The following is a 144,179-nucleotide window of genomic DNA, read 5'->3' as shown; positions in this document are numbered from 1 at the left end:
GGCTATTCACCAGACGAAATCCCGACCTCTAACGGAAAATCTAAACAAAGCTGACGAGTTCTCGGAAGAAGCCCCTTGGGTCAAGAGATTGGAATCTCGAATCACCGGTATCTGCACTGAAATAATTCAACTAAAAGAGAAATTTGAAGAAGAAATTGACTCTCTGAGCCTCGGTCTTAAAGAAGTGAATCGAAATGCGGCTGACCTTTCTTCTCGTTTGGAAAAAGCTCAACAACGAATCGTGGATTTGGAAGCTCGATCGCGTCGGAATAATATTCGAATTGTTGGATTAAAAGAGAAGTCAGAATCTGCCGACACACTGGATTATTTTGCTAAAATTTTTCAGTCTTTATTTCCGGAGGTTTGTTCGCAACCCCCGGAGCTTGAATCGGCTCACAGAACCGGTGCTTTAAAATCATTGGATGAAGGTAAACGCAGGCATGTTGTTGTGCGTTTTCTCCGTCTGAGAGACAAGGACCGCATCATTAAACTTGCAAGAAAACAAAGATTATTTCAATTTCAAAGTTCAGAAGTTCGTTTATTTGCAAGATTTTCCACGTGAAATTGTTAAGAAACGTGCTGCATTTGTCTCTTCTATGAAATTAGCGTTTACAATAAAGCTCTTTCCATTATTACAATAGCCAGCCAAATTAAGGCTTTTTGTTAAAAAATCTGGAGTTTGTATTTTTGATGACCCAACCGAAACATTGCGTTTTATTAACTCTTTGTCTGACGAGTCCGATGGCGAATCGGAAGTTTGAATAATTTATAATAATTTGAATGTCTCGTGGTGTAAAGCGATGAAATTGGAAGATTTGATGGTAATGGAAAGTTTTTACCTTAAAATGTATTCTCAGCTTCGAAAAAGACTGGTTCGGATGGTTTTAACCGTCGAAGATATAGCGGGAGAACTGTTGAAAGACTGTAGATGATTCTGAACCATCCAGTTTTTTTTCTCTGCAGCATTTAAATGAACCAACTGTTTTTTTTTGTTCTGTATGCGTTTTTAAAGTTTATTGTTAAGTAATTGCTTGGATTTCTTTACGTTTTAAAGAACGACTGGATAATTCAAAGATGGCGATTGCTTTTCCTATTGTGCAAATACTTCATTCACGACGAGTCTGAAGCCTGAAGTTTGAATGATTTATAATGGCTTGAGTGTCCCGCGGTGTAAAGACTGATAAGACTTGAAGATCCGGTGGCCACAGACTGTTTTTAGCTTAAAATTCATTTTTATTTCTGAAAAAGACTGGTTTGGACGGTTTTATCCTCAGTAGATATAGTGGGAGAACTGTTGATAGGCTGCAGTTAAGTTTGTACTATCTAGAACTTCTTCTTTTTGCAGCATTTAAATGAATTGATTGTTTTTTTTTATTCTGTGTGCTTTATTGAAGATTTCTTAAGTAATTATTTGGTTTTACTTGTGTTTTAAAGACAGATTGCATACTTTAAAGATGGCGATTGTTTTTGATTTGTGCAAATATTTCAAGAATTGTTTTGGATGTTTTTAGATAGATAGATAGATAGATAGATATTTACTTTATTCATCCCCATGGGGAAATTCAACTTTTTTTCCAAAGTCCCATACACTTGTTGTAGCAAAACTAATTACATACAATACTTAACTCAGTAAAGAATATGATATGCATCTAAATCACTATCTCAAAAAGCATTAATAATAGCTTTTTTAAAAAAAAAGTTCTTAAGTCCTGGCGGTAGAATTGTAAAGCCTAATGCCATTGGGGAGTATTGACCTCTTCAAAGTTTTTCTTCCCTTATCTAATTCTATTAAGGTTACTTTCAATTGAAGGTCGTTTTGTTTTATAGGGAAAACACTATCCTTTCAAGTTAACTATACTGAGATATATGTCGACTGTAATGAGATTTAGGTCCGGCAGAGGGAGACAGAGATTACTTTTTTTATTATTCACGTAGGCGGAGCTATAGCAGCATCGATGCTTTTCCTGGGGCTTGCGTCGATAGATATCGACTTTATTTTCTGGGCTTTGTAATTTGGGTGTTTTTTTTTTCTTTTTTTACCCCCGTTATGGAATCCCGGATTATTTTTATTATTATTCATCTCCGCCATTTTCGATCACTTTATCCTGAAAATATTTTAACTAATATCATTTCTATGAATCAAACGGGCATTATTACAGGCCGTTCTCCCCTTCCCCCACCACTACTCTGCAATCCCCTCTCCCTCAGATCCCATCTTCAGCTCCTGGGCCCTCAGAGGCTCCATCTTCCTCTCACCCCAACCCTTCCCTCTCCACCGACACCCCCAGCCTCCCTCCCCCCTCTGATCCGATCTCTCATCGGTGCCGGGTCTTTACCATTCCCTCCGACGTTCAACTCTCTGAGGCAGAGCGCTCTGTCCTCAGTAAGGGCCTCAGCTTTGTCCCCCTTCGCCCACACCTCAGCGAGTTCCGCGTTCGCCATGACGCTGAACTCATCTTCCGCCGGCTCCGTCTCCAAGCTTATTTCTTTGGCAAGGACTCGCCTAACCCCACCGATGACCCCTTCTCCCGTCTTCAACCCTCCTCCTCTTCATGGACACCCCGCTCTGGTCTTCTGCCTGCCCTGGATCTCTTTATTGCTAATTGCCGACGGGATATCAACCGTTTTGAAAGCACCATACCCTGTTCCAATTCCAACCTAACTCCTTCCGAACGCTCTGCTCTCCGCTCCCTCCGCACCAATCCCAACCTCACTATAAAACGCGCTGATAAGTGGGTAGCTGCTGTTGTCAGGCGTACTGACCTCTACCTGGCCGAGGTACAGCGACAACTCTCTGATAACTCCTATTATTTACCCCTTGATCATGACCCCACCAGGCCACTGTCTCCTATACCATCACCAACCTTCTCAGCTCCGGGGATCTCCCATCCACTGCCACCAACCTCATAGTTCCCATGCCCCGCACTTCCCGTTTCTACCTCCTACCCAAGATGCATAAACCTGCCTGTCCAGGTAGACCTATTGCCTCAGCTTGCTCCTGCCCCACCGAACTCATTTCTGCATACCTTGACACTGTCTTATCCCCCCTTGTTCAATCTCTTCCCACCTATGTTCGTGACACTTCTCACGCTTTGAATTTTTTCAATGATTTCAAGTTCCCTGGCCCCCACCGCCTTATTTTCACCATGGACGTCCAGTCCCTATATACCTCCATCCCCCACCCGGACGTTCTCAAAGCTCTTCGCTTCGTTTTGGATTCCAGACCTAACCAATTCCCCTCTAAAACCACTCTCCTCCGTCTAGCGGAATTAGTTCTTACTCTCAATAATTTTTCCTTTGGCTCCTCCCACTACCTCCAAACCAAGGGTGTAGCCATGGGCACCCGCATTGGTCCCATTATGCCTGCCTTTTTGTTGGCTTTGTGGACCAGTCCATGTTCCAAGTCTATACGGGTATCCGTCCTCCTCTTTCCCTTCGCTACATCGACAACTGCATTGGCGCTGCCACCTGGACGCAGGCTGAGCTCGTCGACTTCATTAACTTTGCCTCCAACTTTTACCCTGCCCTCAAATTTACCTGGTCCATTTCCGACACATCCCTCCCCTTTCTTGATCTTTCTGTCTCCATCTCTGGAGACGGCTTATCTACTGATATCTACTATAAGCCTACAGAATCTCACAGCTACCTGGACTATTCCTCTTCCCACCCTGTCTCTTGCAAAAATGCAAACCCCTTCTCACAATTCCTCCGTCTCCGCCGCATCTGCTCTCAGTATGAGGCTTTTCATTGCAGGACGAAGGAGATGTCTTCCTTTTTTAAACAAAGTGACTTCCCTTCTTCCACCATCATCTCTACTGTCAAACGCAACTCTGCCATTTCCCGCACAACTGTCCTCACCCTATTCGCCCGCCACCCCACTCGGGATAAGGTTCCCCTTGTCCTCACCGACCACCACACCATCCTCCAGGTCCAAGTCAAGTCAAGTTAAGTCAAGTCATGTCAACTTTTATTGTCATTTCGACCTTAACTGCTGGTACAGTGCATTGTAAAAATGAGACAACGTTTTTCAGGACCATGGTTTACATGACACAGTACAAAAAAACAAGACTGAACTACATAATAAAAAATCACAGAGAAAGCTATACTAGACTACAGACCTGAGGGACTGTAGACTGCATAAAGTGCACAAAACAGGACCGACATTACAATAAATACTAAACAGGACAGTAGGGCAAAGTGTCAGTCCAGGCTTCGGGTATTGAGGAGTCTGATAGCTTGGGGTAAGAAACCGTTATATAGTCTGGTCGTGAGAGCCGGAATGTTTCGGAGCATCTTCCCAAACGGCAGGAGGGAGAAGAGATTGTATGAGGGGTGCATGGGGTCTTTCATAATGCTATTTCGTTTTCGGATGCAACGTGTAGTGTAAATGTCCGTGATGGTGGGAAGAGAGACCCCGATGATCTTCTCAGCTGACCTCACTATCCGCTGCAGGGTCCAACGTATAATTCTCCGTAACTTCCGCCATCTCCAACGGGATCTCACTACCAAGCACATCTTTCCCTCCCCCTCCCTCTTTCTGCCTTCCGCAGGGATCGCTCCCTGCGATGTAAGCGGAACAAGTGCTACAACTGCCCTTACACTTCCTCCCTCACCACCATTCAGGGCCCCAGACAGCCCTTCCAAGTGAGGCGACACTTCGCCTGTGAGTCGACCGGTGTGGTATACTGCATCCGGTGCTCCCGGTGTGACCTTTTATGTATTGGTGAGACCCGACGCAGACTGGGAGACCGTTTCGCTGAACACCTACGCTCGGTCTCCCGGGATCTCCCAGTGGCCACACATATTAATTCCACGTCCCATTCCCATTCTGATATGTCTATCGATGGCCTCTTGTACTGTCAAGATGAATCCAAACTCAGGTTGGAGTAACAACACCTTATATACCGGCTGGGTAGCCTCCAACCTGATGGCATGAACATTGACATCTCTAACTTCCGTTAATGTCCCTCCTCCCCTTCTTACCCCATTCCTGACATATATAGTTGTTTGTTTTTTTTTCTCTCTCTCTCTCTCTCTCTGACCATAACTCTGCCTGCTCTTCATCTCCCTCCGGTGCTTCCCCTTCTCCCCCTATTTTTCTCCCGAGGCCTCCCGTCCCATGATTCTTTCCCTTCTCCAGCTCTGTATCACTTTCGCCAATCACCTTTCCAGCTCTTAGCTTCATCCCCTCCCTCCGGTCTTCTCCTATCATTTCGCATTTCTCACTCCCCTCTCTACTTTCAAATCTCTTACTATCTTTCCTTTCAGTTAATCCTGACGAAGGGTCTCGGCCCGATACGTCGACAAGCTTATGGGGTGTTAGCTTTCATAAGTCCAGGAATAGAGTTTAAGAGACGCGATGGAATGATGAAGCTCTATAAAATTCGGGTTAGGCCACACTTGGAGTACTGTGTCCAGATCTGGTCGCCTCACTGTAGGAAGGATGTGGAAGCATTGGAAAGGGTACAGAGATTTACCAGGATGCTGCCTGGTTTAGAGAGCTTTGATTATGATCAGAGATTAAGGGATAGAGATAGAGTTAACAGCCAGCGCCTCTTCCCCACGGCACCACTGCTCAGTACAAGAGGACATGGCTTTGAGGTAAGGGGAGGGAAGTTCAAGGGGGATACTAGATGAAGGTTTTTCACTCAGAAAGTAATTGGTGCGTGGAATGCACTCCCTGAGTCAGTGGTGGAGGCAGAAACACTAGTGAAGTTTAAGAGACTACTCCACAGGTATATGGAGGAATTTAAGGTGGGGGGTTACATGGGAGGCAGGGTTGAGAGTCGGCACAGCATTGTGGGCCCAAGGGCCTGTAATGCGCTGTATTATTCTATGTTGTATGATATTGCTGTATCTCTTTACAAGCAATGCAATGCTATATAGTACCCCGAACCAGTGTACACACATCCCTCTGTTGTCCCAGCCAAGTGTTTTCGGTAGGCAAGGCGTCATGACAAAGCGCCAGCGTTATCTGCTAGCTACTCTCTGACACAAAGACACACACGCGAACTCATATAAACACTCGGAGATGCAGACTCACAAACATTCATTAGTAATGAGCACATTATGAACTTTGAACTTTTTAACATGGAGGCAGCTACTGCGCGAACTGTTTGGAATGAGTTTTGCTCTCGGAAAATCTAATGTGTCTGTGGCGTTGTCAGCGGGTTTGGGGGTACACATGGAAGTGGGGCTGCACATTGATTTGCTGGTGTACGGACGTTTCAGGGCATGTTGTCGAATACGGGCGTGCACGCTGATTTCGGAGTGTCTGTGAATTTCGGCGTGCACACAGCTTTGGGCGTGTGAGGGTGCAAGGGATTTGGGAGCGCAAGACTATTTGAAGCACCGCACAGAATATGGGTGTGTCGGGGGATATGAGGATGCACACGGAATGGGGAGACCTTGGATTTAGGGGTGTGATGACTCTGTTTCATTTATAGATACTTTCATAGCGAATGCACATTAAACTTTGAACTGTGTTCTTGCTATTTGATTTAAGTTGGAGGCAGCTTTTCTGTTATTTGTTTGAAATGATTCTTGCTCTGGGATAATCTAATGTGCATGTGGAGTTGTCAGCAGGTTTGGGTGCGGACGAATCTAGGGATCTAGATGGATTTGGGAGTGTCTTTAGTTATGGGGTGCGCACGGATCTCGGTATCTATGTGGATTTGGGGGTGTCGGCAGGTTTGGGGGTGCGCATGGGCTTGAGGACACACACAGATTGGGAGCGAACACTGAGTTGTGGCTTGCATGCGGCTTTGCGGGTGTGCACAGTTTTGGGAGAACACACAGATTTGCAGATTAACGCACAATTGGGAATCCCGGTGGATTCGGAGTTTGTCGAATCTCAATATTGTTTCATTGATACAAACTTTAAGAATAAATTCCACCTGAACCTTGACCTCACTACTTGCTATTTTTTAGGGTGGAGGCAGATATTTTGAGAACTGCTTGAAATGATCGTTGCTCTGAGATAATGTAACTTGCATGTGGGGGCGTCAACAGGTTTGGGATGAGCACACGTCTGGATATGTCGGTGGATTTGGGGGTGTCTGCGAGTTCGGCATGGGCAAGGATTTGGAACTGCACACAGATTTGAGGATTGCTCTGACTTAGGGATGTTTTGGTGAATATGGGGGTGCACAGGGATTTGTGGATGTGAGCAGACATAGAGGTTTGTCAGCGAATATGGGGGTGGGCGGATTTGGGAAACCAACTGATCAGGGGATAAAGTTAAGTTTGGTGAGTTGCGAAGATTTAAGGAGATGTCTGTGATTATACGAAGAATATGCATGTGGGCGGGTGTTTGCAGTTTAAACTTTGTTCTTGCTATTTTTAAGGTGGACGCAGCTATTTTGTAAATTAGTTGAAGTGAATCCTGCTCTGTGAGAGTGTAATCTGTAGGTGTGCTCACGGATTTGGGGTCCGCATGGATTTGCGGTTGTGCGCATATTTCGGGACCTGTCGGTGAATCTAGGGGTACGTATGGATTTGGCGGTAAATGTTGCTTGCGGATGTGCACAGATTTAGGTGTAAGTCAGTGAATGTGTGAGTGCACTGGAATTTTCGGGAGTCGATTGCTTTGTGGGTTCACACTGATTTACACAGAGTTGGGGGTGTTGGCGGATTCGGGGATGAGCACTGGCTTGGGGCAGCCGATGGATTTGGAGGTGTGTCAGATTTCAAGGTTGTTCCGTTTTAATGAAATATTAATAAATTCAATATGAATTTTGTCCTTTGTTCTTGTTAACTTTTTAAAAATGGAGATAGGTATTTTGTGAAATGATTCTTGCTCCGGGATAATCTCATGTGCATGTGTGGGTGTCTGCTGAAATTGAGCTGTGACGAGTCTCAAGGTTGTATTATTTCTACATACATTAATAATAAATGCAATTTGAAATTTGGCCTCTGTCCTTGCTTTGTTATGGTTCACCCGCCATTTGTGAAGCGTTTGAAATGAGAGTTTGAGAACATCTGCATTGCGCAGACAGTTGGGAAGGGGCTGAACCAAGGGGGATGAACTGAATTGGAGCTGTACGGGCACGTGTATAGTCAGGCAGGGTCAAGCAGAGACACAGACACAAAAACACACTGACGCACACTAACACTCATAGACAGACAGAAAGACACACACACACACACAGACACACACACACACACACACACACACACACACACACACACACACACACACACGCACACGCACACACACACACACACACGATCAAAGCTGCACTTCCTTATCCGCCTCTCCAGCTCTCAGCCGTGTTCTTTGACTCATACGGAGTGACATGAATAAAACATACCCCTCCCCCCCACTAGAAGCTCCATTTCATGGCATGTGTTCGAGTTAGGGTTGGGTCCTGGATGAGCCCCCAAATGATCTACGTTTGACTGAGTCACTGAAGCAGTTGGAGGATTTAGTGGGTATGAAATTGTGTTTGATCATCAACACAAATAGACATTTTCTTAGAGGCCCTCTCAGTAGAGTCCCACAAACACAAACTACACCAAGAGTTACAGTAGGTAACTCAGTATAATTTCGCAGGCACAATAACAGAATTTACTTCAATATTCTGTGTCAGACAACTGGTTCCTTTGAAGTACATATATCCAGTGGAAGCACATTTAATTGATAAGACACCTCGGACGGTTCAGTCACCTTTCTTGTAACAAACTAACTCCTACAAATGATCTAAATATTATTCATTAATTTAATCACAATCTGTCGTCACAGGGATTGCACCTGTCTGACGTAATTGGGTTGTAAATAATTTAAAAACCTTTATTTTTCAATCTGTTGAAATCTGTCCCTGTGGAATTGCTAAATGGCTTTAAAAACTCCACACATGTGCTGCCTTGACACTTAATTCCGAGAAATTGCCTGTCGGACAAAGAGACAAATCTCTGGCCAGGAGAAATGTCTGCAATGTTGGCTAGGTACGAGAGTGTGGAGAAAATATTGTACATCTTCATTGCCATCATTGGAGCTCCTGGTGAGTGAGCAGAACATTTCATGTTCGTTATTTCTGTGTGTTAACTGGTGTGAAACTGCTTAAGATAATTTTACAAGCTTACAACCTGATCATCATTGCACAAATATCCATCAGAGGTATCGATCCTGTCAATTTCACATTCTGAATTTTCATATTTAATAACAAGTGGAACTAAGTCTATGTTTCTCCTCTATCTCACGGGGTCGAATAAAACGCTGTTCTTGCCTTGAATGACACCTTGTCCAGAGATGTCCCAGTGCTGGGGCCAGGGATCTCTCCGGGAAGTTGTGACTGGGAGATGTTTGCATTCTGAAGTACACTTTTCCTAGGTTATTGATCAGAGGGAATCCCTAGTCCTGCGCTTCAGGTCTCCCTGTGGAGTCTATCACAGTCGGATCCCACTGTCTCTTGTTCAGTTATTGGGGCTGATCACCTGAACCAGTTTTCACGGATCTACTGCCGTGTGTTATCGAATTAAACTGCGCTGCAGAATTAATCCATTAACGGAGCAACTCAGCCACAGGTCACTAAGTTGTTCCTTCTTTCCCTCTGAAACCCGTCATAAATCGGAGCAGCGCTTCGTCCTGAAGGAGGGTCTCGACCCGAAACGAAAGATTATTCAATTCCACGGATGCTGCCTGACCTGCTGAGTTCCTCTAGATTTGTGTGTGTTGCTAATCTCTGTATCGCTTCTCGGCCTCATCAGATGCTGATTTTCCAGAGTCCTGGTCACAGTTAATTCAGTGAAACCGGCCCCATCAGCGACTGGAATGGGGATCAGCACCGATCGTTGATGTTCATGAAGTTCGTTTTTTTTATCGCCAACGATTCCCCACACATCGTCTTATCACCACACTGAGGAAGACAGGGCAGAGACATTTCTGGTGTTAGATTAGCAGCCGTTTACAGACTCTAGTACTCCCGAGTTTTAGCTAAAGCCCGATCCCATGTTAATTACCAGAGAATGTTTTCAGTAACGCCCAGTGTCTGTTCTCTCTCTCTCCAGTGAATGTAGTGGCGATTGTGATCCTGTCCCGGGGAAAGTGCGGCCTCTCTACCTGCACCACTCGCTACCTGGTGGCCATGGCAGCGGCGGATCTACTGACCGTTGTCATGCAGGTCATTTTGGTTCGAATTAGATTCCATTACTTCCGGTGGAGTTTTCTGAGCATCACCCCTCTGTGCAGTGTTATCGATGTTCTGAGCTTCACAGCCACACACTGTTCTGTCTGGTTCACTGTCACTTTCACCTTTGATCGGTTTGTCGCCATTTGCTGCCAGAAACTGAAAACAAAATATTGCACCGGGAAAACTGCGGCTGTGGTTCTAACAGCAACCGGCGTACTGTCATGTCTGAGAGACGTTCCCCGATACTTCATACTGGAACCTGCAATAATCATCGACAATGTACCGTGGTTCTGTATTAACAAGGACCATTATTTCACTGATCCCGGGTGGGTAGGATATGACTGGCTCGATACGGTTTTAACTCCGTTCCTCCCTTTCGCTGGGATCCTGCTGCTCAACGCTTTGACAGTCAGGCACATTTTAGTGGCCAGTCGGGTCCGGAAGGGGCTGAAGGGTCAGAGTAAGAGGGAGAACCGCAGTGACCCGGAGATGGAGAGCAGGAGGAGGTCTGTGGTTTTACTCTTCACCCTCTCCGGCAGCTTCATCCTCCTGTGGATGACACTGATCGTAAATTTCATATATTATCAGGTCTCAGGAAAAGGATTCAAATTCAATGATTCTGAATTGATCTTTCACTACGTCGGGTTTTTGCTGAGGAATTTCAGCTGCTGCACGAACACATTTATTTACGGGGTGACTCAGTCGAAATTCAGGGAGCAGGCGATCAGCGCGGTGAAATATCCCGTCACTTCGATGCTTCAGATGATTAATTGCGCCGTATCCTGAGTAGTCGCCAGAGGCGGCGGCAGAGTCTCCAGTCCGGGCTCCAGCTCCTCAGATTCACCGCCTGATCTTCCAACTGTTATTCTCGGGCGGAATTTCCATCGACCGGCAGTTCGGGACGTTAAGATAGTATGTGTCGGGAGGGGCAAAGCACCGTCCAAGAGAGTCAGAACCTCATTCTTCCCGCCAGATGCCAGACAAAGAACTACTCCGGAATGCCGCCCGCACATTCGTCTGCGGATATGTCCATCTATTCCCATTCCGCTCACCAACTTCACTGTCAGACATTCCCACAAGGCGGCGCGGGACGAGTCAGATGCTCATTTACTAACCCAATGTGAATCACACCAGTCTCCACCATCTCGATTAATGATTGGCAAAATTAAGGCACTCCATCTAAAAGGCGCATTCTCGTTATCAACTGGACTGGACTGGGGTGTAGAGAACTGGGAAATAATAGAGAACTGCTTCTGTCTTCTAATGAAAGCTAAATCACCCCCAACAAATCCTATCGATTATACGTAATGAAACACAACACTGCCAATTAAATTATATTCACTGACTTCACTGTCTGTTCTCTGTTTGGGAAAAATGTATCAGTTTTACCAGTGACAGACGTGTTAAACTTTTTGAAGGCCTCTGGACAAGACACGTACAACTGAACTTTAACCTGTTGAACTGCAACTGCCTCTGTTTTCATTAGGCAACATTTTCACATTTCCACTTCTCCCCATGACTGACGTTCACATTAACTAATCTTCTCAATTAACCGATAGGCATCTCAGCCAGTGACAGCAGGGGACAGCGGTCGGTCTGAGCTACGATAGGCCGGGTGGAAATCTGCCCCATGCTCAGCCCTTCTTCTTCTGCTCCATCGCCGTTGCGGAGTTCAGAGAGTCGCTGCTGTCGGAGTCTCCGTCCTCGGCATTCACAAAGACGGGCGTGGTTCCCCTTCGACGCCTCGGTGGGTCCGTTCCAGCGATGTTTGTGGTGGCGGAGGAAAAGTGTTTTGCCAGTTGTTTCTTTTTTACACAACATCAGTGTGGAGAAAAGAAAAAAATAAACCACATTTAAAAATACATAACTAGTGCAAGGATGGATTCATCAGTTAGTGTTCCCCGTTTCAACTTAACTATATGCTCTCGGGAATTAGACATTTCCTCCTTGGGCAAAATACAGGTTGTCCACTCTGTCTGTCCCTCTCACATTCCGATAAACGTCTGCCAGACCTCCCTCAGCGTCCACCGATCCAGAGAAAATCAGCCTAAACTGTCCATTCTCTCCTTATCCAGGCTGCAACCCGGTAAACCTTTTCTACTCCCCGTCTGCAACCACATTCTTCCGATGATAGAATTGCAACTCCTCAGATGCAATGAAACTAGAGATTTATGAACCTGTAACATACCTACCTGACACCGAAACTCAGTGCCTCGACTACTGAAGACAAGCAGGCCGGACATCGCCTTTACCATCCCATCACCCTGCGCAGCCGCTTTCGGGGGTTACGCACTGGGATCCTCCGTATCCTGGTGAATTTCCTCTGGAGTCACCTGCAGAATATATCCTTTGTATGGAATGCTAAACAGAACTGAATCCAATATTTGAAGAAATATACCAGGTCAGGCACCATCTTGTGAGAGGCATAGAGCCGACGTTTCGAATTAGACACTTTACTTTCAGCATTAACACTGGCCGTTCCTGGCCGACTTGGTGCCCAACAAAATAGTTCCGTCTGCTGCGTGTGTCCCATCTCCTCTGGGCATGAATTAGCTTGAATAGTCACATGGGCACAGGAGCTGAAGGCTATTTTTTTCCGCTGTCAGAGTCTTTGACTAAATCTTTCCTATTCCGTACTTAACTACACTGTATTTTAACTTTGTATAATTACAAAAGATGTAGCGTTTGGTCTGTAAGGCGAACTAAGGTGAATAATTTCCTCAGAACCTGTTGGGATATACTACAGGTTATTGAGAGAGGTAGGGGACCGGACCAACATATTTGTTTTCTCTCCAGCCAAAAGTACGATCCCAGAAAAGTGACTATAAATGTATTTAAGTAGGGGGTAGATCATCCTGGAAAATATAAACTCACACAGTGGCAGGAAAGTTTTTGGAAACGATTCTTAGGGATAGTATATAGAGTTACGGAACACCACATGGATAAACAGACCAACAGTCTCTTCCAATCTGTGATGACCTGTTTTCTGGCCTAGTCCTTTCGACCTGCACCGGGACAATGACCCGTCGATGTACCTATCCAAATTTCTCCAGCTTTCATCACTTTCTCTGGCAAAGCCACACTCACACTGCTTTCCGAATTAAGAAACTCCCTCTCATCTTCCCCTTAAACAACTCACCTTTTACACTTAACTTATGACCTCTTCTTCTAGTCTCGTCCAAGCTGAGGTGGCAAAACCATTTGAATCTTTCTCTCCAACTCAGGTCCTCAACTCCTGGGAAAATCATTATAAATGTTATCTGTAATCTTTCAAGCTTCTTGATATCTTGCCTATAGATAGGTGGCCCAAACTGCACACAATACTCCAGGATTGTCCTCACTAACGTCCTTTACAACCTCAACATAACATTCCAATTCGTGTCAACAGTACTTTTATTTATGAAGTCCAATGTGCCAAAAGTTCTCTTCGTGACTCTGCCTTTAAGGGTGGGACTATATTCCCGGATCAGTCTGTTCTCCGCAGACCACAATCCCCTACCAGTCAATATGTAATTCCTTCCTGGTAATTCCTGGCTAAGTGCAATACCTCACAATGGCCCACATTATATGCCAGCTGCAAAATCTTCAGCCCATTTATCTAGCGACTACAGTACCCAATGACGTCACACTCTGTTCTCTGACTGGGAACAACTTATCAAGCTGACCAGTCGGAAACTGGTTTAACTTTTTGTAAGGCCTCTGGATATGACACGCAGCTGTACTTTAGTGTGTTGAACTGCAACTGCCTCTATTTTCTCAAGCAACATAGATGCTATTTTCACATTTCCACCTCTCTCGCGAGTGATGGGCAGATAAACTATTTGAACGACAGGCAGCTCAGCCAATGAGAGCAGGGGACAGTGGTGGGTCTTAACCACGACAGGCCAGGTGGACATCTGTGCCATACTCAGCCCCGCCTCTTCCACTCCATCACCCTGGCGGAGTGCAGCGAGTTGCTGCTATCGGTGGTATTAGGAAAAGATACAAAATTACACTAAATTACAAAATACGTAAGTAGTGCAAAAATGACTCATCAGTTCGGGTTCTAGCTTTTTCCTTAAGTACATGCGCTCTGGAATTAGACATTTCCTCCTTAGGGGGTGAAGATACATGTTGTCCACTCTGTCTGTGCTTCTCATATTCCAATAAACTTCTGCCAGACACCCCTCAGGCTCTGCAGATCCAGAAAAAAAATCCCTAAATTTTCCAAACTCTCCTTATCCAGTCAGAATCCTGGCAAACCTCTCTACCTACCGTCCAAAATCTCCATATTTTCCTATAATAGTATCGCAGCGCTTCAGATGCGATTAAACTAGAGATTTATAAATCTGCAAATTACAGTATCTACCTGACACTGGAACCCAGGGCATCGACTACTAAAGACAGGCAGTCCCGACACCGCCTTTACCACCCACCCTGAGTAGCCACTTTCAGGGAGTTATACACTGGGATCTGCCACAATCCCGCTTGATGTCCTGCGGATTCTTCCAGCACAATCTATCCTTTGTATAAAATGCTAACGGGAACTGAATGCAATATTTCAGGAAACATACCAGGTCAGGCACCATCTAATGAGCGGATGTTTCGGATGAAACACTTCACTTTCAATATTGCCACCGGCACTTTGCAGGCCGAACTTGGTGCCCACCAAGACAGACCAGGAATCACCATTGCAAACTTTTGTCTGTATTTTTCAAGATTCCTGATATTTTTCCAGCGTTCCCAGATTCCTCTGCTCTCTGCAGACCACAATCTCCTACCATTCACCCTACACTGGTTGTTCCTGGCAAAGTGCAACACCCTCACACTGGTCCACATGTCATTGCAGCTGCAAAATCTTCAGCCGATTTACCCAGCTGCTACAGACATCTTCAACTTTCGATAATCTACTTCGCTGTCCACTCGCGCTCTGAATCCAGGTGTCATCTGTAAATCCAGTTTACCGTATTACCACTGAAATCCAGATACTTAAAGTGGCATGCAAGAGTTTGGGTAACCCTGGTCAAAATTTCTGTTACTGTGAATAGCTCAGTGAATAGAAGATGAACTGGTCTCCGAAAGTCATACGGTTAAATACGAAACATTCTTTTCAACATTTTAAGCATGATTAGTGTATTATTTTTGTCTTGTACAATTTTAGAGTGAATAAAAGGAAAGGAGAACCATGCAAAATGTTGGGCATCCCAAAAGAATTGAGGTCTCAGAAAACTTTTACCAAGGTGTCAGACCTTAATTAGCTGTTACGATATGGCAACATTGAATATAGAATTGAGACAGTTATTTTTAATCATCAAATAAATCTTTTCTTAAACACAGCTCAAAAAAAAGTAAACAAACAACTAACTTAACCGGAAGTGGAATGCTATACGGCAGCTCGAACAGTTCTTATAACGAGAAACGGGAACTCAGTTCTTTAAAGTAGTAAATGCAAAAGTCCATTGATTTACACAGTCAATTAGGAGAGACTTTCCTTGAAGTACTAAATTATCCTACGACGTGCCGTTACTACCGATCCTAGTGAAAAATCTCTTCCCCGAAGGATTTACGATGAAGGAAATAAAACGGCTTAAAGGCACAGACTTTTCCTTGGAGAAACCCTGCTCCAGTCCTTTCTGCTCTTTAGCAAGGAATATCTTGGAATCAGGTTACTGATTCCTTCCGAATGAAGATTAAGTAAGGTCGAACCTGTTGTACTGCCGACAACAACAACTTTTCTCCATCCTTCAGCTTCCCAAATATAGATAAATCTTCACTCTCCGACTGGAATTTAACCAGCAGTGATTTTCAGATCTGCCGGTATAACTTTTCTTACAGTAGAAATGAAAACTCCACTTTCAAAACCAAACTGCGGCATAAAATCAAATACGCAGCAGAACGAAGTCACCCTCTCCAAAATGTCAGCATCATTCCAAAAGTGGGATGACCAGAACTGTATGAAATACTCCAGATGTGGCCGAGCCAGAGTTTTAAAAATTTGCAGATTAATCTCCTGACTTTTCACCTCAATGCCCTTCTCAGTGCCTCCGTCAGGATCAAGCGTCAAGCTGACGGCCATCGCTCCGAGGTCCCACATTACCGACAGGGAGGGCTACGGACCTGAGCAGAGGTGCTGGGTCCAAACCCGTAATATCCTGGAGGCCTGCCTCATGAGGGACTTTCATCGCCAGCACCCAGCTCTACCTGCCGTAACCTCAGGAGGCATCCGTAGTGTGTGTGTGGCGTGGCCGAAGGTACTGTCAGTACCTCCCGTTGAACTCTATATTTTTGTGTGTTTCCTCCAGCTGTCAGTCTGTGGCTTTGCATTGCCATGTGCTCCTGTCCCCGCTCCCGCTCTACTCCGGCCCCTGCATTACTGAGTACTCCGTCACTCATCTGTTTCTCATTATTATCTGTATTGCTGCCACCTGTGTTTCATTGTGCTCCACCTATCACCTGCCGCTCAGTGTATTTTAGTCCGGTGCATTCACCGGTTTGTTCCCAGATTGTACCAGTGAATTTTCTAACATTCGTATCTGTACTCTGTCCGTCTGAATATCGACTCTGCCTGTTTTCCGATTCTGGTGTTTGGATTTCTCTGGATGTTTTGATCTTCACCTGAATTTTGACGCTGACTTTGTTTGTACCTCGGGGTTTGTGACTCAGTATACATCACTGTGTGCACTGTACTGGGTCTGCTATTAGATACCTGCTGCAGAGCTTTGACCTCCTGTTTGTCCTCCTGTGCTACAGACGATCTCTCGGAAAGAGATGTTGAGATTACACATGCCTGAGTTTTTTAATATCATTTAGCGACTCAACAGAGACAGATTTCCACTGATTTAAAAGTAAAGATTTTTAATTTACTTACAAACCAATTACGTCAAGCAGGTGCAATCCTCGCTGTGACAGATTCAGGATAAACTGATGAATTTATATTTAGACCATTTGTGGGAGTTAGTTTGTCCCAACAATGGTGACTGAACCTTCCGAGGTGTCTTATCAGCTAAAGGTGCTTCCACTGTACATATGCACCATTTGTCAGACATAGAATATGGAAGTAAATTATGTCATAGTAGCTGGTGAAACTGTATTGAAACACCGACTCTTACCAGTCTCCTCAAGAGCATAAATTCTTGATGAAGTTTATGTTTAGGGGACTCTGCCGAGGGGGTTTCCAATATAATGTCTGTTTGTGGTGATAAATGAAGTCTTTCCTATCCATGAAACGCTCAACTACTTCAGCGACTCAGTCATACTCAGAACATTTGGGGGCTCGTCCAGGACCCACCACTAACCCTGACATATCGCCATCAAACTCACCAGTCTAGTGTGGGGGAGGATGTTCTAATCAGAGCACCCTGTATGTGTCAAAGAACACGACTCCGAGCCGCAGAGGCGGTAAGAAAGTCTGAGTGACTGAGTAATTGAGTGAGTGAGTGTGTGTGTGTGTGTGTGTGTGTGTGTGTGTGTGTGTGCGCGCGCGCGCGTGTGTGCGTGCGTGCGTGCGTGTGTGTGTGTGTGTGTGTACGTGTGTGTGTGTGTGTCTGTGTTTGTGTGTGTGTGTGTGTGTGTGTGTGTGTGTGTGTGTGTGTGTGTGTGTGTGTGTGTGTGTGTGTGTGTGTGTAGACCCATTGTCTTTGCCTGGCCTTGGATGACTATACACTTGTCCGTCTCCAATTCAGTTTATCTCCCTTGGCTCATGCCCCTAATTTAATCTCCCTAGGCATTTGATAAGGTACCCCATGCAAGGCTTATTGAGAAAGTAAGGAGGCATGGGATCCAAGGGGTCATTGCTTTGTGGTCCGGAACTGGCATGCCCACAGTAGGCAAAGAGTGGTTGTAGACGGATCATATTCTGCATGGAAGACGTTCACCAGTGCCGTGCCTCAGGAATCTGTTATAAGACCATAACACCGAAAGATTTAGGAGCTGAAATAGGCCCTTCTGGTCAATAATCAAGAACAGAGGTCAAAATTCAAATTGCATTTATTATTATTTTATGTGCAAATGAAACAGCCTTGAGACTCGTCACCTGTCCAGATCAGCAGACACCCTCACATGCACTGAGCAAGAATAATTTCAAATAGTTCACAAATCGGCTGTCTCTATTTAACAAAAGCAAGAACAGAAGTCAAAGATCATATTGCATTTATTATTGAAGTCTGTATAAACGGAAGAACCTTGAGGTTCGATACTGCTCGAAATCCAACGGCTCCCACAAGTCAGTGTGCACCCCCAAATCCGCCAACACACCCAACTCTGTGCAAATCAGTGTGAGCCCACAAATCTGTGCTCACTGGTAAACACGCATTCAATCCTTAAATCAGTGTGCACCCCGAAAGCAACAGACACCTCACAATTCCTGTGCACCCACCCTTCACATCCATAGCCCTAAATCTTAGCACATCCGTAAAGCAAGATCAGCCGCCGAATCACTGCTGCCTCCCCAGGTCTTCACTGTGTCCCGTTCCGTGTGTATTCAATATTCGATAGGTTTCAAACTGATTTCTCCCTCATTCTTTTTGCCCATAACCATCAAACGCTCCTCAAAGGTTCACTCGTTCATTCCCTGTTCAACCTCCTCAGAGTTAATCGCATGATATTGCTGTATCCCTTACTATGCTATAGAGTTCCCCAAACCAGTGTACACACATCCCTTTGTTGTCCCAGCCAAGTGTTCTCAGTAGCCAAGCCGTCACGACAAAGCGCCAGCGTTGTCTGCTAGCTACTCTCTGACACAAACACACACACGGGAGCTGATATAAAACTCATAGATGCAGACACACAATGATACATTAAGAATGAACACATTATGAACTTTGAACTTTTTTAACATGGAGGCAGCTATTTCGAGAACTGTTTGAAATGAGTTGTGCTCTCGGAAGCTCTGATGTGTCTGTGGCGATTTCAGCGGGTTTCGGGGTACACATGGACGTGGGGCTGCACATTGATTTGTTGATTTCAGGGCATGTTGGCGAATACGGGTGTGCAGACTGATTTCGGAGTGTCAGTGAATTTCGGGGTCCACACAGCTTTGGGCGTGTGAGGGTGCACAGGGATTTGGGAGTGCAAATCTATCTGAGGCACCGCACAGAATTGTGAGTGTCGGCGGATTTGAGGATGCACACGGATTGGGGTGACCTTGGATTTCGGGATGTGATGAATCTCAATAATGTTTATTTAATAACAAATAAACTTTAAACTTTGAACTTTAAACTCTTGCAATTTGATTTAAGGTGCAGACAGCTATTTTGTGATTTGCTTGAAATGATTCTTGCTCTGGGAGTTGTCAGCAGGTTTCAGCTGCGCACGGATCTGGGTATGTAGATGGATTTGGGGTGCGCACGGATCTGGGTATGTAGGTGGATTTGGGAGTGTCGGCAGGTTTGGGGTGCGCAAGGATTTGGGTATGTAGGTGGATTTGGGAGTGTCGGCAGGTTTGAGGTGCGCACGGATTTGGGGATTCACACTGATTTGTCAGCGAAAACTGAGTTGTGGTTCATGCGGCTTTGCAGGTGTGCACAGTTTTGGGAGAACACACAGATTTATAGATTAGCGTAGATTTGGGAATCCCGGTGGATTCGGAGGTTGTCAAATTTGATTCATTGATACAAACTTTAAAAATAGATGCAAATTGAACCTTGGCCTCTGTTCTTGCTATTTTTCAGGGTGGAGGCAGATATTTTGAGAACTGCTTGAAATGATCCTTGCTCTGAGATAATGTAACTTGCATGTGGGGGCGTCAGCAGGTTTGGGGTGCGCACAGATCTGGAATTGTCGGTGGATTTGGGGGTATCTGTGGATTCGGAGTGGGCTCGGATTTGGGGGTGCACACAGATTTGAGGATTACTCTGACTTAGGGATGCTTTGGTGAATATGGGGATTTGTGGATATGAGCAGTTTGTCAGCGAATATGGGGGTCGGTGGATTTGGGAAACCCACTGATGAAGGGATACAGATAAGTTTGATGAGGTGCGAAGATTTAAGGGGATGTCAATGATTATACGGAGTATATGCATGTGGGTGTGTGTTTGCAATTTAAACTTTGTTCTTGCTACTTTTAAGGTGAACGCAGCTATTTTGTAAAGTAGTTGAAGTGAATCCTGCTCTGTGATAGTGTAATGTGTAGGTGTGCGCACGGATTTGGGGTGCGCATGGATTTGCGGGACTTATCGGTGAATCCCGGGGTGCATACGGATTTGGTGGTAAATGTTGCTTTGAGGATATGCACAGATTTAGGGGTATGTCAGTGAATGTGCGAGTGCACTGGAATTTTCGGGTGTCGGTTGATTTTGGGGTGCACACTGATTTGAGGGTTGAATGAGTTTTTGCCAGTGAGCACGGATTTGTGGGTGCACACTGATTTGCACAGAGTTGGGGGTGTTGGCGGATTCGGGGGTGAGCACTGGCTTGGGGGAGCCGGAGGATTTGGAGGTGTGTCAGATCTCAAGGTTGTTCCGTTTTTAATGAAATATTAATAAATTCAATGTGAATTTTGTCCTCTGTTCTTGTTTTTTTTTAAATGGAGCTAAGTATTTTGTGAAATGATTTTTGCTCGTGGAAAATATAATGTGCATGTGGGGGTGACTGCTGAAATTGAGCTGTGACGAGTCTCAAGTTTGTTTTATTTCCACATACATTAATAATAAATACAATTTGAAATTTGGCCTCTGTTCTTACATTGTTACGATTCAGCAGCCATTTGTGAAGCGTTTGAGATGAGAGTTCGAGAACATATGCATTGCGGAGACAGATGGGAAGGGGCTGAACCAAGGGGGATAAACTGAATTGGAGGTGCACGGGCACGTGGAGAGTCAGGCAGGGACAAGCAGAGACACAGACACAGAAACACACTGACGCACACTAACACTCATAGACAGACAGAAAGATACACACGCGCAAACACACACACACACACACACACACACACACACACACACACACACACATACACACACACACACACACACACACACACACACACACACACACACACACACTTTCGTACCATGTTCTGTGACACCTACGGAGTGACATGATTAAAACATACCCCTCCACCGCTCTGGACTGCTCAATTTCATGGCATGTGTTCGGGTTGGGGATTGGTCCTGGATGAGCACCCAATTGATTTGCGTGTGACTAAGTCACTGAAGCAATTGGAGGATTTAGTGGATACGAAATTGTGTTTATTCATCAACACAAACAGACATTTTCTTCGAGGCCTTTCAGTGGAGTCCCACAAGCACAAACTAACATCAAGAGTTTATACTCTCGAGGAGAATGGTAACAGTAGGTGATTCAGTACAATTTCACAGGCACAGTGAAATTTACTTCAATATTCTCTGTCAGACAACTGGTTCTTTTGAAGTACATATTTACAGTGGAAGCATATTTAATTGATAAGACACCTCGGACGTTTCAGTCACCTTTCTTGTAACACACTAACTCCCACAAATGATCGAAATATTATTCATTAATTTCATCTGTCTGACGTAATTCGTTTGTAAATAATTTAAAAACCTTTATTTTTCAACGTGTTGAAATCTGTCCCTGTAGAATTGCAAAATGGCTTTAAAAACCCCAGGCATGTTCTCCCTAAACGTTTCATTCCGAGAGATCGCCTGTCGCACAAAGAGACAAATCACCGGCCAGAGAAAATGTCTGCAATGTTCGATAGTTATATCAATGTGGTGAAAATATTGTAAATGTTCATTGCCGTCATTGGAGTTCCTGGTGAGTGAGCAGAGCATTTCATGTTCGTTATTTCTGTGTGTTAACCGGTGTGAAACTGTTTAAGATAATGTTACAAGCTTACGAACTGATCATCCTTACACAAATATCCTGTAGAGATATCGATCCTGTTAATGTCACATTCTGAATTTTCGTATTTATTAACAAGTGGAACTAAGCCTGTTTCTCCACTAACTCACGGGATCGAATAGAACGCTGTTCTTGCCTTGAATGACTCCTTGTCCAGAGATGTCCCAGTGCTGGGGCCAGGGATCTCTCCGGGAAGTTGTGACTGGGAGATGTTTGCATTCTGAAGTACACTTTTCCTAAGTTATTGATCAGCGGGAAACCCTAGTCCTGCGCTTCACGTCTCCCTGTGGAGTCTGACACAGTCCGATCCCACTGTCTGTTGGTCAATTATTGGGGCTGATCACCTGAACCTGTGTTCACGGATCTGCTGCCGTGTGTTATCGAATTAAACTGCGCTGCAGAATTAATCTTAATCCATTAACGGAGCAACTCAGCCACAGGTCACTAAGTTGTTCCCACTTTCCCTCTGAAACCCGTCATAAATCGGGGCAGCGCTTCGTCCTGAAGGAGGGTCTCGACCCGAAACGAAAGATGATTCAATTCCATGAATGCTGCCTGACCTGCTGAGTTCCTCCAGTTTTGTGTGCGTTGCTCCTCTCTGTATCCCTTCTCGGCATCATCAGATGCTGACTTTCCAGAGTTCTGGTCAGTCATAGTTAATTCAGTGAAACCGGCCCCATCAGCGACTGGAATGGGGATCAGCACCGATCGGTGTTGTTCATGCAGATAGTTTGTATCGCCAACGATTCCCCACATATCGTCTTATCTCCACACTGAAGAGGACAGGTCAGAGACAGTGCGACCCATTTCTGGTGTTAGATTAGCAGCCGTTTACAGGCTCTAGCACTCCCGAGATTTAGCGAAAGCCCGATCCCGTGTTAATTCCCGGAGAATGTTTTCAGTAATGCCCAGTGTCTGTTCCCTCTCTCCAGTGAATGTAGTGGCGATTGTGATCCTGTCCCGGGGAAAGTGCGGCCTCTCTACCTGCACCACTCGCTACCTGGTGGCCATGGCAGCGGCGGATCTACTGACCGTTGTCACCAGCGTCATTTTGATTCGAATCAGAGTGTTTTACTTCCCGTGGAGTTTTCTGGGCATCACCCCTGTGTGCAGTGTTATCGATGTACTGAGCTTCACAGCCACACACTGTTCTGTCTGGCTCACCGTCACTTTCACCTTTGACCGGTTTGTCGCCATTTGCTGCCAGAAGCTGAAAACAAAATATTGCACCGGGAAAACTGCGGCTGTGATTCTAACAACAATCGGCGTACTGTCGTGTCTGAGAAACGTTCCCCGATACTTCACATGGGAACCCTGGATGATCATCGACAATGTACCGTGGCTCTGTATTCCCAAGGACAATTATTTCACAGACCCCTGGTGGGTGGGATATGACTGGCTCGATACAGTTTTAACTCCGTTCCTCCCTTTCGCTGGGATCCTGCTGCTCAACGCTCTGACAGTCAGGCACATTTTAGTGGCCAGTCGGGTCCGTAAGGGGCTGAAGGGTCAGAGCAAGGGGGAGAACCGCAGTGACCCGGAGATGGAGAGCAGGAGGAGGTCTGTGGTTTTACTCTTCACCCTCTCCGGCAGCTTCATCCTCCTGTGGATGACGGCGGTTGTAAATTTCATATATTATCAGGTCTCTGGAAAAGGACACGATTTCAATGATTCTGAAAGGATCTTTCAGTACGTCGGGTTTTTCCTGATGGATTTCAGCTGCTGCACAAACACATTTATTTACGCGGTGACTCAGTCGAAATTCAGGGAGCAGGCGATCAGCGCGGTGAAATATCCCGTCACTTCGATGCTTCAGTTGATTAACGGCGCCGAATCCTGAGTAGTCGCCAGAGGCGGCGGCAGAGTCTCCAGTCCGGGCTCCAGCTCCTCAGATTCACCGCCTGATCTCCCGGGTGTTATTCCCGGGCGGATTGTCCCATCGACCGGCAGTCCGGGACGTTAAGATAGTGTGTGTGCGGTGAGGGGCAAAGCACCGTCCAAAAGAGTTAGTACCTCATTTTTCCCGCCAGATGCCAGACAAAGAATACCTCCGGAACGCAGCCCGCACATTCGTCTGCGGATATGTCCATCTATTCCCATTCCGCTCACCAACTTCACTGTCAGACATTCCCACAAGAAGGCGCGGGTCGAGTCAGATACTCATTTTCTAACCCAATGTAGACACCAGTCTCCACTATCTCCTTTAATGAAAGGCAAAATTAAGACACTCCAACTTAAAGGCGCATTCCCTCTGTATATACGTAATGAAACACAATACTGCGAATTAAATTAAAGTCACCCCATGAAATAGCATCTGTTCAACCGTTTCTTAATGAAAAATCCTACTCGAACCAGAAGCATGTTTTGGTGTGTGTTTGTGTGTGTGTGTGTGTGTTTGCGTGTGTGTGTGTTTCCGTGTGTGTATGTGTGTGTGTGTGTTTGTGGGGGTGTGTGTGTGTGTGTGTGTGTGTGTGTGTTTTCGTGTGTGTGTGTTTCCGTGTGTGTGTGTGTGTGTGTGTGTTTGCGTGTGTGTGTGTTTCCGTGTGTGTATGTGTGTGTGTGTGTGTGTTTGTGGGTGTGTGTGTGTGTGTGTGTGTGTGTGTTTTCGTGTGTGTTTGTGGGTGTGTGTGTGTTTGTGTGTGTGTGTGTTTGTGGGTGTGTGTGTGTGTGTTTTCGTGTGTGTGTGTGTGTGTGTGTGTGTGTGTGTGTGTGTGTGTGTGTGTGTGTGTTTTCGTGTGTGTGTGTTTCCGTGTGTGTTTGTGTGTGTGTGTGTGTTTGTGGGTGTGTGTGTGTTTATGTGTGTGTGTGTTTGTGGGTGTGTGTGTGTGTGTGTGTGTGTGTGTGTGTGTGTGTGTGTGTGTGTGTGTTTGTGTGTGTGTGTGTGTGTGTGTGTGTGTGTGTGTGTGTGTGTGGTGGCCGCTCCAGGCCGACGGGTTGTTTGCCGTTACACAACGCAGCGTCGCCTCCAGGTCGTGTTTAACCCGTTCCACCTGCCCGTTCGTCTGGGGGAGGAAGCCGGATGACAGGCGGACCGATGCACCTGAGGCTTGACAGAAGGCCCATACCTGTGAGACAAACTGGGGACCTCGATCGGAGACGATGTCCGCGGGGATTCCGTGGAGACGGAAGACGGACGAGAGGATCTGCGGGTTCTGGAGAGGAAGGGAGTTTAGGGAGGACAACGAAGTGCATCGCCTTGGAGGATCGGTCTGCCTCGGTGAGTCCGGGGGTGTTCTCATGTGAAGGGGGTGGACCGGGGACGAAGTCTCGGGCGCTGTGTGACCAGGGACGGCCAGGTAGAGGACGAAGATGATGAGAGGCTTTTCCCCGGACACAGATGGAACATGCCGAGACATAGGAACGGGGATCCGCCTCCATGGACGGCCACCAAAAATGCTTTTTCAGCAGGGTTAGGGTCCAGTCACTCCCGGGGTGGCAGGCGAACCGAGATTTGTGCCCCATTGGAGAACCTGGGACCTGACGGTAACGGGCTCATACAGGAGATCGATGGTTCCATTGCCTGTGTCGGGGTCATCCCGTTGGGCTTCTTTTACTTTGGAATCCATCTCCCAAGTGAGGGTGGCAACCACGCAGGGTGGTGGGAGGACAGCCTCTGGGCTGGAAGTGTCCTCCTTGGAGTCGTATTGGCGGGACGGCGCGTCCGGCTTCCCGTTCTTACGGGAAAACATTAACGGTCCATAAAATAATGACCAACCGGCTTGGCGGGAGTTCAAACGTTTGGCAGTCTGAATATACCCCAGGTTTTTATGATCAGTCCATACCACAAACGGTTGTTTTGCCCCCTCAAGCCATTGCCTCCATTCTTCCAACGCTAGTTTGACCGCCAGGAGTTCCCGATTCCCCACGTCGTAATTCCGCTCGGCGGGGGACAGTCGGCGAGAATAGAAGGCGCAGGTGTGAAGCGTTTCGTCCGAACTTGATCGTTGGGACAGGACTGCTCCTGTCCCGGAGTCTGAGGAGTCCACCTTGACAATGAATTGACAGGCTGGGTCCGGATGGACCAGAATGAGAGTGGTGGTGAAACGCCTCTTTAGGTCGGTGAATGCCGAGTCGGCTTCGGAGTCCCAACAGAAGGGGGTAGTAGGCGAGGTACTCCGGGTAAGGGGGGCCGCCACTCGACTGCAGTCTCTGATAAATCGGCGGTAGAAATTGTCAAACCCCAGGAATCGTTGAAGTTGTTTGCGGGTCGTGGGCCTAGGCCATTCTTCCACTGCCCGGATCTTCTCGGGGTCTGCTCTCACCTGCCCGCTCTCGATGATATAACCCAGGAAGCTGACCGAAGGAATGTGGGTCTCACATTTCCCCGTCTTCACAAATAATTGGTTTTCCCATAGTCTCTAGAGGACTTGACGGACATGGATCAAGGTCAGGGGCGGTGTACAGTGGGTCACCCGAGCCAGCAGTTTTCCGTCCAGGGCCTCCAGCGGGTAGTTAGCAACTCGCGAGGTATTCCAGCCTGGGAGGCTATGTCTTCGTCCAGCAGATTGCCTGCGGCACCGGAATCCACCAAAGTGGACAGGGACAGAGACTGTCGTTGGTAATTCACGGGAGCCAGGATCAGCATCCGAGTCTGGGGACTGAAGGGAGTATCGTCCGGCTCACCAGGACAACCTTTTTCACTGATGCCCTCCCTTTCGGCCGCTTGAGGGCAGGTATCCCGGAGATGTCCTGGCTGGCCACAATAGTAGCAATCCCCAGATCCCCAGCTCTCCACCTCCGAGTTCGTTCGGCCGGGGAGAGACGGTTCCATCCCAGCTGCATCGGTTCCTCCCCCAGGGGGGTGGGGACGGTCGTGGCAGGAGCCTCACTGGAAGCGGCCGGGTAAGGGGGGCTGTTTGCGACTGGTAAGGTGGACTGTGGGCTTCCCCGAGCGTCGAGGCAACTGGTTCTCTCTCTTTCAGACGCTCCTGAAGTCGATAATCTAATCGAATGGCTGGCGAGATCAGAGAGTTCAGACAGTCCGTGTCGTCCCTCGTGGTCAACTCATCGTTTATCTGGTCAGAGAGGCCCTGTCGAAACACCTCCCGTAGGGCCTCGTCATTCCACCCGGAGTCTGCGGCTAAGGTCGGGAACTCAATGGAATACCCGGCCACACTTCGCGAAACCTGACGAAGAGTAAGCAACCGTTTCGCGGCGTCCTTTCCGCGAATGGATTGTTCGAAGACTTTCCTCATTTCGGGGACAAAGGAGGAATAGGAGGAACAACCCTCTGGTCGGTTATCCCATATCACGTTTGCCCAGGCCAAGGCATCCCCTCGTAGCAGCCCCATGATGTACGAAATCTTTGTTTTATTGGAAGTGTAGGTAGCAAGAACAGGATGCCGGACACCTACCTAGGTCCCCGGTGTAGGGTTCAGGCTCGGATACATACGGCCTGGGTAGCCGGCGTTCTTCGAGGGGACGGAGAAAAAGAAGCGGAGACTCGGTCCACTTGCTCACTGACCTTCTGCACATTCGTGGTCAGTGTCCGAAGGTTTTCCGTGATCTCCCGAAGTAGTTGGTCGTGGGCGTCCAATAGGTAACCCTGGCTGGCCAGGGCCTGTTTACGGGATCCGTGTCCGCTGGGTTCATCGTGGCCAGTTCGTTCTGTTGCAAGGACGTGGCGGTGGAACGAACCCAAGGGCTGAACACGGGCGCGGAGGCCGAGTCGGGAGGAGTTACGGTCGGAGCGAGCGTGAAATTGGTGCCAAGGGAATCTTTACCCCGAGTCTTGGTCTTAGTAGAGAATTCAGGAGCGATGTTAGACTTAGAACTGAAAGTCCGAAGAACCATGGACCGAGGTTACTCAAACACGAGTCGACCAACGAGCTGGCAACTATTCGTTGTGGTCACAGAGTTTTTATACAGCATTTGCTGATGGACAGCGGGTGTTTGTACTTAGAGCAACGTGAGAATTACTGGGAACTAAACGAGGTGAATAAGGCTCAATTACTGAGGAAAATAGCCAGGCGGGCGATTTCCAGAAGGGACCGTGACAGCTTCATCTTTAACGTTATGACTTTTGGAGACCAGTTTATCTTCTATTCACTAAGCTATTCACAGTAACAGAAATTTTGACCAGGGGTGCCCAAACCTTTGCATGCCACTTTAAGTATTTGGATTTCAGTGGTAATATGGTAAACTGGATTTACAGATGACACCTGGATTCAGAGCGCGAGTGGACAGCGAAGTAGATTATGGAAAGTTGAGGATGTCTGTATCAGCTGGGTAAATCGGCTGAAGATTTTGCAGCTGCAATGAAATGTGGACCAGTGTGAGGGTGTTGCACTTTGCCAGGAACAACCAGTGTAGGGTGAATGGTAGGAGATTGTGGTATGCAGACAGCAGAGGAATCTGGGAACGCAGGAGAAATATCATGAATCTTGAAAAATACAGACAAAAGATAGCAATGGTGATTCCTGGTCTGCCTTGGTGGGCACCAAGTTCGGACTGCAAGTGCCGGTGGCAATATTGAAAGTGAAGGGTATAATCCGAAACATCCGCTCATTAGATGGTGCCTGACCTGGTATGATTCCTGAAATACTGCATTCAGATCCCGTTAGCATTTTATACAAAGGATAGTTTGTGCTGGAGGACTCCGCAGGACATCAAGCGGGATTGTGGCGGATCCCAGTGTATAACTCCCTGAAAGTGGCTACTCAGGGTGGGTGGTAAAGGCGGTGTCCGGACTGCCTGTCTTTAGTAGTCGAGGCCCTGGGTTCCAGTGTCAGGTAGATACTGTCTTTTGCAGATTTATAAATCTCTAGTTTAATCGCATCTGAAGTGCTGCGATACTATTATAGGAAAATATGGAGGCTTTGGACGGTGTGTAGAGAGGTTTGCCAGGATTCTGACTGGATAAGCAGAGATTGGACAGTTTAGGCTGATTCTCTCTGGAGCGGTGGAGGCTGAGGGAGGTCCAGCAGACGTTTATCGGAATGTGAGAGGGACAGACAGAGTGGACAACCTGTGTTTTGCCCAAGGAGGAAATGTCTAATTCCCGAGGGCATATATTTAAGTTAACAAGGAACACTAACTGATGAATCCATTCTTGCACTATTTATGCATTTTTAAATATAGTGTATTTCTTATCTTTTCTCCACTCTGATGTTGTGTAAAGAAGAAACAACTAGCAAAACACTTTTACTCCGCCACCACAAGCATCGCTGGACACCGAGGCGTCGAAGGGGAACCACGCCCGTCTTTGTGAATGCCGAGGACGGAGACTCCGACAGCAGCTACTCTCTGAACTCCGCAACGGCGATGGAGCAGAAGAAGAGGGGCGGAGCATGGGGCAGATTTCCACCCGGCCTATCGTAGCTCAGACCGACCGCTGTCCCCTGCTGTCACTGGCTGAGGTGCCTATCGGTCAATTGAGAAGATTAGTTAATGTGAACGTCAGTCATGGGGAGAGGCGGAAATGTGAAAATGTTGCCTTATGAAAACAGAGGCAGTTGCAGTTCAACAAGTTAAAGTACAGTTGTGGTGAATTGTACTGATCAAACATTGATCAAAATCGGCCTACTGAGGAAGTTAAAATTATAATGAGAGCTGCAGAAAGATATCTTGGTGTAACTGGTGTTACCAGTTTCTTAAGGAAAAGGGCAAGGCATAGAGTTGTGAATGTGAGTTAAACGTATGTGGCATTTGTCGTAGAAATATATCATTCAACAGGTGGGGTATTAAAGTGGTTAATTTGTACTACTTGTGGAAAATGACAGTAGCATTGCCTATTCTAAACCCGGTGCTCCCTGTCTGATACTTCCAGTTACGTAACAATATGGTTAACCTCTCATTTATGTAAACTTATGGACGTATCGTACTGGAACGTTTGAATTATATTTTTGAAGAGGGAGGCAATTTATCGTTTTTTCAGAGTATATTTTCGAAGGGGAGAATGACATTGGATTCAGTTTTACATTTGGAATACGATATTAGGAAAGCACAGTTAAAATAAGTTTTTGCTGTTACGTATTCAGGCAAATATATATATATATATATATATATATATATATGAGTTAGGCAAGGGTTTTAATAACAAATAACACGTTTATTAAACACTGAAAACAAACCCCCCAAAAGTAAACAAACACTAGCGTAACCGGAAAACAGCTGCTGTGCGGCAGATTCACAGTTCTTAATAGCGTTGCAGTTCAAACAGTTCTTAAAGCGGTATTGAAAAAAAAACAGTTCTTTAAAGCGGTATGCCGAAAGTTCAAAAGCTCACAGTCCATTTAAAAGGAGAGATTTTTTAAGGCGATTTAAATTCTCTTCCACGTCGTTGTCCTTCGATCCGCGGCGTCGAACTTTCCCACGAAGAATTTTATGAAATATAACGGCTGAAAGGCACTGAACTTCCTTCCACACTATTCTCAAATCCTTTCTGGTCAAACCCAGGGATTAACAGCAAGAATAGTCAACGGAATCCTTCCGAATGAGGATCAAATGAGGTCGAAACCCATCCACCGTCGAAAATCGATTCTCCTCGATCTTTAACTTCCAAACTCCGATATTCACTCTCCACTAGCAGTATTGTAAGAAACTGCTGGCAATGACCTTTTAAATTTTAGGCATTATATAAAACTTCATTTTTCAACTAAACTGCGTCATAACATTAAAGCACGCAGTGACATGAAGTCAGCTTGGCAAACCCAGTCACGAACTGCCCCACCCCACAGGGTGGGTCTTCCTTTTATAACCTGTAAAAAAAACCTGTCACTCCACCATCACAAGACCATTACCTCAAGTCCAGTATAACTTCAACCCCAGTCACGTGACAAGGGTACCACTGTCACGTGTCACGGGTACGTAACATTGCAAAGACGGTACTTTTGACATTGAAAAGGCATGTAATATTTATGGAAGGAAGGACTTTTGGAAATTAGGAGATGGGAGATTGCAGCATTTTTTCTGATTTTCTTTTGTCATTTGGAAGTTCCCTGCAAGTAAGGGTGGGAAAGATATGTCCTGGTTTGTATGAGATAGCGAATGGGATCGCACAAGACAGTATTTGCAAACTTTTATTATTTAATAATATGATTAATGATACTTTCAGAGATAGTGTCGGTAAATTACTATGCACAGATGAAGGAGCTTTCTGGATTAGAGGCAGAAATTTGAATTTTAGTGTATGGAGTTGCAATTATCTATTAATATGTTTGAACAATAGGGAAATAGATGACGATGTAAGCTTTCAGTGGCTGAACATCAGTTATGTCTTTTACAAATAAGATTAATTGATCTGCGGATGAGTTGAACTTATACGATCAAACTCTTGAAGACGTGCCAGTAGAAAGGTTTTCAGGCGTGTGGGTGGACAATAAGCTGGCATGGAAGCGCTACATCGTTATAATAACTGATAAATAAAAAGGAGTATTAGATTTTCTCAGCTGTCTATGTGGATATACTTGGGTGGTCGACGTAAATCTTTGTTAATCATTTAGAATTGTTTAATTAAATCTGTTTCACATTCTGTCCGTGTGGCTTATGGATCAGCTTCATCTTCAGGTTTAAAATGCTTGGATGTGATGCAAGTATAGACTTTAAGATTGTGTTGTTATGCAGTAAAGTCGTCCCATGTTTCGGTTTTACTGGGTGAAATGGGATAATCACCCTCACAATTGCGGCCGCTGAAGATATTAACATACTCGATTAATTTCAGGGGGCAGAGACATTATCATGCTGTTGAAAGTGTGCTCGAGGACGGGTGGGAACACTCAGGAAGAGTGTTTTCAGTTTTCGATATCTGGACTTTTATCACGCTTGGAGTATGGGCTTGTTGGATTATGCAATATGTCCCAGTGTCGCGTTCTCAGTAACTCTACTTAGTTATCTTCCCAATCACATTTGTCGATTTTAGGTTGAACAGTTCAATACAATGTAAATATTCTGTTCTGCCGGAGAATCTGTTGTCTCATCAGAATATAAAGGAAAATTATTATGGTATGTTAACCATCAATCGTTTCTAATCACGTCAAGTTTTGAAGCATTTTTACAGATGGAACGAAAGATATTTTAACTGGGAATGCCGGAGTAGCCCAGTTTGTGCCTGAAGTATAGACAATGATAGAGAAATTACTTTGCAGCCATTTATCAGTATATACGGGCGAATTGGTTGCCATCATTTTAGGCTGAAGTTTGGTGGAGAAATTTCTTCCCTCGTAGCGTTACATTTGTTCAGATTACTTTTATATTTTGATGACCCTTAAACACGTTATTCTAGCAGTTGGTCAGATTTACTGTTGGAAACTCACCAGGCATTAATTCATATTCAAGTACTTGTTTATATATTTTCTTCTTATAGATCCCTGAACACATCGGTATTGAGGGGAATGAGTGGGTTGACTGTAAGTTACAAAAGTTCAACTGTGGATAAAGACCCTTCATTTAACAAATCAGACGTTCAGAGTTATGAATGTTGGGAATTAGGAGCTTATGGAAAGACTGATGCGAAAATGGGTGCACCTTTACAGAATACATAAACATGTTGGGTGTATGGGGAAAAAGGTATAAAACAAGAATGGACGGAATTATATTGACATGAGCTAGAATATGAACATGAAAGTGGTGGGTTTATGGAAGAAACAAGAAGGGAAGGAATTATATCACCTTGACTTACTAAGCTTAATTATTCTTTTTGTCATGTTGCAAAACATGCTTCCGGATCGTGTAGGTTTTTTCATTAAGAAACGGTTGAACACAGGTGAAGGATATCAGGAAAGAAATCATGCAGGCTTCATTGCAATATTGGCGGGCATGATTGATTTCATTTAACCGCTTTCTTAAGTCATGGGTGTGTCTTTAATGAAATTCGCAGTATTATGTTTCATTACCTATAATTGATAGGATTTGTTGGGAGAAATTTAGCTTTCGTTAGAAGACAGAAGCAGTGAGGATTTTATTTCCCAGTTCTCTGCACCACAGTCCAGTCCAGTTGATAACGGGAATGCGCCTTTAAGTTGGAGTGTCAACCGTCGTAAATCCAAAGCCTGACCTACTTCTTAACTTAGCCAATCATTTAAGGAGATGGCGGGGACTGGTGTGATTCAAATTGGGTTAGTAAATGAGCATCTGACTCGACTTGCGCCGTCCTGTGGGAATGTCTGACAGTGAAGTTGGTGAGCGGAATGGGAATAGATGGACATATCCGCAGACGAATGTGCGGGCGAAATTCCGGAGTAGTTCTTTGTCTGGCATCTGGCGGAAAGAATGAGGTTCTGACTCTCTTGGACGGTGCTTTGCCCCTCCCCCCACGCACACTATCTTAACGTCCCGGACTGCCGGTCGATGGGACAATCCGCCCGGGAATAACACCTGGGAGATCAGGCGGTGAATCTGAGGAGCTGGAGCCCGGACTGGAGACTCTGCGCCCGCCTCTGGCGACTACTCAGGATGCGGCGCCATTAATCAACTGAAGCATCGAAGTGACGGGATATTTCACCGCGCTGATCGCCGGCTGCCTTAATTTCAACTGAGTCACCATGTAAATAAATGTGTTCGTGCAGCAGCTGAAATCACTCAGGAAAAACCCGACGTACTGAAAGATCAATTCAGAGTCATTGAAATCGTTTCCTGTTCCTGAGACCTGATAATATGACCAGTTACAACACCCGTCATCCACAGGAGGATGAAGTTGCCGGACAGGGTGAAGAGTAAAATCACAGATCTCCTCCTGCTCTCCATCTCCGGGTTACTGCGATTCTCCCCCTTGCTCTGACCCTTCAGCCCCTTACGGACTCGACTGGTCACTAAAATGTGTCTGACTGTCAGAGCGTTGAGCAGCAGGATCCCAGTGAAAGGGAGGAACGGAGTTAAAACTATATCGAGCCAGTCATTACCCACCCACCAGTGGTCAGTGAAAGAATAGACCTTGGTAATACAGAACCACGATATATTTGTCGATGATTATTGCAGGTTCCCATGTGAAGTATCGGGGAACGTTTCTCAGACAGGACAGTACGCCGGTTGTTGTTAGAACCACAGCCGCAGTTTTCCGGGTGTAATATTTTGTTTTCAGCTTATGGCAACAAATGGCGACAAACTGATCAAAGGTGAAAGTGACGGTGAACCAGACAGAACAGCGTGTAGCTGAGAACGTCAGTGCATAGAGAACACTGCACACAGGGGTGATGCTCAGAAAACTCCACGGGAAATAATACCCATTGATCCGAAACAAAATGACCTCAATGACAATGGTCAGTAGATCGGCCGCTGCCATGGCCACCAGGTAGCGAGTGGTGCAGGTAGAGAGGCCGCACCTTCCCCGGGACAGGATCACAATCGCCAATGCATTCACTGGAGAGAGAGAACAGACACTGGGCATTACTGAAAACTTTGTCAGGGAATTAACACGGGATCGGGCTTTAGCCAAATCTCGGGAGTGCTAGAGTCAGTAAACGGTTGCTAATCTAACACCAGAAATGGGTCGCACTGTCTCTGACCTGTCTTCTTCAGTGTGCCGATAAGACGATGTGTGGGGAATCGTTGGCGACAAAAGCGATCTGCATGAACAACAACGATCGGTGCTGATCCCCATTCCAGTCGCTGATGGGGCTGGTTTCACTGAATTAACTGTGACTGACCAGGACTCTGGAAACTCAGCATCTGATGAGGCCGAGAAGGGATACAGAGAGGAGCAACACACACAAAACTGGAGGAACTCAGTAGGTCAGGCAGCATCCATGGAATTGAATAATCTTTCGTTTCGGGTCGAGACCCTCCTTCAGGACGAAGCGCTGCCCCGATTTATGACTGTTTCAGAGGGAGAGAGCGAACCACTTAGTGACCTGTGGCTGAGTTGCTCCGTTAATGGATTAATTCTACAGCGCAGTTTAATTCGATAACACACGGCAGCAGATCCGTGAACACTGGTTCAGGTGATCAGCCCCAATAATTGACCAACAGACTCCACAGGGAGACGTGAAGCGCAGGACTAGGGTTTCCATCTGATCAATAACTTAGGATAAGTGTACTTCAGAATGCAAACATCTCCCAGGCACAACTTCCCGGAGAGATCCCTGGCCCCAGCACTGAGACATCTCTGGACAATGTGTCATTCAAGGCAGGAACAGCGTTCTATTCGATCCCGTGCGTTAGAGGAGAAACATAGGCTTAGTTCCACTTGTTATTATATATGAAAATTCAGAATGTGAAATTGACAGGATCGATATCTCTAATGGATATTTGCGCAATGATGATCACGTTGTAAGCTTGTAACATTATCTTAAACAGGTTCGCAGCGGTTGACACACAGAAATACCGAAGATGAAATGCTCTGCTCACTCACCAGGAACTCCAATGGCGGCAATGAATATATACAATATTTTCAGCACACTGATATACCTATCCAACATTGCAGACATTTTCTCTGTCCAGTGATTTGTCTCTTTGTGCGACAGGCGATCTCTCGGAATGAAATGTTAAGGCACCACATGCCTGGGGTTTTTAACGCCATTTAGCAATTCCACAGGAACAGATTTCAACAGATTCAAAAATAAAGTTTTTTAAATTATTTACAAACCAATTACGTCAGACAGGTGCAAACCCCTGCGATGACAGATTGTGATTAAATTAATGTATAATATTTAGATCATTTGTGGGAGTTAGTTTGTGACTTTCAGCTTATCCCCCTTGGTTCATTCCACTAAGAATACATAAACATGTAGGGTATATGGAGAAAAGGCGGTTAAACAAGAACGGACGGAATTATATTTACATGAACTAGAAAGGGAACATGAAAGTGCTGGGTTTATGGGAGAAACAAGGAGGGAAGGAATTATATCGCCATGACTTACTATGCTTAATTATTCTTTTTGTCACGTCGCAAAACATACAGATCGTGTAGATTTTTTTCATTATGAAACGGTTGAACAGATGCTATTTCAGGTTGTAGCATATCAGGAAAGAAATCATGCAGGCTTCATTGAAATTTTGGTGGGCTTGATTGATTTCATTTAACCTTTTTTTTAAGTCATGGATGTGACTTTAATTCACAGTATTGTGTTTATTTACGTATTATCGATAGGATTTTTTGGGGGCAATTTAGCTTTCATTAGAAGACAAGAGGCAGTGGGGATTTTATTTCCCAATTCTGTACACCGCAGTCCAGTCCAGTTGATAACGAGACTGAGGCTTTAATTTAGTGTGTCTTTATTTTGCCAATCATTAAACGAGATAGCGGAGACTGGTGTGATTCACATTGAGTTAGTAAATGAGCATCTGACTCGACCCGTGCCGTCTTGTGGGAATGTCTGACAGTGAAGTTGGTGAGCGGAATGGGAATAGATGGTCATATCCGCAGACGAATGTGCGGGCGGCATTCCGGAGTAGTTCTTTGTCTGGCATCAGGGGGGAAGAATGAGGTTCAGACTCTCTTGGACGGTGCTTTGCCCATCCCCACACACACACTATCTTAACGTCCCGGACTGCCGGTCGATGGGACAGTCCGCCCGGGAGTAACACCTGGGAGATCAGGCGGTGAATCTGAGGAGCTGGAGCCCGGACTGGAAACTCTGCCGACGCCTCTGGCGACTACTCAGGGTGCGGCGCCGTTAAATAACTGAAACATCGAAGTGACCGGATATTTCACCGCGCTTATCGCCTGCTCCCTGAATTTCGACTGAGTCACCATGTAAATAAATGTGTTCGTGCAGCAGCAGAAATTCAACAGGAAAAACCCGACGTAGTTAAAGATCAATTCAGAATCAGTCAAATCGATTCCTTTTCCTGAGGCCTGATAATATATGACATTTGCAACCGTTGTCATCCACAGGAGGATGAAGCTGCCAGAGAGGGTGAAGAGTAAAACCACAGACCTCCTCCTGCTCTCCATCTCCGGGTCACTGCGGTTCTCCCCCTTGCTCTGACTCTTCAGCCCCTTACAGACCCGACTGGCCACTAAAATGTGTCTGACTGTCAGAGCGTTGAGTAGCAGGATCCCAGCGAAAGGGAGGAACGGAGTTAAAACCGTATCGAGCCAGTCATATCCCACCCACCAGGGGTCAGTGAAATAATTGTCCTTGGTAATACAAAACCAAGGTGCATTGTTGATGATTATTCCGGGTTCCAGTGTGAAGTATCGGGGAACATTTTTCAGACAGAACAGTACGCCGGTTGTTGTTAGAACCACAGCCGCAGTTTTCCCGGTGCAATATTTTGTTTTCAGATTCTGGCAGCAAATGGCGACAAACCGGTCAAAGGTGAAAGTGACGGTGAACCAGACAGAACAGTGTGTGGCTGTATACATCAGTACATCGATAACACTGCACACAGGGGTGATGCTCAGAAAATTCCACGGGAAATAATACGTTCTGATTCGAATCAAAATGACTTCGGTGACAATGGTCAGTAGATCCGCCGCTGCCATGGCGACCAGGTAGCGAGTGGTGCAGGTAGAGAGGCCGCACCTTCCCCGGGACAGGATCACAATCGCAACTACATTCACTGGAGAGAGAGAACAGACACTGGACATTACTGAAAACATTGTCAGGGAATTAACACGGGATCGGGCTTTAGCTAAAACTCGGGAGTGCTAGAGTCAGTAAACTGCTGCTAATCTAACATCAGAAATGGGTCGCACTGTCTCTGACCTGTCCTCTTCAGTGTGGAGATAAGACGATGTGTGGGGAATCGTTGGCGACAAAAGCGATCTGCATGAACAACACCGATCGGTGCTGATCCCCATTCCAGTCGCTGATGGGGCCGGTTTCACTGAATTAACTGTGACTGACCAGGACTCTGGAAAGCCAGCATCTGATGAGGCCGAGAAGGGATACAGAGAGGAGCAACACACACAAAACTGGAGAACGCAGTAGGTCAGGCAGCATTCATGGAATTGAATAATCTTTAGTTTCGGGTCGAGACCCTCCTTCAGGACGAAGCGCTGCCCCGATTTATGACGGTTTCAGAGGGAAAGAAGGAACCACTTAGTGACCTGTGGCTGAGTTGCTCCGTTAATGGATTAATTCTGCAGCGCAGTTTAATTCGATAACAAACGGCAGCAGATCCGTAAACACTGGTTCAGGTGATCAGACCCAATAATTGACCAACGAACAGCGGGATCGGACTGTGACAGGCACCACAAGGAGGCATGAAGCACAGGACCAGGATTTCTCTCTGAGCAATAACTTAGGAAAATTGTACTTCAGAATGCAAACATCTCCCAGTCACAACGTCCCGGAGAGATCCCTAGCCCCAGCACTGGGACATCTCTGGACAAGGTGTCATGAAAGGCACGAACAGCGTTCTATTCGATCCCGTGAGTTAGAGGAGAAACATAGACTTAGTTCCACTTGTTATTAAATATGAAAATTCAGAATGTTAAATTCACAGGATCGGTATCTCTGATGGATATTTGAGCAATGATGATCAGCTTGTAAGCTTGTAACATTATCTTCAACAGGTGCACAGCGGTTGAAACACAGAAATAACGAAAATGAAATGCTCTGTGCACTCACCAGGAACTCCAATGACGCCAATGAAGATGTACAATATTTTGTCCACGTTGATATACCTATCGAACATTGCAGGCATTTTCTCTGTCCAGTGATTTGTCTCTTTATGCGACAGGGGATCTTTCGGAATGAAATGTTAAAGCAGCACACGCCCGAGGTTTTTAAAGCCATTTAGCAATTCCACAGGGATAGATTTCAACAGACTGAAAGATAAAGCTTTTAAATTATTTACAATTCAAATACGTCAGACAGGTGCAAACCCTGCGATGACAGATTGTGATTAAATTAATGAATAATATTTAGATCATTTGTGGGAGTTAGTTTGTGACAACAAAGTGAATGAACCGTCCGAGGTGTCTTATCAAATAAATGTGCTTCCACTGTAAATATGTACTTCAAAGGAACCATTTGTCTGGCAGAGAATATTGAAGTAAATTATGTCACTGTGCCTGTGAAATTGTACTGAATCATCTACTGTTCTATTCTCCTCAAGAGTATAAACTCTTGATGTAGTTTGTGCTTGTGGGACTCTACTGAGAGGCCTCGAGAAAATGTCTGCTTGCGTCCATGAATAAACACAATTTCATACCCACTAAATCCTCCAATTGCTTCAGTGACTTAGTCACACAGAGATAATTTGGGGGCTCATCCAGGACCCATTCTAAACGGAACACATGCCATGAAATTGAAGAGTCTTGTGTGGGGGGTGTATGTTTTAATCATGTCACCCCGTATGTGTCAAAGAACACGGCTGACAGCTTGGGAGGCGGATAAGAAAGTGCAGTTTTGAGCGCGCGCACGTGTGTGTGTGTGTGTGTGTGTGTGTGTCTGTCTGTCTATGAGTGTTAGTGTGCGTCAGTGTGTTTCTGTGTCTGTGTCTCTGCTTGTCCCTGCCTGACTATACACGTGTCCGTACTCCTCCAAATTCAGTTTATCCCCCTTGGTTCAGCCCCTTCCCATCTGTCTCCGCAATGCAGATGTTCTCGAACTCTCATTTCAATCGCTTCACAAATGTCTGCTGAACCGTAACAAAGCAAGAACAGAGGCCACATTTCAAATTGCATTTATTATTAATGTATGTAGAAATAAAACAACCTTGAGACTCGTCACAGCTCAATTTCAGCAGACATCCCCACATGCACATTAGATTATCCCGGAGCAAGAATCAGTTCAAGCAGTTCACAAAATAGCTATCTCCATAAATTCCTTTATAAAAGGAACAACACTGAGTTTTGACACACCTCCAAATTCACCGGCTCCCCTAAGCCAGTGCTCACCCCCGAAACCGCCAGCACCCCCAACTCTGTGCAAATCAGGGTGCACCCATAACCTGTGCTCGCTGGCAAACCTCATTCAACCCTCAAATCAGTGTGAAACCCCAAACGCTACCGGCTCCCCCAAGCCAGTGCTCACCCCCGAATCCGCCAACACCCCCAACTCTGTGCAAATCAGGGTGCACCCATAACCTGTGCTCGCTGGCAAACCTCATTCAACCCTCAAATCAGTGTGCACCCCAAAGGCAACCGACACCCGAAAATTCCAGTGCCCTCACACATTCTCTGACAGACCCCTAAATCTGTGCACATCCGGAAAGCAACATTCGCCACCAAATCCGTATCGTTACACTCTCACAGAGCAGGATTCATTTCAACCACTTTACAAAATAGGTTTTTGCGCCTTAAAAATAGCAAGAACAAAGTTTAAATAGCAAACACACACCCACATGCATCTTCCTCGATAATCATTGACATCCTCTTAAATCTGCGCACCTCACCAACCCCATCTTTATCCCCTCATCAGTGGGTTTGCCAAATCCACCGACCCCCATACTAGCTGACAAAACCCGATGTCTGCTCACATCCACAAATCCCTGTGTACCCCCATATTCACCAAAACATCCCTATTAGCGCTATCCTCTAATCTGTGTGGAGCCCTCAAATCCGTTCCCACTCCGAACCCATAGACACACACATATCGACCGACATACCCAGACCTTTGTGCACCCCCAAACTTGCTGACGCCCAACATGCAAGCTACATTATCTCAGAGCAAAGACCATTTCAAGCAGTTCTCAAAATATCCTCCTCCACCCTAAAAAATAGGAAGAACAGAAGTCAAGGTTCAAATTGCATTTATGTTTAAAGTTTGTATCAATGAAACAACCTTGAGATTCGACAAACTCCAAATCCAAAGGGATTCCCAAATCTGCGCTGATCTGTAAAACTGTGTGTTCTCCCAAAACTGTGCACACCCGCAAAGCCGCATGCAAACCACAACTCAGTGTTCGCTCCCAATCTGTGTGCATCCTTAAATCCGCCGACACACCCAATTCTGTGTGGTGCCTCAAATAGATTGCACTCCCAAGCACCGTGCACCCTCACACGCCCAAAGCTGTGTGCACCCCGAAATTCAATGACACTCCGAAATCATTGCGCACACCCCTATTCGCCAACAGAATCTGAAACGTCGGTACATCAGCAAATCTATGTGCAGCCCCACTTCCATGTGTACCCCCAAACCCGCTGACATCGACACAGATACATTAGATTTTCCGAGTGCAAAACTCATTTCAGTTCGCGAAATTACTGCCATCTTCTTAAAAAGTCCAAAATTCAAAATGTGTTCATTATTAATGTATCTTTGTGTGTCTGCATCTCTGAGTGTTTATATGAGTTCGCGTCTGTGTGTTTGTATCAGAGAGTAGCTAGCAGACAACACTAGCGCTTTTTCGTGACGGCTTTGCTACTGAGAACACTTGGCGAGGACAACAGAGGGATGTGTGTACACTGGTTCAGGGAAGTATATAGCATTGCATTGTTTGTAAGGAATACAGAAATACCATGGGCTTAGCTCTGAGGAGGTTGAACAGGGAATGAAAGAGTGAACCTTTGAGGAGCGTTTTATGGTTCTGGGCGAAAAATGAGGGAGAAATCAGTTTGAAAGGTATCGAATATTGAATGCACACGGAACGGGACACAGTGGAGACCTGGGGAGGCAGGAGTAATTCGGCGGCTAATCTTGCTTTAAGAATGTGCTATGATTTATGGGTAATGAAGCAAATGGGAGGGTCACAGGGATTTTGAGGTGTCCGTTGCTTTCAGGAACACACCGATTTAAGGGTTGAATGCGCGTTTACCAGTGAGCACAGATTTGTGGGCTCACACTGATTTGCACAGAGTTCGTGTGTTGGCGGATTCGGGAGTGCACACTGACTTGTGGGAGCCGTTGGATTTTGAGGAGTATCGAATCTCAAGGTTGTTCCGTTTATACAGAATTCAATAATAAAAGCAATATGAACTTTGACTTCTGTTCTTGCATTTGTTAAATGGAGACAGACGATTAATGAACTATGTGAAATTATTCTTGCTCTGTCCATGTGGGGGTGTCTGCTGATCTGGACAGGTGACGAGTCTGAAGGCTGTTCCATTTGTACATAAAATAAATAAATGAAATTTGAATTTTGACCTCTGTTCTTGATTATTGGGCAGAATGGCCTACTTCTGCTCCTAACTCTTTTGGTCTTATGGTCTTATAACAGATTACTGAAGCACAGCACTGGTCACCGGCGTCCATGCAGAATATGACCCGTCGACAACCACTCTTTGCCGACTGTGGGCAAGCCAGTTCTGGGTCCACAAAGCAATGTCCCCTTGAATCCCATGCCTCCTTACTTTCTCAATAAACCTTGCATGGTGTACCTTATCAAATGCCTAGGGAGATTAAATTTGGGGCATGAACCAAGGGGGATAAACTGAATTGGAGACGGACAAGTGTATAGTCATCCAAGGTCAGGCAGAGACAATGGATCTACACACACACACACACACACACACACACACACACACACACACACACACACACACACACACACACACACACACACACACACACACACACACACACACACACACACACACTTTATTACCGCCTCTTCGGATCTCAACCGTGTTCTTCGACACATTCAGGGTGTTACGATTGAAACATTCTCCCCCACACTAGACTGGTGACTTTGATGGCGATATGTCAGTGTTAGGAGCGGGTCCTCGACGATGGACGATGAACCTCAGAAGGTTCAGTTACCATTGTTGGGACAAACTAACTCCCACAAATGGTCTAAATATAAATTTGTCAGTTTATTCTGAATCTGTCACAGCGAGGGTTGCACCTGCTTGACGTAATTGGCCTGTAAGTAAATTAAACATATTTTCTTTTAAATCTGATGAAATCTGTCTCCGTGGAGTCGCTAAATGATATTAAAAACCTCAGGCATGTGTAATCTCAACATTTCATTCCGAGAGATCGTCTGTAGAACAGGAGAAAAAACCGTTGTACAGAGAAAATGTCTGCAATGTTGGATAGGTACTTGAGTGTGGGGAAAATATTGTACGTGTTCATTGCGGTCATTGGAGTTCCAGATGAGTGAGCAGAGCAATTCACGTTTGGTATTTCTGTCAAGGCTCTGGAGCAGGCATCCAATCGCAGACTCAGTACAGTGCACACAGTATACTGAGTCACAAATCCCGAGGTACAAACAAAGTCAGCGTCAAAGTTCAGGTAGAGTTCAAAACATCCAGAGAAATCCAAACACCAGAATCGGGAAACAGGCAGAGTCGCTATTCAGACGGATAGGGTACAGATACGAATACTGGAAACGCTCAGGAAAATTCACTGACACAATCTGGCAACAAACCGGTGAAAGCACCGGACTGAAATACACTGAGCAATAAAGAGAGCGGCAGGTGATAGGTGGAGCACAATGAGACACAGGTGGCAGCAAGACAGGTAATAATGAGAAACAGATGAGAGACGGAGTACTCAGTAACACAGGGGCCCGAGTAGAGCAGGAGCGGGGACAGGAACACATGGCAATGCAAAACTACAGACTGACAGCTGGAGGAAACACACAAAAAGACAGAGTTCAACAGGAGGTGCTGACTGTACCCCCGCCCCCGCCACTCACACACTCCGGACGCCTCCTGGCGTCACGGCAGGGAGAGCTGCGTGCTGGCGATGGAAGTCCCTGATGAGAGAGGCCTCCGGGATGTAACGGGCGGCGACCCAGCACCTCTCCTCAGGTCCGTAGCCCTCCCAGTCCCCATGGTACTTGAGGCCACGCCCCCCGCGACGACCGTCCAGCAGTCGACGCACCGCGAACACCTCTGACCCATCGATGAGCAGTGAGGGAGGGGATGTGTTGGGGACACAGGAGTGGCTCATTTTAAGCTTTATGCGGGACACATGGAAGTTGAGATGAATGCGGCGGAGAGCGGAGGGAAGATTGAGACGGAAAAGGGCTGATGACTTTATCACACAAACACCCATGTCAGGATGTTGTTCATCGACTATTGCTCAGCATAATGCTGATTGAGCTGTTGCAGAATTCGGGCTCTGTTCCTGCTGCCAGGGGAAAACCTAGTTTGAAACGGGGCCCAGAGTAGACCCTATGATCTGTGCTGTTATTAAGAGAGAGAGAGGGAGGCGTCCAGCTCAATGAGAGAGAGAGAGAGAGAGAGAGAGAGAGAGAGAGAGAGAGAGAGAGAGAGAGAGAGAGAGAGAGAGAGAGAGAGAGAGAGAGAGAGAGAGAGAGAGAGAGAGAGAGAGAGAGAGAGAATCGGCTCGAAAGATTGATCTGATAGTTTCTCTGCCAGCTTGTTTACCTTTTCCCCGAGGTCACTTACCTGCTCGTTAAAGTTCCTGCAGGAAGTGGAGTGCAGAGCAGGTTGATTGACAGCTGGTGTCCAAAATGGAGAGGTAAAAGCCAGGTCCGCTGTTACACAGACAGACACACCTTGAGACACACACAGCGCGGACACTGAACGAGCTTTGTTGCACCCACACGAAGGTGGGTTTTTTAAGGATCGATTCTGGGAAATCGATCGGTGGCTCACAGTGTGGAAAAGGTCCGACCGTCTGGGAATTATTTGTGTGTTGACCCTCGTCTGGGTGATAATTCTCCCACTGAAGAAACGCTGTACGTATCATGGTCATAGCCGGTGACCACAACAGGACTTCGGAAGACAACGGGAAGATTGACGGCAACAGCTCACTTCTCACCTCTCTCTCTCTCCAACGTTACTCAACTAACTACATCGACCTGAACTGAACTCTCTTCATCATATCGTAAGACTGGACTCATTTACCCCTAGGTTTGAAAGAGCCTAGTTTTGTTCCTATTTCCACAGATATATATCTATATATCGTTGCTATCCTGTTTGATATATTTGCATTTATAGTACGGTATTGCTTAGTTACTAATAAAAACTATTAGTTAATAGCAATACCAGACTACAGAGTGTTTTCCATTTCTGCTGGTTCTTTAACCCGGTCACGGGGTGCGTGACACTCCGTCTGCAATTGGATCCTTGACTTTATAACCGGAAGACCACAACCTGTGCGGATTGGTTATAACATCTCCTCCTCGCGGACAATCAACACTGGCGCACCTCAGGGGTGTCTGCTTAGCCCAGTGCTCTACTCTCTATATGCCCATGACTGTGTGGTTTCTCACAGCTCAAATACCATCTATAAATTTGCTGATGATACAACCATTGTTGGTGGAATCTCAGGCGGTGATGAGAGGGCGGACAGGAGTGAGATATGCTAACTAGAGGAGAGGTGTCGCAGTAACAACCTTGCACTCAACGTCAGTGCGATGAAAGACTGATTGTAACCTTCGGAGCGGTAATATGAAGGGACACATACCGATCCCCATAGAGGGATCAGAGGTGGGTGTCAAGATCTCTGAGGATCTAACCTGGTCCAACATATCGATACAGTTATAAAGAAGGCAATACAGCAGCTATACTTCATCAGGAATTTGACGAGATTTTGTAGATCAAAAAATAACTTCTATAGATGTACCATGGAGAGCATGCCAACAGGCTGCATCACTGTCTGGTCTGGGGGGTGGGGGAGTCTTATTAAGGATGATCTTTGGGGGTACTTGGAGACGGATGATAAAATAAGTCAAAGTGAGCATGGATTCTGTCAAAGGAATCTTCCCTGATGAACCTGTTCGAATTCTTTGAGGAAGTAACAAGCTGTGTGGATAAAGGAGAGGCAGAGGTTGTCACTGACTTGGATTTTCAGAAGTCATTTGATGAGGTGCCGCACATCAGACTACGTAACAAGATGAAATCCAGTGGCGTTACGGGAAAGATACTGACGTGGACAGCGGAATGGCTGACAGGCAGGAGGCAGCGTGTGAATGAAATTCAATGGCGTTACGGGAAAGATACTGACATGGACAGCGGAATGGCTGACAGGCAGGAGACAGCGTCTGTGAATTAAAGGGGCCTTTTCTGGTTGGTTTCCAGAGACTTCCAGAATCCGCTCTCACCCAGATATGTTGAGGGAAAGTAAATTAAAAATATTGGGCTTTTACCCACTGTGTTGTAAATTTATTCAGCAGATCATTCTTGATTCAAAAATCTTTTTGAAACTGACTGATTAAGTTATACAACCAAATTAACCGAATTACCGTGAAAATTTACAATTTCAACTGTGATTTAGCAAATTGCATAGTATAAATGTATAATAATGCAATATTTCAATTTTCCTTGTCATACACATTTGCTAAAAACTACCAAAAATGAAACAAAAATGATTTTGTTTTTTTCCCCTCGCTGAATTGACAACATTGACTGGGAAATGGTTTAGGAAGGCTGCCTAAACTTTTTTGAGTCGGGAATGAGCGCACGAAATACAGATACATTACTGACAAAAAATGCTGTCACCCGGAGCCAGGAATTTTCTTTTTCGGTGACGTCATATGCAGTACTAAACACTTTTCACAACCTACCTTAAAGTATAATATATACAAACACATATACTTTAAAGTTACTAGGCAAAAAAAAAGTCCTAGCAAGACACGCTGATCTTCGGAGAATGAAGGACGGCGGTAATGGATGCGAAAACACTTGATTGAATACGTTGACCCAGTGCAGTCTGATTCGTGACTGACTCTGAAGTGAAGCTGTGTGGGCGGAGCTTAAGCAATGAATGTACCAGGTGCGCCGAATTCAAACGGTGTGTTGGAAAGATATTATAAATAGGAGGGTAACTATTGACTCCAATGAAGGTTGATGTTTCGGTATTTCATCGTTTCAGTTACCAAGGCCCCCATGAACCCTCGGGGCTCCCCTTCTCACAGTTCTCAGTCGGTGGCCCGCTTCAAATGTGCCACTGCCCCCAAGGAAGCCATATGACACCCGTTGAGAATCGCTGATGTACACCATTTATAGGTGCCTTTGAGCTAGATATTCACGATCAGCTGACTGCGGGGAACTCTCATTGGATAACTCTCAAATCTCAGAGAGGAGGAATTTCAAACATGGCGGTCTTGGGAATGACCAGGACCTACTGTAACGATACCACTGTGGTCAGTGTGAAGGCTCCAGAGGCAACATTATCATCATGGTCAACGGTGTGCGTGGAATAGTAATGACTTCGGCAGCTTGGCGGCAGTGACATCATCATCTCAGTTCAGTGAGCTGAGATCCAGAGAAGCAATGACGACATCAGAGTGGTCAGTCACGTGCTTTGAAAGTACAGACCATTTTGCATATTGAATACAAGAGCCCGTAACCGTTCTGACGTTCCCGCCTCACACTCAATGTGTCTGTTCGTGTCCGCTGTCTTGCAGTTCCAATCCAGGAAGTGGTTCTCCAGGAGGTCAGAGAGAAGAGTCTGAGTGTGACTAGTGGAGATTTTGGGCAGATTCATCAAGTCTGTGTTTCACATCCTTCCCCTTCTGCAGAGAAATCTTCGTAGGAATATTTACTCCTATCAGAGCAACAAATAAAATTATTACAAAACCTTTAATGCCCTATTAACATTAACAATGTAAGTATTAAATATGTCCTATTTTCATTTTATACCGACATGTGGTGTATCCCGTATTTCTGCATGCGCTGAACTACAACGGGTTAACTACATCTATTTCTGACTGTAATTAATCTGATTTGTGATGCGCAATAATTCTATTTGTTGTGTACAGCCTGCTTGGAACAACATCAACCTGAACGTTTATTTGCAGCATTATTCACAATGTTGTTGAGTGTTTAACTACGTTATGCGTATGTTTACCTCCATGCGCGATGTTTTAACAATTATATTTATTTATTCTGTTCTTGGCGGTTTGCGAGATCAGAAAAAGAAGCAGCTGTGTAAAGCTGTAAGTGATGGAGACTCGATATTTTTATGTTCCCCAGTGTGTTTCATTATCCGCATCATTGAACACAAGCTGCACCTCTTTTCATATTGTAGGTTCTTTTTCCACTCCTCCACGGACAATGTCCGGAATTATTTCTGTGTCGGTAGACCTAATAGAATAGACGTGAGGCGCTCCCTCCCACCACTAGCCTGCAGGTTACACCTGAGCATGCTGTAGCCCCTGCTTACTGATGTACCCTGGATATGGTGGGAGAGTCACAGACTGACTGTGTTGCCTGTCTATGCCCGGGTTCGGGTCGCCTTATCTGCCCTGTAGAGGAACTTGCAGTGGGAGGTGCATGTGGGCACCGACAACATAGGTAGAACGAGGAAAGAGGATCTTTGCATTACCACCTGAGCGACATTAAATAGGGTCCGGTAGATTAGAGAGTTAAATACCAGTTAATGAAGGTTATTATAGATTACAGGGAGACCCTGATCATTTGGGGAAGAGGGACACAGAGTGACAAATGGATTACAATACAGATATGCACTTTCTGATGAGGCTGATGAGAGCTGGACTGTGCACATCTCTACTTACATCATTCTACAGGGACACCGTCGGCTACACCAAGCCTCAGTGTGTCCCTCAGCATGTACTGCCGCAGCCTAAAATGTGGTACTAGGAGACAGGGGGAAAAGGGCTAGTTTGATGTTTCACGGGATATTAACACAAAGCACTTTAACGGCGGTATGCAAAATTATGAAGGGTTTAGATAGGGTGAATGAATGCGTTGTATTGTGAGAAACGTGTTTGATCTTACAGCTATTGCAGGGAGATGGTTGCAGGCTGACCGGGAGAGGGACCTCAGTGTTCCAGCACTGTCCGAAGCCCGGATGCAAATGGAGTAGAGTTGGACATCCTAACTCCAGCAATCCAGTCCGGCAAAAACCCGGAGCCACAGAAGCTCCAAAGTCTTCATCTCTGAGAAAGGATGTATCCACCACGAAGACTGGCTGCACCTGGGGACAGCGTGAAAGATTGGCACAGCACAGAGAACTCGGGGCAGTGGTCTGTGCCCCAGTGGGCATGATGTGCGAAACTGACCACCGTCTGACTGAGAGACATAGAGCAACAGATTCCTGTTTAATCTCTGCCCTCTCACAATCCGGTGCCCTGTAGTTGCGGATTTCACATCCCTGTTTCTCTATGTAGTGTCTCTATGCATCCACACTATCTGCGAACTTCCTTGTTTCATACACCTCTATAATATTGACCCTCATTCCCCCACATTCCAAGGAAAACGATCCTAAACTGTTCATAACTCAGTCATTTGTGACCCAACAATGACCTTGTAAACTTCCCCTTCCTTATTTCCAGCTTAATGACATCTTTCCTGAGACAGTGTGACCAAAACTAAACACGATATTTCAATGGAAACTCACATCTTATACAACTGCAACATAACACCCCGACCTCTGTGCATTGACTGATGAAGGCCAGTGTCCAAATGTTTCATCATTAACTTGCCAGTCATTGAGTGAAAGGCAACTTACTTTTGATTAACATGAAAAGAGTTTGTCTGGCTGTTCGGAAGGAACCTATAGATGAGGTTGGATTTTCAGAATGCATTTAACAAGGTGCCACTTGAAAGGCTGGTGCACAACACCAGAAATCACAAGTCGAGTTCACAAGAATAGAAGACTGGTTTTTACATAGAAGACAGAAACTCAGTTAACAGGTTTGTTTCAGGATTGGAGCATTAACCACTGGAATATCCACGGATCAAATCCACCCTCAATTACATACTATCAATATTAAAATTTTAGTGGAGTGGGCGGAGGCTGGGTTGGTAATGGGTTTTCTAAGGGAGCAGGGGTAAGTTGAGGGCCGTCAATTATTCACAATCGATATAAATTACCCGGACGAGGGGACAGAGTGTGAGGTGTCCAAGGGTGTCTGTCAATGACATAGGATGTGGTGGGGGTAATGTTGTCATTGGACATTTGGTCTCTGCCACAGGATATAGAGACGCTGGATAAAAGAGAGAATACTTGGAAAATGGAGTTTCATGGGCTAAACAGCGATGGCGTGTTCAGTGATGGAAAGAATCAAAACGCAGACTATTATTTATATGGAGAGAAACAGCACATGATTCAAGTACAGAGAGGTCCAGGTGTTCTCTTGTACAAGTTACACACAAACAGCAGACAGGTGCATAGAACGGTTGATGGACATTTATTTCTGTGTGATTGTTGCAGAGAGACGGAGAAGTGTTGTTACAGTGTCAGCCAAGTACACAGCGATGGAGTTTGTTGTGGACATACCAGGATAGGCCAGGACATACACAATGTCATCTGAAGTGTTAGTGAACAGAGAGATCTTGGGATACAGGTACATAGTTCCCGAAAAGTCACAACACAGGTTGTCATGGTTGTGAAGTAGGTGAACAGCATGCCTCCCTTTGGCAGCAGAGGAGTTGCATTACAGTTGCACAAAATATTAATTAAATCACAGCTGCAGTAACCTGTGCAATTCTGGTCAGCAAAATAAGGAAGAAGTGATTAAGCTGGAAAGTTGAAGAAAAGATTCACAGAAATGTTGCCTGGACTGGGGTCTTGTGTTACAGGTAAAGATCAGACACTCTGGGGCTGCTTTCGCTGGTGTGAAGGAAGCTGAGGGGGGACCTGACCGAAGTTTAAAAAACTATGCAGTTGTAGATAAGCGAAACAATCAGAGTCATTTTGCCAGGGTGGAAATGTCAAATTCAGGAAGGCTGCATTTACAGTGACAGGGTGATCATTTAAAGATGGTGAACAGGGCAAGTAGTAGATCGGTTTTATTTACAGAGTGGTGTGGCCCGGTATGGGCTGCCATGGGGAGTGATGGAAGCAGATATGATAGTGACATTGAAGGGAGAGAAGAGATTCCGTTTAATGTGGCATTGTGTTCAGCACAGACATGGTGTGAAGAAGGCATTCATCAGTTAGAATTTGGAGTATAGGAGATGGGACTTCATGTTGTGACAGTACAGGTCATTGGTGAGACCACAATGTATTGTGGGCAGTTCTGGTGGCTCATTTATAGGATGAAAGTCACTGAGCTGGGAAAGGGCAGAATGTTTTGAAAGGGGAAAGATCAAAAGGACACTCGGGCAACTTCTTCCACACAGAGAGTGGTGTGTGTATGGTACGAGCTGCAAGAAAACGCTGCAGAGGAGACACAATCACAATGTTTAGCAGACATTCGGGCAGGTGAATGGATCGGAGAGGTTGAGAGGGATATGGACCAAACACACGTTAAATGGAACTCTGGGATACACACCGTGGTCAGTGTAGCCGCGTTTTTGTCCTGTGCATTTCGATAGCTGAGTGGAAGATGGACAGCACTAGAGATTCGTCACTCCAGGAGTAGATAGTTCACATGTGACTAGGGTGTAAGTAAAATATGTGAAGAGGAATGTGCAAAAAACGTTTCTCCCCACGTCCTTTAAATAATTCTCGCCTCAGCACAAATCAACTCCATCCAGTATTAGATGGTCTTTGTTGTGAAAACGACTGCAGCCATTCACTTTATCAGCCATGTCTGTCAGGAGTTTATACACTTCTATACGCTCAACACTCAGCTTTCTACATTCCGGGAGCACAGACCGAGGCTTTCCAGTCTCTCCTTGTAACTCAGTCCCAGTCGCTCCTTGTGAATCTTTACTGCACCCTCGCCAGCTGAATCACATCCTTTCTGTTGCTGACTGATGAAGGATTCATGCCAGAGGATTTCTTCACCACCCTGTGTACACTGTCACCAGTTTTAGAGACCCACGACTCATGGACCATTTATCTAAATAAATAAATGAAGAAGTATAATGTTTTGGTGTTAGTAATTCAATTGACTGCCCTTTATCTAGTTTTCGGACTTAGGTGAAAATCTGATCACATTTAGATCATATTTATGCAGAAATAGAGAACATGCTACAGAATTCACAAATTTCTCTCACATCTGTATCTGTGTTGTGAGGCATTTGTCACTCTGGCCCTCTTCCCTATCTGATCAGGATCTCTATGCGAATATTATTCACGATCAACAACATGTCCGAACTTACTGATGAAGTCTTTTGCATTTGCATGCAAATACATTGTTAAAATAATGAACAACTAGACTCACAGCTCTGCCCTCTGGAGCACATCAGTAATCCGCAGCCTGCATTCTCAGAAACAGTTTTATTAACCTATGTTAATAAGATTTTGTAAATCTACAAAAACCTCTGTAGATCCATCAACTACAACTTCCTGCAAACAAAGCCACGCTGACACCTGCTGATCAGACACTGTCCATCCAAATACAGGTGATTCCTGTCCCCCAGAATCCCCTCCAGTAGCGTCCGAACTACTGAAGTCAGGCTGACTGACCTGCAGTTCCCAGGCTTGTCCCTGACAGCTCTTTAAACAGTAAAACAACATTATCCACTCTTCAGTCACTGGGGCAACCTTCAGTGGACATCAACAATCTTCTCTCTCCTTCCACAAAGCAGTGGGTCAGGCCTGAGGGTTCATCCACCTTAATGCAGTGTAGGCTGCTCATAACTGCTCACTGGTAATATGAATGTCCTCCAAAGCAATTCCACGAGTTTGCATTATCCATTGAGCAACCATGATATTGTACTCAGTAAACACAAAGTAGAAATCATTGATTGATTCACGATCCCACTCATTCCCTGTGGCTCAAGACATGGAGACCCTGCTGTTCTCTATGGGGCCTCTCTCCCCCAAGCCACACTGTTACTCCTAACATAGCTACAGAACCTCTTGGTATTTTCCTGACCTACCTGATCAATCACATAACATTGGCTTGTCCTCCTGGTTTCTCTCTTAAGAGTATTCTTAATAACTGTTATTCTCATCAGGTGATTTGCCCGATTCTGACCTCCTACACCCAGTGTATGCTTCCTTTATTTCTTGACCGGAGCATTTATATCTCTCATTGGCCAAGATTCCCTCAACTTGCCAGGTTATCCTTCACTCTAACAGGAACATGCTTCTTCTGGACAGCTGCAATCACACTCATATAAAAGAAACTCCCACTTGCCATCTGTTCATTTTCTGTCATACAGATTCTCTCACTCCACCTCTACTAGATCCAGTCAAATCCACTAAAATTCACCTTTTCTCCTGAATAGATCCCTAAACTCTGAACTTGACCATAGATTCCCATTACTATCTTCAAACCAATAGAAAGAATGAAGAAGGTATTAAAAAAATACAAGGGTAAGACGTGGGAACACGAAACAATCCTCACAGAGGAATCGGAATAGGAGAGAGTGAGCAGTTTCAAGTTCCTGGGAGTTAGGATCTCTGAGGATCTATCCTTGTCCCGAAATAACAATGTAACTGTAAAGAAGACAAGACAGCCGCTATATTCCATTAGAGTTTGAAAAGATGTGATTTCTCAATGTGCTGTGCAAAATGCCCACCAGCCGCAGCCCTGAAGACCTTCGCGCCATGCTGCGTCATCTTATGAGAGACGGCGCGCCACACGATCAAATTTATCTGTGCCTGCTCATGCCTTTTCTGTGCCCAATGCGAGGTCTGCACACTGGATAAAAACTTCCTTCACTGTGCTATCAGAATTGGGATCAGCCTTCCAGATGCCGTGATTGGAAACATCTCCGACGATGGGGTCCAAGCCTTCAAGAGTTGAGTGCACAAACACCGATCATCTCTGGGAGGGAAGTCACATGCTTCGGGATTTGTTTTTCTTTCCAAGTGCTCCTGCCACGTTTTGTCTCCCTGCAACCTTGTCCTTCAATCTCTTCGAATTATTGAGGACAGAATGTGTATAAACGTCTCTATCCAGTAGACCTCATCATGATCATCATGACTCCAGTATTTCTACTATTCTTTAATGTTTCCTAATTGTACACAGGATTTTTTTGTACTTTATCACTGAGCAGCAGTGAACCATCTGATTGGCCTACCAGAGTTCTCTTTGAGAACTAGTAACGGAAGTCGCTCAAAAACCTCTCTCAATGTACTGTGAAGAGTATTCTAACAGGCTGATTCAGTCTTTGGTGGGGATGGGGGCGATTACTGCGCAGGACCAAAATCAGCTTCCAGATGTTGTAAAATTAGTCAGATACATCTTGGGCCCGAGCCTCGGTAGCATCCAAGACATCGTCAAGTAGTGGTGCATCAGAATAATGAAGGACTTCCATCACCCAGAACATGCTCTCTTCTCATTGTTAAAGGCAAGAAAGAAATACAGAAGCCTGAAGGCGCACACTCCGTGATTCAGGAACAGCTTCTTTCCCTCTGCCATCCGATTTCTAAATGGGCATTGGATCAATGAACACTATCTGACTTTTATAATATATATATTTTTTTGTATTTGCAGCATATTTCATCATTTAAGTGTACATATATACTTACTGTTATTGTTTTACTTGTTTTGTTTTTCCCTTTCTATGTTTTCATGTATTGATTGAAACTGCTGCTGGTAAGTTAACAAATCAGAATCAGGTTTATTACCGCTGGCATGTGTCGTGGAATTTGTTAGCTTAGCAGCAGCAGTTCACTGCGATACGTAGTATGGAAGGAGAAAACAAAATAAAATAATAATAACAATTATAGTGTCCAAGGTTTCAATGCCCGTTCAGGAATCGGATTGCAGAGGGTAAGAAGCCGTTCCTGAATCGATGAATGTTTGCCTTTAAGCTTCTGTACCTCTTACCTAATGGTGACAGTTTCCAAATTTCACAACACATACAGGTGATTAAAAAAAAACCCGGTTCTGATTCTGATACAAGTGATTCTTGATCAGCTTGTTGAGTAGGCTGAGGAATGGCAAATGGTGTTCAGTCCAGATGAGTGAGGTGTGGCAATTTGTGAAGTCATGTCAGAGAAGGACTTTGTGATCTCAGCACTGTCTGTCACAGAAACATTCCTCCCCTCCATTGACTCCAGCTGCATTTCTAGCTGCCCCTGGAAAGCAGTTAACAGAAACAAAGACCCTTTCCACCCCGTCATTCTGTCTTCTTACACATTCCATTGGGCAGCAGACATAAAGGAGTGAGAACACACAGCACCAGGATCAAGGACTTTAAAAAAGTATTCATACCCACTTTCGAAGTTTTCATGCTTTATCGTTTTAAAACATTAATCCACAGTGGTTTAATTTGGCTTTTTGACACTGAATAACAGAAAGACGATTTCGTGTCAAAATGAAAGTGATGTCTAAAAAGTGATATTCATCCCTTGAATATGACAAACCAAATAGTCACTGGTGCAGTCAATTTGTTTTAGAATTCATATAATTAGTTAAATGGAAATCACCGTGTGCAGTCTGGATGCTTCAAATTAACTGTCGTAAAAATGCCAATTGCTGTTGCGTCAGTGTCTTATGTTCTCTTCCATTTTTATACTCCATGAGCACCTCATTTGTTCCGGCCTGCTTATACCTGCAGTGAACCTCCTTTTATATCTTCACCAGGGCCTCAACATCTAAAAGGACCGAAGATGCCTACATCTTTCAACTTTACCTTTTATTCAGTCAGACATATATAAGAATTTTACTCCCAAAGTTATACTTTTGGAAGCTACCTACTTCCCAAGTTCACATTTGCCAGAAAACAGCCTGTCGTAATCCACACTTGACAGATAACTTCTGATTCCATTACAATTGACCTTTCTCCGAGTTAGAATCTCACACCGCACACCAGACCTAACTTTATGCGTATTTACCGTGAAACAAATGACCTTGTGGTCACTAGATGGAAAGTGTTCTCGACACAAACTTTTGCCACTGCCCTCTCTCATTCTCTAATCGCAGATCAAGTCTCGCACTCTCTCCAGTTGCAGTTATTTCCATGTTCATAACAACATTGAATCTAACTCAGTTCTTCAATGGCCTGCCAAATGTCAGTCAAAGAAATATTTCGGAATGCCACCGAATAATTGGTCTCTGGATTTGTCCATCTATTCCCTATCACGCACAGTGACCTCACAGTCTGACGATTCTGGCTACAAACCCATCAAATGCGTCATCCAAGTCACTGAGAAAGAGGTTAAAAAGAAATGGTCCCAGCACAGTCACTTCTTGAAAATCACGAGTTACTGGAAGTCAGCCAGAAAGGTTTTACTTTGTTCCCAGTCTCTGTGATAGATAGCAGCTGACAGATGTGTGTAAGGGAACATTTTGGGACCTGCACAGAAGGGATGATTTGCACCTGAACTGCAAGGGAACTAATATCCCACTATAACACCAACTTATGTTTCTTGCGATCTACGATCTCTCTGCAAGTTTGTTCCTCTAGATAGATAGATAGATAGATAGATAGACAGATAGATAGATACTTTATTCATCCCCATGGGGAAATTCAACCTTTTTTCCAATGTCCCATACACTTGTTGTAGCAAAAACTAATTACATACAATACTTATCTCAGTAATAATATGATATGCATCTAAATCACTAACTCAAAAAACCATTAATAATAGCTTTAAAAAAGTTCTTAAGTCCTGGCAGTTGAATTGTAAAGCCTAATGGCATTGGGGAGTATTGACCTCTTCATCCTGTCTGAGGAGCATTGCATCGATAATAACCTGTCGCTGAAACTGCTTCTCTGTCTCTGGATGGTGCTATGTAGATGATGTTCAGGGTTTTCCATAATTGACCGTAGCCTACTCAGCGCCCTTCGCTCAGCTACCGATGTTAAACTCTCCAGTACTTTGCCCACGACAGAGCCCGCCTTCCTTACCAGCTTATTAAGACGTGAGGCGTCCCTCTTCTTAATGCTTCCTCCCCAACACGCCACCACAAAGAAGAGGGCGCTCTCAACAACTGACCTATAGAACATCTTCAGCATCTCACTGCAGACATTGAATGACGCCAACCTTCAAAGGAAGTACAGTCGACTCTGTGCCTTCCTGCACAAGGCATCTGTGTTGGCAGTCCAGTCTAGCTTCTCGTCTAACTGTACTCCAGATACTTGTAGGTCTTAACCTGCTCCACACATTCTCCATTAATGATCAATTAATGAAGGCCAATGTGCCAAAGGCTCTCTTCATGACCCTGCCCTGAACTATGGAACTGTATTCCCGGATCCCTCGGCATTCCGCAGACCACAATCCCCGACCAGTCACTGTCTGAGTCCGACCCTGTTGTTCCCGGCCAAGCGCAACACCTCACATCGGTCCTCATTACATTCCAGCTGCAAAACCGTCAGCCCATTTATCCAGCTGCTGAACTCATCTCCAAGTTTTGATAATCTGCTTCACTGCCACTCATGCTCTGTATCCAGGTGTCAGCTGCAAATCCAGTTTACCATATTCCCATTGAAATCCAAAGTTACGTGGAGCTGAGGAGGACGATGGCGCCTAACGGCGACTCCTTGTTTGCAACATCGGAAAGAGCTCTAGTTCTATTTTAATATCTCTATTTTTCCCTTTCATATTTCTTTTGAAGACCTCGACCTGGAATTACAAACTTTGCGGGAATGGGACCCGTTCTGGGAGTCTGACGACTGGCCGTTATTCGATATACCAAGGACGAGGGCTAAAACACTAGCGCGCCTTCAGTATTCCGGGATTTCGTGGCTCTGGAGGCGGGTGGAGTCGAGGTCGGTGCCGTTGCAGGAAATCGGTGCGTCGTGGGAAACGGAAGATCGAAAGCAGCGAGCTGGCTGCTGGCCATGTGCCCGGAGACCCGTGGGAGGGAGCGGGGGGGGGGGGGGGAGAGACAGAGAGAGACAGAGAGAGAGAGAGAGAGAGAGAGAGAGAGAAGAGAGAGAGAGAGAGAGAGAGAGAGACAGAGAGAGAGAGAGAGAGAGAGAGAGAGAGAGAGAGGGGGGGGAGAGGCTGTGGTATGTTGAATTACCGGGTGAACGTGTAGTCTTTGGGGTTCTGCAAGTCCGTGTACCTATTGACGCTTTGCTGCACGTTTCAGTGCTCGGTGGAGGGCGCCGATACTTTCTTTAACTGGTGGGTGGTGGGGGAGGAGATGGTTGCTTTGCTACTGCTTATGCGTGGGTGGGGTGAATTGGGGGGAGTTTGGGGAGCTAGCATTTAACTGTCATTCATTCATTGGGACTCTCCTTGCTTTTCGTGGATAGTTGCGAAGAGAAGAATTTCAGGATGTATATTGTTTACATTTGTCTTACATTAACTAAACATTTGAAACATTTGATACCTTTGAAATACTTCTATATCCTGTCCCTTAAAATGTCTGACAATAAGTTAACCGCTGGTGTCAGGCTCATCCGCCTCTATTTTCCCGGCTTATCGTCAGAGCCTTTCACCATTCGATCGGTTTCAATCGGGTCACCCCTCATTCTTCTGAATCCCAATGAATGCAGACCGAAAGCCATCGAACCTGGAATCATGTTCGTGACCCTCGTTGAACCCTCTCCAGTTTCAGCACATTCTTCTGAAGATAAGTGGTCTGAACCTGTTCACGATACTCCGTTTGAGGCCACACCAGCACTTTATAAAGCCGCTATATTACATCCTTGCTCTTGCATTGTAGCTACCTTCAAATAAATGCTAATATCGCATTTTCTTTCCTCATCACACACTCGAACTCTAAAATAACCTTGAGGGAATCCTGCACAACGAGTCCCAGTTCTCTATGCTTGTCCGTGTTTTGCATTTTCTCTCCACTTAGAAAGTACTCAACCCTTTCATTTCCTCTACAAGTGTGAATGACCATTCACTTCCTGGCACTGCGTTCCATCTGCCACTTCTTTGTCCATTTTCCTCATCTGTCAGTCTTTCTGCAGCCTCGCTCCGTCCTTAAAACTATCTGTCGCTCCACCCATCTCCGTATTGTCTGCAAACGCTGCAAGAATGCCATCAATTAGATCATCCAAATCATTGACATATAACGTGAAAGAATTATCACAACACAGTCGTCTGTCGAACAACACTTCTCACTGGCAGCCAGCCGGAAAACGCCCCTCTCTTCCCATCCTTCGTCGCCCGCTAGTCAGCTACTGCTGGAATTATTTTTGTTGTATTTTATTCCCTCTCTGATGCTGGCTTCGACTTCTCTTGTCAGCCACGGTTGTAACTCTGTGCTATTCTTTGCCAGAGACGTCATTCGGTATAGTTAAGGCAAAGGTTGATAAATTCTTGTTCAGTCAGGGCAGGAAGGGCGACGGTGAGAGGGCAGGAGATGGGGGCTGAAAGGGAGAATGGAACAGCCACGATGAAAACGCGGATTTCATGGGTCAAATTTCCCGATTCTGCTCCAGAATCCTATGGTCTTGTGAAGGCTGAACAGCGAGATGCTGTGGTCCATATAGGTACCAATGCCATCGGTAGGAAGAGGGTCAATATTCCTCAAAGTGAGTTCAGGGAGATGTGTGCAAAGTTAAATGGTGGGTATTACAGGGCTGTGTCCTTAGGATTACTACCCATGCCACAGTACCAGTGAAATCAGAAGTATGAAGATTATACAGTTTAACGTGTGGCGATGGAGCTGGTGCAGACGGGAGAGCTTCAGATTTTTGGATCATTGTGCTGTCTTTTAAAGTGCATCTCCATACACGTCCTGGCACTGTATTCCATCTGCCATTTCTTTCCTCTTTTTACTCAGGTGGCTGAGTCCCATTGCAACCTCTCTGCTTCCTCAAAGCTATCTGCCCCTTCACCGACCTTCATATCGTCCGCAAACCCTACGACAAAGCTATCTGCCCCTTCACCGACCTTCATATCGCCGGCAAACCCTGCGACAGCTACCTGTCCCTTCACAGACCTTCATATCGTCCACAAACCCTGCGACAAAACTACCTGTCCCTTCACCGACCTTCATATCGTCCGCAAACCCTGCGACTAAGCTACCTGCCCCTTCACCGACCTTCATATCATCCGCAAACCCTGCGACAAAGCTACCTGCTCCTTCGTCGATATTCATATCGTCCGCAAACCCTGCGACAGCTACCTGCCCCTTCACAGACCTTCATATCGTCCACAAACCCTGCGACAAAGCTAACAGCCCTTCACCGACCTTCATATTGTCCGAAGACCCTGCGACAAAGCTACCTGCTCCATACACGAACCTTCATATCGTCCCCAAACCCTGCGACAAAGCTAACAGCCCTTCACCGACCTTCATATTGTCCGAAGACCCTGCGACAAAGCTACCTGCCGCCCCTTCACCGACCTTCATACCGACCGCAAACCCTGCGACAAAGCTACCTGCCCCTTCACCGACCTTCATTTCGTCTGCAAACCCTGCGACAAAGCTACCTGCCCCTTCACCGACCTTCATATCGTCTGCAAACCCTGCGACAAAGCTACCTGCACCTTCACCGACCTTCATATCGTCCGCAAACCCTGCGACAAAGCTACCTGCCCCTTCACCGACCTTCATATCGTTCGCAAATCCTGCGACAAAGCCATCATCCAATTCACTGACATATAATGTAACAGTGATCGGTCCCAACACAGACGTCTGTGGTACAACGTCAGTCACGGCAGCTAAACGAGAAAAGGCTTCCTTACTTCAGACACTTTGCATTCTGCTAGTCAGACGATGCTGGAATCTTCCCTGTTTGTTAAGCAGCCTCACGTCCGGCACCTTGTCACCCTCGGGATCTGAACCAAGTAGCTGAGAGATTGCGGAGGCGTTAATAATGATCTTTCCAGAATCGGTAGGTTCTGGCGAAGTACCAGATGACTCGAAAATTGCAAATGTTACTCTGCTATTTAAGAAGGGTGGAAGGCGGCAGAAATGAAAATATAGACCCGTTAGCCTGACATCAGTGTTTACAAACTTGTTGGGAACGATTGTTAGGGGTAAGATCATGAAGTACCTGGAGACACACGACGAGATAGACCAAAGGCAGCATGGGTTCCTGAAAGGAAAATCCAGCCTGATAAAGACCTACTACAACTTTTGAGGTAATTACAAGCTCATAGACAAAAGAGATGAAGTAGAAATGGTGTATTTAGAAATTCCAAGCAAGATAGGAAATGCAGGGAAGTTAATAGCGCAGGTGGAACACTGGCTGATCGGCAGAAAACAGAGAGTGGAAATATGGGGTCCCATTCTGTCTGGCTGTCAGTGGAAATTCGCAGGTGTCGCTTTTGGGAATGTTGCATTTTGTGATGTACTGTACTGTACATGAACTCCTGGAAGTATGATATTGTAGCCATTAGAGAAACTTGGGTGCAGAGGGGCAGTACTGGTCGTTCCATATTTCGAGTTTCCATTGCATTAGACGCGACAGATCGCGGGGGATTAAAGCAAGAGGGGTGGTACTGCTATTCAGGAAAAATATTACAGCTGTGCTCAGTCAGGCCAGACTGGAAACATCGTCTAATGATGCGATTTGCGTGGAACTGATGTATAAAGAAGAGCTATGACCGCTTTCATGGGGCTGTATTACAGAGAACTCAACACCGCGACGGACAGGAGGAGGAGTATAGGAAACTGATACAGGACTTTGTGATATGGTGCAACTCAAACTACCTGCGTCTCAATATCACCAAGACCAAAGAGATGGTGGTGGACTTTAGGAGATCTAGGCCTCATATGGAGCCAGTGATCATTAATGGAGAATGTGTGGAGCAGGTTAAGACCTACAAGTATCTGGGAGTACAGTTAGACGAGATGCTAGACTGGACTGCCAACACAGTTGCCTTGTGCAGGAAGGCACAGAGTCGACTGTACTTCCTTAGAAGGTTGGCGTCATTCAATGTCTGCAGTGAGATGCTGAAGATGTTCTATAGGTCAGTTGTTGAGAGCGCCCTCTTCTTTGTGGTGGCGTGTTGGGGAGGAAGCATTAAGAAGAGGGACGCCTCACGTCTTAATAAGCTGGTAAGGAAGGCGGGCTCTGTCGTGGGAAAAGTACTGGAGAGTTTAACATCGGTAGCTGAGCGAAGGGCGCTGAGTAGATAGATACTTTATTCATCCCCATGGGGAAATTCAACATTTTTTTCCAATGTCCCTATACACTTGTTGTAGCAAAAACTCATTACATACAATACTTAACTCAGTAATAATATGATATGCATCTAAATCACTAACTCAAAAAAGCATTAATAATAGCTTTAAAAAAAGTTCTTAAGTCCTGGCAGTTGAATTGTAAAGCCTAATGGCATTGGGGAGTATTGACCTCTTCATCCTGTCTGATGAGCATTGCATCGACAGTAACCTGTCACTGAAACTGCTTCTCTGTCTCTGGATGGTGCTATGTAGAGGATGTTCAGGGTTTTCCATAATTGACCGTAGCCTACTCAGCGCCCTTCGCTCAGCTACCGATGTTAAACTCTCCAGTACTTTGCCCACGACAGAGCCCGCCCCCCTTACCAGCTTATTAAGACGTGAGGCGTCCTTCTTCTTAATGCTTCCTCCCCAACACGCCACCACAAAGAAGAGGGCGCTCTCAACAACTGACCTATAGAACATCTTCAGCATCTCACTGCAGACATTGAATGACGCCAACCTTCTAAGGAAGTACAGTCGACTCTGTGCCTTCCTGCACAAGGCATCTGTGTTGGCAGTCCAGTCTAGCTTCTCATCTAACTGTACTCCCAGATACTTGTAGGTCTTTACCTGCTCCACACATTCTCCATTAATGATCACTGGCTCCATATGAGGCCTAGATCTCCTAAAGTCCACCACCATCTCCTTGATGTCGGCATATTTCGGGGTTTGCCAGTGAATCTAGTGGAGCGGACGGGTTTGGCGGAGCATCCAGCTTTGCGGATGTGCTCAGCTTCAGGGGTATGTCAGCGAATGTGTGAGTGCACAAGGATTCCGTGGTGTCGGAGGCTTTGGGGTGGACACTGATTTGAAGATTCAATATGGGTTTTCTGGTGAGCACAGATTTCTGGGTGCAGACTGATTTGCACAGAGTTGGTTGTGTTGGCGGATCTGGGGGTGAACACTAACCTGGGTGAGCCGGGACATCTGGAGGGGTGTCGAATCTCGAGGTTTTTCCGTTTATCCATCCTTTAATAATAAATGCAATATCAACGTTGACCTTTGTTCTTGCTATGTTTTAAATGGAGACGAACTTTTTGTGGACTGTTTGAAACGATTCTTGCTCTGTGATAATTTAATGTGCATGTGGGGGTGCCTCCTGATGTGGAGCTGCGACAGGTCTCAAAGTTATTCCATTTGGACCTACATTACTAATAAATGCAATTTGAATTATGCTCTCTGTTCTTGTTTCTTTTATTGTTCAGGCAGTCATTTTTGTGAAGTGTTGGAACTGTGCAGTTTGCGGAGACAGATGAGAAGGGACTAAACCAAGGGGGATAAAGTGAGTTGCAGTGTATAGCCCGGCAGGGTCAGGCAGAGACAGTCAGTCTATCCACACACACACACACACACACACACACACACACACACACACACACACACACACACACACACACACACACACACACACACACACACACACACACACACACACACACGTGGAGTCGTCGAGGCACTGTCACAAGCATTTTGCAGCAATCTTTTTGGTGATTGCTCATCATACGACGTGTCTTGGGCATCTGAAATCTGGCGGAGCCCATCCCTCTCCAGGCGTTTTGGGAGCCGGCTGGATTGGAACTCGGGAGCCCGGCGCTGATGCCACTACGTCACCAGCCGGTGTAGTGTTCGTGATTCAATACATTTTCACAAGCTACAATGGCATAATATACTTCAATATTTTGTGTCTGATTAATGGTTACTTTGAAGTGCATATTTACACTGGAAGCACATTTAATTGATAAGATAACTCGAACGGTTCAGTCACCTGCGTTGGGACAAATTAGCTCCCAATGGTCTTCATAATAATTGAACAGTTTAATCGCCATTTGTCACCGCGGGAATTTCACCTGTCTGATGTAATCGATTTGTAAATAATTTAAAAGCTTTATTTTTAAATCTGTTGAAATCTGTCCCTGTGGAGTCACTGAATTGTATTAAAAACCCGAGGCATGTGCTGCCTCAGCATTTCATTCCGAGAGATCGCGTATAACACAGGGGGGCCACATCACTGGACAGAGAAAATGTCTGCATTGCTGGATATGTACATGAGAGTGCAGAAAGTAATGTTCGTGTTCATTGCCGTTGTTGGCGTTCCCGGTGAGTGAGCAGAGGGATTCATGTTTGCAATTTCTGATTGTTACCGGTGTGATCCTATTCATGATCATTTTACAATCTTCCAACTTGATGGTCATTGGACAAATATCCGTCAGAGATATCGATCCTGTCAATTCCACTTTCCGATTTTTCATTTTCAATGACAAAGGGAACTAAACCTCTGCCTTTCCTCTAACTCACGGGTTCGACTCAAAAGCTGTTCTTGCCTTTAATGATACCTTGTCCAGATTTGTCCCAGTGCTGAGGACAGGTAGCTCTCCGAGAAGGTGTGACTGGGGGGGGGGGGGGTGTTCACTGTCAGGTTCACTGTTTCTGAGTTATTGATCAAAGAGAGCCCATGGTGCTGTGTTCCGCGTCTCCCTGTGGAGTCTGTCACAATAGTATCCCGTTGCCTTTCGGTCAATAATTTGGTCTGATCACCCGATCCGGTGTCCAGGGATCTGCTCACGAGTATTATCGAATTGATCTGCGGTGTAGAATTAATCCGTTCACTGAGCCACTCATTCCCTGTTTGTTAATACTGTTTCCAGTGTTTTCAGTGTGTTTCTCCCCTCTGTATCTCATCTTGGAAACATCAGATGCTGATTTTCCAGAGTCCTGGTCAGTCACGGTTAAGTCAGTGAAACCGGCCCCATCAGCGACTGGAATCGGGATCGGCAGCGATCGTTGTTGCTCATTCAGCTCGTTTATATCGCCGACGATTGCCCACACATTGCTTTATCTCCACACTGAAGAAAACAGTTCAGAGATAGTGTGACCCGTCTGGTGCTAGATTAGCAGCCGTTCACAGACATATTTAGCTGCAACTCGATCCGGTGTTAATTCCCGGAGAATGTGTCAAGTGTCTGTTTCTCTCCCTCTCTCTCTCTCTCTCTCTCTCTCTCTCTCTCTCTCTCTCTCTCTCTCTCTCTCTCTCTCTCTCTCTCTCTCTCTCTCTCTCTCTCTCTCTCTCTCTCTCTCTCTCTCCAGTGAATGTAGTGGCGATTGTGATCCTGTCTCGGGGAAAGTGCGGCCTTTTTACCTGCACCACTCGCTACCTGGTGGCCATGGCAGCGGCGGATCTACTGACCATTGCCACCAAGGTCATTTTGATTCGACTCAGAATGTGTTACTTCCGGTGGATTTTTCTGAGCGTCACCCCTGTGTGCAGAGTTATCGATGTACTGAGCTACACAGCCACACACTGTTCTGTCTGGTTCACCGTCACTTTCACCTTTGACCGGTTTGTCGCCATTTGCTGCCGAAAGCTGAAAACAAAATATTGTACCGGGAAAACTGCGGTTGTGGTTCTAACAACAACCGGCGTACTGTCCTGTCTGAGAAACGTTCCCCGATACTTCATACGGGAACCCTGGATGATCATCGACAATGTACCGTGGTTCTGTATATACAGGGACAATGTTTTCACTGACCCTGGTTGGGTGGGATATGACTGGTTCGATACGGTTTTAACTCCGTTCCTCCCTTTCGCTGGGATCCTGCTGCTCAACGCTCTGACAGTCAGACACATTTTAGTGGCCAGTCGGGTCCGTAAGGGGCTGAAGGGTCAGAGCAAGGGGGAGAACCACAGTGACCCGGAGATGGAGAGCAGGAGGAGGTCTGTGGTTTTACTCTTCACCCTCTCCGGCAGCTTCATCCTCCTGTGGATGACACATTTTGTAAATGTCATATATTATCAGGTCTCAGGAAAAGGAATCAAATTCAATGATTCTGAATTGATCTTTCACTACGTCGGGGTTTTACTGAGGAATTTCAGCTGCTGCACGAACACATTTATTTACGCGGTGACTCAGTCGAAATTCAGGGAGCAGGTGATGAGCGCGGTGAAATATCCGGTCACCCCAGTGGTTCAGTTCATTAATAAAGCCGCGTCCTGAGCACAAGCCAAAGGCGGTTGCAGTGAGGGTTCCAGCTCCTCACATTCACCCCCTGATCACCCAGGTGTTATTCCCGGCAGGTTGTCGCGTCGACCGGCAGCTCCGGGACATTAGGATAGTATGTGTTTTGTGAGGGGCAAGGCACCGTCCTGGAGACTTAGTACCGCATTGGACCTGCCAGATGGCAGTCAAATACATACAGCGGAACGCTGTCCAGCCATTGGTCTGTGCATATCTCCATCTGTTCCTTTTGCGGCCCATCAACCTTACAGCCCATAAAACGGCGGGGATCTTGTCGAATGCTGGTTGTCTAATACAATGTCAATTACACTACTCTCCGCCCTCCCCTTGAATGATTTGCTAATATAATTCGAAATGGGGCGGGTTTTGGTTAAAAGGCGTTTAACAGATCAAATTAAAGTCGGATTCCCGCCACTAACTGGACTGGAGTGTGGTGCAGAGAATTAGAAAATAAAAACTTCACTGCTTCACTGCTTCTTTTTTGAATAAAATTCTCTCCCTTCTTGTTTTACTCCGTTCCCCCGTTAAGCTAACAGTTACGCATTCTGCAGTGGTGTTTCCTTTATGCTCATTATCCCAACAGTCTTGCTATAATTCTCAATCCCACCAACCCCTTAGCTTCTGATTTGCCGGGTGGAAGCTCTTTATCCAACGCTGGAATTGTATCAGCTTTTGTAACTCAATCTCTCCGTGCAGGTTGAGACCCATAAGAAGACCCATAAAACTCATAAGAAGTGGGCCAATGAGTTTCTAACAGTAAATCTGACCGACCGCTAGAATACATTGTTTTAAGAATCATCAAAACCGAAAAGGCATGTGAATAAATTAGAGATTTACACGGACAAATTTCCTCCACCCAGTGTAAACTTAAATTAATGATGGCAACAAATTCTTCTCTATGTACTAATATAATGGTTCGTAAGTAGTTTCTTTGTCGTTACCTGTAATTAAGGCACAGAAACAGCCAGAGGAACGTCTCAGTTGTTATCTTTTGATTTTTCAGCAACAGTTAATATATCATAATAGTTTTCCAAAATATACTGATGAACCAACAGACTCTCGGACATTGCAGAATTCTTAGACTTATTAAACTGTGACCTAAAATCAGCTAGTCGGATGCAGAACAAGATGGGGTTTCAGAGAACGTGACATTGGGGAATATTGCATAATCCCACATTCCCATCTTCCCAGCGCGGTAAGATCCCAGCCACCTAAACTTGAAAACGCTCTTCGTGTGATGTTGCCAACCGTCCTCGAACACAACTTCAACAGGATGGTAATTTATTTGTCCCGTCTGATGAATCCAGTTTGTTAATATCAACTGCAATCTCTTCAATTATACTTGGCTCATTTCAGCCAGTAAAGCTGAAACAGGGGACCACCTTATTGCGCCAGAACACTTCCGAACACTTTAAAATTGAAGATGACGCTGATCTAAAAGTCACACAGCCATAATCAAGATAGATAGATAGATAGATAGATAGATACTTTATTCATCCCCATGGGGAAATTCAACCTTTTTTCCAATGTCCCATATACTTGTTGTAGCAAAAACTAATTACATACAATACTTAACTCAGTAATAATATGATATGCATCTAAATCACTAACTCAAAAAGCATTAATAATAGCTTTAAAAAAAAGTTCTTAAGTCCTGGCAGTTGAATTGTAAAGCCTAATGGCATTGGGGAGTATTGACCGCTTCATCCTGTCTGGGGAGCATTGCATCGATAGTAACCTGTCGCTGAAACTGCTTCTCTGTCTCTGGATGGTGCTATGTAGAGGATGTTCAGGGTTTTCCATAATTGACCGTAGCCTACTCAGCGCCCTTTGCTCAGCTACCGATGTTAAACTCTCCAGTACTTTGCCCACGACAGAGCCCGCATTCCTTACCAGCTTATTAAGACGTGAGGCGTCCCTCTTCTTAATGCTTCCTCCCCAACATGCCACCACAAAGAAGAGGGCGCTCTCAACAACTGACCTATAGAACATCTTCAGCATCTCACTGCAGACATTGAATGACGCCAACCTTCTAAGGAAGTACAGTCGATTCTGTGCCTTCCTGCACAAGGCATCTGTGTTGGCAGTCCAGTCTAGCTTCTCGTCTAACTGTACTCCCAGATACCTGTAGGTCTTAACCTGCTCCACACATTCTCCATTAATGATCACTGGCTCGATATGGTGCCTAGATCTCCTAAAGTCCACCACCATCTCCTTGGTCTTGGTGATATTGAGACGCAGGTAGTTTGAGTTGCACCATATCACAAAGTCCTGTATCAGTTTCCTATACTCCACCTCCTGTCCATTCCTGACACACCCCACTATGGCCGTGTCATCAGCGAACTTCTGCACATGGCAGGACTCCGAGTTTTATTGGAAGTCTGATGTGTACAGGGTGAACAGGACCGGAGAGAGTACGGTTCCCTGCGGCGCTCCTGTGCTGCTGACCACCGTGTCAGACCTACAGTCTCCCAACCGCACATACTGAGGTCTATCTGACAATTGTCAAGCAATTAAATAAACGAACATGGTCCACAATGTAGCTCCCCAGAATACCCATATAGATAATTGAGAATATTTAATGTTATTATTTTCTGATATGACGCTTCCATGCCAGCTGATTATCCATCCACATGCCTGGAAATCTTACCGCTGTCACGTCTTGAAGAGTTTGACCATATCATTTCAAATCAACTGCATGCCTATTAATCACATTTATAAAACACAGAACTTGTTCATGAGCTACTGAAAGCTTAAATTCTCATATATTTGCCGACTGTTCAAAATTATTAGCTGCTAATTGGATCCATTATACAGTATAATTGTAATTTATGCCTCTACGCCATAAAGCTCCATCATCTGCATATAGTGATTTACACACCTCAGTGCCTGTCTCGGAGAGAATATCATTTACCATAACATTAGATAATAAAGGGTTACAAATACGGCGTTGTGGGTTCCCACCCGTACCAGCACCAACCGTCCAAATATTAAACTCAGACAAAGTCTCTCAGTCTCCTGCTCAATCCTCATTTCCATAAAGACATAAGACACGGAAGCAGAGTCAGGCCATCCGGCCCATCGAGTCTGCTCCACCATTCACTCATGGTTGATCCTTTCTTTCCGTCCTCCTCAACCCCCGCTACCGGCCTTCTCCCCTGAACCTTTGATGCCATGCCCAATAAAGAAACTATCAATGTCTGCCTAAATGCACCCAACGCCGTGGGCTCTGCAGCTGCATGTGGCAAGAAATTCCACAAATTCACCACCCTTTGTCTGAAAGAATTTCTCCACATCTCTGTTTTGAAAAGGCGCCCCTCTCTCCTGAGGCTATGCCTTCTTTTCCTAAACTGTCCCACCATGGGAAACATCCTTTCTATAATTCAATCCAAAATCCTTCCGGACTCCGCCTCCCGCTACGGGACATGTAAGACTTAATTGCTTATTGTCCGTCTTTAATCTCTCCCTTTTCCGATTCAAACTTCGAAATTTTAACTTTATTCAGTCGAATTTGTATCACAATAGTTATAATTATGGCTACTTCGAAGAGCACCAGACGAAATCCCGACCCCTCTAACGGAAAATCTAAACAAAGCTGACGAGTTCTCGGAAGAACCCCCTTGGGTCAAGAGATTGGAATCTCGAATCACCGGTATCTGCACTGAAATAACTCAACTAAAAGAGAAATTTGAAGAAAAAATTGACTCTCTGAGCCTCGATCTTAAAGAAGTTAATCGAAATGCGGCTGACCTTTCTTCTCGTTTGGAAAAGGCTCAACAACGGATCGTAGATTTGGAAGCTCGATCGCGTCGGAATAATATTCGAATTGTTCGATTAAAAGAGAAGTCAGAATCTGCCGACACACTGGATTATTTTGCTAAAATGTTTCAGTCTTTATTTCCGGAGGTTTGTTCGCAACCCCCGGAGCTTGAATCGGCTCACAGAACAGGTGCTTTAAAATCTTTGGATGAAGGTAAAAACAGGCATGTTGTTGTGCGTTTTCTCCGTCTTAGAGACAAGGACCGCATTATTAAACTTGCATGAAAACAAAGATCATTTCAATTTCAAGGTTCAGAAGTTCGTTTTTTTTTCAAGATTTTTCACGTGAAATTGTTAAGAAACGTGCTGCATTTGTCTCTTCTATGAAATTAGCTTTTCAAAAAAAGCTCATTCCATTACTACAATAGACAGCCAAATTAAGGCTTTTTGTTAAAAATTCTGGAGTTCGTATTTTTGATGATCCAGCCGAAGCATTGCGTTTTATTAAATCTTTGTCTGACGAGTCCGATGGCGAATCTGAAAATTGAATAATTTATAATAATTTGAGTGTCTCGTGGTGTAAAGCGATGAAATTGGAAGATTTGATGGTTATAGGAAGTTTTTCCCTTAAAATGTATTTTCAGCTTCGAAAAAGACTGGTTCGGATGGTTTTAACCTTCGAAGATATAGCGGGAGAACTGTTGAAAGACTCTAGATAATTCTGTACTATCTAGTTTTTTTTTTCTCTGCAGCATTTAAATGAAGCAACTGTTTTTTTTTTGTTCTGTATGCTTTTTAAAAGTTTTTTGTTAAGTAATTATTTGGATTTCTTTACGTTTTAAAGAAAGACTGGATAATTTAGAGATGGCGATTGTTTTTCCTTTTGTGCAAATATTTCAATGACGACGAGTCTGAAGCCTGAAGTTTGAATGATTTATAACGGCTTGAGTGTCCCGCGGTGTAAAGACTGATAAGACTGGAAGATCCGATGGTCACAGAAAGTTTTTAGCTTAAAATTCATTTTTATATTTTTGAAAAAGACTGTTTTGGACGGTTTTAACCTCAGAAGATAGAGTGGGAGAACTGCTGAAAGGCGGTAGATAAGTTTGAACCATCTAGAATTTTCTACTTTTTGCAGCATTGAAATGAATTAATTGTCTGTTTTTATTCTGTATACTTTATTGAAGATCTTTTGTAATTATTTGATTTTTCTTGTGTTTTAAAGACAGATTGGATAATTTAAAGATGGCGATTGTTTTTCTTTTGTGCAATTATTTCAAGAATTGTTTTGTATGTGTTTTTCTTCCCTTATCTAATACTATGAAGGTTACTTTCAAATTGAAGGTCGTTTTGTTTTCGAGGAAAAACTCGCTGTCTACATTAACGTAAGATGGTGTAACCCCGGGCATGTGAGTACAAAGATCTCCGTTTGTGAAAGAGATATTGAGCTGATCGCCGTGAGTATGAGGCCATATTACCTGCCTCGAGAATTCGCAAGCGTCATTGTGGTGAATGTGTATGTCCCGCCTCGTGCCGACGCAACGGTAGCGTGTGACGTCATCAGCTCCGCTGTTGCTAGGCTTCAGACACAGCACCCTGAGGCACTGGTGTTAATTACAGGGGACTTCAACCATGTGACTTTGGACAAGACACTACCTGCTTTCTCCCAGTACGTGGATTGCTACACCAGGGGTAATAGGACTATTGACCTACTGTATGCAAACGTAGAGGATGCATATAGTGCATCCCCGCTGCCTTCATTGGGGAAAGCTGATCACAACCTGGTTTTGTTACAGCCCAGATATAAATCAATTGTGATGAGGCATCCCACTACCACACGCTCTTTTAGGAAGTGGACTCCTGAAGCTGAACAGGCCCTGAGAGACTGCTTCGGTACTACTAACTGGGATGTACTGCAAGGGGGGCTCTGTGGGGGCGTTGAGGAGGTCACTGAATGCACAACGGACTATATTAACTTTTGTGTGGATGCCGTTGTCCCTGTTAGAACTGTTCGCTGCTATCCCAATAATAAGCCCTGGATCACTAGTCACATCAAAGGCCTCCTAAACCAGAAGAAGAGGGCCTTTAAAGATGGTGATCGGTTGGAGCTTAAAAGAGTTCAGAAGGAACTCAAGAGTACAGATAAGGTGGGCAAAGGAGCAGTATAGGAGGAAGCTAGAACAAAAGCTGCAGAAAAAAAGCGTGAAGGAGGTGTGGGATGGGATGAAGATCATCACCGGATGCGGTGCAAAGCGGGGGGCAAACATAAGTGGAGATGTGGAGAAAGCGAACCAGCTGAACAACTTCTTCAATAGGTTCGACAGCACAATCTCATCCTCACCGCAGAACTCCACACCAGGCTTACTTCCCTCACAGGAAAATAGCCACTCACAGGAGACCTTGCCCACGCCCAGGATTACGGCTGCACAGGTGGAAGGTCAATTGAGGAAGATCTGTGCCAGCAAGGCGGCTGGACCGGATGGAGTTTCCCCACGATTACTGAGGGCCTGTGCGACTGAGCTGGGTGAACCACTACAGCGCATCTTCAACATGAGCCTGGAGCAGAGAAGAGTACCCGGACAGTGGAAAACATCCTGTATTGTCCCGGTACCGAAGAAACCACAACCAAAGGAGTTGAATGACTTCAGACCTGTTGCCTTGACGTCGCACGTGATGAAGACCATGGAGCGGCTGATAATACAGAATCTGAGGCCACAAACCAGGCACGCCCGGGATCCTCTTCAGTTTGCGTATAAGGAGAAGGTGGGAGTGGAGGATGCTATCACGTATTTGCTGCACAAATCACTCTCTCACCTAGATGGGGTCAGTTGTGCTGTGAGGATTACATTCCTTGACTTCTCTAGTGCCTTTAACAACATCCAGCCCAAGATCTTAAGGCACGAACTAACGGAGATGGGAGTAGACTCTCACATGGTGGATTGGATAGTGGACTACTTGACAGATAGACCTCAGTATGTGCGGTTGGGAGACTGTAGGTCTGACACGGTGGTCAGCAACACAGGAGCGCCGCAGGGAACCGTACTCTCTCCGGTCCTGTTCACCCTGTACACATCAGACTTCCAATATAACTCGGAGTCCTGCCATGTGCAGAAGTTCGCTGATGACACGGCCATAGTGGGGTCTGTCAGGAATGGACAGGAGGTGGAGTATAGGAAACTGATACAGGACTTTGTGATATGGTGCAAATCAAACTACCTGCGTCTCAATATCACCAAGACCAAGGAGATGGTGGTGGACTTTAGGAGATCTAGGCCTCATATGGAGCCAGTGATAATTAATGGAGAATGTGTGGAGCAGGTTAAGACCTACAAGTATCTGGGAGTACAGTTAGACGAGAAGCTAGACTGGACTGCCAACACAGATGCCCTGTGCAGGAAGGCACAGAGTCGACTGTACTTCCTTAGAAGGTTGGCGTCATTCAATGTCTGTAGTGAGATGCTGAAGATGTTCTATAGGTCAGTTGTGGAGAGCGCCCTCTTCTTTGTGGTGGTGTGTTGGGGAGGAAGCATTAAGAAGAGGGACGCCTCACGTCTTAATAAGCTGGTAAGGAAGGCGGGCTCTGTCGTGGGCAAAGTACTGGAGAGTTTAACATCGGTAGCTGAGCGAAGGGCGCTGAGTAGGCTACGGTCAATTATGGAAAACTCGGAACATCCTCTACATAGCACCATCCAGAGACAGAGAAGCAGTTTCAGCGATAGGTTACTATCGATGCAATGCTCCTCAGACAGGATGAAGCGGTCAATACTCCCCAATGCCATTAGTCTTTACAATTCAACCGCCAGGACTTAAGAACTTTTTAAAAGTTATTATTAATGCTTTTTGAGATAGTGATTTAGATGCATATCATATTTTTTTTACTGAGTTAAGTATTGTATGTAATTAGTTTTGCTACAAGAAGTGTATGGGACATTGGAAAAAAGGTTGAATTTCCCCATGGGGATGAATAAAGTATCTATCTATCTATCTATCTATCTATCTATCTATCTATCTATCTATCTATCTATCTATCTATCTATCTATCTATCTATCTATCTATCTATCTATCTATCTATCTATCTATCTTTTCAGTTTAACGACACTGAGATATATTTCGACTGTAATGAGATTTATGTCTAGGAGAGGGAGACAGAGGTTACTTTTTTTTATATTCACGTAGGCGGAGCTATAACAGCATCGATGCTTTTCCCGGGGCTTGCATCGATAGATATCGACTTTTTTTCTGGGCTTTGTAATTTGGTTGTTCTTTTTTTCTTTTTTTACCCCCATTATGGAATCCCGGATTATTTTTATTGCTGTTCATCTCCGCCATTTTCGATCCCTTTATCCTGAAAATATTTTAACTAAAATCATCTGTATGAATCAAACGGGCTTTATTAAAGGCCGTTCTCCACTTCCCCCACCACCACTCTTCAATCCACTCTCTCTCAGATCCCATCGTCAGCTCCCGGGCCCTCAGAGGCTCCATCTTCCTCTCACCTCAACCCTTCCCTCTCCACTGACACTACCAGTGTCACTCACCCCTCTGATCCCGTCTCTCATTGGTGCCGGGTCTTTACCATTCCCTCCGACCTTCAACTCTCTGAGGCACAGCGCTCTGTCCTCAGTAAGGGCCTCAGCTTTATCCCTCTTCGCCCACACCTCAGCGAGTTCTGCGTTCGCCATGACGCTGACCTCATCTTCCGCCGGCTCCCTCACCGAGCTTACTTCTTTGTCAAGGACTCTACTACCCCCACTGATGACCCCTTCTCCCGTTTCAACCCTCCTCCTCTTCATGGACACCCCGCTCTGGTCTTCTGCCTGCCCTGGATCTCTTTATTGCTAATTGTCGACGGGATATCAACCGTTTTGACTGCACCACACACTGTTCCAATTCCAACCTAACTCCTTCCGAACGCTCTGCTCTCTGGTCCCTCCGCACCAATCCCAACCTCACTATAAAACCCTCTGATAAGAGGTGAGCTGTTGCTGTCTAGCGTACTGACCTCTACCTAGCCGTGGTACAGCGACAACTCTCTGATACCTCCTATTTTTTACCCCTTGATCATGACCCCACTAAGGAGCACCAGGTCACTGTCTCCTATACCATCACCAACCTTATCAGTTCGGGAGATCTCCCATCCACTGCCACCAACCTCATAGTTCCCACACCCCGCACTTCCCGTTTCTACCTCCTACCCAAGTTCCACAAACCTGCCTGTCCAGGTAGACCTATTGTCTCAGCTTGTCACTGCCCCACCAAACTCATTTCTGCATACCTTGACATTGTCTTATCCCCCACCCCCTTGTTCAATCTCTTTCCACCTATGTTCGTGACACTTCTCACGCTTTGAATTTTTTCAATGATTTTAAGCTCCCTGGCCCCCACCGCCTTATTTTCACCATGGACGTCCAGTCCCTATATACCTCCATCCTCCACCAGGACGGTCTCAAAGCTCTTCGATTCTTTTTGGATTCCAGACCTAACCAATTCCCCTCTACCACCACTCTCCTCCGTCCAGCGGAATTAGTTCTTACTCTCAATAATTTCTCCTTTGATTCCTCCCACTTCCTCCAAACCAAGGGTGTAGCCATGGGCACCCGCATGTGTCCCAGTTATGCCTGCCTTTTTGTTGGCTTTGTGGAACAATCCATGTTCCAAGTCTATACGGGTATCTGTCTCCCTCTTTTCCTTCGCTACATCGACGACTGCATTGGCGCTGCCTCCTGCACGCATGCTGAGCTCGTCGACTTCATTAACGTTGCCTGCAACTTTCACCCTGCCCTCAAATTTACCTGGTCCATTTCCGACACATCCCTTCCCTTTCTTGATCTTTCTGTCTTCATCTCTGAAGACGGCTTATCTACTGATATCTACTATAAGCCTACAGACTCTCACAGCTACCTGGACTATTCCTCTTCCCACCCTGTCTCTTGCAAAAATGCTATCCCCTTCTCACAATTCCTCCGTCTCCGCCGCATCTGCTTTTCATTCCAGGATGAAGGAGATGTCTTCCTTTTTTAAACAAAGGGGCTTACCTTCTTCCACCATCAACTCTGTTCTGAAACGCATCTCTCCCATTTCCCGCACATCTGCCCTCACCCCATCCGCCCTCCATCCCACTCGGGATAGGGATCCCCTTGTCCTCACCTACCAGCCCACCAGCCTCCAGATCCAACGTATAATTCTCCGTAACTTCCGCCACCTCCAACGGGATCCGACTACAAAGCACATCTTCCCCTCCTCCCTCTTTCTGCTTTCCGCAGGGTTCGCTCCCTACGCGTTGTATTCGTTCCCCCCCCCCCCCCCCATCCCTTCACACCGATCTCCCTCCTGGCACTTATCCTTGTAAGCGGAACAAGTGCTACACCTGCCCTTACACTTCCTCCCTCACCACAATTCAGGGCCCCAGACAGTCCTTCCAGGTGAGGCGACACTTCACTTGTGAGTCGGCTGGTGTGGTATACTGCGTCCGGTGCTCCCGGTGTGGCCTTTTATATATTGGTGAGACCCGACGCAGACTGGGAGACCGTTTCGCTGAACACCTACGCTCGGTCCGCCAGAGAAAGCAGGATCTCACTGTGGCCACACATTTTAATTCCATGTCCCATTCCCATTCTGATATGTCTATCCATGGCCTCCTCTACTGTCAAGATGAAGCCACACTCAGGTTGGAGGAACAACACCTTATATACCGGCTGGGTAGCCTCCAACCTGATGGCATGAACACTGATGTCTCTAACTTCCGTTAATGCCCCTTCTCCCCTTCTTACCCCATTCCTGATATATTTAGTTTTTTTTCACTCTCTCTGTCCATCACTCTGCCTGTTCTCCATCTCCCTCTGGTGCTCCCCTCCCCTTTTCTTTCTCCCTAGGCCTCCCGTCCCAGGATCCTTTCCCTTCTCTACCTCTGTATCCCTTTTGCCAATCACCTGTCTGGCTCTCAGCTTCCACCCCACCCCCTCCGGTCTTCTCGTATCATTTCGCATTTTCCCCTCCCGTCCTGCTTTCAAATCTCTTACTATCTTCCATTTCAGTTAGTCCTGACGAGTGGTCTCGGCCCGAAACGTCGACAGTGCTTCTCCTTATAGATGCTGCCTGACCTGCTGCGTTCCACCAGCATTTTGTGTGTGTTGATTAATTTTCTACCATCTGCAGATTTCCTCGTTTTGCAGGTTAAGACCTACAAGTATCTGGGAGTACAGTTGGACGAGAAGCTAGACTGGACTGCCAACACAGATGCCTTGTGCAGGAAGGCACAGAGTCGACTGTACTTCCTTAGAAGGTTGGCGTCATTCAATGTCTGCAGTGAGATGCTGATGATGTTCTATAGGTCAGTTGTTGAGAGCGCCCTCTTCTTTGTGGTGGCGTGTTGGGGAGGAAGCATTAAGAAGAAGGACGCCTCACGTCTTAATAAGCTGGTAAGGAAGGCGGGCTCTGTCGTGGGCAAAGTACTGGAGAGTTTAACATCGGTAGCTGAGCGAAGGGCGCTGAGTAGGCTACGGTCAATTATGGAAAACTCGGAACATCCTCTACATAGCACCATCCAGAGACAGAGAAGCAGTTTCAGCGATAGGTTACTATCGATGCAATGCTCCTCAGACAGGATGAAGCGGTCAATACTCCCCAATGCCATTAGTCTTTACAATTCAACCGCCAGGACTTAAGAACTTTTTAAAAGTTATTATTAATGCTTTTTGAGATAGTGATTTAGATGCATATCATATTTTTTTTACTGAGTTAAGTATTGTATGTATTTAGTTTTGCTACAAGAAGTGTATGGGACATTGGAAAAAAGGTTGAATTTCCCCATGGGGATGAATAAAGTATCTATCTATCTATCTATCTATCTATCTATCTATCTATCTATCTATCTATCTATCTATCTTTTCAGTTTAACGACACTGAGATATATTTCGACTGTAATGAGATTTATGTCTAGGAGAGGGAGACAGAGGTTACTTTTTTTTATATTCACGTAGGCGGAGCTATAACAGCATCGATGCTTTTCCTGGGGCTTGCATCGATAGATATCGACTTTTTTTCTGGGCTTTGTAATTTGGTTGTTCTTTTTTTCTTTTTTTACCCCCATTATGGAATCCCGGATTATTTTTATTGCTGTTCATCTCCGCCATTTTCGATCCCTTTATCCTGAAAATATTTTAACTAAAATCATCTGTATGAATCAAACGGGCTTTATTAAAGGCCGTTCTCCACTTCCCCCACCACCACTCTTCAATCCACTCTCTCTCAGATCCCATCGTCAGCTCCCGGGCCCTCAGAGGCTCCATCTTCCTCTCACCTCAACCCTTCCCTCTCCACTGACACTACCAGTGTCACTCACCCCTCTGATCCCGTCTCTCATTGGTGCCGGGTCTTTACCATTCCCTCCGACCTTCAACTCTCTGAGGCACAGCGCTCTGTCCTCAGTAAGGGCCTCAGCTTTATCCCTCTTCGCCCACACCTCAGCGAGTTCTGCGTTCGCCATGACGCTGACCTCATCTTCCGCCGGCTCCCTCACCGAGCTTACTTCTTTGTCAAGGACTCTACTACCCCCACTGATGACCCCTTCTCCCGTTTCAACCCTCCTCCTCTTCATGGACACCCCGCTCTGGTCTTCTGCCTGCCCTGGATCTCTTTATTGCTAATTGTCGACGGGATATCAACCGTTTTGACTGCACCACACACTGTTCCAATTCCAACCTAACTCCTTCCGAACGCTCTGCTCTCTGGTCCCTCCGCACCAATCCCAACCTCACTATAAAACCCTCTGATAAGAGGTGAGCTGTTGCTGTCTAGCGTACTGACCTCTACCTAGCCGTGGTACAGCGACAACTCTCTGATACCTCCTATTTTTTACCCCTTGATCATGACCCCACTAAGGAGCACCAGGTCACTGTCTCCTATACCATCACCAACCTTATCAGTTCGGGAGATCTCCCATCCACTGCCACCAACCTCATAGTTCCCACACCCCGCACTTCCCGTTTCTACCTCCTACCCAAGTTCCACAAACCTGCCTGTCCAGGTAGACCTATTGTCTCAGCTTGTCACTGCCCCACCAAACTCATTTCTGCATACCTTGACATTGTCTTATCCCCCACCCCCTTGTTCAATCTCTTTCCACCTATGTTCGTGACACTTCTCACGCTTTGAATTTTTTCAATGATTTTAAGCTCCCTGGCCCCCACCGCCTTATTTTCACCATGGACGTCCAGTCCCTATATACCTCCATCCTCCACCAGGACGGTCTCAAAGCTCTTCGATTCTTTTTGGATTCCAGACCTAACCAATTCCCCTCTACCACCACTCTCCTCCGTCCAGCGGAATTAGTTCTTACTCTCAATAATTTCTCCTTTGATTCCTCCCACTTCCTCCAAACCAAGGGTGTAGCCATGGGCACCCGCATGTGTCCCAGTTATGCCTGCCTTTTTGTTGGCTTTGTGGAACAATCCATGTTCCAAGTCTATACGGGTATCTGTCTCCCTCTTTTCCTTCGCTACATCGACGACTGCATTGGCGCTGCCTCCTGCACGCATGCTGAGCTCGTCGACTTCATTAACGTTGCCTGCAACTTTCACCCTGCCCTCAAATTTACCTGGTCCATTTCCGACACATCCCTTCCCTTTCTTGATCTTTCTGTCTTCATCTCTGAAGACGGCTTATCTACTGATATCTACTATAAGCCTACAGACTCTCACAGCTACCTGGACTATTCCTCTTCCCACCCTGTCTCTTGCAAAAATGCTATCCCCTTCTCACAATTCCTCCGTCTCCGCCGCATCTGCTTTTCATTCCAGGATGAAGGAGATGTCTTCCTTTTTTAAACAAAGGGGCTTACCTTCTTCCACCATCAACTCTGTTCTGAAACGCATCTCTCCCATTTCCCGCACATCTGCCCTCACCCCATCCGCCCTCCATCCCACTCGGGATAGGGATCCCCTTGTCCTCACCTACCAGCCCACCAGCCTCCAGATCCAACGTATAATTCTCCGTAACTTCCGCCACCTCCAACGGGATCCGACTACAAAGCACATCTTCCCCTCCTCCCTCTTTCTGCTTTCCGCAGGGTTCGCTCCCTACGCGTTGTATTCGTTCCCCCCCCCCCCATCCCTTCACACCGATCTCCCTCCTGGCACTTATCCTTGTAAGCGGAACAAGTGCTACACCTGCCCTTACACTTCCTCCCTCACCACAATTCAGGGCCCCAGACAGTCCTTCCAGGTGAGGCGACACTTCACTTGTGAGTCGGCTGGTGTGGTATACTGCGTCCGGTGCTCCCGGTGTGGCCTTTTATATATTGGTGAGACCCGACGCAGACTGGGAGACCGTTTCGCTGAACACCTACGCTCGGTCCGCCAGAGAAAGCAGGATCTCACTGTGGCCACACATTTTAATTCCATGTCCCATTCCCATTCTGATATGTCTATCCATGGCCTCCTCTACTGTCAAGATGAAGCCACACTCAGGTTGGAGGAACAACACCTTATATACCGGCTGGGTAGCCTCCAACCTGATGGCATGAACACTGATGTCTCTAACTTCCGTTAATGCCCCTTCTCCCCTTCTTACCCCATTCCTGATATATTTAGTTTTTTTTCACTCTCTCTGTCCATCACTCTGCCTGTTCTCCATCTCCCTCTGGTGCTCCCCTCCCCTTTTCTTTCTCCCTAGGCCTCCCGTCCCAGGATCCTTTCCCTTCTCTACCTCTGTATCCCTTTTGCCAATCACCTGTCTGGCTCTCAGCTTCCACCCCACCCCCTCCGGTCTTCTCGTATCATTTCGCATTTTCCCCTCCCGTCCTGCTTTCAAATCTCTTACTATCTTCCATTTCAGTTAGTCCTGACGAGTGGTCTCGGCCCGAAACGTCGACAGTGCTTCTCCTTATAGATGCTGCCTGACCTGCTGCGTTCCACCAGCATTTTGTGTGTGTTGATTAATTTTCTACCATCTGCAGATTTCCTCGTTTTGCAGGTTAAGACCTACAAGTATCTGGGAGTACAGTTGGACGAGAAGCTAGACTGGACTGCCAACACAGATGCCTTGTGCAGGAAGGCACAGAGTCGACTGTACTTCCTTAGAAGGTTGGCGTCATTCAATGTCTGCAGTGAGATGCTGATGATGTTCTATAGGTCAGTTGTTGAGAGCGCCCTCTTCTTTGTGGTGGCGTGTTGGGGAGGAAGCATTAAGAAGAAGGACGCCTCACGTCTTAATAAGCTGATAAGGAAGGCGGGCTCTGTCGTGGGCAAAGTACTGGAGAGTTTAACATCGGTAGCTGAGCGAAGGGCGCTGAGTAGGCTACGGTCAATTATGGAAAACCCTGAACATCCTCTACATAGCACCATCCAGAGACAGAGAAGCAGTTTCAGCGACAGGTTACTGTCGATGCAATGCTCCTCAGACAGGATGAAGAGGTCAATACTCCCCAATGCCATTAGGCTTTACAATTCAACTGCCAGGACTTAAGAACTTTTTTTTTAAAGCTATTATTAATGCTTTTTGAGTTAGTGATTTAGATGCATATCATATTATTACTGAGTTAAGTATTGTATGTAAGGAGTTTTTGCTACAACAAGTGTATGGGACATTGGAAAAAATGTTGGATTTCCCCATGGGGATGAATAAAGTATCTATCTATCTATCTATCTATCTACTATTGGGTTTCGCTTTGCAGGAAGTAAACCCTGTTAGAGCTGCTGTACATCCGATGTCGCCTCCATTCTCGTTCGAAATAGTCTCTTCTCGCTTTAAATAGCCCTGCGCAAGTCATACCCGATTTTCTGGTACAGACCTGTGTGGCCGGATTTGAATGCCACAGATTTAGGCTTCAGCAGACGATATACCTCATGGTGCATCCACAGCTTTTGGTTTGGGAATGTACAGCAATTCTTTGCTCTTTGCACGTTGAACTTTGTTTTTCCTATTGTTTCATGCGGAGGAAGATATTTTGTGAACTGTTTGAAATGATTGTAAACTGTTGTGCATGTAGGGATGCCCTCGGCTATGGGGGATGCACAAAGATTTGGGGATGGGCATGGCGAGTATGGATTGAATTGGAATTTCATTGTCGAGGCAGCCATTTGCTGAACTGTGACACGATTCTGCTTCTGAGATAATCTAAAGTGCATTTGGAATGTCAGCGGATTTGGGGTGCGCACTGAAATGTGGATAGCGCACATTTAGGGATTTGGGGTTGCGCAATGAAATGGGGATAGCGCACATTTAGGGATTTGGGTTTGCGCACGGACACAGGGTGTATTCATTCTCCAATATGGCGGTGCGCACTGATTCGCGAATTGTGCAAACTTAGGACTGTGTCGTCCAATATGGAGGTTCACATGCGGCTGTACACGGATTTTGAGTGACACCCAGAATTGGATGTGTCGGCCGATCTGGAGTGGGGATTTTTAATACTGAGACCGCCATTTCCTGAACTGTTTGATATAATTCGTGCTCTGAGGGTTATGTTTGCGGGGGGTGTCAGCATGTGTGGGTGCGCACTGAGTTGTTGATTGAGCTCCTTCTGCAACTGGATCCTCACCAGGAAACCACAGTCTGTGTGGATCAGAAATAACATCTCCTCCTTGCTGACAATCAACACTGGCACACCTCAACGATGCGTGCTCAGCAGAACTGCTCTATTCTCTCTACACCCACGTCAGTGTGGCTAGGCTCATCTATAAACTTGCCGATGACACAACTATTGTTGGTGGAATTTCAGACGGTGACGAGGAGGAGTACAGGAGTGAGATAGATCAGCAATTTGAGTGGTGTCGCAGCAACAACCTTGCACTCAGCATCATGAAGAGAAAGGAATTGATTGTGGATTCAGGAAGGGGAAGTCGAGGGAACACACACCAGTCCTCATCGTGGGATCAGAAGTGAAAAGGGTGAGCAGTTTCCATTTCCTCCCTCTCAACATCTCTGAGGAACTATTCTGGGCCCAACATATTGATGCAGTTACAATGAAGGCACAACATCGGCTATATTTCATCCGGAGATGGAGGGTAATCGGTCTGTCACTAAAGAGACTTGCAAATTTCTACAGTTGTACTGTGGAGAGCATTCTAACTGGTTGCATCACTGCCTGGTGTGGAGAGGCCAATGCACAGAATCAGAAGATGCTGCAGAAAGTTGTAAACTTAGCCAGCTCCTTCATGGGCACTGGACTCCACAGCATCCAGGACACATTCAAAAGATGATGCCACAAAAAGGTGACATCCATCATTAAGGACCCCCATCACCCAGGACATGCCTTCGTCTCATTGCTACCATCAAGGAGGATGTACAGGACCCTGAAGAGACACTCAGCGGTTCAGGAACAGCTTCTTCCCCTCCATCAGATTTCTGAATGGACAAAGAACCCAGGAACACCCCCTCAGTATTTTCCCTCTCGTTTTGCACTAACATTTAAATTTAATTTTATACATACTGTAATTTATAATTTCTATTTCTATGTATTTCAATGTACTGCTGTCACAAACAACAAATTCCACCACACATGCCGGTGATATTAAACCTGATTCTGATACACAAACACACACAGCTGGGCTCAGACATACAACACTCCCACATTCCTCCCTTTGTGACACCCTGCTGGCTCCGTGGCCCCCGGTATGAAGCTCAAACTGTTGCAACACCTGCCCTTTAAATTCATGGCTGATGGTGTGCTTTATCTGTTCACTGTTTGAGTTCGATATTAAATGAAGAGCATTGTCAGTTTCTGGAGTAGGTTACATGGTCGGCCCAACATTGTGGGTCGAGGGGCCTGTAATGTGCTGTACATTTCTATGTTCTATATCAAGGTCAGGCAAAGGGATTAGTTTAAATAGACACCGGGACAGGTTGGAAAGGTTGGGCCGAAGGTTCTGTGTCAGAACCGTAAGGGAGCGGTTCTGTCCCAAACATCGACTCTATTCCCCTCAATAGATGTTGCCTGACTTGCCAACATTCTTGAAAAGTTGCATTCAGTTCTGCTGAGCATTCTGTACGAAGGATGTTTTGTGCTGGAAGATAGCAGAGGAGATTCATCATGTATGAGGGGGCTTGTGTCCAGAGACCTTCAGTGATAGGAACAGACGCAGGCCATTCAGCCCATCGAGTCTGCCGAATGTCCGTCATGGCTGATCCCGGATCGCACTAAAACCCATACACCTGTTTTATCGCCATATCCTTTGATGACTTGACTGATTAGGAAACGATCACATTCCTGCTTGAAGATACCCACAAGCTTGGCCTCCTCCGCAGTCTGTGGCAGAGCATTCCACAGATCCATTACTGCCTGGCTAATAATTAAAAAAAAAATCTTGCTTACATCTGTTTGAAAAGGTGGCCCCTCGACTTTGTGGCTGTGCCCCACCACAGGAAATACCTTCTCCACATCCACCTTATCTAGTCCTTTCAACATTCGGTAGGTTTCAATGAGATGCCCCCGCATTTTTCTGAGTTCCAGTGAGCACAGGGTCAAAGCTGCAAAATGCTCCTCATATTTTAACCCCTTCATTCCCAAAATCATCCTTGTGAACCTCCTCTGGACTCTCTCCAATGACATCTTTCAGATGACATTTCAGATTTCAGAAAGATAACCTGCCATCTTTCAGATCACTCTGCTAACTGGCCTAAATCTCTCTGCAAGTTTTGAAAACCTACTTCATTATCCACAACGCCGCCTATCTTAGTATCATCTGCATACTTACTAATCCAATTTACCACCCCATCATCCAGATAATTAACGTATATGACAAACAACATTGGACCCAGTACAGATCCATGAAGCACACCACTAGTCACCGGCCTCCAACCTGACAAACAGTTATCCACCACTACTCTCTGGCACCTCCCAGCCAGCCACTGCTGAATCCATTTTACTACTTCAATATTAATACCTAACGATTGAACCTTCCTCACTAACCTTCCATGTGGAACTTTGTCAAAGGCCTTACTGAAGTCCATATAGCCAACATCCAGTGCTTTACCATCGTCAAGTTTCCTGGTAACCTCTTCAAAAAGTTCAATAAGGTGTGTCAAACATGACCTTCCACGCACAAATCCATGGTGACTGTTCCTGATCATGCCCGACATCAGATAACATGGCGAGTCCCGGTAGCTTCTTTACTTGAACAGTTGTAGCAGTGTATGCTCATAAGCCTAATCTCAAAATTCCAACCTGATCACTATGGATCAGCCTGGGGAGGCCATAATAAATGAATACCGATCCCATGAAAATCTGGAAACCGTGGACGCCCTCTGATCCTTGGTAGGGAAAGCCTGCGCATATCTGGTGTAGTGGCCCGTGATGACTAATACATTGGCCGCGTTGCTGCATCGGGGTCTATCAACAGGAAATCCATACACACCAGGTCCAGAGGTCCTGCACTCTGCAAATGTGACAAGGGAGCTGCCCGCGTAGACAGTCTCTTCCGCCGTATGCATCGAATGCACGACTTGCTGTATTCCTCGCCCTCCAGCTTCATTAGCGGCCGGTAGAACCAATCTCTGAGCAATCGATTGGTCTTTTCAGCCACCAAATGGCCAGAATCATCAGGAAGTGACTTCAACACTGTCCTCCGATACTTCTCAGGCTGAATCGGCTGAGAACGCGAGGCTGGTCCGAAGGCGACATGACCCGGTATAAACACGGCAGCAGAGACACAAGAGACACAGGCCTTCAGTTAATCTGTTCTACTGGTCTATAAATGAAAAATAATATGATTCCAGACACAGTCATTTCTAATGGTTTCATTTATTTTCACTCACACGGTTATCGCAGTTTGTAGACAGTAGAATGGCCCCCAAAGATCCGAGGGACCGTCTGGGGTGTCCTGAAATAACACCTGGGTTAGTGGGGTCAGGTGACCCACACCTTGCACAGGTAACACCGCTGGTGGAAGCGAAGGTTTGAAATCCGAGTTTTCCCTCTCCCAGATGAGCTACTATTCGTGGTTACCGAGCCCCATCCACCCGGGGCAACTGGTTTCAAGGCGCCAGTGGCCCTCCTTTGCCTCTTCTCCTGTCAGTGAGAACAGCTCCGCCACGTGAAGGCCAGGAGTCGGATCTGGTTGTCAGAAGCTGTTTGAAACACGCGCCATGAAGAGCATTTGTTTAGCAGTGAGAACTCGTCCCCACTACCACCCTTCGGCTGTGACCACCTTTGGAGCCTAGAGAATGGTTATATGGGAAAGTTAAAAACAAAGTTTTTGTTGTGATGCAAGCCACTGTATATTTGTAATTTTTTCTACATAAGAATGTTTTCATTCGTTTCTTTGTAAATACTTTTCTTCAGTACAACCTTTTGGCAGCTTTTGTACTTTTTCCATCTTGCATTAAATAAACCCCCTTGCACTAACGTGCTGGTGCGGACTAATATCGGTTTGATTTTCAACTGGTGACTCTCGTCGTGTACACTTCCCCACACCTGATAGCGAGGTGTGACACCCCCAAATACACATGAGATTTTCCGAGAGCAAAAACCATTTCAAACAGTTCACAGATTAGCTGTCTCCACCTTAAAGAATAGCAAAACCAAAGTTCAAAGTTCAAACCGTATTTATTAGAGAAGTACCCTGAGATTCATCACACTCCAATCCGTGTGTACCCCAAATCTACAGACACACCCCAAATCTACCCACTCACCCAAATCTACAGGCACACCCCCAAATCTACCCACACACCATATCTGTCCGGTCAATCAAATTCGAGTGTACGCGCTTATTCGATAATACACACATCCCCAGATCAGTGTATATCCCCATATCAGCCAACACGTCCCCAGATCTGTGCCCATCGCAAAATCCATGTGCAGCTTGAAATCCCAATGCATCCCACAAATCAGTGTGCACCGTCAAATCCACCGACATCCCTAAATCTGTGTGCAAACACAAATCTATCTGCACCCTCAGATCCGTGTGCAGCCCAACCCCGCTGACACCCGCACCTGAAAATTAGATTATCCCAGAGCAATATCAAACAGTTCACAAAATAGCTGGCTCCACCTTACAAAAGTAGCAAGAACAAAGTTCAAAATTCAAAATGTATTTATCTGTAAAGTATCTATGAATGAAACAACGCTGAGATTCATCACACCTCAAATCGACCTGCACCCCCTAATCCCCCACATTCGCTGCCACACCCCTACGTCTGTATACTTCCCCAAACCTGTGCGCACTCCTAAACCCACTAACACCCCACATACACATTAGATTATCCCACAGCAAGAATCATTTCAAACTGTTCAGTGAATAGCTGCCTTCAACTTAAACTAACATCAAGAACAAAGTTCAAAGTGCATTTGTTGTTAAGGTATGAAAGATGAAAAGCGTTCTTTTTCATCACGACCCCAAATCAGTGAGTACCTGCAAATCGGTGTGCACCCGCTTAACTATGCCTATCCCTCAAATCGGTGTACATTCCCAAATCCGTGTTCACCCCAAACCCACTGACACCTTCAAAGTGCACATTGGATAACAGAGCAAGAATCATTTCAAACATTTCCCAAATACCTACCCCACCATAAAAAAGTATCAAGAAGAAAGTTCAAACTTCGAAGTGCATTTGTTGATAAAGTATCTATAAATGTAACAACCTTGCTCACTCTCACGGGACAGGAACGACACGCTGATGGATCAAAGCGTTTGTTTCTGCACTGCGGTTTCTTTGACTGTCTCTCGCGTGAGAGGACCAACAGGGTGACGGGCCGAAGGGTAGTCTATGTGCTGTCTTGTTTGTGACTGACTCTAACATTGGGAAATTATATGCACAATTAAAAGAGTTAAAACCTAACTGAGTTATTGGCAGCCTGACAAGTCATGCTGTGAGAATAAAGTATGAACAACGAAGTGTTTGTTGCATGAGAAGCTGCACAGTGTCCCTTATCAGAGTGTGTGTGTGATAAGGAATATTTTTAACAGCTGCGGACTCTGTACTCAGAAACAGACCCTTCGTACATCGTCCTGCCTGTGAGAGTGAATTACAGACACAACACCAGGTAGACCGTTAGGCCCATTATCCTGCTGTTCATGTCACATCAGAGTCAGGCAAAAAACGTGTGTGTGTGTGTGTGTGTGTGTGTGTGTGTGTGTGTGTGTGTGTGTGTGTGTGTGTGTGTGTGTGAGAGAGAGAGAGAGAGGTGAGAAGGAAAGGCCACTCGGCCCATCATCCTGCAGATTCTGTCCCATTACAGTGAATCACAGACACGACAGCGCAGAAACACTCTTTCAGCCCATCTCTCTATTAATTTTATCCCATTGTCCACAGACACTGTAACACTGGCAGAGACGCTTCAGCCCATCAAGATACCCATTCTATCCCATTATCAGTAGAAACTATAGCACAGGGAGAGGCATTTCGGCCCATCCTCCCTCCGCATCTCACACATTCGAGTCAGTCGCGGACACAACGGCATCGAAACAAACTCTCCGGCCCATTTCTCTGTTGTTCCTGTCATGTTTGTGTCAGTTACAGACACAGTACAGCAACGAAACAGACTGTGACTGAACAGGTTGGTAATGCTAATTCTCCGCTAACCCTGACCCTTTGCCCGGTTAGTCACTCCCCTTCGTTCTGCCCATGGCCTAGTTTCCCCAGTGGTTCACGCCCTTTTCCCTCCCGTTCCGCAGCTCTTGGGAGTTCACCGTTTACACACCCCGCAGTGAAACAATGGCTAGCTTGGCTAATCAAAACGATCCTTTCATTTAACTTGCACTGCTGGTCTATAACTCATAGAAATAAGGATTCTAGACACAGTAAATTCCAAACAGTTTTATTTGTTTTCACTCACACCGTTATAGGGGTTTGTAGGCAGCAGAACGACTCCAAAAGACCAGAAGGACATTTTGAAGCGACCTGGGTTAGTGGTGTCAGGTGCTCCACAGGTAATATCACTGGTGGGGTGGGCATTATTACTTTATATTCATCTGGATCTGCGTGCATCCCAGAATCCATATGCACCCCTAAATCCCAATGCACACCACACATCACTGTGCACAGTGAAATCCACTGACACCCCCAAAACAGTGTGCAACCCCTGTTTAAGGACACCCCTAAACCTGTGTGCACAAAATCGGTCTGCACCCCTAAATCAGTGTGCAGCCCCAATACGCTGATACCCCACCTGCACATTAGATTACCCCAGAGCAAGAACAATTTCAAACCGTTTACAAAATACCTGCCTCCACCTTAGAGAAACAGCAAGGACAAAGTTCAGAAATCAAACTGTATTTATCAGTAAAGTAACTTTGAATGAAACAACCTTGAGATTCGTCACACCCCGAATCGACATACAGCCCCTAATCCCCCATATTTGCTGACACACCCCTGAATCTGCGCTTATCCCCAAATCCGATCGCACTCCTCAGCCCAGTAACACCCTTCATACATGGAATATTATCTCAGAGCAATAATCATGTCAAACTGTTCAGTAAATAGCGGCCTCCACCTTAAACTGATAGCGAAGAAAGTTGAAGGTGCATTTATCATTGAAGTATTCAAAAATGAAACAATCTTGGGTTTGTCAAAGTACCAATTCCGCAGACACGCCAAATCCATGTGCACCCACATATCAGTGTGCACCTCCAAATCTATGTGCACTGCCGAATCCGTGCGCACCCCAAGCCCGCTGACACTCTCCACATGCACATTAGATTATCCCAGAGCAAGAATGATTTCAAACACTTCACAAATAGCTGCCCCACCCTAAAAGATAGCAAGAACAAAGTTCAAACTTCGAAGTGTATTCATTATTAAGGTATCTATAAATGAAACGACCTTGAGATTGGTCATACCCTCAGATCCGCCGACACTGTCACATTTGCTTTGTGTGAGAAGCCAGAGTGTGGTATTAGATGGTCTCCTCACTGAATAACGGCCTGTGACCAGTGGAGTGCCGCAGCGATCGGTGCTGGCTCCGTTGTTGTTTACCATCTATATCAACGATCTGGATGATAATATGATACAGTACATCAGCAAGTTTCTGAATGCCACCAGGATTGGGGGTGTAGTGGACAGTGAAGAAGGTTTTCATGTTTTTTCAGCATGATCTGATCCAGCTGGAAAAATGGGCTGAAAAATAGCAGATCGAATTCAGTGCAGACAAGAGAGAGGTGTTGCTCTTCCATAGAACCAAACAGGGTCGGTCTTACAAAGTGAACGGAAGGGCACTGAGGAGTGTAGAAGATCAAACGGATCTGGCAATACAGGTCTATAATTCATTCAAAGTGGCTTCAAAAGGATACAGATTGTTCGGAACATTGGCCTTCATAAATCAATGTATCGATTACAGGAGATGGGATGTAACGTGTGAGATACTGATGAGGCCTTGCTACGAGATCTGTGTTCAGTTATCGTCACCTAGCTACAGGAAAGCTGTAAATAAGGTTGAAAGAGCACAGGGGATATTTACAAAGATGTTGCCAGGTCTGGATTATCTGAGTTAAAAACTGAATAGCTTAAAACTTTATCCTTGCAAAGTGCAAGATTGAGAGTAAATTTGATAGAGGTGTACAGAATTATGGGGGTATAGATAGGCAAGGTTTTTCTGCTGTGGTTGTGTGGGACTACAACCAAAAGTCATGGGCTAATGGTGAAAGGTGAAAAGCTTAAGCGGAACATGGCAGGTAGCCTCTTCACTCAATAGTTGAAATAGTTGCCAGCAGCTGGTCATTGTGAGCTCTATTACAAGGTTTAAGCGAAGTGTGGATAGGTACAAAAATGGTAGGGGTATAGAGGACTATTTAATGGTTTTTAACAATTTTAACTATTTAATGACTATTTAACGTGGTGGCCTGCACGTTGCAAATGGCCTGATTCTTTGCAGTACTTTTCTATGGTTCTAATTCTACTTTTTATCCCTAATTAGGTCATACGTTTCCAAATCATTACAAATGGTTACACATCCTTTCAGCAGTACTAAGCGGGGATTCACCAGTTAGGGGGACAGACTGTGGGTTCTGTTGACGAGAATGAGACTCCGGAAAGGTGTGTTGAATCTCACATGCCAGGGTGAGAAACACCTCGGATCGAGGAAGTAGTGTTCCTCAGTGAGTGGATGAGATGCTGGAGGTCGTAGTTTACAAGTGACAGAAATGTGTGCCCGGGAAACTCTGTATCTAGTGATCATAATTCTATCAGTTTCAAGATAATTGTGAAGATTGACATAACTGGTCCTCGGAATCTGACTGTAGTTTGGAAACACTACAATTTCGATGTCATCAGCAGAGTTCAGGCCGGTGTAGATTGGGTTACAATGCTTTCTAAGGTGAAAACATTCAGCAGTGCAGAGTTTATATGTTCCTGTTGGAATAAAGGCCAAGGCTTCAGGGATCTTGATTTTAGAGACATACTGAGAGTCTGATTAAGACGACGAAAGAGGCATAGACAGCTCATATAAAATGAGTCACTCGTGAGGTATAAGAAAACATGAACTACTTCACAGGGAATTCAGCAGGAATCAAAGAAGGCATGAGTTTTCTCGAGCAGACAAGGTGAAGGAGAATCCAAAGGGTCTCTGGAGATGTACGAAGAGCACGAGGATTGCAAGGGACAAACATGGTGTCCATTGGCAATCAGAACAGTCTTCCCAGAGAGATGGGGAAGATATTTTAAATGTTTTGTATCTGTATGTGCTTCAGAAACAGGAACATGGACAAAGGAAATGGGGCAGAACAGCATTGAGGTCATGGACCATATACGGATTATGGGGAAAGGGATGTTTGCCGACTTGCGACACATTATGGTGGATGAATGCCCAGGTGCAGGTAGGGTGTCCTCCCCGGTTCATGTCGGTGGCTAATGCGGAAATTGCAGGGACCTTGGCAGAGGGATTTAAAATGTCCTCAGCCACGGGTGAGGTGCTGGAGATTAGCTTCCCTTGATCAAGGAAAGTTTGAAGAATAAGCCTAGTAATTAGAGACAGTTGCGTCTGACATCAGCCGTGGGTAACTTATTGGAAGACATTTTAAGGGACAGGATATAGAAGCATTTGAATATCAATAGTATTCTGGTAAACTGGTTTTGCAGATGACACCTAAATTCAGAGCGTGAGTAGGTAGCGAAGTAGGTGATCAAAACTTTCAGCATGAATTAAGCAGCTGGAAAAATTTCTAAAAATGCTAGAAGGAATTTAATGCAGATCAGTGTGAGGTGTTGCACTTTGGGAGGACCAAGCAGAGAAGGACATGCACAGTGAATGGTAGGGAATTGAGGAGTACGGGAGAATAGAGGAATCTGGGAATACAGGTCCATAATTCCTAGGCAGGTCATTGATTGGGTCATAAATTGAGCTTTTGTCACATTGACCAACATAAGAGCAGATGATTCTACACGTGATAAAACCAAATGAAGATCCACATTGGCTCTTAATACGACAAGGGGATCGATCCAGGAACCATTTATGTGAACATCCTGTGAGCCCTCTCCAACGTCAGCCCACCCTTCCGAAGATAAGGGGCACAAAACTGCTCACAATACTCCAAGTGAGGCCTCGCCAGTTGTTTATAAAGTCTCAACATTCCCTCCTCGCGTTTATATTCTCGTCTTCCCGAGGTGAATGCCAACACCGCACTTGCCTTCCTCGCCACCGACTCAACCTGCAAATTAGTCTTCATGTAATCCTGCACAAAGTCTCCCAAGACCCTTTGCGCCTCATTTAAAAAAAAATCTATCACCTAATCAATAGTCTACCTTTTATTTATTCTACCAAAGTACATGACCATACACTTCTTGTCAATATATTCAATCCGCTACATTCTGCCCTTTCTTCTAATCTCCCTAACACCTTCCGTAGCCTCTCTACTTCCTCAGATCTATCTGCGCTTTCACCTATCTTTGTATCATCCGCAAACTTGGCCACAAATCGCTCAATTCCGCCATCCAAGCCATTGACATATAATGTAAAAAGAAGCGGTCCCAACACAGCCCGCTGTGGAACACCACTTGTTACCGGCAGCCAAACAGAAAAGGTTCACTTTATTCCTACGCTTCGTAACCTGCCAAACAGCCAATGATTTCTACATAGATAGATAGATAGATAGATAGATAGATAGATAGATAGATAGATAGATAGATAGATAGATAGATAGATAGATAGATAGATAGATAGATAGATAGATAGATACTTTATTCATCCCCATGGGGAAATTCAACCTTTTTTCCAATGTCCCATACACTTGTTGTAGCAAAAACAATTACATACAATACTTAACTCAGTAAAAATATGATATGCATCTAATCACTCTCTCAAAAAGCATTAATAATAGCTTTTAAAAAGTTCTTAAGTCCTGGCGGTTAAATTGTAAAGCCTAATGGCATTGGGGAGTATTGACCTCTTCATCCTGTCTGAGGAGCATTGCATCGATAGTAACCTGTCGCTGAAACTGCTTCTCTGTCTCTGGATGGTGCTATGTAGAGGATGTTCAGGGTTTTCCATAATTGACCGTAGCCTACTCAGCGCCCTTCGCTCAGCTACCGATGTTAAACTCTCCAGTACTTTGCCCACGACAGAGCCCACCTTCCTTACCAGCTTATTAAGACGTGAGGCGTCCCTCTTCTTAATGCTTCCTCCCCAACACGCCACCACAAAGAAAAGGGTGCTCTCCACAACTGACCTATAGAACATCTTCAGCATCTCACTACAGACATTGAATGACGCCAACCTTCTAAGGAAGTACAGTCGACTCTGTGCCTTCCTGCACAAGGCATCTGTGTTGGCAGTCCAGTCTAGCTTCTCGTCTAACTGTACTCCCACATACTTGTAGGTCTTAACCTGCTCCACACATTCTCCATTAATGATCACATACCAGCAGCTTTTGTGTAATATCATGTGCTCTTAATTTGTTTTGCAGCGTAATGTGTGGAACCTTGTCAAAGGCCTTTTGAGAATCCAAACAGACAAATTCCTCTGTTTCTCTTTCGTCTACCCTGATTGTTATTTCTTCAAAGAATTCCAAAAAATTTCAGGCAAGATTTTCCACTGACAAACCATGCTGACTACGGGCTATTCTATCATGTGCCTCCAGGAACCCCGAAACCACCTACTTAATAATCGACTACAAACCACCGAGTAATACGATGATATTTAACCTGACTCGGAATATTTAAAGGAGATGTGCGATGCAAGTTTCACACTCATAGTGGTGGGTGCCTGGAATGAATGCCTGGGGAGGTGGTCTCTGATGATGGATCCGTCTTTGCTATGATAGCGTTTCGTGCCGATGTACTCGATGTTTGGGAGGGATCCACCCGAAATGTCCCGGGCCAAATCCAATACGTTGTGTCGGTTCATCAACCCTGCCCCTTTCCTTATAAAACTGGCAACACCACCCCTCTACCAACTAACCTGTCAATCCTAAAGACAATATAATCCTGCACAGGAATAAAAACTTAAAATGTGCTGGTTTCCTGAACAGATATAACATTCGAAGAAATAGAAAATCAGAAATGAACTTCTTAAAGTCTTGACCATTATAAATCAGAGTTCCCGCATTTCATTGCAATATTTTAATCCTATTGTGTATGTTCCCAAGTAGACTGGGATACAGATAGCCCACCCAACAAAACTTCATTTAAAGCTTCCCACAAAACACCAGTTACACCAAGATACCTTCCTGCAGCTTTCACAAGAATTGTAATTTCCTCAACAGGATGAGATGTCTGATCAGTACAATTCACCTCATCGGTTGTAAACATCACAAACTTCATTTTATCCAGCAGTGAAGTATCTTTGGTGAGAGAACTGTGATGCCTTACTAAACCAATCCTTTCTGCCTACACAAGGAACACATCCCTCCATTCTCCTCACATTCACGTGGTATCTAATAGCCTCTATCACATCTGCCTCCACCACCACCCGATATTCACTCCAGACACCCACCATTGTGGGAATAAAAAACAAAACGTGAAACGCAAATCTCCTTTAAACATTCTGAGTCAGGTTTTTAACATCATTGTCTTTTCTAATTGTTTTTTCAACAGCAGCTATGCAGAGAAAAGAGAAAACTACACTAAATTACAAAATACTTCAATAGTACAAAAAAGACCAATGAGGGTGTGTTCCCCCTTTCTCCTGAAGTGCATGCCCACTGGCATTGAACATTTCCTCCTCAGAGAAAAAATCCCGGCTGTCCACTCTGTCTGTGTCTCACACATTTCTGTAAACGTCTGTCAGATCTCCCTCAGCCTCTGCCACTCCGGAGAAAATTCCCCGAGATTGTCCGGTCTCACTTTATCCAGGCAGCATCCTGTTAAGCCTCTTCCACTCACCATGCAAAACCTCCGCATTATTCCTGTATTCGAATGCAATTCTCCAGATCTGGTTAAAGTAGACATTTATACAACTGCAACATAACTGCCTGACAATGAAACCACTATCTGGGAGTTATGAACTCGGATTCCAAGATCCCCCTGTAGATCAACACAGTCCAATCTCGCCCCATGAATATAACAGCAAAGAGATAATGCTGAAGATTTATAAGACACGAGTCAGGCCGCACTTGGAGTATTGTCAACAGTGTTAGGCCCCACATCTCAGTCAGGATGTGCTGTCATTGGAGAGAGTCCAGAGGAGGTTCAGAAAAATGATTTCGGGAATGATGGGGTTAAAACATGGGGAGCACTTGGCAGCTTTGACCCTGTGCTCACTGGAATTCAGAAAAATGCGGGCATCTCATTGAAACCTACCGAATGTTGAAAGCACTGGATAAGGTGGATGTGGAGAAGGTATTTCCTGTGGTGGGGCACAGCCACGAAGTCGAGGGGCCACCTTTTCAAACAGAGGTAAGCAGCTTATTTTTTTATTAGCCAAGGTGTATTGGACCTGTGGAATGCTCTGCCACAGACTGCGGTGGAGGCCGAGTGTGTGGGTATATTCAAGGCGGCAGCTGATCGTTTCCTGATCAGTCAGGGTATCGAAGGATATAACGGGAGGTCAGATATCTGGAAATGAGTGCGATCTGGGATCAGCCATGATGGAAAGGTGGCTGAATCAGTGGGCTTAATGGCCTAATTCTGTTCCTATGCCTTATTGACTTATGAACACAAGCCCCCTCAATCATGATGAATCTCCTCTGCACTCTTCCAGCACAAAACATCCTTTGTACATAATGCTAAGTGGAACTGAATGCAACTTTTCAAGAACATTGTCAAGTCAGGCAGCATCTGTTGAGGGGAATAGATTCGATGGTTGCGACAGAACCCCTCCCTTACGGCACTAACACAGGTCCTTCGGCCCATCCTTTCCATGCTGTCCTCCTGTCCATTTAAACTAATCCCTCTGCCTGTCTTTGACAAAGAACAGAAATCTACAGCACATTAAAGGCTCTTCAGCCCACAATATTGTACCGATCATGTAACCTACTCTAGAGACTGCCTAGGATTTCCTGATCGTATATCTCTCTATGTCTCTAAGTTCCATGAACCTATATAAGAGTCTCTTAAAATATCCTATTGTATCCACCTCCACCATCGCTGAAGGCAGTGCATTCCATGCACCCACCACTCTCTGTGTAAGAAACTTACCCCTGACATTCTCTCGGTACCGACTTCCAAGCAGCTTAAAACTACGTCCCCTAGTGTTAGTCACTTCAAGCCTGGGAAAATGCCTCTGGCTATCCACATGGTCAAAGCCTCTCATTATCTTATACACCTCTATCAGTTCACCTCTCATCCTCCGTCGCTCCAAGAAGGAAAGGCCAAGTTCACTCAATCTATTCTCATAAGGCATGCTCTCCAATCCAAGAGCAACATCCTTGTAAATCTACTCTACACTCTCTATAGTATCCACATCCTTCCTGTAGTGAGGCCACCAGAACTGAACACAGGACTCCCAAGTGGGGTCCAACTAAGTCCACAGCCCTGCCGTGTTGGGGTACAATTACGTATGTACAGGTTAGGAGAAATATAGCTTCAACATCACCTCACAGCTCTTGAACACAATCCCACGGTTGATGAAGGCCATCACACCAGACGCCTTCCTAACAACACTGCCAAACTCCACAGCAGCTTTGAGTGTCGTATGGACATGGACCCCAAGATCTCTCTGACCCTCCACACTGCCAAGAGTCTTACCATTAATATTATATTCTGTGTTCAGATTTGACCTGCAGAAATGAACCTCCTCATCTGTGTTGAACTCCATCTGCCACTTCCCAGTTCTGCATCCGAGGCGAGGAAATAGATTGCTGAGCCTCCGGCTAGGATCATTATGTCCTCATTGTCCACGGGAATGGTACCGGAGGATTGGAGGGAGGCGAATGTTGTCCCCTTGTTCAAAAAGGGTAGTAGGGAAAGTCTGGAGAATTATAGACCATTTAGCCTTACTTCTGTGGTGGGAAAGCTGTTGGAAATGATTCACAAAGATAAGATCTGTTGGCATTTAGAAAATCATTGTCTGATCAGTGACAGTCAGCATGGATTTCTGATGGGCAGATAGTGTCTAACAAGCCTGATGGAGGTCTTTTAAGAGGTGACCAGGCATATAGATGAGGGTAGTGCAGTGGATGTCATCTACATGGATTTTAGTAATGCATTTGATAAGGTTACACACGGTAGGCTTATTCATAAAGTCAGAAGGCATGGGAAGCACGGATGTTTGACCAGGTGGATTCATAATTGGCTTGCCTGCAGAAAGCAGAGAGTTGTGGTGGAGGGAGTACATTTGGATTGGAGGGTTGTGACTAGTGGTGTCCCACAAGGATCAGTTCTGGGACCCCTACTTTTCGTGATTTTTATTAACGACCTGGATGTGGGGGTAGAAGGATGGGTTGGCAAGTTTGCAGATGACACAAAGGTTGGTGGTGTTGTGGATAGTGCAGAGGATTGTCAAAGATTGCAGAGAGACATTGATAGGATGCAGGAGTGGGCTGAGAAGTGGCAGATAGAGTTCAACCAGGAGAAGTGTGAGGTGGTACACTTTGGAAGGACAAACTCCAAGGCAGAGTACAAAGTAAATGGCAGGATACTTGGAAGTGTGGAGGAGCAGAGGGATCTGGGGCTACATGTCCACAGATCCCTGAAAGTTGCCTCACAGGTAGACAGAGTAGTTAAGAAAGCTTATGGGGTGTTAGCTTTCATAAGTCGAGGGACAGAGTTTAAGAGCCGCGATGTAATGATGCAGCTCTATAAAACTCTGGTTGGGCCAAACTCTGTCCAGTTCTGGTCACACTGTAAGAAGGATGTGGAAGCATTGGAAAGGGTACGGAGGAGATTTACCAGAATGCTGCCTGGTTTAGAGAGTATGGATTAAGGGAACTATGGCTTTACTCTCTGGAGAGAAGGAGGATGAGAGGAGAAATGATAGAGTTATAGATATTAAGGGGAATAGATAGAGTAGATAGCTAGCGCCTCTTCCCCAGGGCACCACTGCTCAGTGCAAGAGGACATGGCTTTAAGATAAGGGGCGGGAAGTTCAAAGGGTATATTAGAGGAAATTTTATACTCAGAGAGTGGTTGGTGCGTGGAATGCACTGCCCGAGTCTGTGGTGTAAGCAGATACACTAGTGAAGTTTAAGAGACTACTAGACAGGTATATGGAGGAATATAAGCTTAGGGAGGCAGAGTCTAAGGGTCGGCACAACATTGTGGGCCGAAGGGGCTGTACTGTGCTGTATTGTTCTATGTTCTATCTATTTCTCGCTGGAATCTCTCTTTTAATTTATTTTTTTATTGAAGGCACGACACAGTACAGAAAACGTAATGCATTACATTTTCCTCCATTTTCCTTTAACACCTTAGCCCAGAACAACACCACAATGTCATCAGTGGGGCCTTCTGGGAGTTGAAGTCATTGTCCTCGCTCGCTCCCTGTCCAAGCATGTTTCGTCAGCCACCACAGACGTCACCGAAACAGACCCACCGAGGCGCGAAGGGGAATCACACCCGTCCTTGTGGGCGCCGAGGCCGGCGACACCGACAGAAGCGATCGCTGATTTCCGCCATGGCGATGGAGCGGAAGAGGAGGGGCTGATCATGGGCCGATTTCCTCCAGCCTATCGTAGCTCAGACTTAACACCGACCCCTGCTGTCATTGGCTGTAGTGCCTGTCGCTCAAATGGGAACTCAGAGGGTGATTAGTTTATGTGAACGTCAGTCAGCCTTCCTGTCTTTATAAGTTTGGATTTGGCTTTATAACGGGACAGGAAGCAAATTGGGAGAAATGTGAGTTTTTATGTGATGGTGCATCAGTCTCCGAGTTACATTATGAACAATAAAAGGGCAAAGGCCTTGGTGAGGAAGCAGGTGATTTACTGGAGTTTATATGGGGATAATACTGGAAGGGATATCAAACTTGGAATTGTTTGGGATATGATTTAGAAAAAGGGGGGGATTTGTGGGGATCACAATATTCCAGTGTTGATTAATGAGGGCAAAATGATTGTTACTGAAACAGGGAAGGTTGTGTCACTGGCTGGGTCATTTGCTGAGATTCATAATCAGGATAATTTAAGTGAAGAAGTTAAACAATGTAGGGATATGTTTTTCAGTGAATACCCTGATGTGCTGGAAGTCAGCTGTAGCAATGATAGTATCACTGATGGAGAGATTTCTTTGTATGAATTTAAGAAGTCTATTAATAATGTAGGTCAGGTGCCCCAGGACAGAGTGAAATTTGAAATTGTAATTGTATATAATTCGCTTTTGTGAAAATCTCAAATGTTTCAATTGTGCATCTACTTTCCTCATGGAAAATGGAAATAGTAGTGCCTATTCTAAAACCTGGCAGATCCCCATTTGATCCTTCTAATTAACGGCCTATATCGTGAATGTCTCATTTATGTTCTCTTATGGAATGTATGGTAATCAAGTGCTTGAGTTGTATTTTGGAAAGAGTGGTGATAAAGTGTTTTATTAGAGTGGGTTTTGGAAGGGTGAAATGACATTAGATTCAGTTTTAGGTTTGGAAGATGATGTTCAGAAAGCACAATTAAATAAAGATGTAATAGCAGTATTTCTTGATCCTGAAAATTGAAATGTTATGGAAGGAAGGACTTTTGATTAAATTAGGGAAATTAGGAGTGAGGGGAGATTGTATAATTTTTCTGAGTTTTTTTTTATCTGGACTGACTGTGCAAGTATGTTATGTTTGTGTTTCTATGAGATAGAGAATGGGATCCCACAGGGCAGTATTTGTAGCCCTTCATTATTTAATATTAGGATTAATGGTATTTTCTCTGAGATGGGAATATGGGATATCCTGGGTAAATCACAATATGTAGCTTTATAGACGAGAGGTATTAATTGCAATTTACAAACAGTGGGCAGATTGATGAGGATTTTAAGCTTTCAGTCGTTAAAACACATTACGTGGTTTACAAACAGCATTAATAGACTTACACTTGATTTTATATTATATGATTAATGTCTTAAGGAAGTGTCAGTGGTAAGTTTTCTCAGTATGTGGATGGATAATAAGCTGACGTGGAAGCACCTATCAGTAAAATAATTGATAAATGTAAAGGAGCTTTAAATCTCCTCAGACATCTATGTGGGTATTCTTGGGTACAACATGAAAATCTTTGTTGACCAATTATATTTGTTTAATTTGATCTGTTCTTGATTATGTCTGTGTGGCTTATGGATCAGCTTCATCTTCAAATTAAAAATGTTTGTATTTGATACAATTACAGGCTTTAGGATTGTGTTCTGGTGCAGTAATGTTGTCTCCTGTTTTGGCTTTACTGATTGCAATGGGACAATGGCCCTCAAAGTAACAGAGGTTCAAGTTGATGTCATCATTCTGGATTAATTTCAGAGGGTAAGGAAATGATCATCCTGTTAAAGGTGTGCTGGCGGACGGTTGGGGACATCACAAGAACAGTGTTTTTTGTATTGGGTGGCTGGGTTCTTATCACGCTGGGAATACGGGTGTATTTGATGATACAATATGTCCCACTGTAGCTTTCTCCGTAACCCCACCTTGTTTTTCCAATGACTTCAGTTGAGTTTAGGTTACATGATCGGATTCGGTTCTGCCTGAGAGTCCGTTGTTTCATCAGTATATTAATGGAAGTTATTATCATACAGTAACCATTTGTACAGATGAATCCAAAGATAAGTTAACTGGGGATGTTGGTGTGGCTGTTTTTCTGCCTGAATTGCAGGTAATGATAAAGAAATGACTTGTAAACATTTATCAGTATAGAAAGCAGAATTCTTTGCCAACAGTTAGGCTTATAGTGGGTGGAGGAAATTGGTCCTTATAATTTGCTCAGAATACATTTCGGTTTTGATGAGTCTTAAACAGGTCATTCTGGCAGTAGGTCAGATTGACTGTTGAAAACTCCTCAGATGGTATTTCATATATCATGTTTGATTTATATGTCTGCACATTATGGGCCCTGCACATCACACTATTGAGGGAAATGACGGGGTTGATTGTTTAGCACAAAAGCTGTTAAATGTTAAGCTGTGGATATAGACCTTCCACTTAGCAAATTAGAAGCTAAAGGGTTGGTAGTGTTAAGAATTAGGGGCTTATGGCAAGACGTAGGATAATGGACATAAAGGTGTCTGTAAAGGACAGACACCTTTACAGAATACATAAACCTGTTGGGTTTATAGAAGAAGGGCTTAAAACAAGAGAAGAAATGATATTGACATGACATAGAAATGCCCACACGATGCTTAATTATGCCTTGTATTTAATTGGAAAATATCATTCTGTGTCGTGTACATTTTGTCATTATGAAACTGTCGAAATACATACTATTTCAATGTGAAGCGTATAAGGCTGAAGAAAAATCAAATGCAGTCTTCAGTACAATCTTTGCAAGGGTAGATAGTTTTCAGATAAAAACTTTATTAAATTATGGGACTGACTTTAAATTAATTCACAGTTCGAGCTGGAAAAGGTATGTAATAATTGTGTTAAACCTAAGGAAATGGCATATAAAGTAGCAAAGTTGAGTGGGATGTTGGATTATTGGGATGCTCTTAAACTCCAACAAAAGGCAACGAAAAAAGCCATAAGAATGGTCAAGACGAAATATGAGGGCAAACTGGCCAATAATCTAAATCAGGATACTAAAAGTTTAGTTTTCAGTTACATGAAGAGTGAAACGGAGATGAGAGTTGATACTGGGCCACTAGAAAATTATGCTGGTGAAGTAGTAACGGGGGACAAAGAAATGGCAGATGAACTTAATGAACAATCTTCACTGTCTTTTCCGGTCAGCACCGCCCCCACTTGTCCCATTTAACCTGTCTCATTACGGGTGGACTTTAGGACCCGGGGGAGCTCAGGACCTGCGGCCCGCAACTGCTGCTGAATCCCCGGTGTTTCTGTTCGGTTGACGGATGCGGTGAATGAGTTAAAATTAATCGATCGACTATTCTCATGTCCTGTTTATTTCACTCCATAGAACCATGGAACACTACAGCACAGAAAACAGGCCATTTGGCGCTTCTAGTCTGTGCGGAAACTTTATTCTGCTCGTCCCATTAACCTGCACCCAGTCCGTATCTCCCATCCAGGTATCTATCCAATTTATTCTTAAAACTTAAGAGTGAACCTGCATTTACCACGTCAGATGGGAGCTCGTTCCACACTCCCACCACTCTCTGAGTGAAGAAGATCCTCCTAATGTTCCCCCTAAAGCTTTCCCCTTTCACCGTAAAACCATGTCCTCTCATATTTCTCTTTCCTAATCTAAATGGAAAGAACTTACTCGTATTTACTGTCTATACCCCAAATAATTTTGTAAACCTCTATCAAATCTCCCCTCATTCTTCTACGCTTCAAGGAATAAAGTCCTAACCTGTTCAATCTTTCCCGGTAACTCAACTCCTGAAGACCTGGCAACATCCTAGTAAATTTCTGAACTCTTTCAATCTCTCCAGCCTCTCCATGGATACCTCATGTCTGAACTTTCTGAACTAACCTCCCATGTGGGACCTTGTCAAAGGCCTTACTACAGTTCATGTAGACAACATCCACAGCCTTTCCTTCACCTACTTAGTTGGTAACCTCCTCGAAAAACTCTTCGAGATTCATTAAACACGATCTACCAGGCACAAAGCCATACTGGCTATCCTTAATCGGCCCTTGGCTGTCCAAATACTTGTAAATCCGATCTCTCAGAACATCTTCCAATAATTTACTTACTACTGATGTCAGGCTCACTGGCCTTTAGTTACCTGGTTTTCTATTGGATCCTTTTTTAAACAACGGAATAACATGAGCTAGCCTCCAATCCTCCGGCACTGCACCCGTGGCTGAGGACATTTTAAATATTTCTGTCAGGGCCCCTGCAATTTCTACTCTAGTCTTTCTCAAGGTCCGAGGAAATATCAAGTCAGGGCCGGGGGATTTATCTACCTTTATGCGCTTTAAGGCAGCAAGCACCTCCTCCTCTTTAATCTACAAATGCTCCATGATACTACTGCTTGTTTCCCTTCCTTCCATATACACTATGCCAGTTTCCTGAGTAAATACCGATGCAAAAAAACTGTTTAACATCTCCCCCATCTCGTAAGGCTCAACACATTGACGACCACTCTGATCTTCTAGGGGACCAACTTTGCCCCTTACTATCCTTTTACGCTTAATATACTTGTCGAAACCCCTCAGGTTTACCTTCACATTACCTGCCAAAGCCACCTCATGTCTTTTTGCCTTCCTGATTTCCTTCTTTAGTATTTTCTTACGTTTTCTATACTCTTCAAGTAACTAATTTGTTCTTTGTTGCCTCTACCTGCAATACACCTCTCTCTTTTTCTTAACCAGATCTCCAATATCCCTTGAAAACCAAGGTTCCCTATGCCTGTTAACTTTGTCTTTAATCCTGGCAGGAAAATGCAAACTCTGCACTCTCAAAATTTCACATTTGGAGGCATTCCACTTACTGAACACATCCTCGTCAGGAAAAAAAAAACTTATCCCAATCCACTCTTCCTAGATCCTTTTTCATTTCCACAAAATTGGCCCTTCTCCAATTTAGAACCTCAACTCAAGGACCAGACCCATCCTTATCCATAATTAACTTGAAACTAATGACATTATGGTCACTGGACCAAAATGTCCGCCTACACATACTTCTGTCACCTGACTTGTCTGGTTTGCTAATAGGAGATCAAGTATTGCATCCTCTCTCGTAGGTACCTCTATATATTGATTTAGAAAACTTTCCTGAAAACATTTCACAAACTCCAAGCCAACTAGCCCTATTACAGTTTGGGAGTCCCAGTCAATATGTGGAAAGTTAAAATCCCCTACTATTACAACTTCCTGTTTCTTACATCGGTCTACTATCTTTATACAGATTTGCTCCTCCAATTCTCTCTGACTATTGGGCGGTCTATAATACACCCCTATTAGTGTGGTCACACCTTTCCCGTTCCTCAGCTCCAGCCATATGACCTCTGTAGACAAGCCCTCCGGGCTGTCCTGTCTACGCACAGCTGTGATATTTTCCCTGACTAGTAATGCCACTCCTCTCCCTTTCATCCCTCCCCCTCTATCACGTCTGAAACAACGAATATTTCTATCATGTATAAACCTTAGGTGGGAGGTTATCTTTTTGTATTAATGTATTAAAATTAAATTATAAATTCTACCAATGTAACCTCTTACTAAAGGATTCTTATTCAAAACAGTATCCAACAAATCAGATTAATATATGTAAACTTAGATAATTATTTTTGTAAAAAATGTCTAACCTGAAGATATTGCAGAAAGTGTGTATGAGAGAGAATATTTGCTAATTAACTCTTCAAAAGTCATCAATCGACCATCACAAAATAAATGAAAATAAAAATAAATAAATCTTCAAAAAGAAAAAACAGATCTCCTTAATCACTAAAAAGTAAACAAGATTGGGAGAGAGAACTTAATATGACCTTTGTTAATGAAGATTGTCAATTCTTCTTTGATATGTGCCAATCAGTGTTTAATTCAATTTAAAATTGTTCACTGTTACTATTTAACAAAGAAGAGACTATCCAAAATATTTCCTAACATAGACAATTATTGCGATAGGTGTAAAACTGAAGTAGCCACTTTTTCACATATGTTCTGGTCATGTTCTTCATCGAAATCTTTTTGGAAATCCTTATTTTCTACAATTTCTAAAGCTCTGAAAATTAATTTACAACCTAATGTACAAACCTTTGATTTCTGTCTATACATGCAGTCCTCGCATGACCTTTATCCTCCTCCACCTCACTATCTGCTCTAACACTCTGGTTCCCCTCCCTCTGCAAATCTTTTTAACCCCCTCTCCCCCCCCCCCCCCGCAGCACTAGCAAATCTACCCGCAGGAATGTTAGTCCCCCTCCAGTTCAGGGGCAAACCGTCCCGTCGGATCAGGCCCCACCTTCCCGGGAACAAAGCCCAATAGTCCAGAAACATGAAGCCCTCCCTCCTGCACCATCTCCTTAGCCACGTATTTAGCTGCACTCTCCGCACATTTATATTTACAGGGACTTTACTCCTGACGCCGGTCCCGGGACCCGACCCGTTTACAGACCCGGAGCGGAACCGGAGCAGATTCTCAGCCACTGGTTTACATCCCAGGTCGCGAAGAGAGGATAAAGTTTCCCCGTGAATTTATTCCCAGTGAAGGTGTGGAGACGGGACTTGGTCTCCGCGTTGTAAAATGAAACTGTCCCGGACTCGTAACTGAGATCAACTCCCACCCTCCCGGGGATGGGACCGGCAGGGAGACGGGACTCGGGGGAGGTGAGACCACGGGACACGTCATAATCCCGATATAACACGTCACCAAACCGCCTGATGACCCAGAATCCGGTCTCCGGACTCAGTCTGACCCATCCCTTCCTATCCACAGACTCTGCGGCGACTCCCAGCCACCAGACCCGATTCCCCGTCACCTCCACCTCCCAGTAATGTCTCCCCGATGTGAATCCCTCCGATCCCAGCACACATTCCCAGTTTGTGAATCTCTTCCCGGTGTCAGGGAGATTCCTCCGGGTCGGGGTCCATCTCACACTCTTCCGATCCTCAGACACCTCGAGACACGGACCCGCCGTTTCCACATCCAGGGTGACAGAGACTGGGGGGAGAAGCAGAGAATTAGAGAGTCCCCGGGGATCGGGGGGAGACTCGGGCAGCGCGGCCCCGGGGATCGGGGGGAGACTCGGGCAGCGCGGCCCTGGGGATCGGGGGGAGACTCGGGCAGCGCGGCCCTGGGGATCGGGGGGAGACTCGGACAGGGGGGCCCCGGGGATCGGGGGGGAGACTCGGACAGCGGGGCCCCGGGGATCGGGGGGGAGACTCGGACAGCGGGGCCCCGGGGATCGGGGGGAGACTCGGGCAGCGCGGCCCCGGGGATCGGGGGGAGAGTCGGGCAGCGCGGCCCCGGGGATCGGGGGGAGACTCGGACAGCGCGGCCCCGGGGATCGGGGAGGATTTCCGCTGGACGGAGAGCAGAGAGACCCCTGGCCCTTGACTCCTCAGACAGGGGAAACATCCTCCCTCACTCCTGCCTGTTGACCCCTGAAAGAATTTTGTGTTTCCATGAGATCTCCTCTCATTCTTCGAAACTGGGAACAGAGAACATAGAGCAGTACAGCACAGGAACAGGCCCTTCATTCAATGTTCACATTCATTTGTGAGTGTGAAGTGGGGCAGTGTGATGGTTTGAGACAGTAAAGGAGGTGATAATGGGAACCAGTAGGGGACAGATGAATGGCAGATTGGACCAGTAGGGGGAGGTGTGGAAAGCCTGTGGGTGAACTGTGTGTGTAGACGTAATGAGAAGCTAGAGGGGGCAAAGATGGCAGATGAGGATGACTTTGTCCCCTTTCCCACGACCCCATCCCCCGCAGCCCCTCATTAGGACAGGGGATGAATTTGCAGGAACCCTTAAGCAACACAGGTCCTGATGAAGTGTTTCAGTCTGAACCGTGGACTGTTTACTCTTTTCCATAGAAACTTCCCGGCCTGCTGTTCCCCCAACAATTTGTGTGTGTTACTCTGCTTTAAATATACTCAATTATTTGGCCTCCACAGCTGCCTGTGGCAGATTCACTATCCTGTGGATAAAGGAATTCCTCCTCATCTCTGTCCTAAATGGACATCCCTATAGTCGGAGGCTGTGCTTACCGTTCTCGACCCACCCACATCCTCCCAACATCAACTCTCTCCCGACAGGTGTCAGAGAGATCTGGCGAGACCATTCATCAGGACCTGTTTAGCTTGGATTACCAGCATCTGCAGAGTTTCTCATGTTTGATTTTTAAAGCAGAAGTTAATAAGTAAACTTCTTGATTGGTCAGTGTCTCCAATGTTATGGGGAGGAGGCGGGAGAATAGGGTTGATGGAGATAATAAATCAGACATTCCTCTAAACTCCCATGAGTACAGGCCCAGAACCATCAGACAGTCCTCATATGTTAATTCTTTCATTCCCGGAATCATTCTTGTGAATCTTCTGGACCCTCTCCAATGCCAGTACGTCTTCCAATAGAAGGGACCCAAAAACTGCTCACGATACTCCAAGTGTGGTCTGACCAATGCCTTATAAAACCTCAGATTTACATCTTTGTTCTTGTATTCTAATCCTCTCGAAGTGAAAGCAAACATTGAGTTTGCCAATCTTACCACCGACACAAACTGCAAGTTAACCTTCAGGGAATCCTGCACAAGGACACCCATGTCCCTTTGCACCTCTGATTTTTGAATTTCGCCCTGTTTACAGAATTGTCTCTGCTTTTATTCCTTCGACCAAAGTCGTACCTGCCTAAGTTTGTACCTGCCAAACTCTACCTGTGCTACAAGATCCTCATTCTGTATACTGGTGCATTCAAATAAGACCATAAGACAAAGCAGCAGAAGCCGGCTATTCGGCCCTTCAAATCCGCTCCGACATTTTATCATCAGCTGATCCATTCTCCCATTCAGTCCCACTCCCCCACTGTCTCACCATGACCTTTGATGCCCTGGCTACTCACATACCTATCAATCTCTGCCTTAAATACACCCAATGACCTGGCCTCCACTGCCGCAAGAAATTCACAGATTCACCACCCTCAGGCTAAAAAAATTTCTTCACATCTCCGTTCTGAATGGGCGCCCTTCAATCCTTAATTCATGTCCTCTCGTACTAGACTCCCCCACCATGGGAAACAACTTTGCCACAACCACTCTGTCCATGCATTTTAACATTCAAAATGTTTCTGTGAGGTTCCCCCTCATTCTTCTAAACTCCAAGGAGTACAGTCCAAGAGCGGTCAAATGTTTTTCATATGTTAACCCTCTCATTCCCGGAATCATTCTAGTAAATCTTCTCTGAACCCTCTCCAATGTCAGAACATCCTTTCTTAAATAAGGAGCCCAAAACTGCACACAGTATTCCAAGTGAGGTCTTACGAGTGCCTTATAGAGCCTCAACATCACATCCTGCTCCTGTACTCTATTCCTCTAGAAATGAATGCCAACATTGCATTCGCCTTCTTCACCACCGACTCAACCTGGAGGTTAACCTTAAGGGTATCCTGCATGAGCAGTCCCAAGTCCCATTGCATCTGTTCCGAATGTGCAACAACTCTCACGGGCCGAAGGGTACAAATTCGTCCCCTCCTTCTTGAGAATCGCAAGATGGCTTTTAATTCGGGTCTGGGACCCAGGAAATGAGAGAGAATCCTCAGGTTTTTGCAATGTGTCCTGGCCCCTCAGCAAGACAAAGCCACGAATAACGGCCATTGTCTCTTGGAGACGGAATTGTGTATTGAGTACTGTACTATTCATTGAAGACCTCAGGGAATGACCGGAGTGGGCTGATTGAGGGATTGCATCATCCCAACCTGACTGACATCTGAGTAAGGATAAAAGCGGGTCTGGGAAACAACCCCTTGAGACGCTCCAGGAGAAATGTTAGAAATCCCGTGACAGCGTTTAATAGCGACGGCCGGTGGAGGGCTCGCGTGTGTCCTTTCCCGTTGCCTGGGATTGGGACCTTACCACGGAAGAACGGCTTCGCTAAAGAAGAGGCCACCAACGAAATTTCGAAGGATCGGCATCATAAAAAGGAAAAGCTGGCAAGTTTCTAAAAACTCTCTCTTGACTCCAACCAAATGCTGAAGCCTGCATGAACTGAGTGACTTTTATATTTCCATCGGACAATACATTATCCCCTAGACAACGATAGTTATTTCTTATTGATTATTATTATACCCGCACTTTTAGATTTAGTATTGACGATGTATATTATCTGTATGTTTGCATTGATATTATTTTTGTGTATTTTTACCAATAAATACTGTTAAAAATAGTACCATCAGACTTCAACCGACCTCTCTATCTTTGCTGGTAAGTGACCCAGTTACAGTGTTCGTAACACATCTCAGAATTTTGAATTCTCTCTCCATTTAGATAATAGTCAGCCCGTTTATTTCTTCTACCAACGTGCATGACCATACACTTTTCAACATTGTATTTCATTTGCCACTTCTTTGACCATTCTCCTAATCTATCCAAGTCTCTCTGCAGACTCTCTGTTTCCTCAGCACTACCGTCCCCTCCACCTATCTTCGTATCATCAACAAACTTAGCCACAAAGCCATCTATTCCATAATCCAAATCGTTGATATACAACGTAAAAAGAAACGGCCCCAACAAGGACCCCTGTGGAACACCACTGGTAACCGGCAGACAACCAGAATGGGATCCTTTATTCCCACTCTCTGTTTCCTGCCAATCCGCCAACGATCTATCCACATATGTAAATTTCCCATAATTCCATGGGCTCTTATCTTGTTTGTCAGGCAGGATTTTCCTTTAAGGAAACCATGCTGAGTTTGGCCTATCTTGTCATATGACTCCGTAACCTCATCCTTGACAATTGACTCCAGAAACCTCCCAACCATTTCTTAAGCTAACAGGTCTATAATTTACATTTTGCTTCCTTGCCTCTTTCTTAAATACCAGAGTGGCATTTACAATCTTCCACTCCTCCGGAACCATGCCAGAATCTATTGACTTTTGAAAGATCATTGCTAATGCCTCCGCGATCTCCACAGCTACTTCCTTCAAAACACAAGGGTGCATTCCATCTGGTCCTGGAGATTTATCTACCCTTAGACTATTCAGCTTCCTCAGTACTTTCTCTGTCGTAATTGTGACTGCGCACACTTCTCTTCCCTGACACCCTTGAGTGTCCAGTATACTGCTGATATCTTCCTCAGTGAGGACTGATGCAAGTACTCGTTCAGTTCCTCAGCCATCTCCTTATCTCCCATTACAATTTCTCCAGCATCATTTTCTATCGGTGCTTTCTCCACTCTCACCTGTTTTGTTACTCTTTTAATACTTGAAAAAGCTTTAAGTATCTTCTTTGATATTATTTGCCAGCTTCCTTTTATAGATCATCTTTTCCCTCTTAATGGCCATCGTTGTTTCCTTTTGTAAGCTTTTAAAACCTTCCCAATCCTCTGTCTTCACACTAATTTTTGTTTCCTTGAATGCCCTCTCCTTTGCTTTTACTTTGGCTTTCACTTCTCTTGTCAGCCACGGTCGCATCCTTTTTCCATTTGAAAATTTCTTCTTTTTTGGAATATATCTGTGTTGCACCTTCCTCACTTCTCGCATAAACTCCAGCCACTGCTGCTCTGCCGTCCTCCCGCTAGTGTCCCTTTCCAGTCAAATTTGGCCAGTTCCTCTCTCGTGCCACTGTAATTTCCTTTACTCCACTGAAATACCGACACATCGGATCTCGGCTTCTCTTTCTCAAATTTCACAGTGAACTCAATCATGTTACAATCACTGTCTCCTAACGGTTCCTTCACCTCAATCTCTCTAATCACCTCTGGGTCATTACACAATATCCAATCCAGTACCTCTGATCCCCTAGTGGGCTCAACAACAAGCTGTTCTGAAAAGACATCTCGTAGACACTCTACAAATTCTCTGTCTTGAGATCCAGTGTCGACCTAATTTTCCCAATCCACTCGCATGTTAAAATCCCCCACAATTATCATAACACTGCCCTTCTGCCAAGCCTTTTCTATTTCCTGTTGTAATTTGTAGTCCACCTCACTGCAGCTGTTAGGAGGCCTGTAGATAACTGCCATCAGGGTCCTTTTACCCCTGCTATTTCTTAGCTCAACCCAGAAAGATTCTGCACCTTCCGATCCTATGTCACCTCTTTCTAATGATTTAATATCATTTCTTGCCAATAAAACCACGCCACCCCCCTCTGCCTACCTGCCTATCCTTCCGATACACCGTGTATCCTTGGACGTTCAGCTCTCAGAGACATGCATCCTTTAGCCACGTCTCAGTGATGGCCACAAAATTATACCTGCCAATCTGTAGCTGTACGACAAGATCATCCACTTTATTCCTTATGCTGTGTGTATTTAAGTATAACACCTTAAGTCCAGTATTTGGTACTCTTTGTTTTGATTGCACTGCAACTCATCCCAATGGCTGCAAATTTGCCCCATCACCTGCCTGTCCTTCCTGACATCTTTCCTACTCACTATCTTAGATTTATTTCTGTTTTCCCCCTCTTCCACTTTACCATTCCGGTTTACCACCCCCCTGCCAAATCAGTTTAAACCCTCCCTAACAGCTCTATTAAACATTCCCGCTATGGTTCAGGTGTAACCCGTCCTTTTTGAACAGGTAATACTTCCCCCAGAAGAGATCCCAATGATCCAAGAATCTGAAGCCCTGCCCCCTGCACCAGTCTCTCAGCCACGCATCCATCTGCCTGATCCTACTATTCTTGCCCTCGCTAGCAATTGGCACAGGTAGCAATCCTGAGATTACTACCCTGGAGGTCCTGCTTCTCAGCTTCATTCCTAACTCCTGGAAATCTCTCTTCAGGACCTCCTCCCTTTTCCTCTCTATGTCATTGGTACCAACATGTACCAAGACAGCTGGCTACTCGCCCTCTCCCTTCAGGATATTCTGGACCCGATCCGAGACATCCCATACCCTGGCACCTGGGAGGCAGCACACCATGCGGGTATCTCTACCAGGCTCACAGAATCTCCTGTCTGTTCCCCTGACTATGGAATCCCCTCTGACTACTGCATTCCTCTTCTCCCTCCTTCCCTCCTGCACAACAGCGCCAGGCTCAGTGCCAGAGACCCGGTCACCGTGGCCGTCCCCTGTCAGGTCATCCCCCTCAACAGCATCCGAAACGATATACGTTGCTGAGGGGGGCAGCCACAGGGGTGCTCTCCACTATCCGGGCATTTCCCTTCCCTCTCCTGACAGTCACCCAGTTTTCTGACCCCTGTAGCCTAGGATGACTACCTCCCTGTAGCTCCTGTCTATCACCTCTTCATTTTCTCTAATAAGCAGTAGGTCATCAAGCTGCAGCTCCAGATCCCTAACACGGTCTCCGAGGAGCTGAATCTCGGTTCACCTGGTGCAGATGTGGCTATCAGGGAGGCTGGAGGTCTCCCAGGATTCCCACATCTGACACCCTGAACAAAGCACTAACCCTGCAGACATGCTACCTAATTCTACAGGAATGAAACAAAGAAAGATAGGTCTACTCACCCACTTACTTCGCCAAGCACACAAACTTTCTAAACCGTTTGCTAATGTGCCCTGCTGTTCCCCCGTCCGTCGGGCTGATTTGCCAAGGGGAGAAAAAGAGTCGGTTCCTCGCTCTCGCCTCTTCCCGTTACCGCCTAAGCCCGTTGAGCCAAAGCCCTACACTCTGCTGCCACCCACTCCGCTGCCCGCTGTATAGGGTGGTCATCTTTTTTAACTCTCCGCGCTGTCCTGCGCAGTCTCGACGTTTTTGTATGCGAAGTTTTTTACAGAACTGCCTTCCTTCAGAATTTAGCTCCCACGCCGCCCTTCTTGTCCCAATCTAAAAAAACACCTTCAGTCCTGTATTCATCAGCCTATTCCACACTGTCCACATGAAATTCAGCAAGGCCTTTGATGTCGATGATAGACCACACTTGGAGCATTGTCTGCATTTCCGGTTCCCGAATATGGGGAGGATGTCATTACACTGGACAGGAGGCTTCAGGAGGATGTTACCAGGACTGGGGGCTTGGGTTAAAAGCAGAGAGTGGATAAGATTGGGCTATTCAGCTGTAGTGTACGATGTTCAGGTATGACCCCTTATCAAAGTAAATAATTCATAAGGAGCTTAAATAATGTTTCTTTTTCCAAGAAATGGGAGTACAGAACCAGAGGCCTCAGATTGAAAGTGAGACGGGAAATTTTTCTGAGTGGTCTACCGGGTAACATTCTCAGAGAGGGGGAGGTTGGTAAATGGAATTTGCCCTCAGACGCTGTAGAAACAGGTAAAAATAAAATATTTTAAAATAAATTTGGGCTGGTACACAGATGGGAAATGGTTAGAGGGATGGGAGGGGGCAAACACACACAAATGGGCCATGCTCAAGAAGACATCTTAGTATTGCAGATTGATGAAGTGGGCCGTGAGTTCAACATCCGTCAAACCCTCCCAGATCATCCTCCTGAGGAATCTCATCCCGGAGTCTGTCTGTGAAGTGTTGATGTGACGTCACGTCAGAGGGCAGCTCAGTGCCACAGAACAGACAGACTGGGTAAGGACGGCAGATTTCAATCCTAAATGGGAATTTGTTCTGTTTCTGTGGCCGTGTGTCACACGTGATTGAGTTGTTTAAATGAATAAATGACTGTCTCTGAAGAGACTGGTTTCCAGGTTACTGAGGGAAATAACAACGTACATTGCTGAGGCTCTGACTACAATCTGCCAGTCCTTCCTGTGTATGTGTGTGAGGGAGCTTTGCCAGGCCGGTTATGCTGTGTGTGCTTCTCCCGAGATGAAATCTTGACCCATGTCAATGCTTGTTGGTGTGTCCGAGCTCATTCTCACAATGCTTCAATGTAGTGGTCTGATCACCATAAGACATAGGAGCAGAATTAGACCATTTGCCTATCGAGTCTGCTCCGCCATTCAATCATGTCTGATCGTTTTTTTTCCCTCCTCAGCCCCACGACCTGGCCTTCTCCCCATAACCTTTGATGCTGTGTCCAATCTAGAACCTATCAATCTCTGCCTTAAATACACCCAACAAGTTCCACAAATTCACCAGCTGCTGGCACAAATTTCTCTGCATCTGTTTTAAATAGACGTCCCTCTATCTTGAGGCTGTGCCCTCTTGTGCTAAACTCCACCGCCATGGGAAACATCCTTTCCACATCTACTCTGTCTAGGACTTTCAATATTCGAAAGGTTTCAATGAGATCCCCCCTCATCTTTCTAATTTCCAGCGAGTACAGACACAGAGCTATCAAAAGTTCCTTGTATGATAACCCTTTCATTCCTGGAATCATCCTTATGAAATGAACCTACTGCAATGCCAGCACATCTTTTCTTAGATGAGGAGCCCAAAACTGTTCACAATACTCAAGGTGAGGCTTCACCAGTGCCTTATAAAGCCTCAGCATCACATCCCTGCTCTTGGATTGAATGCTATCTAAACCCCTTGAATTGAATGCTAACATTGGATTTGCCTTCCTCACCACTGTCTCTACCTGCAAGTTAACCTTTAGGGTGTTCTGCAGAATGACTGCTAAGTCCATTTTCAACTCAGCTTTTTGGGTTTTCTCCCCATTTGAAAAAAAAATCTGCACATTATTTCTACGACCACAGTGCATGGCCATGCATTTTCCAACATTGTATATCACTTGCCACTTTCCTTCCCATTCTCCTCATTCAAGTCCTTGTCCAGTCTAACTGTTTCCTCAACACTACCCGCCCCTCCACCAATCTTTGTATTATCTGCAAACTTGGAAACAAAGCCATCTGTTCTAGGACAAGAGGGTATTAATTCAGGATTGAAGGACGTCCTTTTAGAACTGAGATGTGGAGAAATTACGTTAGTCAGTGTGTGGAAAATCTGTGGAATATGTTGCCACAAGTGGCTGTTAAGGCCAAGGCATATTTAAGGCAGAGATAGATAGGTTCTTGATTAGCCAGGGCATCAAAGGGTATAGGGTGAAATCAGTGGAGCGTGGATGACCGGAAGAATTGGATCTGCTCATGACTGAATGGAGGCACGAGTCACTTGCAGCCAACCAGAAAAGGATCCCTTTACTCTCATTCGCTGTTTCCCCACCAATCAGCCAATGTTCTAACCATGCCTGTAACTTTTCTGTAATACCATGGCCTCTTAACCTGGTTACCACCTTCATGTGTGGCACCTTGTCAAAGGCCTTCTGAGATTCCAAATATACAACATCCACTGCATCCCCTTTATCTATCCTGCTTGTAGTCTCCTCAAAGAATCCCAGCAGGTTTGTCAGGCAGGATCTTCCCTTAACGAAGCCATGCTGACTTGTCCTATCTTGTCCAGGGTCACCAAGTATTCCATAGCCTCATACTCCAATTTCTTCCCAACCACAGAGGTGAGGCTAACTGGTCAATAATTTCCTTTCTGCTGCCTTCCTCCTTACTTAAAGAGTTAAGTGACATTTGCCATTTTCCAGTCATCTGGCACCATGCCAGGGTCCAGTGATTTTTGAAAGATCATTTGAAATGCCTCCACAAGTCTACTGCAACCTCTTTCCGAACACTAGGGTGCAGTTCATCTGGTCCGGGTGACTTATGTACCTTTAGGTTTTTCAGCTTTTTGAGCACCTTCTCCCTTGTAACAGTAACTGCACTCACTTCCCTCACACTCTTCAACACCGGGCACAGTGCTAGTGTCTTCCATTGTGAAGACTGGTGCAAAATATTTGGTTCATCTGCCATCTCTTTATCCCGCGTTATTATACATCCGGCCTCATTTTCTACCGGTCCTATATCCACTCTTATGTCTGTTTTCTTTTACAATACTTGAAAAACAATTTGAAATTGTTTGCTAACTTATTTTACAAAGACAGGTGTGTAAAAAGGGCCTGAAGGATCATTGGAGACCAGAGTCACCCCAACCACAAACTGTACCAGTTGCTACCATCCGGGATACGGTACCACAGATTAAAAGCCAGGAGCAACAGGCTCCGGGACAGCTTCTTCAACCAGGCCATCAGACTGATTAACTCATGCTAACACAACTGTATTTCTATGTTATATTGACCAGCATGTTATACATATAATTCATCATAAATTACTATAAATTGCACATTGCACATATAGATGGAGACGTAACGTAAAGATTTTTAATCCTCATGTATATGAAGGATGTAAGTAATAAAGTCAATTCAATTTAAATCAATTTCTTCGTTATTTTTCCCCTCCCAATCATCCTTTTAGTTCCTCTCTGTAGATATTTAAATGCTTCCCAATCCTCTGTCTTCCTACTAATTTTTGCTTAGTTGTATGCCCTCTCTTTTGTCTTTACATTAACTTGTTTTCCCTTGTCAGCCACGGTTGTATTATTTTGCCATCTGAGTATTTTTTTTTAATTTTTGAAATACATCTATCCTTCAGCTTCCTCATTTTCCCAGAACTGACACCATTTCTGCTCTGCTCTCATCCCTGCCAGCATCTCCTTCCAATTTGCTTTGGCCAACTCCTCTCTCAGACCACTGTAATTTCTTTTACTTCTCTGAAATACTACAACGTCAGACTGTACTGTCTCCTTATCAAATTTCAAGTTGAACTCAGTCATGTTGTGAGCACTGCCTCCTAAGGTTTCTTTTAACTACTCACCTCTGGTTCAATACATAACACCCAATCCAGTAGAGCTGTTCCGCGAGTAGGCTCAACGACAAACTGCTCTAGAAAGCCATCACATTGCATTCAACAAACTCATTCTCTTGAGATCTTTTACCAACCTGATTTCCCCAATTGACCTGCATGTTGAAATCTCCCATAGTTATCATAACATTGTCCTTTTCATCAGCCTTTTCTATTTCCGGTTGTAATCTGTGGGCCTCAACCCACTGACTGTTGGGAGGCCTGTATATGACTGGTGTCAGTGGCATTTTTACTTTTGCAGTTCCTTACCTCAACCCACAAGATTCAACATCTTCAATCTTATGTCATATCTTGCTACTGATTTACCAGCAGAGCCACACCACCCAATCAGCCTTCCTTCCTTCCTTCCTCCGATACATTGTGTAATCTTGAACATTCAGATCCCAACAACAACCATCCTTCAGTCAAAATTCAGTGATGGCCAGAACATCATACCTAACAATCGGTAATAGTGCAACAAGATCATCCACCTTATTTCTCATACTCCATGCATTGAGATATAACACTTTGTGTACTGTATCTGCTACCCTTTTTAACTCTGCATCCCTAATGCACTGATACTCACCCTTCTGGCTGCAATTTTGTCCTCTCATCTGTCCACCCTATCTGACAGTCTGACTATCTTTGCATTTTACGATCAGTCCTATCCCTTCACTCCAGTTCCACCCCCCCCCCCACCAAATTAGTTCAGACCCTCCCCAACTGCTCTATCAAACCTCTCTGTGAGAATATTGTTCTCCCTCGGGTCGAGGTGCGACCCATCCCTTTTGAGCAGGTCATTCCTCCACCAGATGAGATCCCAATGATCCAAGAACCTGAATCCCTGTCCCCAGCACCATCTTCTCAGCCATGTTTATCTGTCAAATTATCCTGTTTCTACCCTCACCAGCACGTGGCACAGGCAGCAATCCAGAAATTACAACCCTGGGGGTGCTGCTTCTGAGCTTTCGACCAAGCTCTCCAAATTCTATTATCAGGACATCTTTCCTTTTACTTCCAATGTCATTGTCACAAATTTACCAAGATATCTGGCTCTTTTCCCTCCCTCTCTAAAATGCTGCGGACACGATTCGAGGCATCCCTGACCCTGGCAGCGAGGAGGCAACATACCATTCGGGTGTCCCGTTCACATCAATAGATTCTCCTGTCTGATCCCCTGACGATTCAGTCCCCGATCACGACCACTCCCCTCTTCTGCCTCTAACAACAGTGAGAGATGCTGATCCGGAAGGGGGAAGACCTGTGTTAGTCAGAGTCTGCACTCTCAGGGCACATGAAGGACTTGTGTATTTTCCTGACAATCCCGGTCACCACACTGATACCCGCTTTTATTCCCTAAAATATTATCGTCAGTATTAAATTCCCAGTTCCTCTGGTAGATCCAAACTCATGTCCTGGTGTGTTAGTGCATTTGACTGGTATCAGGACACAGTGGTTCATCTGACAGTCCCGTGTATTGGTTGTATTGTGACCCTGTGCTGGTGTGTCCAGGGGTCTGACATCTCCAGCTGCCCATGTGACAGTGATGCCTCCCAGTCAGTGGGGTTGATGTGAAATAAACTTCAGTTCCCCTTCAGCCCAGTATTTCAGACAATCTTTGCCTCAAATTGGAACTAAATTGAGCTTCATAAACAAGGAGAAATGAATCTTTGTAAGTTTTACCTCGATTAATAGCATCAAGCGTTTCTCTCAGCACTGTTTTCAACAAATAGGGGTGATCGAATTTTTCAACCGGTAGGGTCTCATCTGTCACTGACAATTCCTGGACATTGTCATTAATCCTGTAAATATTAAACTGCTGGTTATAAATTGCTGTTCTGAACTATTTTACAAATACATTCAGGGTTTCAGTAAAGAGCCTGACCTACCTCCTATTCCGACGAGCTTCCTCCTGAAATAAATAAAACACAAATCCGATTAGACTTGGACTTACTGTCCATATCCTGAATTTCATCCAAATCATTACAAGGTCTTGAAAATTCCCACTCCCGCAATCACTCACACACACGGACAATACAGAACCACGGGGTAAATTACAGGGAAAATTTCTGAATGTCAGACCATTACCGAGAGGATGAAACTTACAGTGAAAACCGGATAGGGTTTGCACCTTCATCTAGATATGACGTTAGTGTGATAGGATGGAGGAGTTTAAGATCTGTAATGGATTTAATTGTGTGCAGGTGGAGAAAGTACCTCTATTTATGGGGAGACTTGTGGGGAGATGTAATTCCAGATGGATTTTAACAAATTCCACTAGAAATTTAGTGAGGAGGATATGGAACTCAGTGCCACAGGAGTGGTTGAAATGGAACGGCAGAGACTGAATGTAATGGGGAGGCTGGATAAATACGTGTGGGACCAGGGAGTTCGGGCACTGTTGCTGGGTGTGGTGAGTAGGTGGGTGGAGGATTGTGAAGCATGGAAACTGATAGAAGATGGACCTAATGGCCTGTTAATGGAGAAAGGGATATAATCCCATTTGAAATTTATCCAAAAAATAAAGAGACAGTGAAAGATTCCCTAATCTGATGGAAACAGGATACAGAAGAGAAGTCTGATGGGTGGGTCACATTCTTTGCTCTCACCGATTGACAGAGAGACCCTCACACCCACCGCACCAGACACACTCACAGCCTATGACTGGAACTGGGTGTTAATGGGAGTTTTAGAGGATACTTTATGTAGAATTAAGGACACAGACAGCAACTCTGTGTTGTGGTCAGAGTAAATAATTTCAGAGAAATTTGCATTCTGTCCTGGGATGTACAGAAGTTGTGGAAGTCCAGTTTTGGGACAATAGACAATAGGTGCAGGTGTAGGCTATTCGACCCTTCTAGCCAGCACCGCCATTCACTGTGATCATGGCTGATCATACACAATCAGTACCCCGTACCTGCCCTCTCCCCATATCCTTTGACCCCGCTATCTGTAAGAGCTCTATCTAACTCTCTCTTGATAGCATCCAGGGACTTGGCCTCCACTGCCTTCTGGGGCAGAGCATTCCACATATCCACCACTCTCTGGGTGGAAAAAGTTTTCCCGCATCACTGTTCTAAATGGCCTACCCCTTATTCTTAAACTGTGGCCTCTAGTTCTGGACTCACCCATCAGCGGGAACATGCTTCCTGCCTCCAGCGTGTCCAATCCCTTAATAATCTTATTATTATGGGACAACAACAATCCTGAATAGTTACATCAATTGTCTGGTGAGAAACAGTTTACTGACATTTGTAAATGCTATGTGTAGGAGCAACACGTCTGTTTTCTGTCTGCATTGTATTCTGTGTTACGTATTTATTACGATAACCAGTCTGGTGTTTATTATGGTAACTCGTCACGTGAGTGGGGACGTGGTAAAAGCGAAATTAAAAGGTTACGTCTCTGTACTTTGTTCTGGGCAGTTTTGAGCTGGGGACGGGCGGATGACATTCTGTTCTTGACCGCTGTGTTGCAGCTTACTTTACAGTGAATTACCCTGAAGTTTGATCGCTTCAAGATTGTATTTTGCTAATGAAGGACTGAAAGCGTATCTTGGACATTTTGAAATGTCATTATTGGAGTGATGGGAGGGCACATCATGCAAGTATAACAACTTGTGTGAGGTCGCCAGCAGCGACAATTGATTTGTTAGAACTGGCCTCTATGCTGTGTTTATTTCAAATATACCACTGTTCATTTAGTTCAATTTGACAGAAATAAATTGAAAATGTAATCCCTCACCTTGAGAAATATCACACTGTCTTTTTGATCCATCTGTTCCTTTAACTTTGAAATTTCCTCCTGAATAATCCTTATATTCTTTTGAATCTCCCGAAGATTCTTCTCCATTGGATTGAGAATCCTCTTCACTTCTTCCCTGAGATCCCTGAGTAAGCTCTGCTCTTTCTCAGTGATAATCTGGCGCAGTTCAGCAAACTGGGATGTGATGTGGGTCTGAAGGCTGTGTGACTGTTCCTGTTGAATGAAAGGTGAAGATTAATATACTGCATTGCTGTGCTCTGTTTCCTTTTGTCGTTAAGTTCGGTCTATTGGAGTCCATGCTACTTCTGAGAGCATTCCCGTCAACACCATTCCCTCACGTTTTCCTGAAACCTATTCTCACTTATTGACCCATAAACCCCATCTGATTCATGCACACCCTCCCCACCTTTACAGAGTTAACGGTAATTAGCCATTCATCCGGCATGTCCTTGAGATGTGTCGGTGTCTCTCATGGCCACAGGGAGAGCATGCAAACTCCACACAGACAGCTGCAGAGGTCAGGATCGAACCCAGGTCACTGGAGCTGCGATACTCGGCTATTCTGCATTAAATGGAGCAAAACTCGACAGTAACATCAGAAATTCCGCTCAGGAAGCCTCACCAGAACTCCGGAAATCTTCTCTTTCTGTTGCTGCTCCTTTTCCTGGAAGTCTGATTTTTTTTTTGTGAGAGAGTCTAAGGAAGATTTTAGCTGATCCTGGAAGTCAGAGCGTGAAGGAAATAGAAACAAAGATGCATCAAAAGAAACAGGTGATCAAACCCGATTATCACACAAAATGCCGGAGGAACTCAGTGAGTCAGGCAGCATCTATTCAGGGGAAATAAACAGCCGGTGTTCCGGGATGAGACCCTTCATTAGGACTGGGAAGGAATGGGACAGATGCCAGAATAAAAAGGTTGGGTATGAGAACCAGCTGACAGGTAACGGGTGAGACAACGTGAGGGGGAACGTGGGGGAGGGTGATGAAGTGAGAAGCTGGGAGGGGACAGGTGGAAGAGGTAAAGGGCTGGAGAAGAAGGAATCTAATACGAGAGGACAATCGACCATGGAAGAAACGGGAGGAACTGGGCTGTTTGCGGCCCTGAATGGTGACGAGGGAGGAGGTTAGGAGTCAGGTGTAGCACTTGTCCCGCTTGCAGGTGTCAGTGCCAGGAGGGAGATCAGTGGGGAGGAGCGAGTGGATAAGGGCGATACAGTACGGGGAGCGATCCGTATAGAGAGCGGAGAGTTGTGGGGAGGGGTGGGTCTGGACTGTTGGAGGGAGAGATTTGTTTGCTGGTAGCATCCCGTTGGATGGTGAAAGTTGCAAAGAATGAAGTGTTGGTTATGGAGGCTCGTGTGATGGTATGTAGGACAAAGGAAATGTGTTAAGTATTAAATTAACTTTAGTTTTACCTTGTAGGTTTTAACGGCTTCTTTAATCGGCATGAAGCGGTGTTCTCTGTGTTCCTGCGCGTCTCTACAGATCAGACAGATCAGTGTCTTGTCCGTTTCACAAAACAGCTTCAGTTCTTCCTCATGTTCCTCGCAGTGAAGTTTAATTTCCTTCCCTTTCGGATTCAGGTTTAGATTCCGAACTTTTTGTGTCATATTTGCTAAGGCCCGATTCACCCTGAGGGTGCGGTCAGCAAACACCGCTCTACATTCCGGGCAGGATTTTCTCTTCTCCCTTTCCCAACACCGTGTGATACAAGAGCGACAGAAGTTGTGCCCACACTCCAGTATAACCGGATCGATGAAGAAATCCTGGCAGACGGGACAAATTGCCTCCTCGCTCAAACTCTCGGCCGGTCCTTTCGAAGCCATGTTAACTCCCAGCACTTCCCGATTCAGAATGCTTTCACTTTCGGGGAGTTGCTGATCCCCTGCAGTACCGCGATTGTCCACTACGCACTTGACTCGGGAAATGAACATTATGTTGCTGTCTGTGGGAAGGAATTGTGGTATCTATATCAGGGAGGGATCAGAAACAGATTAAGCAGGTCGGAACAGAAATGAAAACTCGGCCATGGACTGCCCAAGCCCGGCTGCAAAAGGAGGAGGGTTGGGAATCGGGCTAACAACCCCGTCCCGTAAAAATCCAGTGTGACAGAAACATTCGCTGAATCTGCAAAGGTCCCATCGCTGCGATCCGAAGCGATCCGAAGAGACTGCAGATGCTGGAATCTCGAGTAAGAAACTCGAGGGACTGAGCGGGTCAGACAGCATCTGTGGAGAGAAATGTAAAATCGACTTTCATGTCGAGATCCTTCCGCTGGATTGTCTCAACCCGAAATCTCGATTGCCATTTCTCTCAGATGCTGCTGACCCGTTCAGTTCCTCAAACAGCTCGTTTTTTTTTAAGTTTTTTTCTCTCTCGGTGTAAAGAGAGTCAGACTGGGGTGTAAAACACGGGATAAGTAACTATTTAAAACTTAAAAATTGTGCCGTGACAAGATGGATGCTGTGACTGCAGGGGAAAGTACAGGACTGGACATTCCACGTCACAGGGTGGGAAACAATATTTTGGTTGGAGAAGTCCTGAAAAAACTTTCTGTCTTTACCCATGTCTGTCCCAGCTCCAGTGAAAGGCCAGTTTCCACAAATCTGGACAGAGCCCAGACGTGATTTGCCATGAAATATTCACAGGGATAAACCGTGCAATGTCTTTACCCGAGGATCAGTGAGCCTTCTGTCACGCAGCTGCTGTGGCACAGGCCCTTGCATCTTTCTCCACAGATCTTCGCCATCCCACAGTCCGCAAAGAGGTGAGTGACCGTCTCGTCTCCACTGCAGTAATCTCGGGGCAGCGCGCTGTGGGAGTGATCTCCGGGCATGCAGCAAGGATCAGACTGGGGGGTCCCTCTCGTCTCCACTGCAGTAATCTCGGGGCAGCGCGCTGTGGGAGTGATCTCCGGGCATGCAGCAAGGATCAGACTGGGAGAGTCCCTCTTCCCCAGCCAGTTACGGTTTGGCACGATGATTGAAGTAGTTCATCGCCCTCCTGATGAACCGACACAATCTATTATATTCATCCCAGTGCACTCCGGTTGGAGCCCAACCAGCCACTGAGCATATCGACATGAAACGCTGTCGGAGTAGAGCAGCTTCCATCATCAGAGATGCTCACCACCCAGGCCAGGCTCTTTGCTCGCTGCTGCAATCAGGTAGAAGGTACAAGAACCTCAGGTCCCGCACACCAGGTTCAGGAACAGTTGCTACCCGTCAACCATCAGGCTCGGGAACAACACAGGATGACTACGCTTACTTACCGTCCATTCAGATGCTCCCACAACCAAACATCGTAACAAAACGAGTGAAATCGGAGGTGGTTTGACTGAGACGGATCGCATTGGGCCTGTCTCAGAATTTAAGCAGTAAAAGGGACAGGCTCAATCTCACAGGATATTGACAGGGTTGGGGCAGGAATGATGTTTTCCCTGGCTGGGCTGTGGAACCATATTTCACAGACTGAATATTACAGTTCACCTCAGCAGGACAGAGATGAGGAGAAATTTCCTCACCAGTGCAGCGAATCTTTGGAATTTCCTCCACAGGGTTTCTAAATTTAATAGACATATTCTGGGGCTCTGCAATTTTGGGGACATTGCAGGAAAGTGGTGTTGAGGTCAAAGGTCCGACATGGAGAGGGTTCAGATGAATTTCACAAGGATGATTCCAGGTATGAAAGGGACGTTTGATGGCTCTGGGTCTGTACTCGGTTGTATTAAAAATCGTGCGGGGAATCTGATTGAAACCTTTTGAATATTTACCGATAGACAGAGTAGATGTGGAAAGGATGTTTCCCATGGTGTGAGAGTCTCGGACAAGAGGCACATCCTCAGGATAGAGGGGCGCCCTTTCAAAACTGAGAATCGGAGAAATGTCTTCAGACAAAGCGAGATAAATTTGTGGAATTTGTTGCCACATGCAGCTGTGGAGGCTACCTCGTTGGGTGTATTTAAGGCAGAGGTTGATAGGTTCTGTATTGAATATGACATCAAAGGTTACGGGGAGAAGGCCAGAAACTGGGGTTCAGGAGGGAAAAAAAGGATCAGCTGTGATTGAATGGCGGAGCAGACTCGAATAGCCATATGGCCTACTTCTGCCCCTATGTCTTATGGTCTTATAGTGTTATGTTCCGAGTTAAGGGCAGAACAGGCGCAAGGGGCTGAATAGCCTGTTTCATTTTTTCTAAACCACGAGTTTACCTTTGTGCCTTGTTCTGCCCTGGTCTTCAGCCTGTCAGAATGCACAGGGGAGCGGTGAGAGCTCCGGAGATCCGTCGGCAGCCCCTGCGGTTATTTCATGTTCCTGTTGTTTATTGCTATTTATTTATATTTGCATTTGCACAGTTTGTTGTCGTCTGCACTCTGGCTGGTCTTTCACTGATCCAGTTATAGTTACTATCCTGCAGATTTTCTCCCCACTTCCGCAGCAAAATGCTTCTCGGGGTTGTATGTGGTGACTTATCTGCACTCTGATAATAAAATTTACTTTGAACTTTCAGTCTCGGAGAACTTGCTTTGATTCTGTCACAAACTGTGACTGACATCTCCAGCTACCAGTAGCAGCCCGTTCTCAGATACACTCACAGCCAATCAGCGGCAGAGCTGGGAGAGTCGTGCTGCTATTGGCTGAGGAGTGTCAGTTGGAGGGATGCTGAACGTTCGGAGCGGTCCGAGGTTTGGAACTGAGAGCGGGTGGACCCGGGAGAGACCGGAGATTGGGAGCTAACTTTCGGGTAAAGGTTGCAACACCGGCCGGGTGAATCCTTCTATGGCAGAGGTGAAGAAACTGGCGGAGATTCCGTGAGATGTTTCAGCTGCACGGAGGGTGCCCGGTCTTTCCCTGCCGAGGATCGTGGCCTGTTGTCGGGAGTTACCTCCCGGACCTGTCCGCGCTACTGGGAGCCCGGATCTGGCCCGCAGTGGTTGCCGATGGCTCTACGCTGCAATCGGACAGGCTGAAGGCCAAGGCAGAACAAGGCGCAAAGGTAAACAGGAGTTAGCGTGGCCATTCGGTCTCTTGTGGCAGTTCCGCATTTCCTCCGATCATGGCTGATCTTTGACCTCAGCGCCACTTTCCTGCAACGTTCCTATCTTCGCTCAGCCCTTCAATATGCCTTTTGAATTTAGAAACCTTGTGGGGAACAAATCCAAAGGTTCTCCGCACTCCTCATCTAAGTCCTGTCAGCTGACATCGGATTCTGAGTCTGTGACCCCTTATTCAACACCCAGTGAGGAAAAACGCCATTGCTGCCCCCATCCTGTCAATACCCTGTGAGACTGTCTGTCTCAGTCAGACCATCTGTTATTTGTCCAAATTTTGAGACAGGCCCAGTTAGTGTAATCTCACTGAGGACACTACCGCACCGCACCCTTACCAAATCAATGTCTGAAACATTCTCTTTATTACCTTCACCCACAGGCTGACTCCGGGAGGGAGACCAGACCTGTGCACAGTGTTCCATGTACGCTCTCACCAGGACCCCATATACCTTCAGAGGAGATCTTTATTCTTCTATTCAAACCTTCCTTCCCATTCAATGCTCTTCATTTAATATCGAACTCAAACAGTGAACAGACACAACACAGCCTCAGCCATGAATTTAAAGGGCAGGTGTTGCAACAGTTTGAGCTTCATACCGGGGGCCACGGAGCAAGCAGGGTGTCACAAAGGGAGGAATGTGGGAGTGTTGTATGTCTGAGCCCAGCTGTGCGTGTTTGTGTATCGGAATCAGGTTTAATATCACCGGCACATGTGGTGAAATTTGTTCCTTTGTGTCTGCAGTACACTGCAATATTTAGTAATAAAAACTACCGATTACAATTAGTATGTGTAATTATATTTAAAATGTAGTGCAAAAAGAGAAGGAAAATACTGAGGGGGTGTTCATGGGTTCTTTGTCCATTCAGAAATCTGATGGTGGGGAAGAAGCTGTTCCTGAACTGGTGAGTGTGTCTCCACGGTCCTGTACATCCTCTTTGATGGTAGCATCAATGAGAAGAGGTTATGTCCTGGATGATGGGGGTCCTGAATGATGGATGCCACCTTTTTGTGGCATCATCTTTTCAATGTGTCCTGGATGCTGTGGAGTCCAGTGCCCATGAAGGAGCTGGCTGAGTTTGCAACTTTCTGCAGCATTTTCCGATCCTGTGCAGTGGCCTCTCCACACCAGGCAGTGATGCAACCAGTTAGAATGCTCTCCACAGTACATCTGTAGAAATTTGCAAGTGTCTTTAGCGACAGACCGATTCCCCTCAATCTCTGAATGAAATATAGCCGATGTTGTGCCTTCATTGTAACTGCATCAATAGGTTGGGCCCAGGATAGTTCCTCAGAGATGTTGACAGGCAGGAAATGGAAACTGCTCACCCTTTTCACTTCCGATCCCACGATGAGGACTGGTGTGTGTTCCCTCGACTTCCCCTTCCTGAATCCACAATAAATTCCTTTGTCTTCATGATGTTGAGTGCAAGGTTGTTGCTGCGACACCACTCAACTTGCTGATCTATCTCACTCCTGTACTCCTCCTCATCACCGTCTGAAATTCCAGCAACAATAGTTGTGTTGTCGGCGAGTTTATAGATGAACCTAGACACACAGACGTGGGTGTAGAGAGAGTAGAGCAGTGGGCTGAGCACCCATCGTTCAACTGTGCCAGTGTTGATTGTCAGCAAGGAGGAGATGTTATTTCTGATCCACACAGACTGTGGTCTCCTGGTGAGGATCCAGTTGCAGAAGGACGTACTGAGGCCCAGGTTTTGGAGCTTGTTGATTACAATTGAGGGTATGATTGTGTTGAACGCTGAGCTGTAATCAACAGCCTGACTTGTGTATTGCTTTTGTCCAGGTGATCTAAGGCTGAGTGGAGAGTCAGTGAGATTGCATCTGCTGTAGATATATTGTGGCGATCGGCAAATTACAGTGGGTCCAGGTCCATGCACAGACAGGAGTTGATTCTAGTCATGACCAACCCCTCAGAGCTCTTCATCACAGAGGTCTGAGCGCCACCGGGGTTAGTAATTGAGGCAGTTCACCTGCTCTTTACGGGTACTGGTATGAGTGTCGTGTTTGTGTGTGTGTGTGTGTGTGTGTGTGTGTGTGTGTGTGTGTGTGTGTGTGTGTGTGTGTGTGTGTGTGTGTGTGTGTGTGTGTGTGTGTGTGTGTGTGTGTGTGTGTGTGTGTGTGTGAGTGAGTGTGTGCGCGCGCGTGCGTGTGTGTGCGTGCGCTCCAGAGAGAGGGAGAGAGTGGTTGGAACAATCAGAGAATCTAAGACTTCCCAGTCCGATTGAGGAATGTTTCCAGTAACTGCGGTGCCTCTAAGGAGGGCCCACAGTGACAGGACGACCATTCCGATCAGAACAAAATTATTTACACAGCCAATGGTGAAACTTTAGAACTCACAACTCAATCTGGTGTTTGAGAGAAACATTCACAAATTCACACGTCAATTTAAAATTTACAAAGTAAACGTAATATCACAGTACACGCATGTCACCATGTAGAATCCTGAGATTCGTTTTCTGTGGGTAAACTCAGTAAATCAATGATCCACAACAGAATCCGTAAAAGACTGAACCCAACAGGATGGACAAAAGAAAAACAAAACAATATGCAAAAACAGCAACAAACGATGCAAATACAAATTTATATATATATATATATATATAAATAATAAATATTAGCACCGTGAGATGAAGAGCCGAATGTGATTCCAAAGGTTTGAGGTTGCTGACCCTCTCCACCTTTGATCCCCGATGAGGACTGTCTCCTGGACCTCCTGTTTCTGCCCTCTGGGGTTAATAATCAGCTCCTTGCTCTTGCTGACATTGAATGAGAGTTTGTTTAAGACCACAAGTTACAGGAGTTTAATTAGGCCATTCGGCTCATGGAGTTCGCACCGAAATTTCATCATGGCTGATTCATTATCCCTCTCAGCTCAAGTCTCCTGCCTTCTCCCCGTAACCCTTCATGCCCTGATCATCCAAGGATCTTCAACCTCTGCCTGCAACCTCTGCCTGAAATATTAACAATGACGGCCTCCACAGCTGGCTGTAGCATGGAATTCCACAGATTCACTCATCCCTGGCTTAAGAAATCCTTCCTCATCGCCATCCCACATCCTTTGCACAGGTCTTCCAACATGCGATAATTTTCAATTAGGTCACTCTCGTTCTTCTGAATCCCAGTGAATCCCGGCCCAGAGCCATCAGAAGCCCTTCAAGTGACAAGCTGTCAAATCCTGGAATCATTTTCGTGAAATTAATTTGAACTTTCTTCAGTTTCAACACATCCTCTCTGTTAAAGGACTCAAAATGCTCCCATTCCTCCAAGTGAGGCCTCACCAGTGAGTTACAAAACCTCAGAATTGCATCACATTAAATGCTGACATCACATTTTCCTTCCCCACGATAGACTCAGACTGCAAGTTGGCTTTGGAGAATCCTGCATAATTAATTCAAATCCCTTTAATCCTCAAATGGTTGTGTCTTCATTTGGGGAAAATACCGAAGTCATGACCATACATTTCCTGACATTGTATTTCATCTGTCACTTCTTCGCCCATTCTCATAATCTGTCTAAGTACTTCTGTGGCCTCTCTATTTCCTCAAAACTATCTGTCCCTCCACCTATTTTCGTATTGGCTGCAAACTTTGCTCAAAACAGTCAATTCAGCCAAATTATTGACATAACACAAATCCCTGTGGGACATCACTAGTCACCGGCAACCAAGCAGCAAAGTTTCCCTTTATTCCCACTGTTTGCCTCTTACCAATCAGCCAGTATAGTCCCTGTAATACCATGGGCTAAGTAGCCGCTTCTGTGGCACCTTGTCAAAGGTCTTCTGAAAATCCAGATACACAGCATCAACCAATTCTCCTTTGTCGATCCTGATTGTTATTACTTCAAAGAATTCCAACAGATTTGCCAGATCTAAGATTGTCCCTTGAGACGAAACAAGCAGCTGACTTGTGCAGCGGACCAGCAGTCCTCGAAGTTCTTGTAGTCTTGTGATGATATAAAACACATTAAGCAGAGAGAGAAAAACAAAACACCTTTAGTTTGCCCCGAGAGGACGCAGCGTCCAAACGCTTTGCCAAATAAATAATGGCTCCAGGCCTGGACTTTCAGAGTTCCGAAGAATGAAACATATCAAACATTGAAAGCACAGAAAAGACAATGGAGAGCTGGAGAGGGAGATGTGAGAGTTGTTTGTGTGTGCATGTGTGCGTGGTGCATGCGTTTGTGTCTCCTTCTGTGTCTATGTGCCTTTGTGTGTTTGTCTGTGTGTGCATGCGTGAGTTTCTGTCTCTATGAGTCGTCTCTGCGTGCTAGTATGCGTGTGAGTGTCTGTGTGTGTATTTGTGTCTGTGTGCGTGTTTGTTCTATTAATGTGTGTCAGTGTGTATGTGCTGTATATGTGTTTGTGCGTGCACGTGTGTGTATCTCCATGTGTGTCTGTCTGTGTTTCCTGTGAGTCTCAGGGCCTGTGTGCACATTTATGTCAATGTGAGCCTCACTGCACGAGCATGTGTGGCTTGGTGTGTGACTGTTGTTACGAAAACCCCGTAACCAGGTAACTTACCAGCAAAGATAGATGGATCAGCTGAGTCGGATGCTACTATTTTCAACCGTTTTATTCAACAAGGGCACAAACGTATGGTTAATACAAAACATTCAGATCGTCAAAACTCAATCTAAAACACCGGTGTAATAATAATCATTCAAAACACAAGCTCGATCGTCGTCTAGGGGTAATGTAGATTTTATATCGTTCACTGGATAGCTAAAAGTCTTTCAGATCACGGCAGTTTCACTTAGTTGTCGGCGGAAGTGTCGCGTTGGTGCACGTTTAGTTAGAAAGACAGAGAACATGAAGCATTTACCCGACAGGTTTTCCAACCTGTAGGAGGTAGTCGGAAGTCTCGTTGGGGGAATGGACTCTCATCTGTGGCTTCCCCTGTAGCTAGGCCGTCTTCCGTGGTGAAGTCGCCAATCCCAGGCAAGGGAAGGACGCACACGAACCCCACCACCGGCTGTAGCTATTAAAACGCTGTCGCAGGATTTCTAGCGTTTCTCCTTCGTGTGTTTCCTTGGTGCATCTGAGGGTCCTCCCCTCAGACCCGCCTTTATACTTCTTCACGAGATCGCAGGTGTCGATCAAGTTGCAGGTAATGCGATCTCTCTCTCAACCAGCCCACTTTGCCCGAGGGCTTTTCAGGTGGTCTCCATGAGACAATAGTCAAAGTCACTTTTATTCTGCGTCTTGGAAGAACGTGGTCTTTCGCACGTCTCTCTCTTGGGTCAGTTGACCCCCCTTAACTAGAGTTCTTGCGATTTTCACAAAGGAGGGGGCCAACGGCATAACAGTGTGTTTTTGTGAGAGAGTGTATGAGTGTGTGAATGTGTGTGTGTCTGTGAGTGTGTGTGTGTGTGTGTCTGTGAATGTGTGTGTGTGTGTGTGTGTGTGTGTGTGTGTGTGTGTGTGTGTGTGTGTGTGTGTGTGTGTGTGTGTGTGTGAGTGCGTGTCTCACTCTTCCTCTGGATGGATGTCTGTTAGTTTTTGTGCCTTTGCTCACATTTGAAATTAAACTTATTCTGACAGTACACATACGTAACCACATACAACCATGATATTCATTTTCTTGCTGGCATCCACAGTAGTACAGAAAAATACAACAGAATCGATAAAAACAACTCCACACAAAGACTGACATACTGATCATTTTGAGACGATGAGTTGCAGAGGCCTGGAAAATGTGTCCACACGTGTGGGATCTGCTTCCCCAGGGCAGCAGCGAGAAGAGAGCGTGGTCTGAGTGGGTGGGGGATGGTTATCATTGATGCTGCTTTCCTGTGGCCGCGCTCCTTGTAGATATGCTGAATTTCTCTTTGCTGGGCTGGGAGTGTCCAACACTTTCTGTAGATCTTTCCGTTCTTGGGAACTGGTTTCTGTCGCGGGCTGTGATGCAACCAGTCAGGGTATTGTCTATCATGCATTTATTGAAGTTTGACAAAGTTTTGGACAACAAGCTGAATTTGTGCAACTTCTCAAGCAGTGGAAGCTCTGTGCCTTCTCTGTGACAACACTTACGTGTCAGCTCTCTGAACTGGTAGCACCAAGGCATTTAAAGTCACCGGCCCTGTGGAAGAACATTTGAAATATAAAGTCAGAAGAGCTGTGTGTTGTTAAAGTTTTGTGGCCTTGTGGATTGTTCCCAGATATAAATACAAGCTGATTTCCCTGTAACTCAGAGGGTGTGGAGTGGAGAGAGGGGGAGGGGCAGAGAGGGTTAAGAGTTGTTGTCTGTTAAAACTTTTGTGACTTTGTCCATAGCCTGTGTTTATCCAATTCAGTTGCAAGCCTGCAGAACTAAGATTATTGTGCTGACCACCACCCCTCAGTAGGGCGATAATACAGCTGTACAGATGAGATAAGTGTAGACGGGTGGGAAAGAACGTTTTGAACTGACTCCTCTGTTCTGAGAAGGTCACACACACTTGTCCGCTGCTGGATCCAAACACGAGCTGATTTCCCTCTAACTCAGAGGGTGGAGAGTGGGGGGAGAGTGGGGGGAGTGTGGGGGAGAGATGTAGAGAGAAGGTGAGGGTGGCAGAGAGAGAAGGGGATGGAGGGGGAAGGAAGGGTTAACAGTTGTGTGCTGTTAAAGCTTTGTGACTTGACAGTCTGTATTTATCCAGTTCAGTTGCAAGCCTGCAGAACTAAGATTACTGTGCTGACCACGACCCCTCAGTAGGGCGATAATACAGCTGTACAGATGAGATAAGTGCAGACGGTTGGGAAAGAACATTCTGAACTAACACCTCTGTTCTGCTAAGGACACACACACACACTTGTCCGCTGCTGGATCCAAACACAAGCTGATTTCCCTCTCACCCAGAGTTCCACAAATGTGGAATCTCAATGATCTTGTGGTAAAATAAATGGTTTTCCACAATGACTGTGTGTTTCCTTTTTTATTGCTGCATCGGATCCTGAGTAACAATTATTGTTTTTTCCTTTACGGTTGTGTACGGAAAATGGCATCAAAGGCAGGTGCGCTGAGAAACAGACTTGCAGCAGCGTCACAGACACATGGCAAAGCCACGGTCACAACAACATCAACACAAGTTATTCAAACATTTTACAGGAAGGAACTCAAATAGAACAAAAACATTTAGAGCACAGTGGTCACAGTGTTCACAGTACAACATCGCACTCACAGTCTTCAAAACTAAAGTGTCCAGTTCCAGATAAAATGGTAAACCAGCTTCCTGTCCGTAAAAATGAATGCAACTGATTGTCACAGACAGGAGAAAATCTGCAGATGCTGGAAATCCAAGCAACACACAGAGAATGCTGGAGGAACTCAGCAGATCAGGCAGTATCTATGGAAAAGAATACATTCGACGTTTCGCCGAGGCCATTAACAAGACTTGACTTTAGACCATCCAATAGATTCAGCACTTCTGATATCGGTCTCACCGACCTATAATTGCCTGGCTGAGAACAGAAGGTGGTGAATGTGTTGAATTCGTTGCCACAGGTGGATGTGTTGGCAGGTGATGGAGTGTAAATATGGCGGAGGCTGATAGGTTCTCGATCACTCAGGGCGTGAATTGTTCCGTTAGGAGGGCAGAAAAATGGATTAGGGAGGGAAATTGGTCAGCCATGATGAAATGGCGGAGCATACTCGATGGAACGAATGGCCTGATTCTGTTCCTATGTCTTGTGGTCTAAACACTTATTTACCTTCCCCCCACTTTCCGGTTTCTGCAGAAATCGCTCCCTTCATTTCTCCTTTTCCGCTGATGTTCCTCCTGGAACTGACCCCTGAAAGTGAGAGAAATACTACACCTGCCCATTCATCTCCTCCCTTACTCCATTCATCGCCCAAAGTGGTTCTTCCAGGTGAGGCAACGCTTCCTCTATTGCATCCGCTGCTCCTGATGCAGCCTTCTGTATATTGGTGAGACCCGGTGTAAATTGGGGAATCGTTTTGTCTCGCACTTCCTTTTCAGCTGCCAAAAGTGGAACTTCCCTGTGCCCAAACAATTTTATTCCTATCCTCATTCCCGTTCCAACATGTCGGTCCATGGCTTCCTCTTATGTCATGATGAAGCCCCCCCCCCCCTCCGGCTGGAAAAACAACACCTTATATTTTCTTTATATAACCTCCAACCAGATGGCATGAGTAGCGATTTCTCCTTCCAGTCAACTTTATCCTTCCCCCTCCCTTCACCTTCTTTCCCCCACTCTGGCTCTAACCTCTTCTTCTCACCTGCATATCACCTCCCACTGTTGCCACTCCTCCTTCCCTTTCTCCCATGGTCTATCCTCTCATCTCCAATCAGATCCCTTTCTCTCCAGCCCTTTACCGTTCCTACACAACAGACATCACGATTCACCTTACATCTATACTCCTCCTTCTGCCCCGCCTTTTTATTCTGGCCTTTCCCCTTCCATTCCAGTCCTGAAAAAGTGTCTCAGCTCGAAAGGTAAGCTGCTGATTTATTTCATAGACGCTGCCTCACCCGCTGAGTTCCTCCAGCAATTTCTGTGTGTAACTTTCCCACCCGGTGGTGTCCTGCCGAAATGTCAGGTCCCTGATGGACAACACTTCTACCTGGTGAGTCCAGCAACAAAGACAGGTCTGCTGTAGACAACTCTCAAACGTGGTGGTGTCCTGCCGCAATAACAGCTCCGCTGTGAACAACACTCCGACCTGGTGAGTCCAGCCAGAAAGACATGTCTGCTGTGGACAACACTCCCACCTGGTGGTGTTCTGCCGCAATAACAGGTCCGCTGTGAACAACACTCCTACATGGTGAGTCCAGCCGCAATGATCTCTCCACTGTGGACAACACCCAACAGTTAACAGACGACAGTCAACGTTTTGTAAAATGTCACTTCATCGGACCGGAAAGGACGGGATAGGTGCTAGAATGATAAATTGAAGAAAGCGGTAGAAGTACAAACTGGCATTTGGTAGATGAGGGACAAGGTTGGTGGGAGGTGATGGAACTGAACTCAAGAGGCTGGGAGATTGAGAGCTGGAAAAGATAAAGAGCTACAAAAGAACTAATCTAATAGAGGAGTAGAGTGGAACACTGACGAAAGGAAGGATGAGTGGAACCAGAGAAAGGTGATGTGTAGACGAAAAGAGAAGGGGTGACAGGGTAACTAGTAGCACACACAAAATTGCTGAAGGAACTCAGCAGGCTATGCAGCGTCTTTGGAAGGGAGCACAGTCGACGTTTCTGGCCGGGATCCTTCAGCAGGACTGAGGAATAAAATGAGGAGTCAGGCTTAGAGGTTGTGGGGATGAGAGGAAGAAACACAAGGTGATGTGCAACTGGAAGGAGGGTGTAGGGGTGAAGTAAAGAAAGCAATGGAAGAAGGAAAAGGAGGATGGAATACGATAGGGAGACGATACCCATCTGTCCTCTATTAGATTCCCCTTTTCCAGTCCTGCACCTCTTTCACCAATCAACTTCCCGATAAATATTTAACTGCGACCTTTATTCCAGGCTAACTGAAACTCATAGGAAAAATCCTGGCAGCATTTACCCTGTCTATAACACTCATAATGTTGTATATCTCTATGAAGACGCCCATCATCGTCCTATGTTCCAGGGAATAAAGTCATAACTTATTCAACCTTTCCCGGCAACTCAGGTCTGCACATCCCAGGAATCATATTATAAATTTTCTCTGTACTCTTACAATTTTATTCATTCATTTCCTGTAGGCAGGTAACAGAAACTGCCCATGATACTCCAAATGAAGCGGCAACAACCTCTTATACAACTTAATCATAGCCCCCCATCTCCTGTACTCAGCACCTTGATCTATGGTCCAAAGTACCAAAAGCTTTCTGCACCACCCAATCTACTTGTGAAACCACTTTCAGGTAATTATGAATCTGTGTTCCCAGATCCCTCTGTTCTACCGATTGCTCAGCGTGTCTTCACACACCCCTAAATCTGTATGCACAGCAAACCGTTGATACCTTCACTTACTGATTAGATTATCCAAGTGAGAATAATTTCAATCTCTTCATAAAATGGCGCCTGAACCAGAGAAATGCAAGAACAGAGGTCAAAGTTCAAATTGTATGTACAAAGGAAACGACCTTGAGATCCGTCAGAACTACAAATCAGCAGACATGCACATTGGATTACCCCAGAGCAATAAGCCTTTTAAATAGACCACAAAGCGGCTGCCTCCACCTCAGAAAGTAATTGAACGTTCAAAGTGCGTTATTATTACAGTATCTAAAAATGCAACAACTGAGAGTCGTCACACCTCCAAATCCTGAGAACTCGGAAATCACCCCGAAGCCCATGAGAATGCTCCAAAACCACCGATTCCCCAAAATCCGTGTGCACACCTAACTCCGGCAGCATTCCTAAATCCACACCCACACCCAGATACGGGCGCACTCCGAAATCCACATGCAAACCCATACTGGACAACTCCCCCCTAGATCTGCACACACCCCCAAGTCCGTGTGCACCCCCGAGTCAGTATATGCCCGGGAATCCGCCGACACCACGAATCCCTTTGCACCCCAATGTTTGCTGAAAGAACTGCAATTTCTACGCACATCCCCAAATCCCCGTGCACCCTCATATTCCACAAACCACTCCAAAATCAGCGCACATCCTCAAATCTCTGTGTAAACCCAAAACCCTGCTCATTACCGAAACTGTCGAGGCCCCTATGTCCACATTAGATATTCCCAGAGCAAGATTAATTTCAAGTAGATCAAAAACAGTTGACACCAACACATAAACCAAGAAGAGATGTCAAGCATCAATATGCATTTATTATTAAAGTTCAAGTGAAACAACCTTGAGAGTCGACACACCGACGCCGCCGAATCAGTGTGCACCGGCAAAGCAACCGACACCCCAAATTCCATGTGCATTCACACTGTAGCTGAGAAGCCCCTAAATCTGTTCACATCCACGTGCACCACCAAATCCGTGTGCACCCCAAATCCGTGTGCACCCCAAATCCGTGTGCACCCCAAATCTGTGTGCACCCCTGTATCACCGAAACAAACCCGATATAGACACATATCCCAAATCGGTATGCACCCGCACATACGTGCGCACCCCGAATCTGTGCATAAGCCCACTCAGGTGACTCTCCCAGAGCAAATCAGTTTAAACACTTATAAAATCGCTGTCCCCTCTATGAAAAATATAAATCTATGAGTGCACCTTCAACTGAACTTTGCTCTTGCTATTTCCTTAAGGTGGAGGCAGCAATTTTGTGAATTATTTGAAATGATTTTTTTTCTGGGATAACGAAATGTGTATGTAGGGGTGTCAGCGCGATTGCGGGTGCACACAGATTTGTGGATGTGTGCAGATTTATTGTTGTGCCATCGAATATGGGGATGATCACAAATATGGGTTTGCACACTGTTTTGTGGGTGTCGGTGGATCTGGGTTAGTGACGAAACACAAGACTGATTCTGAAACTTCCCGGGCGTCTCAGGGCTCATTATCCCTCACTGGCAGTCTCCCAACTCAGCGCCGAGTAACCCGCCTTTCACCAGTCTCGTAAGACCAGGGTTTGCACACCCCGGTCCCGCCAAATCCGTGAGATTAGGTTGTTCGCCCAGCCAAACCCCGGTTTGTGTGAATGATGTCTGATTTGCTGCCCCTGTTTCAGCTCGTCGCAGGAAATAATAATATTTATAAATTGCAGCTTAACTATGGAATTAGTCGAGAAAATAAAATATAAAATAAAAAGGAGCCCATTATAATTAAACAGTCAAATCTTCCAAAAGTCATATTCCCCGATGCCTGGTAGACGACAGAACTTTGTCTCCGATTGCCTGCAGCGTCTACTCTCTTCATTATCTCCAACAATACCCCAAACACTGTTGGCAGTGAAACTTTTGCCAGAACGTTATACTTTCCCACACCAGAAATTGTCGTGTCCTCATGATTTTGCTGGCCAATGTCCCGCCAGGGAAACAGAGAGTTGCGCCTACTCCCCTGGTGAAATAAGTCAGGACCATTTACAAATGGATTTGAGGTTCTGACGTCACGAAATTCCTTTGGGCACTGTGTTATTAATGAGGGGATGATACATCATTTCAAAGTCATGAGGACACGACAATTTCTGGTGTGGGAAAGTATAACGTTCTGGCAGAAGTTTCACTGCCAACAGTGTTTGGGGTATTTTTGGAGATAACGGGAGCTGACGAATGTGACCATCCGGTGCAGGAGAAAAGGCTGGATGTGCGTTTATTTTGCCTGATACCGGTGTGTGTCTCTTTCTTTGGCCGACTTGTGTTCAGGACGCAGCTTTATTAAAAAGAAGCACCGAGCGGACAGAATATTTCACCACCCTAATTATCTGTCCCCTGAATTTTGACTGAGTCACCGCGTAAATTAATGTGTTTGTGCAGCAGCTGAAATCACAGATTTTTTGGAGACTGCGGATTGGAGTTGTGACGTGTTTTAATTTCCCATACTTTTATAACCTCTGCAATAACCCTTTCAATTGGCGCACATAGATTTTGTGGTGCGCTCTTATTCGGGGATGTGTGTTGTTGAATATGGGATTGAACTCGAATTAGCGTATGCCGGCCGGTTTAGATTTACACTAGAATTCCGGGTTGCGTGCGAGTGTTTACTATCGAGTCAGCCGTTTTGTGCACTGTTTGAAAATGATTCTTTCGGATTAGCTAATGTGCATGTGGAGTTTTCACCAGGTTGGTGTGCAAAATGATTATGGAGTGCGCTCCTGTTTAGGGATTCGCGCAAATATGGGGGTGCTCACGGAATTAGTGTTACAGCCAGATTCGGGTACGTCAGCCGGTCTGGAGTTGCAAATTAGGTTTCGGTTGCGTAAAGACAACCATTCTCTGAACTATTTGAACTGATTTCAACTGTTCGGTAACCCATTATGCATGCGGGAATGCGCACTGATTTGTGGATTGTGTAGATTTAGGGCAACCTTGGCAAATAGGGGGATGCCCACTGATTTGAGGGTGCCCGTTGAATTAGGAGTGATAGGTCAACATAGGGATTTTTTCGGATTTCGGGGTCTCTCAGAGTTGTGGTGTCTGCAGGTTTGGAGTTGTGACGTATCTCAAGGTCGTTTCATTTATAGATTCTTTCCTTATCAAAGCACTGAAAAGATTCTTGCTCAGGAATAATCTCCTGTGCATGTCGAGGTGTCAGAGTGTTTGGGACGGACGGATTTGGCGTTGCATGAGAATTTGGGGGAGCACAAGGGATGTCTGTGGATTTGGGTGTAAACACTGATTTGCAGGTTGCTTGCGGATTTGGAGGAGAGCCCAGATTTGGGGGTGAACATGGATTTGGGGTGTACACGCTTTTGAGAATGCGTCGGCCAAAATGGGATGCACAGTAATTTGCAGATGTGCACAGGGTTAGTGGTATGTAGGCCACACACGGGGTACACACCGATTTGCGGATGTGCGCAGATCGGGTTGTGTTGTCAAATATTGTGGTTCACTTGGATGTGAATGAGCGGGTTGACTGTTTAGTTACAAAAGCCGTTAAAGATTCAACTCCAGTTAAAGACCTTCCACTTTGCAAATCAGAACCCGCTTCAGGATTTCCAGGGTTAAGAATTAGGGGCTTATGGTAAATCTAGTGCGACACTGGGCACAAGGGGAGACACATTTACAGAATATTTCAGGGTGAAGGTGATCAAGTGGATAGAAATCAAACGCAGATTTCATTACAATCGCTGGGAGCGGATATCTTTCATTTCAGTTGTGGGAATGAGTTTAATTTAACTCTCTGTATTGGCTTTCACTTGGTACAATCGGTAGGATTTTGGGGGGTAATTTAGTTTTCATTAGAACAAAGAAGCAGCGAGAGTTTTATTTCCCAATTCCTTCCACCAAATTACAGACCAATTAGTGGCGGGAACGCGTATTAAGTTAGAGTGTCAACCACCATGTATCCAAAGCCGGCCTTATTTATATTAACGTTAGCCAATCATTCAAGGAGAAAGCGAAAACTGGTGTGTTTGACATTGGATTATCCAACCAGCATCAGAATAGAACACCAGCTGTCTTGTGGGAAAGTCGGTCTGTGAGGTTGGTGGGCGGGAATAGGGATAGATGGACATATTCACAGACCAATGGGTGGCTGGCATTCCAGAGTCGTTCGTTGACTGACAGCTGGCGAGTCCAGGACAGTGGATTGTCCCTCCCCACAAACACACTACCCTAATGTCCCAGACCTGCCGGTCGATGGGACAGTCAGCTCCGGAATAACAACTAACAGATCAGGCGGTGAATGTGAGGAGTTGGCCTCCGGACTTGAGAAATTGTGGCAGCCTCCGGCTTGTGCTCAGGACGCAGCTTTATTAATAAAATGAAGCACCGAGGGGACAGAATATTTCACCGCCCTAATTATCTGTTCCCTGAATTTTGACTGAGTCACCGCGTAAATAAATGTATTCGTGCAGCAGCTGAAATCACTCAGCAAAACCCCGACGTAGATAAAGATCCATTCAGAATCATTGAAACTTAATCCTTTCCCTGAGACCTGATAATATATGAAATTTACAACCAGTGTCATCCACAGGAGGATGAAGCTGCCGGAGAGGGTGAAGAGTAAAACCACAGACCTCCTCCTGCTCTCCATCTCCGGGTCACTGCGGTTCTCCCCCTTGCTCTGACCCTTCAGCCCCTTACGGACCCGACTGGCCACTAAAATGTGTCTGACTGTCAGAGCGTTGAGCAGCAGGATCCCAGCGAAAGGGAGGAACGGAGTTAAAACCGTATCCAGCCAGTCATATCCTATCCACCCGGGGTCGGTGAAAACATTATTCTTGGTAATACAGAACCACGGTATATTGTCGATGATCATCCGGGGTTCCAATGCGAAGTATCGGGGAATGTTTCTCAGACAGGACAGTACGCCGGTTGTTGTTAGAACCACAGCCGCAGTTTTCCCGGTGCAATATTTTGTTTTCAGCTTCTGACAGCAAATGGCGACAAACCGATCAAAGGTGAAAGTGACGGTGAACCAGACAGAACAGTGTGTGGCTGTGAAGCTCAGTACATCGATAACACTGCACACAGGGGTGATGCTCTGAAAACTCCACGGGAAGTAATACACTTTGAGTGGAATCAAAATGACGCTGGTGACAATGGTCAGTAGATCGGCCGCTGCCATGGCCACCAGGTAGCGAGTGGTGCAGGTAGAGAGGCCGCACTTTCCCCGGGACAGGATCACAATCGCCACTAAATTCACTGCGTGTTAGGGGGGGGGGGGGATGGAGAGGGAGAGGGAGACGGGGGGAGGGGAGGGCGATCGGGTGGGGGAGTGGGACGGGGAGAGAGAGTGAGGGAGAGAGAGAGATAACAGACAGAGGGCATTACTGAAACTATTCTTCAAGGGATCGGGTTTCAGCTAAAGATCAGGGGTGTTCGAGACTGTGAACGGCTGCTGATCTAACTTGAGACACTGGTCACACTGTCTCTGACCTGCCTTCTTCAGAGTGGAGATAAGACGATGTGTGGACAATAGTCGGCGATAAAAGCGATCTGCATGATCAACAACGGTCGGTGCTGATACCGATTCCAGTCACTAACGTGGCCGGTTTCACTGATTTAACCGTGACTGATCAGGCCCCTGGAAACTCAGCATCTGATGGGGCCGAGATGGGATACAGAGAGGAGCAACACACACAAAATACTGGGGGGACTCAGCAGGTCAGGCAGCATCCAAGGAATTGAACAAATTTCGGTTTTGGGCCAAGACTTTTCTACAGGACGAAGCGGTGCCCCAATTTACGACGCGTCTCAGAGGGAAAGCAGGAACAACTTAGTAACCTGAGGCTGATCGGCTCCGTTAATGGATGAATTCTGCAGCGCAGCTCAATTCGATAACTCTCGTCAGCAGATCCGCGGACTCTGGTTCAGGTGATCAGATCCAATTATTAACGCGTACAACAAGCTGGAGGAGCTCAGCAGGTCGGACAGCATCCGTGGAAACGCGTCTCGGCCCGAAACGTTGACGGCTCGTTTCCAATGTGTACTTTGTGTTTACAGACCCAGTTATTGACCGACAGGCAGTGAGATCCGACAGTGACAAACTCCACAGGGAGACATGAAACACAGGACCAGGGTTTCTCTCTGGTCAATAACTCAGAAACAGTGACCTTTACAATGTAAACCCCTCCCAGTCACAGCTTGCGGGATAGCTGCCTGTCCCCACACTGAGACAACTCCGGACAAGGTGTCATTGAAGGCAAGAACAACGTTCGAGTCGATCCCGTGAGTTAGATGAGAGACAGGAGTTTAGTGCCGCTTGTCATTAAATATGAAAAGTCAGAGTGTTGGACTGACAGGATCGATATCTCTGACGGATATTTCTACAATGATCATCAAGTTAGAAGCTCGTCAAATGATCATAAACAGATTCACATGGTTAACACACAGAAATGCCAAACATGAATTGCTCTGCTCACTCACCAGGAACTCCAATGACGGCAATGAACACGTACAATATTCTCTCCACATGTCTGTACCTATCGAACATAGCAGGCATTTTCTCTGTCCAGTGACCTGTACCCACTGTGCTACAGGCGATCTCGGAATGAAATGTGGAGGCAGCACATGCCTGTGGTTTTTAATACCATTTAGCGACTCCACAGGGACACATTTCAACAGATTTAAAAATAACTGTTTTAAAATTATTTACAAAACAATTATGTCAGGCAGGTGCAATCCCCGTGGTGACAGATTGCGATTAAATACTTAACTAGTGCAATGTTTGGACTGTTTGTGTGAATTAGTTTGTCCCAACAAAGGTGACTCAACCTTCAGTGGTATCTTATTAATTCAATGTGCTCCCACTGTAAATATGCACTTCAATGGAGCCAATTGAGAGACACAGAATATTGAAGTAAATTATGTCATTGTAGCTTGTAAAATTGTATTGTATCACCTACTGTTACCATTCTCCTCGAGAGAATAAACACTTGGATTAGTTTGTGTTTGGGGAACTCTAACGAGGGGGTCGCCAGGAAAAGATCTGCTTGTGATGGTGAATAAACACTTTCATATCCACAAAACCCGCCAACATCTTCACTGACTTAGTCACAGTCAGAACATTTCGGTGCTCGTCCGGGACCCACCCTTAACCCTAATACATGGCCATAAAGTCTAGTAGGGGGTTGAGTATGTTTCAATCATATCTCCACATATGTGTTAATGAATACGGCGGAGCGCTGGCGAGGCGGATAAGAAAGTGTGTAGCGTGTTTCTGTGTCTCTGTGTGGATCGACCCATTGTCTCTGCCTGACCCTGCCTGACTATACACGTATGCACAGACCTCGAGTTCAATTTATCCCCTCGGTTCAGTCCCGTATCTTCTCTTTCCCAAAGTGTTGCATTGAACGTGGCCATGTTTAGGGTGGTTCAAGAGTCTCTGGCATTCCAAATAAAGTTTACGGGGCGGATTCCTACTTTAGTTTCTACAAGCGGTCCAGCTGCACCATCCAACCACGTGGTGAACACACATTCAACTTGGACTCCCCATAGGTAACTCTGGATACAAGTCGTGGCTTTTCATCAGCATCATGGGCAAAGCATTGTACGTAACACAGTTCTCCTTCCAGGGGCAATGGGCCATTGTTACATCCTGACAAATCCCAACCCACCTGGGCTGTGGGCAATCAACGGCAAAATAAACTTTGTGTCCAGAATTGCATCATTTCTTTGGCGATCCAGTACTCATAACAGTGGGAACATAAGTGTTCCAACCCCATGTTTGCTAACCCAGCCATTAGGCGGCGCTGTTGAGCTCGGTGGCAGCTCATCCTGATCAGCACCCCGTCTCCCTTCATTCTGCCACTGCAAACCTTGTTCTGTGATAGGGTCGTTTTAGAACCCTGTTTCCCCTTACCCTCCTCTGTACCTTTCTCCCTCACTCCCTTTTCCCTCGTTCGCATCATCCTTCTGAGAGCCCATGCTTCAGCATGAGTGGGATTTGAATGGATCAATCATTTCACACACCCTTCTGCTTTCCTCGGTACTGTGCGATACCAAGTTCCTCGGCCAGTTCCTACTCTGTCACGGAGTCAAATTCTGCGTATCCAAAGTAGGACCCAAAACACTCGAGAAAATCGGCCACAACCTCGTCACAAATATAGAAGGTTCCTTCCTTTCCACTGTCTGCAGTCATGCAAAACCTCCACTGTCACCTCTATTAGTCCAGCAGCTTCTAATGGTGCCTTCTGTACATCAGCCAGTGTCCCCTGGGCGGGTGCCTGTTCCTCCGGCAGGGCTGAAGGGAAAGCTGAAGTTAGACAGAGAAGGGTTAGCTTCCCCTCCTCCGTTTCGTATAAACAGTGTTATCCTGTCTGCTGAATGCACTGGGAAAGTATCCGAGAATCATCTCTCATTCACAGCTACAGCACCCAATTGGGCCACGTCAAAAGGGACAGAATACCGTGTCACACACGCCCCACACCCCCGGCTCTGATGTCCTGCAGTCCCTCCATTACTACAGGCGCCATTGGGGCACTGAGTGTTGAAGGTTCCACCCACTCTCGGAAAATTCTGCTGGGAGGCGGGCCACTTCTCCAATAATCCTGGCTTTGACACTGTTAGTCCCGGAGTGCAGGGACAAAGGATGGCAGACGTGGCTGTTGCTCATGGAGATCGACTGTAGTGGGTTCCCGGCACTGCCAGCATGGAGATTGCTGTCTGTGCTGGGCCTTGATGAAAAGAGCAAGAAGCAAGCAGCTGGCAGGATGGGGGAGGAAGCAGAAAGAGCCCCTTACTGGGTATGGAGCTGGAGGTCAGGAACAGATGGGCAGTGACTTGGCTCTCACTTCAGATCCACCAGCTGGACAGTGTAGTGGTTAAGGGTTGAAACACTCTATGAAGGTTGGGCATTACCTGACCATATCTGCCCCTGGCCAAAGGCTACGATTTCCTCATCAGGTGACTGAAGAGAGCAACCCGGTGTGTGATACAAGCGTCGCTTCATCACCCCAATCTGCATCACCATCATCGTCCGTCCTCGCACATATCACTCCTCTCCGAGCTGAGAGTTCACTTTGCAGATTTTCCATCTGTTTTAAACACTTGCGATCAGCGCAGCCTTTCCTCTCAGCTGCCGATTTCTTCATGACATTCACAACAGCAGTAAATCAGGGGATGCCATTTTGTCCAAATTATCGATTATTTCTTCTCTCAGTCCCTTCCATGGGGGTTCTTCCTTGTGAGGGTTAGTCTCAGGAGTTATCAAACCTTTGAATTTGAAACACTTAACTTGTTAAACACCTCTTATCAGTTTAGAGGATGCATGTAATTCTTGTTGGCTGAAGTCCATCGGGCTGATGACTAACAGATTTCTATTGGATGTAGTCCAAAGGCTACACAACTTCTTGCCAAAGGTGACTTCTTTTGTTCTCTTCAGCTCTGGTTCAGACACTCGGCAGAAATAACGAGATTCCTTCTGCAGCCCTGCCACTGTACATAATACACACCTTATCTCAGAGTGACTT

The 144,179-nt window shown here is 45.6% G+C and overlaps 1 protein-coding gene across 1 annotated transcript; it reads right to left on the bottom strand.

Moving 5' to 3' along the window:
• Positions 1 to 27,303: 27,303 nt before the first annotated feature.
• On the bottom strand, positions 27,304 to 121,465 carry LOC140719984 (uncharacterized). The gene is made up of 9 exons (XM_073034897.1): positions 121,055 to 121,465; positions 120,260 to 120,355; positions 119,617 to 119,850; positions 117,762 to 117,784; positions 117,556 to 117,674; positions 44,059 to 44,111; positions 43,341 to 43,603; positions 27,612 to 27,702; positions 27,304 to 27,489 (listed from the first exon to the last, which is right to left on the bottom strand). The coding sequence occupies exons 1-9, from the start codon at positions 121,463 to 121,465 to the stop codon at positions 27,304 to 27,306; spliced, it is 1,476 nt and encodes a 491-aa protein (XP_072890998.1).
• Between the last annotated feature and the right edge of the window lie 22,714 nt (positions 121,466 to 144,179).

The sequence above is a fragment of the Hemitrygon akajei genome, unplaced genomic scaffold (assembly GCF_048418815.1).
Source record: "Hemitrygon akajei unplaced genomic scaffold, sHemAka1.3 Scf000034, whole genome shotgun sequence".
Classification (NCBI taxonomy): Eukaryota; Metazoa; Chordata; class Chondrichthyes; order Myliobatiformes; family Dasyatidae; genus Hemitrygon; species Hemitrygon akajei.
This window is presented reverse-complemented; position numbering and strand designations above follow the sequence as displayed.

What these genes read in the sequence shown, in the direction of transcription:
- LOC140719984 (XM_073034897.1), bottom strand. Translation starts at nt 121,465, where the DNA reads ATGGCTTCGAAAGGACCGGCCGAGAGTTTGAGCGAGGAGGCAATTTGT. An exon ending in AGAAGATTTCCGGAGTTCTG is followed by an intron (nt 119,851 to 120,259) that starts GTGAGGCTTCCT and finishes TTCATTCAACAG; the next exon opens with GAACAGTCACACAGCCTTCA. An exon ending in ATTTCACGCTCGCTCCGACC is followed by an intron (nt 27,490 to 27,611) that starts GTAACTCCTCCC and finishes TCCCGTAAACAG; the next exon opens with GCCCTGGCCAGCCAGGGTTA.